This window comes from Puma concolor, chromosome A2 (genome assembly GCF_028749965.1).
Source record: "Puma concolor isolate L17-30 chromosome A2, mPumCon1.1.hap2, whole genome shotgun sequence".
Taxonomy (NCBI): Eukaryota; Metazoa; Chordata; class Mammalia; order Carnivora; family Felidae; genus Puma; species Puma concolor.
Window position 1 is genome coordinate 159731105 of NC_141668.1, and position 137967 is coordinate 159869071.

At 54.4% G+C, this 137967-nt stretch overlaps 6 protein-coding genes and 1 long non-coding RNA gene across 16 annotated transcripts; 2 read left to right on the forward strand and 5 right to left on the reverse strand.

Moving 5' to 3' along the window:
- The first annotated feature begins 13872 nt into the window (after positions 1-13872).
- Positions 13873-18430, forward strand: LOC147583683 (uncharacterized). Its single transcript, XR_015248484.1, has 3 exons — positions 13873-14119; positions 16231-16299; positions 18260-18430. It is a non-coding gene; the product is annotated as an uncharacterized LOC147583683 (long non-coding RNA).
- Positions 18431-20133: 1703 nt separating this feature from the next.
- AP1M1 (adaptor related protein complex 1 subunit mu 1) lies at positions 20134-50123 on the reverse strand. The gene is made up of 12 exons (XM_025916098.2): positions 49966-50123; positions 44341-44497; positions 42398-42465; positions 40712-40842; positions 39862-40009; positions 29568-29694; positions 28303-28445; positions 27813-27884; positions 27226-27384; positions 21841-21966; positions 21188-21263; positions 20134-21022 (listed from the first exon to the last, which is right to left on the reverse strand). Exons 1-12 carry the CDS (start codon positions 50005-50007, stop codon positions 21000-21002), a joined length of 1272 nt encoding a protein of 423 aa, XP_025771883.1. The 5' UTR covers positions 50008-50123; the 3' UTR covers positions 20134-20999.
- Positions 50124-53098: 2975 nt separating this feature from the next.
- Positions 53099-58578, reverse strand: FAM32A (family with sequence similarity 32 member A). Its single transcript, XM_025916066.2, has 4 exons — positions 58452-58578; positions 58188-58329; positions 53672-53725; positions 53099-53361 (listed from the first exon to the last, which is right to left on the reverse strand). The coding sequence occupies exons 1-4, from the start codon at positions 58523-58525 to the stop codon at positions 53293-53295; spliced, it is 339 nt and encodes a 112-aa protein (XP_025771851.1). The 5' UTR covers positions 58526-58578; the 3' UTR covers positions 53099-53292.
- A 10776-nt stretch (positions 58579-69354) lies between these two features.
- CIB3 (calcium and integrin binding family member 3) lies at positions 69355-75928 on the forward strand. Of its 4 annotated transcripts, none has more exons than XM_025916472.2 (6): positions 69355-69577; positions 69782-69816; positions 71786-71897; positions 73314-73461; positions 74406-74491; positions 74856-74961. In XM_025916472.2, the coding sequence occupies exons 1-6, from the start codon at positions 69440-69442 to the stop codon at positions 74928-74930; spliced, it is 594 nt and encodes a 197-aa protein (XP_025772257.1). In that variant the 5' UTR covers positions 69355-69439; the 3' UTR covers positions 74931-74961. The 4 variants fall into 4 exon arrangements, with proteins under 4 accessions (XP_025772257.1, XP_025772255.1, XP_025772254.1 ...); XM_025916470.2 differs by lacking the exon at positions 74856-74961 and adding an exon at positions 75802-75928 and having other exon boundaries at positions 69387-69577; XM_025916469.2 differs by lacking the exon at positions 74856-74961 and adding an exon at positions 75802-75928 and having other exon boundaries at positions 69418-69577; positions 74406-74601.
- A 1428-nt stretch (positions 75929-77356) lies between these two features.
- Positions 77357-86570, reverse strand: HSH2D (hematopoietic SH2 domain containing). 4 transcript variants are annotated; one of them, XM_025915997.2, is made up of 7 exons: positions 86392-86570; positions 85652-85765; positions 83550-83695; positions 82039-82128; positions 80890-81055; positions 80316-80450; positions 77357-78055 (listed from the first exon to the last, which is right to left on the reverse strand). In XM_025915997.2, exons 3-7 carry the CDS (start codon positions 83672-83674, stop codon positions 77489-77491), a joined length of 1083 nt encoding a protein of 360 aa, XP_025771782.1. In that variant the 5' UTR covers positions 83675-83695; positions 85652-85765; positions 86392-86570; the 3' UTR covers positions 77357-77488. The 4 variants fall into 4 exon arrangements, with proteins under 4 accessions (XP_025771782.1, XP_025771781.1, XP_025771780.1 ...); XM_025915996.2 differs by lacking the exon at positions 86392-86570 and adding an exon at positions 86260-86280; XM_025915995.2 differs by lacking the exon at positions 86392-86570 and adding an exon at positions 85945-86210.
- Positions 86571-89267: 2697 nt separating this feature from the next.
- RAB8A (RAB8A, member RAS oncogene family) lies at positions 89268-107854 on the reverse strand. The gene is made up of 8 exons (XM_025916137.2): positions 107698-107854; positions 103315-103375; positions 101145-101205; positions 97707-97784; positions 96084-96173; positions 95449-95514; positions 94072-94122; positions 89268-90751 (listed from the first exon to the last, which is right to left on the reverse strand). The coding sequence occupies exons 1-8, from the start codon at positions 107819-107821 to the stop codon at positions 90659-90661; spliced, it is 624 nt and encodes a 207-aa protein (XP_025771922.1). The 5' UTR covers positions 107822-107854; the 3' UTR covers positions 89268-90658.
- Positions 107855-110776: 2922 nt separating this feature from the next.
- TPM4 (tropomyosin 4) lies at positions 110777-132645 on the reverse strand. Of its 4 annotated transcripts, none has more exons than XM_086698762.1 (9): positions 132363-132637; positions 126824-126949; positions 121619-121752; positions 119405-119522; positions 118897-118967; positions 117910-117985; positions 116362-116424; positions 116207-116276; positions 110777-112211 (listed from the first exon to the last, which is right to left on the reverse strand). In XM_086698762.1, exons 1-9 carry the CDS (start codon positions 132474-132476, stop codon positions 112129-112131), a joined length of 855 nt encoding a protein of 284 aa, XP_086554888.1. In that variant the 5' UTR covers positions 132477-132637; the 3' UTR covers positions 110777-112128. The 4 variants fall into 4 exon arrangements, with proteins under 4 accessions (XP_086554888.1, XP_086554890.1, XP_086554889.1 ...); XM_086698763.1 differs by lacking the exon at positions 110777-112211 and adding an exon at positions 114936-115197 and having other exon boundaries at positions 132363-132645; XM_086698764.1 differs by lacking the exons at positions 126824-126949; positions 132363-132637 and adding an exon at positions 126250-126540.
- Between the last annotated feature and the right edge of the window lie 5322 nt (positions 132646-137967).

The window sequence follows — 137967 nt, forward strand, 5'->3', positions numbered from 1 at the left end:
CCTTGGTCCCCCCGCCTCGCCCTCCCCGGTTTAAACGGCAAAATCCCCACCGCCCCTGAGATGAGAGCCCCAGCTCTCTTGGAGGTCCTCACCTCCAAGACTTTGACCGTGGGGGTCCCTCTGCCCCCAGTGCCCTCCCCACCTTCTGTCACGAACCCTCACTCACTCCCCCCGAGACCCTTTCCAGTGTCCCTTCCTCCAGGAAGCCCCCCAGCGCAACCCTGCCTTCCCTCTCCCCAGCTCTGACCCCTTGGCTGTGAGACCAGGAGGCATCCGGCCGAAAATCTTAAACATAAGTCCCGTAAACAAGTCTTTGGGGACGTTAAAGGCTCTAATCGGGCCAGGATCACGATGAGGAGGCCTGATAACCTGGCTGTTTTGTGCCACCTACCCTATGATGACATGGGCCTGCTCTTCTGAGAAGCACACATACTTCGAGGCCCCAAAACCACCCTCACCCCTGCCGCCGATAGCAGATAACAGCCCCTGAGCTGTGGTTTTCACAGAGATCAAACTTGTGGTGCCAGATCGACCGAACAGAGCGAGATCAAAACGGTGTCTGGGCCCAGCCACGGTCAGGCATGGAAGGGCACGCGTGGGGTGCTCGGGGACACCGGGGTGAGGCAGGGCCCCCAGCCCTCGACGGTAGCGTTGGGTTGGTATCATGCATATGGGGGCTTTTTCCATCCACTCCACTGACGGGGTAACTGGTGCCCTGTTGGTCCTCATGCCCCATTTCCTGGGTCTGGCTTGGCCATTTGGGTCTCAAATGCCCTTTGCTTTAGAGATGGGGTTCAGGAGTAGTGGAATGAGCCCCCATCGGGCCTGGGACTGTCCGTGGGAAATGTGTGAGGCTGAGTGCTAACAGCTCAGTTTCCTCTGTCCCGCATGGTGGCCTCTTTTCTGTTACAAAGTCAAGTTTCTGTGAAAGGGCAGCCCATGGGGGCCAGTAAGTCTTCCTGGCTTCAGGCTTGAGGTTGGCAGTTGTTGGCTAAGGGCTCAGGTCCTGGAGAGGCCATCTGAGCTCAGTGCTGCCGGGGACAGCCTTGGTTCCTGAATGCACCCATGCTATTCCACACAGTTTCACACTGTTCCAGCTTCCTCAGGAAAGCTTGAATTCTCTGCACCCTGAGGCCTCCCAGGGCAGGTATGAAGGGTCTGAAGCTCCAAAGGCAGGGCTGGGCCTGCATAACAGCTGTACTGTCCCAGACCCTGTCCTGGGTATGTCCACAGGCATGTTTGGGATAAGATCCAAACTCCTTGCCGAGACCCACGAGGTGCTGTGGTCTGGGCCTGGCTACTCCGGAGAAGACTCCATCTTCTTCCACTCCCAACACTCCAGCCTCCCTCTTGTTCCACGACCACACTAGGCACAGCCCTGCCTCAGGGCCTTTGCACTGGCTGTTCCCGCTGCTGAGAATGCTGTTCCATTGGCTCATTCCCTCACCTCCTGCAGGTCTGACCTCCGACAAAGGAGGCCCTTCTGGCTAAAATGGCCCTTCTGGCTTTAGCCTTCCTGGCTCAAGTAACCCTCCGAGTTTCACCCACCTCCTTATCCTGATTCATTTTTCTGTAGCCTTTTTCCATTTTACCTGATGTAATTTGCATGTTTGTACATCTACTGTTTCTCTCCCCAATATCAGGGATCCTGTCTGTCTTGCTCTGTCCCCAAGCTGGGCCACTGCAGCTGCAGAGGAAATAGTTGTGAACGGATGCATAAAGTCCAGCAGAGGTGTGGGGAGGGGAGGCAGCCGATGGGGTTGGGGGAGGCCAGCAGGGGGTCGCCGGAATCTCGTATTCTGACATTTTGTTTTTCTGCTCCCCCAGTGGGATTTTGGGTGTTGCTGTGTGTTCGTGTCCAGCTCACTCTTTAAAGTTTTTATTTTGGAATAATTCCAGGCTTCCAGAAAGGTCACACGGGCAGTACAGGGGGAGCACTGAGTGCTCCCTTCAACTTTCCCCGTCGGTGTTCCACATAAATCACGGTACCTTTGCCAAACTGAAGCAACGGATACTGGGGCATTTACGCTGTCAGTGAATGAAATGTCAGACTTTATTTGAACGTCACCAGCTTCTCTGCTGGTGTTCTTTTTCTGTTCCAAGATCCCACATTGCATTCCACTGCTCAGCTGTTTTTAAAATACGGATTTCAGGGGCACCTGGGTGGCTCAACCAGTTAAGCGTCCGACTTCGGCTCAGGTCATGATCTCACAGTTTGTAGGCTCGAGCTCTGCATCGGGCTTTCTGCTGTCAACGCAGAGCCCGCTTTGGATCCTCTGTCCCCCCCTCTCTCTGCCCCTCCCCCACGTGCTCGCGCACGCTCTCTCTCTCTCTCCCCCAAAAATAAACATTAATTTTTGTTAGTGTTTATTTATTTTTGAGAGAGAGAGAGAGAGAGACAGACCATGAGAAGGGTAAGGGCAGAGAGAGAGGGAGACACAGAATCCGAAGCAGGCTCCAGGCTCCGAGCTGTCAGCACAGAGCCCGACGCAGGGCTCGAACTCACAAACCGTGAGATCATGACCTGAGCCAAAGTCAGACGCTTAACCGACTGAGCCACCTGGGCGCCCCACACGTTAATTAAAAAAAAAAAAAAAAAAAAGGATGGATGGATGGATAAACGACATGTGGTCTATCTGCACAAGGGACTATTACTCAGCCATAAAAAGGAACAAAGGGCCGGTTCAAGCTACAATGTGGATGAACCTTAAAAACGTGGTGCTGAGCGAAAGAAGCCAGACACAAAAGGTCACAGGTTGTCTGATCTCATTGATATGAAAAGTCCAGAACAGGCAAATCCGTAGAGACAAGAGGTGGCTGCCAGGGGCTGGGGGAGGGGGAGAGGGGTGGGGAGAGACTGCTTTTGGGGACGGGGTCTTGGTTCAGGCTGGGTGTCCACCAGCCTTCCCCCCCACTACGCCCCGGTGGCTGCCTCCCAGGCTAAGGTTAGGTAAAGGGGGAAGTGGGGCCTTTCGAGGTCGCTGGGCCCCTGGATTTGCATTGGCCACTTTTACATAAAAATCTTTCCAAGCTGTGCCCAGCGGGCCCTGAAGCCGGCTGTGGGGTCAGGCCGTGCATGGGGGTCAGGCTTGCTAGAGGTTTCTGCAACACTGGGCCCAACCCGCTGGTTCCTGTTTTGGGGGAATGTTATCACCACTGGCTTCTTAGAAAGAGCCCGAAGCGGGGGAGCCTGCCAGCCCCCCGATGTCCTCATAGTTGGCTCTGCCCTCTTTTTCCCCGGAGTGGTCATCCCAAGGTTGGCGGGGATGGGAGGTGGGCCCGGAGGGGGGATGCCAGTGGCCATTTATGGAGCACTTCCTGTGTCCCTAGCTCTCTGCGTGCCGTGGGTTATCCCCTGGGACCCCTAGAAGATGTGTCACCCCAGACTCGTCATTTAGCTGAGGACACTGGGACCCCTGGAAGGGTGGTGGCCGGACTTTTGAGGCCAGGCTGGGCTCAGCCGCCGTGATGCTGAGCCCAGGCCGATAAAGCCTCCCCCCACCTTGAGATAAGACAGGGCGCTGACCTACCACCATTTATTTAGGCAAAAAATATTTACTGAGCACCTCCGGGTGCCAGGGTCCAGGCCGGGAGCCGGAAATTCGATGGGGAACCAGCCAAGGAGGTCTCACCCTCCCGATGATTGATGGCCGATGGCCAGGAGACAGGCGGAGCCAAAGGAGCAAGGTGACTCCAGACAGCAGAGTGGGGGGATGGCGGCGGGGTCCCAGAGCCGCAGTGAGGGGCCAGGTGGAAAGGGAGGCAGGGCTTGGTGGCAAGCGGGCCCCTGCTCTGCACGAGGAGGGTATCCCCTGACACAACGTCTCTTCCTCAAGGTTCTCTTTTCTGCTTCGGTTTTACCCCCCTAGGCCTGAATTTGCATCACTGGGACGTTTCTTTTTAAAACTCCCACCTCCCACCCTCTCTGCAGAATCTCTCTGGGTGCAGGTTAAGAGAGGCCACCACACGGGCCAAGGGGTTCCTCCTCAGCTTCAGGCTTCTCAGAAAAGCCACCCCTGAGGTGCCCGGCTGTGAGATGCCCCGTGGGCTGGCCCTCTGGCCCGCGAACTCACTGCCTGTTGAGCGCCCCCTGCAGGGGGGGAGATGGCCTCCCGGGCTCCCATTTCACAGAGGAGGACACTGAGGCCAGTGAGCTCAGATCAGGACTCAAACCCACGGTGCCTGGCTGCTCTCTGGGCACTTTCTACCCTCCAGCCGCATGGCAACAGGGGACCAGAAAGAAAGGGCCCCTGGGAGAGCCCGGGCAGGCTCCTGGACATGTAGCCAAGCTGTTGGGCCTCAGTTTCCCCCTATGGCAAAGGGGTTGAGCACCCCTCACTTGCTCCTGTTTGTGGCCCTGATGGCCTTTACAGGCGTCCACCCCATCAGCCTCCACTTAAATCTCTTGGTGGCATTGCCCTGGCCGCACGGTAATGTCCCCATGCTTGGCTGTGGCTTTTGAGGCTCTACATGGCCAGCCCTTGCCCTCCACCTGGGCCACGTGCGCCCTTACCGGGTCCCTAAACACATCAGGCTGCCTCAGGACCCCAGGTCTTTGCACCTGCTATGACTGTCGCCTGGGATACCCTTCCCGCGTCCACCCATGCCCCACACCAATCTACGGATTGCCTCCTCGCCAACCGGTCCCAGCCTGTCGCCAAACTGCCTTCTTCCCTTCCCTTGTCTTTAGCCGTTTTACCCAAAAGTGACATATGGACATAAAAGTGCCTAACCCCACTGGTACAGCTCGATCAATTTTCACAGAACAACACAACCCTGTAACCACCACCGAGTTCAAGAAACAGAACATTCCCAGCCTCACCCTCTCCCGACAAAGCTCCCTTTTGAACTGATGATTCGTGATTCCGTGAGGGGCCCTCCGCCTCTGACGTCACGGCTCAATGAGCTGCTGGATTTATGGGTCGCATTAATAGAGGACGGACGCCAGAATGAGGGAGGTGATTTCCTTCCTCATTCTGGGCTGGTCAGAGCAGGCAGGAAGCTGCCCCTGCCAGTTTGAAAGGGGGTAGGCACGTGGCGGGGGGGTTCAGGGAAGACCATCAGCCACCGTGGTGCGCGTGTGTATGCGTGTGTGTGTGCACTTCTGAGTGATGCCTGGAGAGAGGGGGTGTTTAATCTAGACAAGGACAGACCCAGGTCATGTCACCTGCTCCAGGTGGCTCCATGGCAGAGCAGGGTGGGGTGCGGGTCCACTCTGAGGGAGCCACCAACTCTCAGCAGACAGTCTCTGGGCTCCAGCGCAGGCTGCTTTGAACGGTAGTGAGCATCCTGTCAGGGGAGAGATGCGAGCCCAGTGCCCCCTTGGCCACAAGCTGAGCAGGAGCTCAGAGCCCAGGCTGACCAGGACAGGGTCGCTTTGCCTCCTGCTCCCCCACCTGGCCCCCCATCAGGAAGGCAGGCATGGAGCACTTAGAGGGCGTGGGGCCCGCACCCAAGACCTTCCTGGGGGGCAGATGGAAACCCAGAACCGGACCGCGGCTTGCCCAGGTCCTCTGGCCAAAAGCAGCTTTCCAAGCGCAGGCCTGGCGTGGAGCTCGGGCTTTGGGTGGAGTTCAGGTCAGGTTATATCTGGCACGGCAGTTCCCTCTCGCCGGCTGCAGCTGCCCGGGGCGGGGACGGCTGGCCATGCTCCGCCACTCGCACTGGCTGCTGGCCCGCAGGTGCTGGGCCGGCCATTTACATAGCCACGCTTGGTCTCCCCCGCCTGGCTCGCTGGCCCGCCCCCCACCTCTCCCCAGGAAAAGGCTCAAGGTCTGAGAGCAGGAGCCGACTCTGAGCCCCACTGAGCTCTCTGAGTATTTTTATTTCACTTCTGCGTTTCACTTTTACTGTCCTGGGTGAAATGTGCGTGTCAGTCAGCCCCCCAGCCGTAGCAACTGGGCCTGGGATGGCCCCGTTCTGTGCCAGCCGGGGGTGGGGGTGGGAAGCAGCAGGTAGACCCGGGTTTGGATCCCAACCCTGCCACTGGTTGGCCTGGGAGCCGCACGTGCCCCACCTGAGCCTCCTGGGAGGTGCCCGGGGTGCAGGAGGAGACCCTAGGCCTGCACCCTGGTGCGGCCCTGCCTCCGGCCTGCTGTGTGGCCACAGGCAAGTCTCTTCCCCTCTCTGGGCCTCATTTCTCTCCTCTGTAAAATGAAGTTAGCTGCAGCCACATCGTCCTCATGTTGTCTCTCTGATCTAGCGCTCTGCAGGGTCTGGATGGGTGCTTGTCCAGGGGCTTTTTTGGGCCGGAGAAAGTGAGGAGAGGCCTGGGGGCGGGGAGGGGCGGGACCGGTTGTATGTCCTTGAATTTGAGAAGCTTGCGCTTGTGTAAGGATCTCAGTGTGAGGCCAGCTTAAAATGCAGATCCTTGGGCCCTGCCAGGTCGGTGTCAGCAGGTGCCGAAGCAGGCCCAGAAACGTCTGCATGTCTTGGGACAGGACCCAGGGAAGGCGGTGAAGAGGGGAAACTGAGGCACGGAGAGGCGAAAGCGCTTGCCCAGGGTCGCTCGGCAAGCAAGTGGCTGCAGCAGGGTGGAACAGGGGGCTTTTAGGCCCAGGACGGTGGCATCTGTCCCGGCTGCTCTGGGCTCCAGGTGCCTGTGTCCCAGCAGCCGCACGAGTGACAGGGGCTGCCGAGGAACGTGAAGCCTCAGGCTTCCCCCCTCCGGGAACAGCCTGGAGCTGAGTCGGGGTTTATATAGTGGCTCCCAAAATATCTGGCTGCGGATAGGCCGAGGCCCGCGAGGGTGCGGCTGGCCAATGCCGTGGCTTCCTGTCCTGCCAAGATGTTTCCTGCCGATAGCTGGGCCCAGTGGCCTTATCTCTGACCCCAGGGCCACTGGGAGGACAGCCCCCCCAACACACACACAGGGGACAGGCTGTTCTGGCCCAAACAGGGGCTGCAGGGACCCAGGAGGAGGTCAGAGCAAGCAGCCCCTGGCAGGTGGTGAGTTACTCAGCCAAAACGCAAGCTTTGGGAAGGAGCACTGGACTTGGAGTCCAACTGCTCCGGAATTGAATCTGGGCCTAAAGGGCTGCATGACCCTGGGGAGTTGGGCCCCTGTCAAAATTACTCTCATCCATCAAGTGGGGGTGGTGGTGTCTCCAGTTTCTTTTAACACTTCCCACCCTGGGCCCCCCAGCCTAGCCCCTCAAGGATCCCCGGGTCTGAAGAAGACAGAGCTCGGCCCAGTGGCCCCCCCCCCACCAGCCTCACCACATCAAGGCTCGGCTGGAGGGAACCGGGTGTCTATCTGGGTTGACTCCCTGGAGGAGGTGGCGGGGGGCGTCACAGCTGGGGTTTAAAGGATGTGTAGGAGCTCACAGGACAGAACTCGTGGAAGGGATGGCCAGGCTGAGGGAACAGTGCAAATGAGCAAATGCTGGCAAAGGGCCACACTCCCCGTTTCACAGAGACTGAGATTCAGAGAGGAAATGATGCTGCGTTTCTGAAACCCCACTCTTTCTGCTCAAGACCTGAGCTCCTCGGGGGGGAGGAACACGTCCCCTCTCAGGGGGGAGCCTGGGACCTCAGGAATTGTTTAGATTTCAAAATTGCTTTTATTGTGGCTTACAGTGGCCCACGTTAATAACTCAACATGCTTAACTTGGTGTGTGACACATTTTCTTGCCCATCTGTGTCCTGCTGATTCACTGCCCCCATACTGCTTTATAAACCGATTTGCCGAAATTAAACGGTACTCTCTTCATTGACACTGATTCACCTCTGTCCCATCAGCAACGCTGTGGTGCTGGAAAGGTCCCCGAGGTCCTGATGGCAGAGGCTGGGGGTCTGACCGGAGCCACAGGGAGGCGAGGGGCTTTGCCCAGGTGCCGGCTGGGGTCCGTGAGCGGGTCTCTGGCCCTGCCTCTGTCTTGCCGTGTGGCTTCAGGGAGGTTATCCATACCCTTGCTGCCTCCAGAGAGGCCAAGGTGCCCCAAGGTGCCAGCACCCCAAGACCGTTCGCCCCAGAAGACCCAGCCCCCACTCGCTCACCCCATCCTTCCCTCACTGGCTCCGGTTTGGTGCTTTTGTGCACAACGCAGGAAGGGTCAGCGGGGAAAAGAGGTGAGGGGGACTTTCGTTTGGGTCTCCTCTTTAATGTTTTTCAAGAGACGTGAGCAAAATGTCGACCTTTGTTCCATAAATCAGCGCTGCCTCCGTGGGCCCGAGCCGCTTGGTCTCCTTCCTGGCCGGAGGACGCAAAAACGTGTGTCCGAAGGACTGAAATACACATATGTGAATATTCACAGCAGCCGAAATGTGGAAAGAGCCCAAGTGTCCACTGAATGGATACACAAAACGCGGTCCAGCTGTACAATAGAATAGTACTCAGACAGAAAAAAGGACAAAGCCCTGACACGGGCTACGGCGTGCATGAACCTCGAAAACATCGTGGAGCTAAAAGAAACCAGAGGCAAAAGGCCACAGAGAGCGTGGTCCCGTTTATATGAAACGTCCAGAAGAGGCAAATCCTTGGAGCAAGCCGACTGGTGGTGGCCGTGGGGCTGGGGTGGCGGGGGAGGGTGATGGGGAGTGACTGCCTAACGGGCACAGCGTTTCCTTTTAAGATGAGGGAAATGTTCCAGAACTAGATGTCAGTGGTGGCTGCACAACTTCGTGAAGGCACAAAATGCCGCTGCATTGTGTGCTTTAAAATGGCTCATTTCAGGGGGGGCCTGGGTGGCTCAGGTCACGATCTCGCCTTTGTGAGTTCCAGGCCCACATCGGGCTCTCTGCTGTCAGCACAGAGCCCGCTTCGGACCCTCTGTCTCCCTCTCTCTGCCCTCCCCCGTTCGTGCTCTCTCTCTCTTTCAAAAATAAACAGTAGGGGCGCCTGGGTGGCGCAGTCGGTTAAGCGTCCGACTTCAGCCAGGTCACGATCTCGCGGTCCGTGAGTTCGAGCCCCGCATCAGGCTCTGGGCTGATGGCTCAGAGCCTGGAGCCTGTTTCCGATTCTGTGTCTCCCTCTCTCTCTGCTCCTCCCCCGTTCATGCTCTGTCTCTCTCTGTCCCAAAAATAAATAAACGTTGAAAAATAAATAAATAAATAAACAGTAAAAATAAGACAGGAGCGCCTGGGTGGCTCAGTTGGGTAAGCATCCGACTTCGGCACAGGTCATGATCTCGTGGTTCACGAGTCTGAGCCCCACGTCGGGCTCTGCGCGAACAGCTCGGAGCCTGGAGCCTGCTTTGGATTCTGTATCTCCCTCTCTCTCTCTGCCCCTCCCCTGCTCTCTCTCTCAAAAATAAATAAAACATTAAAATAAAAGAAAAATGGTTCATTTCATGCCTGCTGGGGCTCCTCCTGCAACATCCCCCAAGTCCCCTCACAGAGGCTTCCCTGAGAGGCAAAGGCAGTGGTGAACCCATTTCCCAAATAATGGACTGAGGCTCAAATGCCCATGTCGCACTCAGGTCCGGCTGGTTCCAGCACCACTGGCTTGGTGCCCTCCCGGCCCCCTGCCCTGGGTCTGGAACCCGCGGCTCCTCCCTTCCCAAGCGGTGGTGCGGTGGGGACTGCAGTGTAACCACATGGCTACACACACACACACACACACACACACACACACACACCCTCACGTGGCCAGGCTCCTGCTGGGATGCATTGCCAGGTGCAACCTGTTTCTCTTGGAAGGGAGCAGAGTCAGGAGCGGCACGGGAAGTTCTCTCAGCGTCTGAACGCAGGCCGCGCGGGGGCCGGGCTGTGCAGGAACTGCCAAGGGGCTGGGGTGTCCAGGGCTTTGACCTGGAGAGGGAGCTCCCCGGCTGTGGGTCTGGGGGGTGGAGGGTGGGGGGGCGCTGGTCCCACTCCCGGCCGAGTGACCCTGGGCTTGTCTTATGCTCTCTGACCTCAGGTTTCTTCTGTGAAATGGGCTGTGAAATGGGCTGTAGCTCAGAGGCATGAATGAAACGACCGAGGGGCTCAGCAGAGGGGAACCCCACCTTCCAGACCGAGGTGGGGACGGAGAGGGCTGTTTGCATCGTCGATGGGAAACACTGGTTTGAAAGCAAATAACCAACAGCAGGGCACTTCCTCAAAAATTAAAAATAGGATTGCAGCCGGTGGATGGGTGAACAAGATGTGGCACACACGTGCGATGGGACATGACGCAGCCTTCAAGAGGACGGGCGTTCTGACAGAGGGCGCCACGTGGAGGGATCCAGGGGCCGCGACCGGACAGATGCTGTGCGATGTCACGTGTTGGACGTCCCCGGAGTCATCGGAGTCACAGAGACCGCTGATGGTGGGCGCCAGGGGCGGGGGAGGGGAACGGGGGGTGCTAGTGTTTAACAGGCACAGAGGTTCAGCTTGGGAGGATGAGCAGGTTCTAGAGATGGACGGTGGTGACGGCTGCACGACCACGTGCGTGCGCTTTGTGCCGCCGAACTGTGCGCTTAAAGATGGTGAATCGCATGTTGTGTGATTTGCCACAATTAGAAACAAACAAACAAACCAACAAAAAGGCAAACAGCCTGACGATCCTTCCCTGTTGGAGTTGCCGTGAGCTCAGCTGCGCTAAAGGATTTCCCCCAAGCCCCTGGCAAGCTCCAGCTCGACCTGCAGGACCTACTACTGATGCCTCTTCCTCCAGGCAGCCCTCGCTGATCTCCCGGGTAGGCCCCAGCTCTACCGCTGTCCCCCCCCCACCCCCCGCCCCGCCACCCAGCCCTTCATCTGGCCAACCCCTGAGCCTCTGGAGCTGGAGTGTCCAGGAGCGAGCCTAGGCTGGGGTGAGGGGTTGGGGAGTGGGGAGCCCCGCTTTGAGGGTGGGAGAGTAGACAGCAGCAAGGGAAGGGACACTCAGGAGACCAAGACCCCCTCGCTCAAGAGGCACTGTTGACTCACCCGCCTGCACCTGCCGCGTGGCCCGAGGAGACCCCAGTGTGGGGACAGAGCGGGATATGCATTCGGGCCGCCAGGACCCGGAGGGGGCTGCAGGACCCAGAGGGCCACGTGACCGACAGCGACTCTTGAACCTGGCCCGGTCCCGAGTGGGGAGGAAGGGGCCCTGCGGGGAGAAGCGGGCGAGGCAGAAAAGATTGTCCTTTCAAAGGCCAGTTGTGAAAGCGAGCATGTGTCTGTGCGTTGTGTTCGCGTCTCTGTTATGTTTGTGTCTGTGTGTCGTGGGCCTGTGCCGTGCGTGCGCGTGTTTCTGTCCCCTTGTGTCCACGTGCGTATGTGGCAATTTTGAGGAACTGAATCCCCTGGTCGGATGCGTTTGCCACCCAGAGGGTGTGGGAGGCTCCTCCCTGCCCTACAGCCCCACTGTCCCCAGGCCTTCTGGGCTCTCGGCCACACCCCAACCCTGACCTCTTCTCTCTCTCACCCCCCGCCCCGGGCCCCCCAACTTCCCTCCTGCCTGAGTTCTCCTCTCCCATCAGCTGCCAGGGGAAGATGTGGAACCCTGAAACCCTCTGCGGCTCCCACCGCTGGCTCCAAGTCTCTCTGTCCCCTGTCCCAAGCCGCCGGCTCCACGGAGGGTTCTCTGAAACATCTTCTGGCCCCGTGCCAGGGCCGGGGCCTCGTTGTCCCCACCCAGCCCCCCATGTGCCACGAGCACAGAGATATCTGTCCCCCACACCCCACTGCCCCCCAGAGGAGGGGTTTTTCTGGCTATTTGCCTCCTTGCATTGAGAACAAGGCCTGGTACAGAGCAGGTGCTCAATAAATAGCTGAATGAATGGGGGTGGGGGAGGGGCTGGAGAGGGCAGAGGAGCTGAACAGGGTGAGGCCTCTGCTGTGGGTCTGGGCCTGGTGGGGGGGACACATTCTGGGGAGTTGGTGAAACCCCATGAGCCGGACACCTCATGGTCTAAGAAGCATCCCTTTGATGCGCTGGACTCAAGGGCAAGTGTCATCCGTGGGGTGGGGACCGCCAGGGGCTGGGCTCATCCAGTGCAGTGGCTTAGGCTGGGTGAGGTGTGGGGGACGGGGCGGGGGGGGGGGGAGGCGAGAAGCAGGCGGTGGGTGCAGAGGTGAGACTTAGGAGGCGGAGCGAGCAGGAACATCGCCGCGGTCTTTCCTGGGATGCCGGACGACCTCAAGACCACCTGGCTTCAGGATCCGTCTGAGCGGTGGAGGCAGAACCGTGGGGGCGGGAAACACAGGGGGAGAAGGTAGCCCAGAAGCCAAGGGCGGAGGGGGCAGCTCAACAAAGGGGGTGTGGCCAGCACTCCACTGGATCCGCCCCCCCGCCCCGCCCCGCCCCGCCCCCCGGAGCCTGACTGTGGGTGGGCGGTCCAGACCGAAGTGGGGTTAGAACACGCGGGAACCGCAGCACCCCCAGCCGGGCTGCGATGAAAACGTCCGGTAACACTAAGCGCTGGTGAGCGTACGGAGTCCACGGAGTGCTCCCTCGCTGCCGTGGGAGGCAGAGTGCTCGAACCACCGCGGAAGGCTGTTGGACCATGTCTACCGAAGCCGAACCTAGATCTCCCCTCCCCTCGAACCCAGACATCCTACCCGCGGGTGTTGACCCACAAGAGAAGAAACACGCAGCAGCCACAAGACGCGCCAGGAGCAGGTTTTTCCTAATAGCTCTGGACTCCATCCCAGCGCGCGTCAGCCGGGGAACCGGGCCGACAAGCTGCATCGGCCACACCGCGGAATAGCATGCAGCCGGGAAGAGGGGAGGACGTGGGTGACCCTTAAAGGAGCCGAGCAGAGGTAGATCCCCGGGGTTCTGTTTGCCTGAATTCGAGAACGGGTAGATGAAGCAAGGGCGCCAGCGAGAGCCCCGTGGTTCCCTCTGGGCGGCCGCATGAGGGAGCCTGCGGGGCGGGCCGGGGGCAGGGGAGCGGAGGGAGGGGTGTTATGTGTGCACCTGAACACAAGGAGGTAAACGTGCATCAGGCTTCACACGAGATCTGCGTGTTTGGCACGTTTTGCCGCTTCGTTTTATCACGATCCAAAAGTGAATATACACGGGGCGCCTGGGCGGCTCAGTGGGTTAAGGGTCGGACTTCGGCTCGGGTCATGATCTCCCGGTTCGTGAGTTCGAGCCCCGCGTCGGGCTCTGTGCTGACGGCTCGGAGCCTGGGGCCTGCTTCGGCTTCCGTGTCCCCCGCCTCTGTCTGCCCCGCCCCGCTCACGTTCTGTCTCTCTCTCTCTCAACAATAAATAAACATTAAAAAAATTAAAAACGAAAGCGTGTGGTGATGTGGATGCGAAGCCACGTGTAGGGCTGGGGTCACTGTGAGGAGGGGCCGGCGCTCACTTGGGGCGGAGCAGGGGCTGATGGGAGAGGCCGGTTGGCGCAGAGGAAAGGGTTCATCCAAAAGAACTTGCCAGAAATTTCCAGGCACAGTATGCCCAGTTTGGCCAGGTGCCATGGCCTTGTAGCCTTATAACAACAACGACGACAACAAACAGTGAAATCCCTCAAAAAATGAAACGTGAATTACCGTATTTATGGCCAGCAATTCCCCTCCCCAGTATAGACCCCAAAGAACCGAAGGCGGGGACTCAGACAGATACTTGCCACCCGTGTTCACAGCCACGCCAGTGGCAGTCGCCAAAAGGTGGAAGGAACCCAAGTGCCCCTCAGTGGATGAGCTCGTAACACACGGTAGGACATTAGTCATAACGAGGAGTGAAACGATGAAACGTGCCACAGTGAGGATGAACATTTTGCACAGCGAAAGGAGTGAGTCACAAAGACACAAACACCATATAATTCCATTGACATCAGGTGTCCAGGAGAGGTAAATGGGCAGAGGCAGAAGGCAGATTGGCAGTTGCCAGGGGCCAGACGAGGGGGCGGGGAGCGACTGCTCATGGGGACAGGTTTCCTCTTGGGGTGATAGAACGTTCTGGAATTAGAGGGAGGTGGTGGTTGCATAATACTGTGAATGCCCTAAATGCCACAGATTTGCTCACTTGAAAATGGTTAACTATATGTCATGTGAACTTCACCTCAGTCGAAAAGTGATGACGATTTGGTGGCCCCGTGGTCTTCGCGCCTTCTGGAAGGATCGTGGCCCCTAGAGAGGGCAACTGAATAGTTCCCGCTTGGTTGACAACAACCTAAAACTTCCTTCTTCACGAGACTTTTTCTGCTAATGAAATGGCCTGCAGCAGCCCCAACACAGACGTGGAACCAGGCCCAGAGAGGGTAAGGGGCCTGCTCAAGGTCACACAGCAAGGGAAGCTGGTCTGTGGGGCTCAGTTTTGGCCTGGGGACCCTGGGAAAGCCTGCGTGAGACACAGACCCAGTTCCCTGTTTGTTGAATAAGGAGCTGGAAGGGGTGGGCGAGGGGCACCCAGTCTGCCCTCCTCCAAGGCCCTGTCCCCCACCCCCCAGAGGGCAGCCAGCACAGGCTGGGTGGGCAGCACTGGGCATAGGGCACCTGCCTAGTCCTGGCCTGTCTTTGGGCCTCAGTTTCCCCTGTGTACAGTGGGGGCTGCAGGGCTGGGGCAGGCACTGGGCCACCTGCACCTCAGGTTCCCTGAGGTGGAGAGGGTCAGCTTGACCCCTGGCTGGCCCTGAGTTGATTCTTCTGGCCAGGACAGAACGTCCACTGAGGATCACAGGCACCACCCTGAGATCAGGGCCCCCAGTCACCTCCACCCCCATCTGCTGCTTCCCTAGCTTCTTCCACCGTGTCCGAGAAGGCACCACGGGGCCATCAGGGGGCATTCAGGACCTGTCACCTTTGTGACCTTTCCAAGCCTCAGTGTCCACATCTGTCACAGTCAGGCTGCAGTGAGGACCCCCAGGAGGAACAGCAGGGCTCCAGGGCACCCCTGTGTTCAGAGAGGGCCTGTCCTGCCTACCTTTCCAGGTGGCCCAAGTCCTGGGTTGATTTCTGACCTGTAGGTGCCCCCTTGTGGCGATGACTGGCAGAACCTGGGGTGCATCCACAGGTCCCCGTGCCAGCCCCACGCTGCCCCGGAGCCTGGGGACGCAGCAGTGACTAACCAGACAGGGAACCCTGCCCTTGAGGGCCTTGTAAGGCAGATGGGGGACACGGGAAAATGTGGAACAAGGGACAGTTGCACGTAGGGACAAGCTGGAGTGGCAGCGGGGAGGTGACATTCGAGTTGAGCTGCAGCCAAGAGAAGGGTGCCCCAGGAGAGAGAGACTGTAGGTACAAAGGCTCCGAGGGGAGACAAGCTTGGGGCAAAGGAGGGAAGGAGGGTGTGAGTGGAAGCCGTGGAGTTTTACTCTTGAGGGCACTGGGGAGCCATGGTGGGATTTTGAGCAGAGGAGAAACAGGATCTGAACTGCAACCTTTATTAAGAGCCGTCTTAGGCCACCACAAAAACACCGATGATACCCATGTATTGAACAAGTCTCCATGCATGTACCACTGACCGGAAGAAATGAACCTGACAGATGCAGTTGAACCTGTGGTCTCTGGCTGTTCCTCTCCACCCCGCAGCGTACCGTGGTCAAGAATTTGGAGTTAGTCCTTCCTTCGTATGGCTTATACTTTATTACGTACTATGTTGGCCGTAAACAATATGATTTGTGTGACTATAAACTCTGTATTAGTGGGACCACATCCTCCTGCGATCTGCTCATTTCGTGAATATTGTTTGCGTTCGTAAACTATTAATAGTTTTATTTTTTAAGCTCTGAAGAACTGAGGTGTACCATGACCACATGAAGTGTGTAAAGTGCACACGTGTTAAATGTATGGCTCGGTGCATGTTACCTACACGCACACGAGCGTGTGCAGCACCCAGATCAAAATGTAGGACCTTCCCATCATTCCAGAAGGTTCCCTCCAGTCCACAGCCTCCTGCCCCCGGCCGTAGGCGTCACTCATGCCCGTGCTCCCTTCCGTGGTGGCGTGGAGCTGGCTCTTGTGCCTTTTCATCGCTGTGTCCCATCCTGTTGAGTGGGGCAGCCACCGTTTGAGTTTCCAGTTTGGGGCTATCATGAGTCAGGCCGCTGTGAACACTCCATTGGTGAACTTTTGTGGACTCACGGGCTCACTTGTCTTGGGTCACTTGCCCAGGGATGGAACCACGGGGTCTCAGGCTGGGTGAATGTTCAGCTCTGGGAGGGGGGTGGGGAAGCCACTGAGCCCAGCTGTGGGATGTGGCCGGTCAGCACACCCAGCCCTGGCCGTTCACTGAGTGAGCAGAATATCCGCCTGGATGGACACAGTTGCTCGGCCCTCCTTCCCCCGGCTCCATGTGGGTTGTGTCCCGCTGTTCGCTCTAACAGGGCAGCTGGTCGTGAGTGGGCGCCTTCTCGAACACGTCTCTGTCCAGGGGTCTGTGATGGAACTCGGGCCAGCGTGGCAGGACAGCAAGGACATTATGACTTTCACGAGCCCCTAAGTGAGTTTCAGCGTCTCCCAGTTGCACCTGTGGAATCCGGGGGACTTTGGGGTCCCCGTTCCTGGCCCTTCCTGCTTGTCCGCAAAAGCCTCCTTTCTGATGCTTGGTGGGAAATGGGATCATTTGGAGTGGGGAAGCTTCTCCCTTTTACTTCTGAGCTCGTTTCCGTTAGGGATGTCGGCCGTGTCTTAACATTTCTTTCTGGAACAAACGGATATGGTTTGGTGATGGGACAAGTTACACGGGTTGGGCGGCCCTCTGTGGAAGCCATCCTTGTCCCTGGAGCAGACCCTGCCTAGTCACCGCATATGATACTATCGCCCGCTGCTCTATCCTGGTTGCTGACATTTTGTCGAGCGCTTTTGCTTTGTTGTGCGTTAAGTTTCGGCCCCGGTTTCTTTTCTCCCATCCTGAACTTGGTTTTGGCATTCAAGTGCTGGCTGCCTAAAAGAATGACGTGGGGGCTTTCCATCTTTTTTTGATTGTCTGGAATTGTTAACTGACATTGAAGTCATCTGATTTTTCATGCGTTAAATTTGGGGGGGATTATAACATCATACTGTAAAGCACATAAAACACAAACATACAGTTCAACAAAATTATGGAGCAAACACCCACGTCACCACCGCCCAAGAAATGGAGTGTGGCCAGCGTCCCAGAGCCCCTGTGATTGCCTCTCTGTCCCCCGAGGTAGACCCACTTTGACTTCCTCTTCTCCTTCTCTAGATTCGCCCCTTGCGGTGGAAGGATCCCTGAAGAATATAGTTCAGCTGAGCTTGTTTTTGAACTTCATTCTAAAGCACTTACTCTGTAGGTGTTATTTTGTGTCTTTTTTTTTTTTAAGGTTTATTTTGAGAAAGAGAGAGCATGAGCGGGGCGGGGGGGAGGGATGGAGAGGCCCCACACTATCAGCTCAGAGCCCAACGAGAGGCTCGATCCCATGATCACGACCTTAACTGACCCTATTTTGCGTCTTAATTACTCTTAATGAAGTAGGTCTTGATGCCCAAACAGGCCATCCTATTTTATTCTCCTTCAAGATTCCTTACTATTCTTGGCTCTTTGACCTTCCATGGAAATTTTACAACCCGCTTGTCAAGTTCCACACGCACCTGACTGGGATTTTGATTGTGAATGCATTTAACCTATAAATAGTTTTCAAGAGTCTATTGGTTTCCTAGTGCTGCTGTAACAAATGATCACAAACATAAAACAACACAGATTTATGAACAAGTCCTAGGGTCCAGAGCCTGAGATGGTCTCACCGGGCTAAATAAAGCCAAGGTGTCGGCAGGGCTGTGCTCCTGCTGGGGACTCCGGCGAGAATTCGTCTCACCCTCTCCCAGCTTCTGGAGCCCGCATCCAGCCCGCATCCCTGGCTGATGACCCTTCGTCTACACACCGGGTCCCTCACACACCACCACTTTCTGCTTCTCCCTTTTCTATCCCCTTCTTGCACTGTTAAGGACCGTTGTGATTACATTGGACCCACCAGGTCGTTCAGGGTAACCTCCCCATTATGGTCAGCTGATCAGCAACCTTAATCCCATCTGCAATCTGAATCCCCCTTGTCATGCAATTTAACAGATTCAGAAGTTCTGGGGGTTGGATTGTGCACATCTTGCGGGGGGGGGGGGGGGGGAGGACATTTTCTGCCTACCAGAAGGAATATTGGCATCCTTGGTACTGAGACGTCCATTCAATGCCCATGGAGCACCTCTCTTTCCATTAGGCTTTCCCTAAACACCTCCATAAGGTTCCCCTAGGGGCCTTGTGTGTTTTTTGTTTGATTTAATCTGAGGCACTTCATTTTGGGTACTATTGTCAATAGTTTGTAGTTGGCTTAAGGGTTATTCTTTCTGATCATGAATGAATGCTTAATTTTATTAAACCCTTTGCCCATACCTGTTGAAGTGATATGTTTTCCTCCCTGACTTAAAAAAAATTTTTTTTTAACTAGGCTCCACGCTGGGTGCTCCAATGCAGGGCTCGAACTCATCAACTCTGGGATCAAGACCTGAGCTGACATCAAAAGATGTGCCACCCAGGCGCCCAACTCCCTTATCTTTTTAAGGCAGTGGATCGGAGCAATGCGTTTTCCAGCATTAAATTTTGCATACCTAAGATTCAACCTTAGACACAAGGTTACATCCTTTTTATACGCCACCACTTCCCCTCTGATTTTTCAAGAGAATGTGCGTGCTTGCATGTGGGTGTACGTGTGTGCGTGGGCAAGTGGGGGGGGGGGGTGCGGCAAAAGGAGAGGGAGAATCTCTAGCAGGCTCTGTGCTCAGCGTGGGTTATTGGGCTTGATCCGCAACCCTGGGATCATGACCGGAGCTGGTATGAAACGTTGGATGCTTAACGGACTGAGCCACCCAGATGCCCCCCTCCCTCAATTTTATTTAGGATTTTCACATCTATGGTCACCAGTGAGGCTAGTCTAGAATTTTCCTGTTTCATATTGTTTTGAGGAAATGCTGGCCTCATAAAACAAGTCAAGAAATGTTTATTTTTCTTCTGAGTTTGTTAAATTCCCTTTTCTCTCCCCTTGAGTGTTTGGTAGGGCTTTTCCAAGAACGCCATCTGGGTCCGGAGTTCTGACTAGTTCTGTTTCCTTGCTAGCTTATAGGACTATTCAGACTTTCCCCCTCTTTTTGAGTCAGTTTTTTACCCTCTAGGAACTTATCCAAGTTAGTTGACATTTTCAAGTGTGCTGGCACCAAGCTGCTCACAGCATCCTCCCCCCCCCCCCCCCCAGGAGGCTGAAGCCCCTGCAGGCGCATGGCCTGGGCAGCAGAAGGCGGCCTGCCTGCCTCAGGAGGCACCTCTCCTGCTCTAATCGCTCCATGTTTGAAAAGCTCTCTCTCCACGTTTGATGTCTTTCGAGGGATAGCGATTTGGGCCTGCTTTTCATCTTGATCAAATTTCCCAGCAGCTTCTGAATTCCATTCATCTGTTAAAATAAGCAACTTGTGGTTCTTTTTATCGAATGTTTGCTTTCTATTCCCCTCCTATTATTTCCTTCTTCCTGTGTTCTTAGGCTTATTTTCTTGTTCTTTTCCTGACTCAAGATGCATGCTTAGCCCAGCACTTTCCATCTTTCTTCTACATATACTATACCTAGTATTACACAGGCACACGCTCACAGTGGGAGCGCTTGCACATAACCTTGTCCCAAGCATTGCTGGGAACAGAGGCCCCACTCTACCCTGCAGATGACCTGTGACCCCCAGGGGCTCGAGAGGCTGCGGCTTGGCCTCCAGCAAGGGCAGTGATGGAAAATGCTCTGGACCCAGGGTCTTCTGGAAGGAGGCCATCAGGGCTTGCTGCGGATGTGGGTGTGGGCAGTGAGGGGCAAGGCATCAAGGGCACTTCTAAGGGCTCTGGTCTGAGCCCCACCAGCCCTCAAAGGGGGAGCTGGGCGATCTGGGGGAGGGATAGGGGTGCACAGCCCTTGCAGGCAACAGGGGGTGAGCCGGGCAAGGCCCAGCGGGGCAGCAGGGGGAGATGCAGGTGCCTGCCGCGGGAAGACAGGGCACTTCCTGCCCATGCGCCCACCACAATCCCCTCTGAGGACCAGGCATCGGTCTTCAAACTCCAGTGCACATATGAACCACAGGTGGAAACTGTTGAGAGGTCTCCTGGGCCTCGATCCCAGAGACTCTGCCTCGGCAGGTCGGTGGGGGGGGGGGGGGGGGGTGGGGGTTGAGAGGGGGGTGTCTGTGAACGGGCATTTCTAGTGAGCTCAGAGAGGACCTTGATGTGAGTCCAGCACCTGCCCCTGGCCACCCAGGAGTCCGCAGCACACTGCACCTGAGGGAAGGCAGGCAGTGTGTTTAAGTAATGGAATTTAATGTAATCGTGACACGGACATAGACAGGGTGGTGGTGCGGTGGGTGACCCAGCACAGATGGGGATGGCCCGTGCCCCCCGCCCTATGGGGCCGGCGGTGCCCCGGGGGACAAACACTGATGTGGCTGGGTGATGGCCTTGCACGGCACGGCTCACCCTGGGAAGGCACCTCCGCTGAAGCCGGGGGTCTAGGCCGGGAGCCCCCGAGGAGCAGTCAGAAGCTGCAGCCACAGACCCGAGTGCCAGGTTCCGGCCGGACGTGGGAGGGCCACCCGGTGCTGGCGCTGCTGAGGAGGGGGGGGCGAGCCCGCCCGCGCTAAGTGCTGCCCAAGAGCGCTTCAGGACAAGGGGCGGGGGGTGCACACAGTGAGGTTCACGTAAACAACGATGGACGAACAAGACAAACTCTGGGGACACTTATAAACCTACGACGTTCAGCAGAACGGCAATAAAACAGCGGCCCTGCCGGCCCGGACACATGCCGCGTGCGGCCAGCAGTCCGGCGGGCATTTCCCAATCTTTCTGGCGCCTGGGAGCTAAACAGCACAGAAGGCTGCATTTGATCTCTGGAGGGAAAGATTTCATTTCCTTCCCCTCAAACTGACTCAGGGGGCAGAGAGACAAGACTTCTCGAAGATGAGCCTCTTCTGGGAGAAGGGACCTCAGGGACGAGAGTGGCAACGGCAGAGCAGGTGTGCCTGGAGGAGGTGGGGCCCGGGAGGAGCCGGGAGGAGCCGGGAGGGTGGCCGGCAGCCAGGGGGGCGCCCCTCCTCCATCCCGCAGGCTCGGCAGGTGCTTCCTCCAGGTGCTTCCACCTGGAGCGCCAGCGCTGGCCGTGGGGCCCGTCACTGGGTCCGGAGCTGGTAATCTAGAAGCAGGGAAGGAGGCGTTGGTTTTCTGCTCCGCACCTGGGGGCGGGGCCGCCCCCCCTCCCCCACCACAACCCTGGGGCTGCTCTGTGTGCACCACCTGGGGCACAGGGGGGCGGCCACCAGGAAGCCTGTCTGCACCGCCCGTGGCGGGCTGCACGCACCTCCGTTCTGAGTGATGTACCGGACCCACGGCAGAGCCTGGTAGCCGCTCTTCTCAATGATCTTCAGGTAGCGCACCTAGGGCATGGGCAGCAGGGCCTGAGTACGTGCGTGCTGCCCCTCGCCCCCACCCTGTCACTCCCTCGGGGCCAGGGAGGGGAGGGGAGGCTGTGAGGAGGAGCAGGCAAGCACAGGCAGAGGTGTGGGGGGGGGGGGAAGGGGCATCTGTCTGGAGCGTGTGGACACCGCGGGAGGGAGCGGTCACTGCCAGAAGGTGCGGGAAAGAGCCAGGCTGTGCCCTCTCAGACACGGCCCTCCAGCAGACTCCTGGAGAGGAGGCCCAGAGTTCACCTCCCCTCGCGGATTTGGAAAACAGGCCCTGTGGTGGCAGGTGCGCGAACACCGGAGGCTCAAACTCCAGTTCTGGGGGCGGAACGACTCTCTAATCTCAGGGCTGAAGTGCAGGGTGAGGTCTGTGTGGACAGGGGTGGGACCAGGCTGCCCGAGGAGGGCGGCAGAGCCGGGGCAGCACGTCGGCGCCCTGGGAAGGCAGACCAGCACCGTCGTCCACGCTGGCTGCAGCAACCCGAGCTGGGATGGAGGCCTGGGCCCGTCCACGTGCGCTCTGGGGCCCTGCGGCCCTGGCCGCGTGTACCTGGATGCCAGAGGTAGTGAAGTAAGGGATCTCAAACTTGACGCTGATCGGGGGCTTGCCCTCCTTGTCCTCCGCCTCCACGCTCGGAAGGCCAAAGTGGGCCCGCATCAGGTACTCCTTGCCACCCTGGGGGAGCGGACGAGGGAGAGACAGTCAGGCCAAGGCCCCGGCCCAGCTCAGCCAACAGCTGCTCCTGCAGGGCACCAAGTTGCTGGCCCGGCCACGGAGCCCCTTCCTGCGTGGCCGCGGTCTCCCAGAGTCTCGGCTCCTCAGACACACTTACACTTAGCCCAGGCCTCTCGGACCGTCCTGCCAGCTGAGCCGGCCCGATCGCAGGCATGCTGCAGAAAATCGCCAAACTGTTAGGATCAAGAGAGTGGCACAGACTCTCAGGGAATGAAGACTAGTTGCTTCAAGGATGCCTAGACTGACAGGCCTCAGGCAGGGAAAGGAGGCACGAGGTGTGGACCACCTGCTGAGGCCAGAGCCCGAGAGAACAGCCCCACCTGCCCCATGTCTGGGTGGCACGTGGAAGCAGAGGGGGAAGGTCAAGGTGAGGCACGGTGAACGGAGGGAGATGACAAAAGTGAAAGATGGAGGTTGGGGGCTGACTGATGGGTTGGACTCGGGTCCTGCTCCCAGAGGTGGCCCCTGAATGACCGGAAGCCCAGGCCCGGACGTGAGCGAGGCATCTCAGCCCGGCCATCCAAGCGCCCGGGGTGTCGCACCTAGAGGAGTAGGGAGCAGAGAGAGCGCGGCCCTCATCGCACCCAGGACACCAGGTGACCCCCCACGGCTCTGGCAGGAGCGGCTGCTGAGCAGGGCTGCTTCTGGCCGGAGCAGGCAGGGGCGGTCCTGGAGCTTCTCGGGCGGAGCGGAGCGGAGCGGAGCCCTGGCTCCCGGCCGGCGCTCGTGCTCCCCTCATGCTCCCCTCCTTGGGGCGGAGCCAGCGGCCAGTGCGTTCACCACCGCCAGGGCCAGGGCCACAGCAGGGACTCTGCCTGAGCCGGTGACATGTGCGGAGTTAAGACTCTGGGACAACGAGGGGAGAATAACGCGGTCCCAGCCGCAGACGAAGCAGGCGGCTGAGGAACTAAAGCCGCTTCATCATCAGCCTGTGTATGAAACAGTAACCGGACCCCAAATCTGAGCCTTATAAAGACAAAAGGGGAAACGAAAGCACGAGGACAGGCCGAGGGGCAGCGGCGCGTCGGCTCGCCCGCCCCGTGTCCGTCACGCCGATGTCAGCGGGTGCAAGTCCCCCGAGAGCGAGAGAGACCTACAGGCCGGCTCACAGGCCAAAACACAACTCTGTGCCGCAAAAGCAGAGAAAGGCCACTCCCGCAGGAAGACCCGGCGAAGGCACACCAGCCAGAGGCAGAAAAACGGCAGGGGAGAACGCAGGGCAGCAGTCACAGGTGCAAGGAGGACAGGCCATGGCCCCGGAGGCCGCGGTCCCGAGGTCCACAGGGAAGACACCGCAGCCGCGAGTGTCCACGGCACCAACTCACGCGGCGGCAGCTTGTGAAGCAGGCGCCACACGAGGCGCAGAGGGAGCCGGAGGAAGGCCGAGCTGATGGGCAGACGCTACCTCGGCGTCACGCAGACCTCGTGGGCTCTCTCCCCGCCAGCAGAAGCCCTGCCTTCCTCCCAAGTGCACGCAGGGGATCTGCAAACTCTGACCTTCCGTTCGCATACAGCAAACACTTCAAGAAATCCCAGAAACGGAAACGACAAGAATAACCCTGTCTGGCCTCAGTGCTCCAAATCTGTAGTGAGGAGAAAAGAAAACAGAAGGCCCTTCCCCGAGGAAATTTAAAAAGAACAACCCACTCTGTTTGGTTACAGAATTTCTAGATGATCACATCAAATAGGACATGTCAGAATCTAAGCGCTATATAGCTAAGGCAGGGCTCGTAGGAATATTTATGGCTTAAATACTTGTGGCGATATAAATTTTAAAACAAAATCATCAAATGAAACTATCCAACTTGAAAACTCAGAACAAGGATGGAGCGTGGGTGGCTCAGTTGCTTAAGCATCCAACTTCGGCTCAGGTCATGATCTCATGGTTGGTGGGTTCGAGCCCCGCGTCGGGCTCTGTGCTGACAGGTCGGAGCCTGGAGCCTGCTTCAGATTCTGTGCCTCCCTCTCTCTCTCTGCCCCTCTCTGCTCATGCTCTGTCTCTCTCTCTCTCTCTCTCTCTAGAAGTTAATAAACATTAAAAAAATTTTTTTTTAAAAAAGAAAGAAAACTTAGAACAAGGAAAGGATGAAGAAATTTAAACCGAAGACTTATAAAAGACTGGAAAACATTACAACAAAATTAAAAAGCAAATCTGGGGGAAAAAAAAAAGAGAGAGAGAAGCCACTAGGAAGCTTTATCAAGGAAGACAGAAGGCCCAAATAGACAAAATAAAAAATAACAAGGTAGAAGTAACCATCATAATGGGGAAAAAAAAGAAAAAGAAAAAGAAAGACCACTTTCTCCAACTTGGCAGACAACTTAAAAACCTGCTTAGGTTGGCTGGCTTTTTGAAGGGAAACAATTTACCCAAACAGCCTGTAACAAAAATGGAAACTCTGAATGGCCCAATTTCCACAGAAGAGAGAAAGTAGTCGAGATCTGGAAGGTCACACAGCCAAATTCCATCAACCTCAAGACCAGACGACATCTAGGCTCCTCAAACTGCCCTGCGGCATGGAAATGGGGCACGGGGTAATTACGAAACAGGCAGAACAGAGAGCGCCCCCAAAAAAGTCAGCCTCGGTTACGAACATCAGCATGCAAAGGTTATGCACAGTGTTAACGCAGTTCAACGGTGCTTTAAAAAGGAAACATGCCTCGATCAGGTGGAGCTTCCCGGAAGGCAGCCATGTTTCGAGATCCACCCATTAACAGATCTGAACTGAGACACCAAAGGGGCACCTGGATGAATTTGTTACCCATTTGTGCCGAAAACACAGGAAAGTAAGGGCTGGATCGAGTCCACGGCCCCACGTGGTGTCAGACTTGGGGGGAGGACGCCCAGCACCTCCAGCTGGGGCCAAGACCAGAGGTCGCTCTCCACCTCCACTTACGGGCCCTGGAGACAGCAGCCAAAGCAAGGAGACGCCGGAGCCATCAAATGCCCAACAACAGCAGAGAAGGGAAAACCGTATCTGGTTGTAAATGATACGAAGGAGTATCTGAAGATGCACAGGAATTAAAAGAAAAACTACCATAAACCAAAAATACAGGAGGGAACTAGGGCGTAAAACTACCATACAAACATCAGCCACCTGCTGGAAGACACAATGGAAGAGAAGACCCCACTCACCGACACACTGACTTAAAAATCATCCTCACAAGAGGGGCGCCTGGGTGGCTCAGTCGGTGAAGCATCTGACTTTAGCTCAGGTCATGATCTCATGGCTTGTGAGTTCAAGCCCCACGTTGGGCTCTGTGCTGACAGCTCAGAGCCCGGAGCCTGCTTTGGGTTCTGTGTCTCCCTCTCTCTCTGCCCCTCCCCTTCTTGCACTGTCTCTCTTAAAAATAAACAAACATAAAACAAAAATTTTTTTAAAGCATCTTTATGAGAAATGTGCCAACTGGTCGTGAGCCCTGGAGGCTCCTGAGGGCAGGGGATGTTCTGTGGCTTTTATCTAGTTCCAGACACATGGATGTTTCCCCCCGAGGAAGTTCATTGACTCATTCACATTCCATTTGTGTACTTTTCTGCATGTTGTATTTCAATAAATGCACTTTTTTACACCTAGGGAAAGGCTATGTGAAGTATATAAGGTAAACACTCAAACATCCCCAAAAGCACAAAGGTGAGACTGACACAAAGGTCAGTCTCATAAAAGGACACAGGACAAAGTCCTCATAAAGGACAAACCTCATAGAGGTGTTCTAACTGACTTTGGTATTTAGTACAAACAAACAGATTCCAAAATTCATTAAGGAAAACCAAACAAGCAAGAGTCACCAGGAAACAGACAAGAGATGGATATGGGGGGTTGGGGGGGGGGGGGAGGTGGGCCTGGCCTCATCAGATGTTAAAACATAGACTAAAGCCCTGAGTTAAAATGTGGCCTCGCTGCATGGACAGATAGACAACAGGACATTCAGAAAGAGACCTTATGCCATATGAAAATTTGATATTTGATAAACCACTGGGGGAAGGTAAGACTTTTTAGTAAATGATGTTAGAAAACTGGATAGCCATTTGGAAAAAGACAAAACTGGACCTATACCTCATCCCATTTACCAGACCTAGCTCTGAAAGGACCTAAAAGCCAAGGTTACAAAAAATGCCACTATACAGGTTCTAGAAGCAAATATGGGTGAATTCCTTTATATCTGGGAAAGGTGAGGCCTTTCAAAGTATGACTTACAGTCCAGATACCATAAAAAGGAAGGACTGAGAAATCTGACTACATTAAGTAACAGTCATAAAGCAAAGAAGCAATTTTGAAAAAGTCACACAGCGGCTTCATTTTCTTGGTTTTGGCTCAGGTCATGATCTCACGGTTCGTGGGACTGAGCCCCCCCCCGCCCCGTGGGCTCCGTGCTGACTGCACAGCCTGCTTGGGATTCTCTCTCCCTCTCTGTGCCCCCCTGTCTCTCACAAACTAAATAAAATTTTTTTCAAAAAAGAAAACAGGTCACACAGCAAAAACCACCAGAAACCAAGCCAAAAGAGAACATCAAACTAGGGAAAACCTCTTGCAACTCGTATCAAAGAAAAAGCTTTGCTTAATCTTGCCCATATAAAAAGGGCTCTCAGAAACGAAGAAAATGACCAAACCTGACAGAGAAATGAAGGGGACAGCTGCCGTAATTTCCAGAGAAAGAAATGCAAACGGCCCCCAGGCCTAAGGAAAGGAGTCTCGTCTCGCTCATGATGAGAAAACGGCAAATGGGCCGTAATCAGCACAGCAGGGGGGTGCACACCCCCCTTCCCGGCTCTCCGGCTGCCACTGCTGCAAACCCAGACTCAAGTGCTCAAAACCCTGACCACAAGCCAGGCATCTACGCCAGCACGAAGTGCTCTACGTTCCCGGAGCTCGTGCTGGAGTCCCGAAACCCACGCTGCTCAGGCCTTGAGGCAGTCTGTTCCCCTCAAGGGAAGCAGAGTTCTGACCCGGAGTGCCAGAGGGAGGGCAGGAGGGAGGGAGAGAGGCAGGGGTGGTGCCCTGACGCCGGAGACGGTGCTGTTCGGACAAGCTGCCCGTGCCGGCTCCGGCTTTCCCTCCTCGCTTGGCCCGCCCCTCGGCTCTCCGTCCGCGGGGATCCTGGCCCCGTGCCCCGCTTTGAGGCCGCTGCGTGCTGGGATGGGCACAGGGGGCAGGCGGGGCGTGGGAGGAAGTCGAGGGGCACCCCACTGAGAAGGGTGCTCACCGGGAAGGACTTGATGGACCACACGATCTCACTGTTCTCGGGGACCCACTTCACACTCCCCACTGTCGTCTTGAACTTGGGGGAGTCGGCGTCGTTGGGCACGGGGATGTGGATCTCCACGTTGTTGGCCGTTGACCGCCGCTTGAACTGGCTCTTGGCCTGGAGACGAGGCCGATGCAGCCAAGGTTGCAGAAGGCACAGGTGAGAAGGCCCGGCCCCGACCCGGCCTGCCCCGGCAAGGGCCCCACCCCCCTGGCCTGGCCCGGCCCGGGGGGCCCCCCATCAAGCTGACCCCGGTTCTCCAGGCTCAGCTCGTACCCTCCTGCCACCTGAGACCCTCCCTATAGCCTCCAGTCCCCTTGGCCTTCAGGGCTCCCCATTCTCCCCTCTGGGTCAGTGAGGCAGCACGGACCTCAGCCACAGGCCTGATCTCCCCGGACAGGGGTCATAGAGCCCCACGGTGTCCCTGCCCTGGTTAGGCCTGGTTAGGCCTGGATAGCCAGCCCTGAGCCGGTGAGGCTATCCACAGCCCCCTCTCTCACTGCCCTCGTCCCCAAGTTGGCGTTGTGTGCCGGGTGTGCGCGCACCTTGATCATGTACTCAATGCGGCTGTGGGAATGCTTTTCGATCACGGACTCGATCCATATCAAGGGCTTGACCTGTTAGGGAAAGCGAACGCGGCACTCACACCTTTCCCCCAGAGGGGACACTGAGGCCCGAGGCAAGGGACCATCTGCCAGGCGTGAGCCCAGCAAGCCACCGCCCGAGTCCCAGCCAGGCCAGATGGACACGCAGACAGAGGGGCCTCTGAAAATGCAGAACATGTCACCGGGGCTGCCTGCAGTGGGGGGCAGTAGGGCCAAAGGGCTCCGGTCACTCAAACGGTTCAGAGCCCCGAGCTGTCAAACACCGGCTCCGCAGAGCCAGGCAGCCCGTAGGGGGCTGTTCGTGCCCTGGGTGTCAGCTCGGGGACAGGGACGGTTCCCACCCAGCAGGGAGGGGGCGGGAGCCTGTCTGGAGCCTCCCGCGAGCCGCCCTGGAGGAAAGCCTGCCCCGGTGGAGGGCGGGCGCACGCACGTGGGTGTTGAGGCGGTAGGACATGAGCTCGAACTCGCCATCTGGGGGGATGAAGGAGATGGTGCGGTCGTTCTCGAAGCGTGAGAGTCGCACACACTGGTGGAACTTCACATCCTCCAGCTCCACGGACTTGCTCTTGCCACCTGCGGGGAGGCGGGGTGAGGGCGGGACAGACCCTAGCCCCTCCGGGTCACTCCCTCGGCAACACTGTCAATCCCGGGGGCTCACCCCTGGCAGAGCAGAGCTGCCCCTCAAATCCGCGAGAGCGTCTGGGTCACGAATGCCAAGGGGCCCGGGTTCCTGGACGACCTCCCCCGTCCCTCCGCAGCCCCTTGGAAGCCCCGTCACATCCTGACCCCGGGCTCGGGCTGAGGGCAGGGCTGGCTGGCCTGGGTCACTCTGGCCCCCAGCAGCCAGTCCATGGCTTAGCTGGCGCTCCTGCCCAGGGCGAGTCTGCTGAATGTATAACAGACCCGGCTGGAGACGCGGGGCGACGGCTCAGGGCTCCCGGTGTGCCCCGGCCGCATCGTCATCCCTTGTGTTCTGGGTTCCTGTCTTGGTTTTCCATCCCGCAGAGGAGCTGTGCAGGTGGGGCCCAGCCAGGGACAGGAGCTGCCCTGATGGGCTGACACCCGAGGGGGCCTCACTGCTGCTGTGACGGTGTGGCCACCCCTGCCACCGCTCCCATGGCCAGGGGGCCTGTGGTGGGCCAGGAGCCAGGTGTCCCATTTGTCAACACAGAGACTCGGCATGCTGGGTCCCTGAGATCACTCTGGCCCCCGCCCCACCACAGGGGGTGCTACATGCAGGCCGCGTGGCAAGAGCCAGAGCCACTGTGTGTAGCCTTCAAACAGCCCAGACCCAGCACTCCAGGTGGGGGCAGGAGCTGGCACAGGACAGGAGAGAACAAGGCAAGGCCTGACCTTGAGCCCGCAGCTCCCTTCAAGATGGTGTAGGGCAGGGTCGTGGACCTGCGTGACCCTTCCCACACTTGACATCTGAGGTGCTCGCCCGTGCACTCTGGCCCATAGGGTGACGAGGGGACTTGACTTTGGGATCTCTGCTCTTCTATGTTTTCTACGTCCAGTTATGGATTTACTAGTTTTCACAGTTGTCTTGTAAACAACCTGAACATGTTTCTAAAGCAAGTACTTGGGGTACACGCGTTGGCCCACGCAGCTGGGAATTCCCTCAGCTCAGCTGTGAGCTCAGCGCAGGCCCGCTCTGGCCACAGGGATGCAGTGGGAGTGGCGGGGGGTACTCACGGCCCGTGTTGTCGAAGAGAACCTTGTCGTTGAGGCCCAGGCGCAGCTCGGGCATGCCTGAGAGGAAGACCCGCATCTTGATGGAGCCCACAATCTCACTGCGCAGCACGTTGCCATTGGCACTGACCTGGGAGGCGGCGAGGCGGGCGTGAAGGGAGGCCCCCACTCACCAGCCTCATACCCTCCCGCCACCCAATTCTCGATGCCCTTCTCCCCATCCCGGCCTCCCTCCAGCCTCTGTGCCAGGGTCACAGAGGCCGACCCGTGGGCTCTGCCCTCTAGGCCTCAGGCCATAGCTGAGCGAGGACCCTACCAGTGCCTGCTCAACCACTAGGCTGGCCTTCCTCCAGGCAGGCCACACTTGCTTTTCTAGAGATCTCTGTTTCTCCAAGTGGGGCCTCAGGAGGCCACCTGCCCCATATCCGCTACTTCCTAAAGATGGAGCTTCCCCGGTCCTGACACCTCGCTGCTCCCCAGGGCTGCCCTGAGGTCTGATGACCATGGATCCACAGCACCAGATAAAGTCAGAGGAGTAACGGCTGAGCCCTTCCCTGTGCACTCCACCAGTCTGCATGGTGGAGTTATGCTTCGGGCAACCCTGTAGCTCACGAGCAGACCAGGAAGCATCTGAGATAGTGATTAGAAAGTCACAACAGGCCAGCAGGCAAACCCTGAGGCTGTCCTGAGGGAGCCAGGCTGCTGGAACACCTCTTCTCAGGCCCATTTTAGATACAGAACAGAGGCCACACAATGGCTGGCGGAGGCGCTGGGGCCACACCTATGACGACCACCCCACATCACCACGTCCACACCCCCAGGCAAGAACAAGGGCTGCAGAGGCACAGGCCTTGGGGCCACGAGGGCCACTCCTCAGAGGTGCCAGCCACACCCACGTGCTGGAAGGCCCGAGTTGCCTATTTCTACAGAGGAGGAGGAAAATCTGTCCAGCCTTTAACTCAAGCATCTGGAAAGCACCACAGGCAAACATGAGAGCCCTTCGCCTCTGAAGGAGGTGGAAAACCGAGGCACCAAGGAAACGACAACCCGGGAAAGGCACAAAACAGGACAGAAGGCCCTGCAACGTCTGGTTCTGTCACCTCACTGCTCACTATACTCTGGTCACACTGGCCTCTCACTGTCCCCACTGCACACAGCGGCCACTTCTTCCTCCTCCGCCTCTCATCAGCTCTGCCTGTCCACCTCTGTCCCCACTCTGGTGAGGGGGTGCGTCAGGCCACTCACTGCTGGGTCCAGCACGAAGACAGTGCCTGGGGGCAGAAGGTCCTCAGCAGGTACGTGCAAACGTAGGCCCTCGCTGGTGGGATGGGCTCTGGGCACCCCCCATGCTCCCAACTGTGACTGCCCCTAGATGTGGAGGGCCGTCCCCCCGCGTGGGGAGTAGGGACTACACAGCCCTCTGGAACTGAACAGGTGAGGTCACCAATGCTGGGAAGGCGGGCTCAGGAAGGGGAGAAGAACTGTGCAGGCCCAAGGCTCATCTCAGCCCTGCAGGCGGCAACCAGGATGGGTGGGTGCAGAAGGGATGTCTGCTGAGCTGCTCAAGTACACCGTTACACCCAGGTCACCGGAAACTGGACGCCGGTGTGGACTCAGCAGCCGGCTCTGCAATCAGACTCAGGAAGACAGTGTTCTAGCGCATCTGGGACACCTGCACCTGCCTCGTGCTGCCCCGTGTACGGAAGAACAGGGTCCTTCAGGCACAGCCACATGCTGGGTGCACTGTGGTCAGGACACCCATCGAACTGCCAGTGTTTTCATATAACCTATTTATAGGCTGTTCCCCCGGATCTGCTTTCATAGGCCAGCACACTCTAGTGCCAGATGGACCATGTTCTGGGCTCAATAAACAATTCAGACAAAGGCAGGAGGAACATGTGGTTACTGAGGCCACTGTCTTGCTCCAAGACTTAAAAAGTAAAAAGGCAAATATGTTTATGCGCAGTCCACTGGGAGAATCTTTTTGGGGAAGCACCGTCAACAATCCCACACCAGAGGACCCACCGCTCCAGGAACCCCGCCCAGGTAAGGATGCTGCCCCAAACACACATCTGAGGACGGACAAGCTGGCTCATTTCTGCACTGCCTGCGGCAGCTGGAAAGGGCACACCCTAGTGAGCCGCGTGATGGGACTGGTCTGATCAGTCATGATAATCTCCAAAGTGAACACAAGCAGGCTGCGGGTAACATGGGGTCGGCTTGTATGCCCTTCCCTGCCACTGGCTACAAGGACGACACACGGGCAGGGTTCATGGGCAATCATCAAAGACTGAAAGGCACAGTGGGTGGATCTGGGAAGAGCCACTGAAAGCGCGGCACCCGTGGGAAAGTGCAGAGGAAACCCGGAAGTGGAAGTGAGCCCCGGGGACGCTGACTGAGCTGGCGGAAGCCTGTAGCTCTGGCTTCGGGGCCAGAAGGGGAACTCCTGCTGCTTAGAGGGCATATGGAAATCCCCCGACTCCCCCCTTGTCTGTTCTCTCACCTCCAGGCCCCAGGCAACCTAGCTGTTGTTCCCAGAGGGTGGGGCAAACCCAGGATTCAGGCCCACTGCAGGCAGGCAGGCAGGCCAGAGTGGAGATCTAGAGCCCCCAGTTGGTCACAGAACCCAAAAGGGAAGTCCTAAACAGCTGACAAATACCAGAAAGAGAGTAGAGAGTGAGGAGTCCAGGAAAGCAAACCCATGAAGTTATTTGTGTCTCCAGAGCACTCTAGAACTGGGCATGAGTAGCTAGGATCCTAATTAGCATGCCAAAGACTCTGAGAAACAAACCACCCAGTCCCAGACAGACCACCAGGCAGTGCATACTCCGGACAAACTCAAATAGCAAATGGCAGGAAGGCTTTGAAAACTGAACTGATACTTACGGCCCACAAATTGGGGGCTGCAACTTGTGGCCTGAACCTAACCAGGCCAACTGTCAGCTCGAACACAAATACGGACATTTTCTGTATAATCTAAATAAGACCTAGAATCTTATAATGTAACATTCAAAAAGGTCCAAGATACAATCTAAAAATACTCAGCATACAAAGAGCCAAGAAAATTTAACTCACACGGAAAATACAATCAACAGATGCCAATGCTGATGCAAATGTTGGAATTATCTGACAAAAGACTTTAAACAGTTATGTAAAAAATACAAACACCCCTGCAACAAATGTTAAAACAGAAAGTCTCAGTAAAGAAGCAGACTATAGGAAGAAGAATCAAATGGAAATTTTAGAACTAAAAGATGCAGTCACTGAAATACAAAACTTGCTGGATGGGCTCAACAAAAGGATGGAGATAAAACAGGAAAGGGTCAGTGAACCTGAAGACAGATCAGAAGGAAGCATCCAATCTAAACAACAAAGAGAAAAAAAAAAAGATGGGATAAAAGAAACAGCACCTCAGGGGCCCTGGGGACACTGACTAAAGGTCTGATATTCATGTCACTGGGCAAACATATTTGAGAACATAATGGCTGCAAACATCCCAATTTTGGTAGGAGACATAACCAAACAGATACAAGAAGATGAACAAATCCCAAACAGTAGAAACCTAAAGATATCCATACCCAGACACAGCAAATCTATCTGCTGAAAACTAAAGACAAAGAAAAAATCTGGAAAGCATCCAGAGAAAAGCAATGTGTTACCTGCAGGGAAATATGGATTCGAGTGACCGTGGATTTCTCACCAGGAAGCATGGAACCTGGAGGGAATGTCACAACATTTTCAAGGAGCCAAAGGACAACTGTCAACCCAGAACCTGTATCCAGTTGAAATATCCTTCAGAATGAAGCAGAAACGAAGACATTCTCAGATGGAGGAAAAGCAAAGTAGACCTGTTCTGAAAGAACAGCTAAGAGTAGCTTTTTAGGCAGAAGGGAAATGATACCGGAAGGAAACCTGGGAAAAGTCAGGAAATCGAGGGAGAGCCACAGAAGTGCCAAATGTCTGAGTTAAGTGGGTTATTGTCTTGACTGCTTTAAAGCATGTTTGAGAACTGAGAGCAACAAATCTTACCACTGTCGGAGGTGGTTTCCAATGCATCTAGATTAATGTATATCTACATTACATTAGCTAGAGCTAAAACAGCTCTAGCATTGAGGGGTAGGAAACTTTCTGGATTCCAAGTGAAGTGGTGAAATATTGATTCTAAGCAGGTAAGTATGCACTTTATAGCAACCACTAGATACAACTATATAAAGAGATATGGTAACAACCACCATAAAGAAATGAAATGGAATATTAAAAACATTCAAACAGACCATGGAAGGATAGGAAAAAAAAAACACAAAAACAAAGGAATGAAAAACAGAGGCAACAAAAAGAAAACAATAAAATGGCAGACATTTTAATCTAACAAATTACAGTAAGTATAAATGCTCTAAACATATCAATTAAAAGACAAAGACTGCCAGAATGGATGTTAAAAAATGACCCAGTTTGAGCACTGGATGATGTATGGACGTACTGAATCACTACACTGTATACTTGAAACTGACATTACCGTGTATATTAACCAGAATTTAAATAACTTTAAAAAAATAAAATAAAAGGATGGGGTACCTAGCTGGCTCAGTCAGTGGAGTGTGTGACTCTTGATCTTGGAGTTATGAGTTCAAGCCCCATGTTGGATGGAGAGATTACTTACAAATAAAATCTTTAAAAAAATAAAATAAAAGGATTAAAAAAAGAAGTAAAAGGATAGAAAAACACACAGTGTGTAAACACTGATGGAGTAATCTCTGAAGTGACAATATTAATAGCAAAATAGACTTCAGAGCAAAAAATTTACCAGGGATAAAGAGGGACCTTATATAATGATAAAAGAAAGGGTCATTTCACCAAGGAAACATATGAATCCTAAATGTGCCTGTGCCTAACAGCATAGCTTCAAAATATGCTATGACATAATCTGCAATTAACAGCTGGGGCTTTTAACGCTATCAATAATAGGTAGAACTAGTAGACAGAAAATGAGTAAGAAAAGCTAGAAGAAATAAATGTCACCAACCAACAGGATTTAATTGGCAATTACAGAACAGTCCACCCAACAAAAGCAAAATATGTATTTTTTTCAAGTGTACCTGGAACGTTTGGCAAGATAGATCACATTCTGGGTCACTAAAACAAACCTTAAATTTTAAAGAATGGGCATTATAAAAAGTATATTTATATATTTTAAAGTTTATTTATTTTGAGAGAGAGAATCCCAAGCAGGCTTCACATGGTCAGCATGGAGACCGATGTAAGGCTGGAACTCACGAACCATGAGATCATGACCTGAGCCGAAACCAAGAGTCAGACGCTTAACTGACTAAGTCACCTAGGCACCGCAAAGAAAGTATATTCTTAAACAATAATGTAATTAAATTAAAAACAAAAAAACAACAACAATAAGGTAACAGAAAAATAAGTAAACATTTAAAAATTAACACACTTTCATTAAATAATCCATGAGTCAGGGTGCCTGGGTGGCTCAGTCAGTTAGGAGTCTGACTTTAGCTCAGGTCATGATCTCGCAGTGGTGGGTTCAAGTCTCGTGTCGGGCTCTGTGCTGACAGCTCAGGGCCTGAAGTCTGCTTTGGATTCTGTGTCTCCCTCTCTCTCTGCCACTCCCCTGCTCATGCCCTCTCTCTCTCTCTCTCTCTCTCTCTCAAAAATAAACATTGAAATAAATAAATAAATAAATAAATAATCCATGAGTCAAAACTGAAGTCTCAAGGGAAATTTGAAAATATTTTGAAGATGAAAATCTAACATACCAATTATGGGTCGTAGCTAAAGCACTGCTTAGACATGTACGACATTAAATCTTTATATTAGAAAAGAAAGATTCCAAATCAGCATCTTCGCTTCCAACTTAAGAAACTAGAAAAAGAAGAGCAAAACAAACTCAAATCACAGAGAAAGAAATACTAGAGCCAAGAACAGAAATCAATGAAATTGAAAATGGAAAATCAATGAAATCAAAAGCCAATTCTTGGTAAAAGCCAATTCATCACCAATAAAATAGATGAAACTCTCACAAGACTGACAAAGAAAAAAAATATGACATAAGTGACTGATATCAGGAATGAAAGAGGGGACATCAGCACCGACCCTGCAGACATTAAAAAGACAGTAAGGGAATACTACAGAGAACACTATACGCATAAACTCAACGACTCTGATGAAGTAGATCAGCTTCTTAAAAACAACAAACTGCCAAAACTCACCCAAGATGAAACAGAAGACCCGAAGAATCCTATAACTATTATAGGATTGAAATTTGTAGTTAAAAATATTCTGGAACAGAAATCTCTAGGCTCAGATAGTTTCACAAGTGACTTCTACCAAGTAAATCTAAAATATACAATTTATGATACTTTCAAATGAAATACTTAAGTATAACTCTAACATAACATATACATGGTAAAAATTACCAAACGTTTATGAATGAAATCAAAGATGACCTAACTAGGGGTGCCTGGGTGGCTCAGTCGGTTAAGTGTCCGACTTCAACTCAAGTCATGATCTCACAGTTCATGAGTTTGAGCCCCACGTCGGGCTCTGTGCTGACAGCTCAGAGCCTAGAGCCTGTTTCAGATTCTGTGCCTCCCTCTCTCTCTGCCCCTTCCCCACTCAAGCTCTGTCTCTGTCTCTCAAAAATAAATAAATGTTAAAAAAAAATTAAAAAGATGACCTAACTAGAAAGACATACAGCATTTGTGGGTTGTGAGACTTAATATACTAATGATACCAATTCTCTTCCACACTGATTATTTATTAAAAAAATTTTTTTAATGTTTATTTGTGGAAGAGAGGAGAGAGTGCGAGCAGGGAGGGGCAGAGAGAGAGAGATACAGAATCGAAGCAGGCTCAGACTCTGAGCTGTCAACACAGGGCCTGAATCAGGGGTTGAACTCACGGACTGCGAGATCATGACCTGAGCTGAAGTCGGATGCTTAACCAACTGAGCCACTCAGGCACTCCCCATGCTGATTATTTAATAGTTATTTAATAAAATCCCAATCAAAATCCAGCAGGATTTTTTTTGTAGACACAGACAAGCTGATGCTAACATTTTAAACTTTTTAAAAATATATGTATTTATTTTGAAAGAGACAGAGCGTGCATGCGTACAAGCAGGAGAGGGGCAGAGAGGGAGGGAGAGAGAGAATCCCAAGCAGGCTCCGAGCCGTCAGTGCAGAGCCCCATGTGGGGCTCAATCCCACAACCATGAGATCATGACCTGAGCTAAAATTGAAAGTCGGACACTCAACTGACTGAGCCACCCAGATGCCTCCTGATGCTAATATTTTATGCAAAGGAACTAAATAGCTAAAACAATTTTGAAAAAAGAAGAACGCTGGAAGGATCTCATTACCTGCTTTTCAGATTAATAAAGTTACAGTTGTCAATGACAGTGCAGTGTTGGTGAATGAATAGATACTACAGATGAATGCAGACTCACACAAATACGGCCAACTGATTTTTGACAAAAACACAATGGCAGTTTAACGGAGAAAGGGGTAGTTTTTCAAAAAATGATGTTGGAACAATTGCAGAACACTGCTCTACATCCACACAATGGACACAAACCTCATAGCTTAGATAAAACGTAACTCAAAGTTGGTCATGGACCTAAATGTAAAACCAGAAAACTTTTAGAAGACAATTTAGGAGAAAACCTACATGACCCTGGGTTCGGCAGCGTGGCACCCAAAGCACACGCACAAAAAGATCGGTAATTAGATTTTCTCAAAATTAAAAACTTTTGTCCTGTGAAAGACACTGTACCAAAAGAATGAAAAGACAAGTGACGGCCTGGGAGAAAATACCTGCAAATCACGTATCTGACAAGAGACTTCTATCCAGGATACATAAAGAACTTTCAAAATGCAACAATCAGTATCTGACAAGAGACTTCTATCCAGGATACATAAGGAACTTTCAAAATGCAACAATCAGAAAAGAAACAACCCAATTTAAAAATGCTCACAAGGGGCGCCTGGGTGGCGCAGTCGGTTGAGCGTCCGACTTCAGCCAGGTCACGATCTCGCGGTCCGTGAGTTTGAGCCCCGCGTCAGGCTCTGGGCTGATGGCTTGGAGCCTGGAGCCTGTTTCCGATTCTGTGTCTCCCTCTCTCTGCCCCTCCCCCGTTCATGCTCTGTCTCTCTCTGTCCCAAAAATAAATAAAAAACATTGAAAAAAAAAATTTAAAATAAAAATGCTCACAAGACATGAAAAGACACTTGTCCAAAGATGAAATACAGATGACAAAGCAGCACACAGAGACGCATTTAACATCATCAGCCATCGGGAAATTGCAAATTATACCTACAATGAGTTAGCACAATACATCTATTAAGATGCAGAAAATCGGGGTGCCTGGGTGGCGCAGTCGGTTGAGCGTCCGACTTCAGCCAGGTCACGATCTCGCGGTCCGTGAGTTTGAGCCCCGCGTCAGGCTCTGGGCTGATGGCTCGGAGCCTGGAGCCTGTTTCCGATTCTGTGTCTCCCTCTCTCTCTCTGACCCTCCCCCGTTCATGCTCTGTCTCTCTCTGTCCCAAAAATAAATACATGTTGAAAAAAAAAAAAAAAGATGCAGAAAACCAAAACAGTGCTCGAGGATATGGAACCACCAGAACTCTCATCCACTGCTGGTGAAAAGGCAAAAGTGGAGCAGCCAGTCTGGAAGACGGTCTGGCGGTTTCTTATAAAGTTAAATGTACGCTTACCATGTGACTCGGCGATCCCACTCTGGGTATTTGCCCTCGAGAAAGAAAAACTTCCGTTTACACATAAACCTGCACACGAAATGTTTATAGCAACTGCACTCACAATAGCCCAACACTGGAAACAACCCAAAAGTCTTTCAAGAGGTGAATGGATAAACACGGTGTGGTTCCAAAAATAAAATAAATACAAATGGATATAAGAAGAAACAGGCGGGGCGTGCCTGGGTGGCTCAGTTGGTTAAGCGTCTGACATCGGCTCAGGTCATGATCCCGCGGTTTGTGAGTTCGAGCCCCGCGTCGGGCTCTGTGCTCACAGCTTGGAGCCTGGGGCCTGCTTTGGATTCTGTGTCTCCCCCTCTCTCTGCCCCTCCCCTGCTCACGCTCTGTGTCTCTCTGTCTCTCAATGATAAATAAACGTTAAAAAAAAGAAGAAGAAGAAGAAGAAACAAGCTCTTGATAAACACAGCAACTTGGAGAAGTCTCAAAGACATTATGCTTAGTGGAAGAAGCCAGACCGAAAAGGTCACATACTGTGGGATTCCACGCATATGACAACCTCAACAAGACAACACTAGAGGAGTCCCCCTTGTCTGCAGGAGAGACGGTCCAGGACCCCCAGTGGCTGCCTGGGAACCCTCATCACGTGCTATGTCTTCTCCTAAACGTATACACCTGTAACACAGGTTAATACGCAGGTTACACACAGTAAGAGAAGAGCAACAGAGATCAAGTGGGACAGTTGTAACCACACACTGTAGTGCCAGGCACGTGACTGCGCCACTCGTGCTCTCTCTCTAATGCCTGTACCCGCCCTTCCTGTGACAGGCGAGACGCAAAACGCCCACGGCAGGAGGTGAAGGTGAACGACACGGGCACGGGGATGTGGCGCTCCGACGCCAGTCAGGAGCAGGACCCCCGGGCCCAGGCCCCGGGCTGGCAGAGAGGCGGCGTGGAGCACGGGGCCTACTGGCTAGCGACGCGCCACGCGACCGGAGCAGCGGCTGCCAGGGGGTGGAGAGGCGGCAGGAGAGAGGTTTTAGAGGCGACTCGTATCCTGATCACGGCAAAGGGGAACGAGAATCTCTATGTGGCCTAAAACTAATAGGAAAAAAGGTCAATCTGACTTAGTGAGAACTTAAAAAATAAAACCACAGGAAAAAGCAAACACGCACAAACAGAAAAGAAACCTAAGAAAAGCAGCTGCAGGAGAGCCGCGACAGCTCTCGGTGCGACGGGAGGACCGCGTGCGTTTGTGAATTTACAGCGTGAGGCCCAAAAGGACAGTGGATCGTGAGTGAGGCGGTCTTTCTGAATACGGATCCCTGCGCTTTCCAACCTCCCCCCTGCTTCACACAGCAACGCCCACAAGGCCCCTGCGCGGACCCCCAACAAGAACAGAAGCTGAGGAAGCCTGAACGAGCGCCAGCTGCACCGCGGCCTGACTGCTGCGGAAAGTAACGGCTTCCCAGGGCTCCGCTGCTGTTCAAAGTCTGCCTGTTCTCACGTCAATCGTGCAGAAGACAACATTTTTCCACCAGAGGAAAAGAAAGGAGAGGAAGCCCTACCAAGAGGTTGACGGACTCGATGACGTCCAAGAACACCTCGTTCTTCCGGTACTTGATGCCCTCAGACCGCCAGGACACCGCGTTGGTGACGGTGGCTGGGGGCCTCGGGGCCCCCGTCTCCAGCTTGTGGCCTTCCTGGGTGATGTACCTGTGGGACCAGGCCCAGAGTTGAGGAGCTCAGGCACGGACATTCCGAAAACAGCCCCTCCCGGTGGCAGGCTCCAGTTTCACCTGGGCCGTTTAACACAAGAACGTCAGGATTTCCAAAAAGCCCCCAAAAACTCAAGTGACCATGAGCACAGAGCGCTCACTTAGGCCGGGGTGGGGGAGGGGCAAGGAGCCGGCACGGGCGGGACCACAGGGAATGTGCGCCAGGTGCCACGGCCACGTGCACAGGGGACTGAGTCCCTGGAGGGGAGCTGGCGACCCCGACCCCCCGGGGAACAACGCGGGAGATGCAGACGCGGGCCAGCTCTCTGAGTAACCCTTGCCCCGTGTAAACGGGGAGCGGGGAGCGGTGCCTCTGACGGAGAGCGGAGAAAAGGGGGCCGGGCTCACAGAAAGTGCTTGATCCGTGTGCCCCGGTGTGAAGGGCAGGATGGCGAAGAAGGGCGCGTTTCCCTCTCAGCCTCAGTGACGTGAGCGGAAACAAAGGCGGTGACTCCCTGATAACCAGGCATCCAGGGCACCGCCCTGAACGATGCTCCCGTTGCGCAGGGACGCGGAGCGGCCAAGAATCCAAAACCGCCCAACAGAAACCACAAACGCGAGGAGACGGGTGGCGGCACAGGCGTGAAGGCACGCTCGCTTCCCCCAGCCCCAAGCCTGGGTCCCCACCGCACCCACTCACTCCTGCAGGATCTTGCTGTCGGTGGTCTGGGGGTAGCCGAAGTCCATGAGCTCATCCAGCAGCTCGTAGATGATGACAAAGTTGTCACGGATGCTCTCCTCCTCCAGCTCCTTGAAGTACTCTGAAAACACCTGGGCGGGGGCGGCGGGGGGGCTGAGACGCGGGAGGGGGACCGCCCGCACAAACCCACTTGTCCTTCATGCCCCAGGGCCCAGAACCAACAGCCCTCTTGCCCACAAGCTGCATCTACCCACGTTCCAGGCTTGGCGACATGCCACAGAGACACGACCTCAGACTCAGGGGCCGCGACAGGACAGCGACGGCTGCCCGTGAGGCAAGTCGCGGGCTGCAGGCAGTGCGGGCGTCCTCCGGGGGCCTGGTCAGAAGCCCTGCATCTCCACTCCCGAGGGTCCCTCTCTCCTCTCCTCCCTGTCACCCCCAGTCTGGCTAGGGCCCCATCTGAGCTTCTCTTCAATCCCTGCTGTGAACAGTCACCCTTTGCCTCTGAGCTACAAGTGACTCAGATGAGGGGCAAGAGCCACTGGAGACAGAACCAGTGGCTCTTCCGGACTCTTCCGAGCCCCCTGGGCCACGGACACATGTCCCCCAGTTCAACAGAAAATTAAGTCGACTGAACAAGGGAAGGGAGAAAAGTTTCGTTAGCACCCGCACCGAAGGAAAGTCACAGGAAATGCCAGACACGGCAGGAAGGAGAACGTTCGGACCTCTCGGACCACCCTCTCGGACCTCCGGTGCCCCTCTTTACTCCTGCGACAGGGCCACCGCCCTGGCACGAAAGCCTACTCCTCAGCCTGCACTCAGGGCTTCCCAGGGGGACACATACTCTCCCGCCCCCATGTCTCCACGGCCCAGACCAGTCCCCCCGTGTTCAGCACCAGTGACTCCTGAGCTAGCTGCACGTGCACCACCTGAGGGCTCACCGCAGGCCTCCCAGGTCCGATTCTCCACTTCCCTCAACCCCACGGCTCCTGCCCCGGCCCGGTCCCTCCATTTCTGCTCTGGAAGCCTGCAGCAACCTCCTCGCTGGCCTCCTTGTTGCCTTCAAGTTTTCCTCCACTTAGCAGCCACGGAGCCGATCTCAACTCCAATCAGGTCTCATCAGTCCCCCGCTTAAAGTCGCCCGCCATCTCTCGTCAGGAACGACATCAAAACTCCTCACTAAGTCCTGTTTGCCCCCAACCCTGCAGCCCAGCCCCACCCACACCTTGCTGATCGCAGCCCCCCACGGGCCCCAGGCACACTGGCCAGCCCGATGCTCCCGACCGGACCACACGCACTGTGGCCCCAGGGCCTCTGCCTGTGCTGCTCTCGCGCCTCCCCACCTCTGCGCAGAACTGGCTGCTTTGCCCTCCTCCCGGCTAGCCTACCTCCCTAAACTCGGCCTCTCAGCGGGCCACCCTCCACCCTCCCACAGCCAGCTGTGGGGCGTACCTGTCCCTCCTGAGGCCCGGGCGCACCGACCTGCCCTGAGCTCCACCTCCTGCTCACTTTCCTCCCCTCGTCAGGGCAGAGGGACACTAAGGCCATGAAGTCCCACACACAGGGCAGCTGGAGCTCCCCTTCCCATTCCCTGGGGTTCCAGCGCCGGAACTCCCCAGGAGCGCTCCAGCCCTCGAGCACACAGCAAAGCCAGGGCGACTGACACCCCTCCCTGGGTCAACTCACCTGCACCACCTTATAAAGGAAGGAGAACACCAGCGACACACATGCGTTCTTCTTGGAGGTAGCAACCACTGCATGGCGGCCACGGTTAAGGAGAGTTCAGAGGCCCAGACTGCTGCCTCACAGACCCCGACTCACCCCGCGTCTCGGAAGGACCCCCACCCCCACCCCCACCCCCGGCTCAGAACCTCCCTCCACCCAACCCCCGGCCATTCACCAGGCCTTCAGTGGGCTACTGGGTCGGAGCCAGGCCCGGGACAGGTAGTCGCCAGACACGGTCCCAAACCCCAGGAAGCGCTCGATGACAGAGAGGCAGCAGGGGGCACCGAGAGCCCGCCCCAGCTGCTGGGGCGGGGTGGGGGCTGCCCCGAGGAGGTGATATCTGCGCTGAGAGCTCTAGCCCAGGGTGGGCAGGCAGCGTGCGGCTCATTCCGGGAGCAGAAGGCAGGACTGCAGGCTCCAGAGGAGGCAGCCGGGGCCGATGCTGGGTCTGGCCCTTCCTGCAAGCCTTGGCCCCTAAAGCAAAGCTTTTTAACGGAGCCCCATTTTCTCACTTGCTTGATGGGCGCCCGGCAGCAGAGTCGCTGAGGCAACGCGTGCAAAGTGCGTGGCACAGACGCCCCTCCGACGTCATCACGGGGCAGCATGTCCTGGACACTCCCTGCTCTTTCCCTCAAGGGCCTCGAGCCCCCCGGGGAGGCCGGTTCCTCCCCCGCAGGCACAGGGGCTGCGCCCTGGCCGTGGCTGTTCATGACACGCCTGGGCCGCCCGGCCCCAGGGCTGAGCTGGGAGCTGCAGGTGACAGGGACAGCAGGGGCCACGTCCACCTCACTTCCTGCCAGGAGCCGGGACCCACGTATCAGGTGCTGGGCCTCCAGCCCGGGTCGCATGCCTTCGGGTGCTAAGGAGGACCAGTGGGCACTGCAAGGCTGGGCCGGCCGGAGACCGTCACAGGACAGCAGAACTAGCGACAGGCCGGGGGCGCTGGGGGCGCCGGGCAGCGGCACCTGGAGGGGTGAGCCACTGCTGTGTCCTCCCCGCTGCCCACACGTGGAGCCAGGGCCCAACCGGAAACTGGTCTGACGGCTCCCACTGGGCTCACCCCCCCGCCCAGACCCAGGCGCCTTCACCGTCGTCCAGCTTCCGGGTTCCAAGCCACCTGCAGTACTCTCTCTGAGTACTCTGCGAGCAGCCCCCCGGGCCCTCCAGAGAGGTGAGGGAGAAACAGAGGCGGGGCAGGAGCTGCACCTCAGGGACCCAGACAGGATGGTAGCAGGTCCTGCACCTCCACTGCAGTCCGACCGGGGCTTTCTGGCCCCCTCCCCCTCCCCACATCCACTCCGGCTTCCCTGCAGCTTGGCCTCTGCTCAGCGGCCAGAAACCTTCAGAAAATGCAAATCTGATTTTGTGTCACCCCACCCCCTACCCCCTAAAACCCCCGGAAGGCTTCCCATCACATCTACGGTGACGTCCCTCGAGACCCCACAGCGTTGCTGACCACTTGGGCCCGCTCCCACCACATACCCCTTCCCGGTGTTCTCGCCACCCCTCCTGCAGCTTCCAGAATGAGCCTGTTCCTTCTGCAGAGCCTCTGGAGTCTATCGCTCCTGGCGTCTGCCCACTGCTCTGGATGGTGGACACCTGGCCTTCCTGCAGGGCTCCTCTGGATGTCACCTCCTCAGGGAAGCCTTCCTGGGTCCCCAGACTAGATGAGGTCCCCTGCCACACCCTCTCCTCGCCCAGCTCCCGTCACACTTGCCACCGTGTTCTCCGCTCATCTCTTCAGGCCGCAGGGAGCTCCGGGAGGGTGTGCCCGACGGCCCTTGCTGTGCCCGAGCCAGCCCCGGGCCAGGTGCCGGCCACTCTCGGTTGCCTGCGGGCCCACACACGCGCACACGCACACACTCACGCAGGAGGCCCCCGGGAGCTCCCCCGCAAAGGGATACGATACAGATTGTTGTGCTTGATCCACATGAAGCGGACTCCCCCGTGGGCCAGGATGGGTGACAGCATCCCTTCCTCCTCCTTCTCCATCAGGATGGGCATGAAGTGCTCCACCTCGGACATGTCCACGTCGCCACGGTAGTTCCGGCAGATGAGCACCTAGGCGGGGGTGGGGGGTGAGGCTGCTTCCATCTGGAGGCCCACAGCCAGATGCGTGCGGTGGGGCGTGAGACGCGCCAACCTCCCTTGCCGCAAGGACCCCACTCACACCCCTGGCCATCAGAGACTCCAGGCCGCGCTGACCTCTATCCCCCAGGGAATCCCTCAAGGAGCGCATTTCCCAGCGTGAACTCCACAGGGGCCAACTGGGTTCCTCGCGGGGGAAAGCAATACGAGGTCGCAGTCCAGAACTCAGTCAACTGGGAGATGCCAGGTGAAAACAACATCCTGTAGGTTCTCACTGCAGACCTTCTCAGAGCCTTTCCTACGCTAATGCACTCTGCTCTTCTGCCTGTGTCAGGGTACCCAATCAGGGGACACTGCTGAGTGTTCACATCCACTAAAAGCCACCTGTGGCCAAGACTCGCACACAAACGTTCGCTGCGGCTTTATTTTAAATAGACCCAGAGACTGGGGGCGCCTGGGTGGCTCGGTCAGTTGAGTGTCCAGCTCTTGATTTTGGCTCAAGTCATAATCTTATGGTTAGTGAGCTCGAGCCCCTCGTTGGGCTCTGTGCTGACAACGCTGAGCCTGCTTGGGATCTTCTCCGTCTCCCTCTCTCTCTGCCCCTTCCCAGCTCATGCACACGCACACTCTCTCTCTCTCCAAATAATTAAATAAACTTTATAAATAGATAAACAGATCGATCGACGGATCCAGACTAGAGTGAGCACCAATGTCCTTCAACAGGCGACCAGAAACAAGAACTGTGTCCATCCTGGAACGCAACTCAGCCACAAGAAGGAAAGACCACTGACTCGAGCCACAGCATGAGGGTCTATCAAGACCCCTGGGCCAGGTGAGCCACCAGACAACAGACGGCAAGTCCCATATCCTGTCCCACATAAAACCCACTTACATAAAACCCTCACCGACGGTGACAGAAAACCGGTGGCTTTCCGGGAACAGGCTGGACACAAGGGGCGTGAGGAAGCTTTAGGGGGTGACAGGGTGTGTGCTTCTGGCTTCCTGGGTATATACAATGACCGAACACACCACGCTGTGCGCTGGAATAAACGCAGCTGGGTACGCGTCCATCACGCCTCCCTGAAGGAACAAGGAGGCAGCCTGAAGCTCCGCCAGGCTGAGCAAGGCTCCATCTGGAGACGCCACCTACAGCTGCCGCCGCTCTCGTGAGCTCATGTGGGCAGCAGCTGCAGGGCCCGGCTACGTGCGTGCAGAGGTCGGCCTTGCTGAGCTGACCAAGCTGGGAGCCGCCTGCGTCACAACCTGGGCTTTTGTAAAATCCATGGTCATCATCATTTCAAGCCAGGAGAGAAGGAGAGAATCAAAACGAGAACCTCCTTCCTGGCTTCTCTTTCGTGGTCCGTGCCCTTTTCCTGCTGAGGTTCACAAGGCCGCTTAGGGCCTCTTAGGCACCCAGTGGGACAGCCAGGCCCGGACTGAGGGACTCCCATGTCCCCTCTCCTGTGCTCCTTGCCCAGAATCTATACTGACCGGCCATGAGGTGGGGCCACTATTTTTACAGAGATGCCCAGTGATGCCTAGAACTCTGGCACCAGCCGCCTGAGGTCACAGCCAGCAAAGCTGAGTCCAGATCCTAACCAGTTCTCACCCCCCGCACGGCCCCTTCTGCTCCCTAACACTGCTTTCCTGGGCTTCCCAAGGCCCCACCTTCCTTCTCAGGTATATGACTTTGGGGACTGCCGCTGGCAGGGAGCCTCAAGGCCCCTAGTGCTCAAAAGAAAGAGGAAGCATTTGTTTTGCTTGCCTTCGTGTCCAGGGCTCCAGAGAGGTCCACTCACCCACCCAGCACACACCACGGGCCCCTCTGCCGCACACCATGCTGGGCCTGGGGACCAGAGGTGACCAAAACAAACAGGGTCTCTGAACTGGGACGCCAACTTAGGAGAAGCTGAGAGCCTCCCAAGGGTGTGACCTTCACACTGAGGCCTGAAGGGACAGGTACTACACAGGCAGAGGGATGGCGGTGGCTGAAGCCGCGGGACAGAACAGGGGTGCAGTCCAGGGGGAGACCTTGGAGCACTGGTCGGCGGGGCGTGAGGACGGTCTTGGAGCCTGGGCCGCAGGCCCCAGGTGAGAGAGCAGAGGACAGGTTGAAGGGAGACAGGCAATGCTGAGGTGACAAACCTCTATCCCCACGGCTGCTCTGTCCATCTCACCCCTCTGCCCCCACCCCAGCTCACTCCATTCCGGCCATCCTGGTCCCCCAGCTGCTCTCTGAGCCATCCACATCTACTCCTGCCTCGAGGCCTTTGCACTTGCAGTTCTCTCTGTCCAGGATGCCTGGGCCTCTTCTAATTTCTCAAGCCTCACCAAAGATGGCACCTCCTCCAAGAAGTCTTCCCTGCTTGCCCTGCCTGAAAGGTCATAACCTGTCCACTTTTCCTTCACTGCCCACTACACTGCTGCACTATAACCCCTATCCTCCTTTATGGTCTGTCCCTTCCACCAGAGTCTAACACTCCCTGAGAACAGTGACCACTTCCATCTCATTCACGGCTGTGTCCCAGAGCCCACAACAGACCCTGACCCCAGTGGGTGCTCAGGAAATGTCCGTGGAGTGAACACAAAGGTGAGGAGAGGACGGAGGCCAGGATAATGCCCAGGTCTCCAATGAGGACAGTCGCATGGATGGTGGTGTCGCTCAATGAGGTGGGAGAGAGCAGGTCTGCGGTGGAGAGAGAGCAGGTGAGAGAGAGCAGGTCTGGGGAGAGAGTTCAGGGCAAAGGCCAGGTTTGTGGCAGCTGTAGGACCTCCGAGGTGTCCCAGAGAACAATGCATCTCTAGAGCAGTCCTCTGGGATGCGGCACACATCGAGTCACTGGCACACTGGCGAGAATCAAAGCAGACCCGAAGAGAGGGGCAGTGTCAGGGGGCCGCCCAGGCCCGAGCAGGAGGGGCCGACATCCAAGGGGAGGGTCCAGGAGACTCGACAGAAATGGGCAAAACGAGAGAGAGCGGCAACTCAGAGGCCAATGGACGCCCGCTGAGGAGTGTGGTTGTGATGTCAGACACTGCAGAGAAACAAGAAAGATAAGGGCCAAGAAGCGTCCACGGACGGCCTTCTAGCAGCCAAATGTGGCCATGCTGGTTTCCTTGCGCTCAGAGGTTCCGGGCGGCTGGCAGACAGACGTGTTGTCGTGAATTTCCTAATGTGCCTTACCTTATTTTTTGCTAAAAACGGTCCGCACAAAAGGTCCTTTCAAGACCTGAGGTCCAAGGGCATGGAGTAACAAATGGCACAATGGCTGCTGAGAGCGGGAGGCAAGCCCGCGGCTGCCCTGGGAGCTTCCCAAAAGGCAGGTCTGATCACGCTCCTCCGAGGCTTCAATCTCCTCCAGTGGCTCCTCCTTCCTGGGATCAGAGCAGTCCCCTCTGCTCCTCACGCCCATCTGGACATCCTCGACCACCCACGGCCACACCGGTGCCACCCTCCAGGCTCCAGCATTCCCCAGGGCTGCTGGCCCGCCAGCCCCAGCAGGCTGCCCCCGACTCTTCAGGCCTACTGCGGTGACTCCTTGTCCAGCTGACTGTCACCTGGTCCTATGGCACCTCCCTCCTCCAGGTGGCCTTCTGTAACTACTTCTGCAGCCAAAATCGAGGTTGGCAACCACATTACCTAGGGCCTTGTCCATGCCCTTGCAGCTACCTAGATCTGACCACCTGGATCCATCAGCTTCCATGTGTCTCCCCACCTCAAGGCCCTCGATGGGGTTAAGCAAGACTGTGGGCCATGGGGGGTGCTGAGCCTGTCTTAAGCGTCTGCTCAGAGAGCTCGCACAACAACACCATAAAAGCCTCGGGTGAGCAATGATGGAAACAAGGCGCAGAGAGAAGTTACTTTGCCTGGGGTTACACAGCTGAGCAGCAGAGGTGGGTTTTGAACTCAGCCATGAGTTTTGAACTCCACAGTCATGGTGAGATAGGCAGCACTGGGCTTGGTGGCATGCTAGGTGCTCGGGAAATGTTTGCTGAATGAGTGATCTGAGATGAGGCAGCCTCTGGGAACTCTGGGGACCCAGTGGCCAGGACGGGAGCAAGAACACGTGCCACAAGGGCTCTGGGAACGCTGCACCCACCCAGCCCCTGGTGTGCCCTGTGACTGATCCCTTGCCTGAGGCCTGAGGAAGGGAGCCCAGCACCGGGCCTCACTAGCTGTTGACTTTGGGTGGCATCCAGGGCAGGCAACCCACTCAAGGGACTCCTGGAAAGTTCTAGAGCCAGGGACTCCGGGAGGGGAGCAGGAAGGGATAGCCACTTCACCTCTTCACTCCCCACGGCTTCTGAGCTAACTCTTGCCTGCCCCACCAAGGCCTGACACCCACCCCTCTCTCTCTCTCTCTCTCGGTGATCCACGCGGGGCTTGGTTAACATTGTACTGTTCCTGTAACTCCCAGATACAAGAGCCCAATACTCACTTGCCTTCCAGACTGGACGGACCGGGGGAAAAAGCAGCAGCCCACTGTGAAAGGCTTGGAGATCCCTCCTCTAAGAGGCTTTCCCAGATTCCCCTGGGAATGGCACTTGGGTCCTAATTAAATTGCCCACCTCTTCCTTCAGGTCTCAGCCAGATTTGTCCCTCCTTCCTGGAAGCCCTCCCTGACCCCCAGCCCGGCACAGTGTCCTATTACATCCTCACTGCTTCATCACTGCACCCAACATTGATTTGTACTTTGTGAGATCAGTGTCCCTTTCTCCCACCAGACTGTGAGCTCCAGAAGGACAAGGACAACTCCGATTTTGCTCACCAAAAGCAGCCCAAGCCTAAACACCCTGTATGGCACTTGGCAGGTGCCCCCCAAATACCAGCCGACTCCTAGACCTGCCACTCTGTAACTGGTGTGACCTGGGGCAAGTTGCACACCTGTGTGCCTCAGTTTCTCCCTCTGTAAAATGACCCTCCCATCACCCACTTCACTCAACCCTCGTAACTCGGTGTCACACTGAACGTTAAGAAATTTTTACAGGGACTGGCAAAGAAAAGTCGAAGGATAAACAGGGGGCAGGGCTGGCCCGAGGGCACACTGTCCCCGACACGCCTCACCACCTTGGGCCAAGGGTCGCACGGCACCTGAGAGCCAGTCCTGGCTTCGAAGCCTGATGCGGGCCACTCTCCCCGCCGCCTCGGGTTCCCGGATGCCCCCACGGAGGCTTGAGAACCCGGCCTATGGGGGGGGGGGGGGGGTGTCAGTGCAGCTGCGTTACCTAGCAACAGGGCGGGGCTCGTGGATCGAAGCCCCCGCCTTGTACCCTAGCAACAGGGGGGCCTCAGGTGAGGTCTACAGGCCTCCCTGCCTAAGACTAGGGTGGGTCCCATTGGCCGGTTACCAAGCAACAGGATAGGTCTCACCCCCCCACCCCCCACCCAGGGGCGAGGCCCCGCCGGTTGCCTGGCAACGGGGAGGGTGCGGAGCCATCTGTACCTTGCCCTTTAGGTCCAGCACGTAGACGGCGCTGGCGGACATGACGGCTGCGGGAAGCCTCGGCAACTGCCGAGGGCGGCGGCGACGGCGACGGCGGGGACTGCCGGGCGTTGAGCAAGGCCGGGCGTGCCCCGCGACAGTTCGCCTCCACTTCCGGCCCGGGAAGCCGCGCGCGAACCGTTATGTCCGGCCGGGGAGGGGCTGCCAGGAAGGCGCAGGCGCGAGGCGGGTACGCGCAGGCGCGGTACGTCCGATGTGCCCTTAATTCCCGCTCCGGCCTCAAGCATCCCGGAAGTAAGGCCCAGAGGGGCGGGCCTGGGCGGCGCCAGGCGGGGCTGATTGAAACGAGGCCCTCTCTGGCTGCCAGGCTGGGAGACAAGCCAGGGCAGCTGGAAACCCCGCCCCGCCTTCGTTGGCCAAGTTAGGTGACATACCGTCGGTGGAACCCCACCTGGGGCCCAGCCCCATGAAACTCCTAGCCTGGTGGGGTAGTCTAGGAAACAAATACAGTTACCAACTGTAATATGCTTTATAGGGGGAGGGTAAGGTGGTTGTTACCTTGAAAAGAGGTCAAACAAACTCTGAATAGCAATCAAGTCTTACCAAGGGTCACGACCTGTCACCTGTCAGTGTCAACACTCATCAGAGCTTGTTTATTGCCTGGAATGATCTGAAAACCACGCCCCACCGAACCTAGGTGAAAAGCACATATTTCATTTCTGTAGTTAGTGACCGCAGTGGGTGATGCAAACTGTGACCCCTGATTAATCAATTGAGTATCTCATCACTTTTATGAACACTCAGGCTGTGGCAAAATGCCTGCATTTTGTCCTACGGAACCATCCATCACTTGCTCTGGGAATCCCAACCCTGCAGTATCAGAACCATTTACTCAGGCTGCCTGCCTGATTTTTAATCTTCCCTCCTACCTCCTTTGGGGTTTTGAAAGATGGCTTTTGCCAACATATCCTCTGCTTAGGATAAAGTGCAAGAAAATCCAGAGGAGAAAACTGGAATATTTAATGACTACTACGTAAATCCTGGGCTGGAAGCATTCTTGCACAAAATGGCCAGGAGAGGGTTTTTGACAATTGTCTCGTAAAACACCCTAGCCTCATACTGCACCCAAAAAGAAAGACAAAAATTAAAATCGCCCAGGAGAGGTGACCCCTCTTATCATGGAGCATTTCCTTTCAGGCTTGCTCTGGGCATTTTGTTTAGATGTTTAAAATCAGTATTGTGGGGGACTGGGAGGAACAGACTGGACAAAAGCCTTCTGAAAAAACAAACTCTCAGGTACAAAGAGTACCATCCTACACCTAAGTTACTCATAACTTCCTTTTTCCATACGTGGGGGAAGTCAGGTCCTATCTGAATTTCATCCTTGGTATTTACATTTAATGTGTAAGCCAGATTTGACCTCTGCACCATCTCAAAAAAAGATCATACCCATTGTGGTAGGTCAGGGTTTCTCAGACTTTCCTGCCCATTAGGATCATCTGAGGAGCTCTGAAAATTCTCAGTGACTGAACCACCCCAGCCAGCATCAGTGGTTCTTAATGCTCCGGGAGAGTCTAACATCCAGAAGAGCTTGAGAAACTGTGCTAGACTAGCAGTGATGGCCCCCAATAAACCACATCTCCTGGTGTCCATGCCCAGAGTTCTCTCCCAGATTGGGTTTGGCAATGTGACTTGTGTTGGCCAAAGGAATAAACAACACAGAGAAAGGTTCTGGAGGATGAGATGCCACCTTGGACTTTCTGGCCCCAGGCAAGTCAATGTAGCTACACAAGTGAACCACACCACATGGCACAGAACCGTCCAAACGAGCAGTCAATCCACAGAAGAGAAATCCTGCCATTTGAGGTCACTCAGCTTTAGACTGGGTAGGCAGGGAGGTGGAATATCTATATTCCACCATCCTGACACGTGCTTTTCACAGCACATCATGCTCACAAACCCCAACTGCTGGCTCAGGGATGGAAAAGGCCTCAAAGTGCCTTTCTGTGAGGCAATGGGGGAACCTACCCAAAAGAGCCACTGCTAACGAGAGTCTACTACCTCTCGGGGGGGTGGGGGGCTATATACCACAGGTGAAAAAAACAGGTCATATACTTTTTTCCAAAGCGAGGGTGAATGGTCATTTTGCAGCATGCACATTCTTTATGTGCAATAAATCCCAAAAGCAGCATTTCTAGTGATAGTCAAACCGCTTATAATTAAAACACTCAGACTTCTATTTAATAACTATTTTTTGCTTTATTCTCTTCACCATATGACAGCCCCAAACCCAACACGATTTTGTTATTCTTTCACCTCCTATGTCAACAGAGACTTCCTCCCAATAGTATATGCAGTTTGATCCTCATCAGGTAGGAACACGTAGGTCCTCAAAAGAGATCACGGCTCTCCAGCACCAGGACGTGGGTCCTCCCCTTTGACTGTATTGTACTGTCTATGCCAGGGCTCTGCCCAGGTCCTGCCACCCCTGAGATGTCCTTAGGCCAGAAATGCCAAGCAGGCTACAAGTTATGTGCCACTCTGAATAAACACAGGGGCTGCTTAGAGCCTAGGGTTGAGGGCAGTGAGGCAGGCAGTGTCCGGGTTCCATTACAAAGAATGCTGTGTTTGATTAGTGATGTCTGCCAGGGCCACACCCTCTAAACTCGTCTGGAATGGGGGCACTAGGGGAAGAGGCTGTAAGTCCGCCAGGAGCTCAGACAGGGACAAAGCGTACATTTCATCCTTGCCTTTGGCAGTGGCTCTATTTCCAGGCTGTGTGGTCTTACACACCAGGGGGCTGAGGAGGCATCTGAAGGCCAAGAAAGTACAAGTGGCTTCCCTAGGCTCTGGAAGAAACAGTACAAGCCCCAAGCAGGAGGAGGCTCAGAAGGAGAGCTCACGTAGGGCCCCACGGGGTCTGTAAGCTGCCGGCTGTGTTAGCATTACCTCCTCATCCCCTGGAGTCCGTTTCATCCAAGAAAAGATGGCTGGCTGACTGTCCGAGTTAGATGCAGTTTGGGGGCAAAGACCCTTGTCTGTGACACACGGAAATAACCTCAATCTCTGGATAGACTTTTAAAAATCTCTAGTCCGAACTAAAAAAATCTGATCTTCTACCGAGAAACCAAAATAGAGTAAAAGGACAGTCTTACTTTAATCGAGTTCCAGAAAGAGGACACACTGCTTTGGAAAGCACTTGTCTCAGCAGAAGACGCAAGGGTGTGTGTAAAAGAATGTTCTTAGAAAACACCAAAGGCACCAAACAGAGCCCCGATTTCGCCTTCCATTTCCCCTTGGTGCCACTCCATACCCTGAGTGGGGAGGCTACTTGGTCCAGCTGACTTTGGGAATGTCATAGTGCTCCGTGAGGGTGTCCAGGTGTCTGTTGAAATCCTGGGAAAGCCGAGGAGAAAACCCACATCAGCAGAGTCTCGGGCAGGGCACCAGGGTTGCGAGACACTGCCCACTCCTGCTTTTCCACATCCTGCCTCTCCTTGCTGAGCCCCCTCCCCTCAAGGCCACCCGGCCCTGAACCCTGGCCTCATCCTTACATGACCCGGGGAGGCGTCGCTTCTGTTGGGGCAACCCCCCCGCCCCCCCGCCAGCCAACACTCCAATGGCTCCCTCTGCCAGGCTCCTAACCTCTGGGCCCAGCCAGGACCCCACAGAGCCTGGGGTCTTTCCCCCTGGGCACGTGACTTACCTCCACTCTCTGCTTGTGGGTTTTGGATGCTTTCTTCAGGATCCTTTCCATTTGCTGGAGAGAGGACAGACACGGAGGTTGAGCTCACACACTTGACACAGCCCAGGCCTGCGTGGGGCAGAAGACAGAAGCCCCCGCCAGCTTGGCTCTGGAATGGCTGGAGGTCTCGGGCGTACATCTCGCCCCTCCCTCACCTCTCCTCAGGCTGGTCCGACAGGGATGCCCGGCCACAGCATATCCCACCAGGAACCCAGGTCAGCTGCCCTTCGGTCAGTGTCAAGCAACGTACTGGCACTGACTCAAGTCGACTCCACTGGGAGCTGTAGGTGTGCTTCCTGCAGCCCTGGGCAAGGGCAGTCTCTTGCAGGCATTCCCATTTGGCAGGAAAAGAAAGTCTCGGATGGGGTTTGAAGAAGGATGAAAAATGAGAAGCGTAGGGGCACCTGGGGGGCACAGTTGGCTGAGTGTCCAACTCTCGATTCTGGCTCAGGTCATGATCTCACAGCTCATGAGAGGGAGCCTCATGTGGGGTTCCCAGCTGTCACTCGGAGCCAGCGTGAGATGCTCTCTCCCTCTCTCTCTGCCCCTCCCCTGCTTGCGCGTGCACACCCTCTCTCTCAAAAATAAAAAAAATAAACTTAAAAAAAAGAAAAATGGGGAAGATAAAGAGCCCAACACGTAATAGGAGCTCAAGGGAACAGATGCTGGTGACACAGTGCCAGGGGGGCTACAAGATCCAGAGCACCGTGACAATCATGACTGCAGAATCCGTATCCTGCCCCACCCCCCCTTCCTAATCCCCGATGCTACCTAGGAAGAGTCTAGAGCATGCGATGCATGGCCAGACACACCCGGGGCCGCACCTGGCTCTACACGTACTGACCGGGTGACTGTGGCCGACTCTGGTAGTCCCCCTGTGAACCGTGCTGCCTGGTCGTGGTGCCCTAGTGCGGTTCTCCGTCACCATGACTCTGGGCTGGCCCTGTGACTCAGTTTACTTAACAGAACGCAGTGCCAGTGCTGGGCCAAAGCTGTAAGAGCCGGCCGCCTTTGCTTTGCGTTCCTGGAAGTCAACCACCACACAGGAAGTCTGATGACCTTACTGAAAGAAAGGACCCGGAAGATGAGACGACACGCGCGGAGGGAGGAGCAAGGAGGCGCCAGACACGCGATGGTGAGGCTAGCTATCTTGGCTGTTCCGGTCCTGCTGGGCCTCCAGCCCCAGCCGAGCCGAGTCAGCCCAGAGGAGATAGTCCCCGTCACCCACCACCTGGCTGCCCCTCCCTTTCCTTCCCTGCCTCTTCTTACCCTGTGTGCCCACGTGAGGGCTGTGCCTCCTCACGAGAGGCCGCGCTGACGTGGGCAGCTGACATCAGTGCCAGACGCTCGGCGGGGCTCCGCCTTCCCTCTCCCCGCTCCACGCACCAAGTTCACAGGGTGCCTTGTGGGCTGTCACCACCCCCACTTCCCAGAGAAAAGGGGGGAGCAGCTTGCACAATGGGTGATGGGGCTGGAGGCGCCAAGCCCTACCACTTCAGGCTGGGACTCGGCCCCGGGGGCCCTCCTTCCAAGAGCTGTCCAGCCTTCATGCCCGCCGGGCTCCACGGGACACTCGCCCACAAGGGATTCCGCGTTTCCCCCCTCCACCTGCCTCCACCCACACCTCCTCCCTTCTCTCCCCTGGTTCAAACCAGATCCACGGCAGCACTTCCGGTTTTCAACACCAGCACCAAAAACGTCCCCTTGACCTTCCACCACCTTCCAGCTATGTGCTTGTTTCTCTGGTGCTCTTGCTAGATCTTCCAAGAGTTATTTCTGCATCGTCTCCACCTTTGCCTTTCCCTACCCTCCCTTGGATCCCCTCTCATCAGCCTCTCTTCCTCCACATTCCAAATGCCACCGACTTTGGGCTCTCGGTAGTCACCCTACAAGACCTCTTGGCAGCAAATGACACTGTTGATCACTTTCTCCTGAAGACACTTTCTCCACTCAGCTCCTAAGGACACCCTCTCCCGGTTTTCCTCCTTCTCCTGAGGGATCCTTTACAACTTCAGATTCTAGACCTCTTCTCTGTCACTGTCTCTCCTCGGAGGATCTCATCCAGTCAGAGGGTCTCCTCACAGCAATTCCAGAACGTTCAGGGGAGGCCCAGACCTCTCCTCCAAACTGCAGATTCAGGTATCACACTGTCCACGAGAATTCTCCATTTGAATTTCTAACAGACCCTCAAACATAACCTCTCTAAAACCAAGGTCTTGTTGCCCCGCTTTAGAAAGCTGCTTCAGGGGCGCCTGGGTGGCTCTGTCGGTTGAGCGTCCGACTTCGGCTCAGGTCATGATCTCACCGCTTGTGAATTCAAGCCCCGCGTCGGACTCTGTGCTGACAGCTCGGAGCCTGGAGCCTGCTTCGGATTCTGTGTCTCCCTCTCTCTCTGCCCCTAACCCACTTGCGTTCTGTCTCTGTCTCTCTCAGAAATAAATAAACATTAAAAAAAATTAAAAAAAAAAAAAAAAAGGAAGAAAGAAAGCTGCTTTAGAGCCTGCTGTCATTCTTACTGCGGTAAATAGCACTTTCACTTACCCAGCAACTCCTACCAAAAATCGTGGTCATCCCTCGTTCTTTCCCAGCCCACACCCAGTCCATCAACTAATCCTGCTGTTCTCGCTCCAAAATCCATCCCAAACCTTATAACTTCTATGGCTTCCAGTACTACTGACCAACTCTGGGGCATGTATATATATATATATATATACGTATATATATATATATATATATATATATATAGCCCGATGGTTACCCCTCTCCCAAGAGGAGTAACACCCCAGCCTAACCTGTGACTATAACCTCAGGGAAGGAAATTAAGTGCATTCGCTTGTTAAACCCTCACCACAAACCCGTCAGGTAAGGACTTCAGCCCCACTTTACAGATGAAGAAAATGAGGTGTGGGAGGTTAACCGACCTGCCCAGAGCTACACCACCACCAAGAAGCGGTAGAGACACAATGAAACCCAGGTTGGTCTTGCCAAAGCCAGTGTGTCTCACCATTTTTTTTTTTTTTTTATGACTCAATTAGGCCTGAGAGTAATGAGTTCACTCTTCCTGATGTTACTGGACCAAACACCCCAGACCAGGGTTAGGGTTTCTCAGCATGAACACTTGATATTTGGGGCCAGATCACTTTTTTTGTTGCAGGGGGTTCTATCTTGGTCACTGTAGGACACTGACCAGCATCCCTGGCCTCATCCCACTAGATGCCAGTGGCACTGCCCCCACCCCTGCCAACACACCAAGTTTTATCAAACGAAAATGTCTTCGAACATTGCCAAATGTCTTGAGGGTGGAGGTGGGATACAAAATGGCACCCCATTGAGAACCACCAACCTAGACTGATTATTCCCTTCCCCCAGACACCAGGCCGGGCTTATTTATCCTCTGCTAACATCTCCTACCCTCTACTGTCCAAATTTACTGTGTTTACTATTAAGCTAAGTGATTTACTGCGGTGCCTGGGTGGCTCAGTGGCTTGAGCTTCTGGCTCTTGGTTTCAGCTCAAGTCACAATCTCACAATTCCTGAGTTTGGGCCTCGCATCGGGCTCTGTGCTGACAGTGCAGAGCCTGCTTGGAATTTTCGCTCTCTCGCCCTTTCTCTGCTCCTCCCCCTTCTCTCTCTCTCAAAATAAATAAACTTTTTTTTTTTTAATGTTCATTTATTACTGAGAAACAGAGCAAGACAGAGCACGAGCAGGAGAGGGGCAGAGAGAGAGAAGGGGAGACACAGAACCGGAAGCAGGCTCCAGGCTCTGAGCTGTCAACACAGAGCCCAGGATGGGGCTGGAACTCACAAACTGCGAGATCATGACCTGAGCTGAAGTCGGATGCCTAACCGACTGAGCCACCAGGCGCCCCTCAAAATAAATAAACTTTTAAAAAATATATAAAAGAATTAAAAAAAAAATAACCTGCCAAACAAGTCATCAAAGTAACAGACTTCCTGGAAATTTAGAGCAGGAGGCATGACCATTTAATATCAACAGCTAACGTCATTTGAACACTGACTTGGGACAAACCCAGTGCCAAATGCTTTACCTGCATGACTTCATTTAAAGTTCCCACACCTTTTAGGCGACAGCACTATCCTAACCCCTCCAGATAAGTGAACTGAGGCAGAGAGAAAATGAGTTATTAGCCCAGTGTCACTAGACAAATCAAAGGCTGCGCTGGAATCCAAATTCGGTCCCCAGCTCTGGCCTCCTTTCAACGCCAGCTCTAGCTTTCTCCTCTGCCATCCACTCTGGCCAGAGGTGCTTCCCGTCCCCGGAGCTCCCCCAGCGCGGACTCTTCCTCCTCCACGTAGCATCTTCTTCCCGGAATTAACGCCTCTCTGACAGCTCGCCACCCCTTCGAGCGTCCCGGGCTGACCCCAATTTCGAGTCGTCAGGCCCTGTCTCTGCATCCACCTCGGGAGACCCAGACCCGCTGCGCGGGGCATCCCCCAGCTTCCCCATCCGCCTTACCCGCTTCTCTTGCATCTTCTCGAAGGCTGCCTGGGCCGGGGTTCGCTTGTCCAGGCCACGCCGCTTCTCCTCCTCGTTCTTTTTGCTCGTTCCCATTGCTTCCAGGAGTTTCGCTTTGTCTTTGTCCTTCTTTTTCTTTTTCCTGGGAGGGGAGAAGCGCGGGGGAGAGGAGGTAAGGGCGGATCGCGGGGCAAGAGCTCTGGAACTCTAGAAGACGGTTAAGGGGACAGAAGACAACCTTTCGCGGTACTCTTGGACACTCACCGCTTGGTGACGCCGAGCTCTGCGACGCCTTTCAGTTTCAGGGGCCCCTTTTGAACCTGCTCGTAGGCCGCCATGACACCGTCTGCGATTCCGTAGGTAAACTGCTACATTTCCTGTTTGAGAACGCTATTTCCTCCCGAACGCCCGCCTCACTTCGTCTTGATTGGCTGAGCTAGGAGGTGCGCGTGCGCTCTCGGCGTCTAGAGCAGGGCCACACTTTTCAGTTGTGGGTGGGGCCGGGAGGGTCTGGAGCGACCTCATCCTTTACATCCTGTCCTCTGCCACACTTCCGGCTTTCAAGCCCAATTCCGGTTTTTCCGGCCTTGGGCCTCCTTGATCTGCGAAGCCGGTTTGACGGAACCCTGTTTCCTAAAATACAGTGGTCTCTTGATTGTTTTGCGTGCACTTGGGGTTCTGTTCCCTTTTATTGCTGTATTTTGAAAGTTTAATAGATAACCTAGTTTTGTAAACCTAATCAGTTCTTACTAGTTTTTCAGTTTTTGGGCGATGGTAGCATTCTGTGAAATGCATGTCAATGGCATTTGAAAAAAGAAAAAATTAAATGTAGTCTATTGGGGCTCCTGGCTCAGTCGGTGGAGCATGCGACTTTTTTTTTTTTTTAAGTTTATTTATTTATTTTGAGAGAGAGTGCACGTGTGAACATGATTGGGGGAGGGACACAGAAGAGAGAGAGAAAGAAAGAGAATCCCAAGCAGGCTCTGTGCTGATAGCGAGATTTGATCCCACCAACCCCCAGATGGTGACCTGAGCCAAAATCAAGAGTCAGATGCTTCACTGACTGAACCACCCAGGCGCCCCTAGTATGCAACTCTTAATCCTAGGGTGGTGACTTCAAGCCCCACTTTAGGCGTGGAGCCTACTTTAAAAATAAATAAATAAATAAATAAATAAATAAATAAATAAATAAATAAATAAATAAATAAATAAAATGTATTCTATTGAGGTATCATTTATAATCAGTAAAATGCACTCATTTTAATTGTGCTCTTTGATGAATATCATCACATTTACACGCCTATGTAATCACCTCCACAATCAAGATCTAGAACACTCCATTCCTACAAAGTCCTTTCTTCTTCCCAGTTAATCCCCCCCCCCCCCATCATTCTCCCCAGGCAACTCCAAGTCGGTTTTCTCTCACTATAGATTAGATTTATATTTTGTAAAAGCTTTATGTACATGGAATTCTACTGTATACATTCTTTTGAGCTAGAGTTCTTTCTTTTTTTAATTAAAAAAATGTTTTGACATTTATTTTTGAGACACAGAGTCCTAGCGAGTGAGGGGAAGAAAGAGAGGGAGACTCAAAATGTGAAGTAGGCTCCAGGTTGTCAGCAGAGAGCCCAGCTTAGGACTCGAACCCATGACCTGAACTATGAACTCATGACTGTTGCATCCACACGACTCCTGAAACAGAATGCTACGGGCACCAGTGACAGTTGCAACAAAGTTTATTACAATGAGACGCAAGGCCGACCGATCAGGACCAACACTCTTGATAAGAGTGTGGCCCCGAACAGCCGGGGTACAGAGTTTTTAAAGCCGATCACATCGTTTTATCATTATCTGGGAACAGAACAGAGAAACAGTTCCCAGATGAGTTAGAAACAGTTGCCAGATGAGTCGGAAACAGTTATCGAATGAGGTGATTATTTTAGACTTTCTGCCGCTAAGTTGCAACCAGTGGATCTCCTTGACCTTGTCTCTGATGCTCTTTTTTGAGCTTTTGTTTCCTTCATTGGTAAAGCCTGATTCACAAGAGTATGAAGTATGATTTACAAGAGTAAAAGCAAGGTTGTTATCTTTTGACCTTCAGTGTCAGAACAAAGTTGTTATCTTTCAAGCTAAGCATTAGCCCTACAGTACAATTTAACCCTTACAATGACCTGAGCTGAAGTTGGACACCCAACCGACTCAGCCACCCAAGTGCCCCATGAGCTAGGGTCCTTTCAAGGAGCATAATGTGTTTGAGATTCTTCCTTTTGGGGGGTATAAAAGGTCCAGAACTTGATTTGGAAAGAACAGTCTCTCGTCTGCCTTAGCTGCGACCTACACACCTTTAAAAAACAAAACAAGGGGCGCCTGGGTGGCTCAGGGAAGCATCCGACTTCAGCTCAGGTCATCATCTCAGCCCACATTGTAACCACTTCAAGTTGTGCAACTCATTGGCATTAAATGCGTTCACAATGTTGTGCATCTGTTTATTTGTATTTGATTGCAAAAGCTATGCAAACATTATTTGCAGAATATGTAATTAGAAAAGTACTGAGAAGCCCAGAGAAGACAGTAATCACTCCCATCTGGAAATAATGTCTGTTACTGTTTTGATTTCTCTATTTCCAGTCTCTTATTATCTGGAATGTTAAAAATAAAATGGGATTTTATTCTAAAGTCGCTTTATCGCTGACCTTTCCCCCATCAAAATGTTGTGACTGCTTTTGTATGTGGAGTCAAACACCGAGGGAAACAGAGAAGAAACTCCAAATGTCCCATAATCCTCTGCTGACATTAAACATATATATCATGCCCATGTCCCATGTGAGAAAACCACACAGTACAGAAAAAGTTAAAAGAAGAAAGAAAGCAAAGAAGTAGAAACTTCTCTTCCCGCCTCTTTCCAAAATGAATAACAATTTCATTTTTATATTTTTCAGCACAAAAGTGTGTATGCCCACATCTGTACATCTGCACAATGTCTTTTTATTTCTGTCTTCAGTTTGTCATCTAGCAAAATGTCTTGGAGCTCTTTGCAAGGCCCCAGTCACCTCCACTCACCCTCGTCAAAGGCTGGGTGTCCTGCGGCTGAGTGAGGCCCCTCCATAATCAAAGCCCATCTAACGTGCCCACAAATCTTAGCTCACTTTTGCAAGTGGCCTGAATCCGTAGCAGTGGAGTCACTGGGTTCAAGCTTATGGAGATTTGTGCATTTTCATTTAGACTGCTACTGCCCAACTTGTGCCAAGGACTTTTGAGGGAGCATGGAGGAGGGAGAAGCAAGCGTTCCCCACCCCCTCGCCTCCGCCCCCATCAGGCCAAAGGAGGGCACGGTACCTGACATTTCCAGTTCTGCCTGCAGGGGGCAGCAAGCGACTGCCCAATTCTCCAGCTGTAGGCATCTTTGGTGTTCCGGAATTGGATGAGGGCGTCCAGAAGGGGTAAGCTCGTTGGTGGGGCCATCCTTGACCGGATGAGCTCCCCAGGGAAGAATAGGACAGACTCAGCTGGGGAGGTCTGTTCTGCCCCAGGCAACCTAGGAGCTTTGAAGTTCCTCTCTGGCACTTCCAAGGCTGCGTGCCCTGCAGGAAGTGGCTTGATCTCTTTAACTTTCGCTTTCCTCTTTTATAAACTGGGGCTGCTGCTGCGCGGCGGCAGCAGCGGCTGATAACCACAGCTCATACTTTACGTGGATTTACATGGATCATCTCATTTGCTTCCACGGCCACCCTGTTACACAAACCATCCTGATTTTACAGGTTGAGAAACTGAGGCACAAACTGTAATCCAACCTATGCTGAGTGCTCCATCCTTGCGTTTGTCACCATAGCATGAGGCCATCCGCTGTAAGAGATGTGTCACTATTTTATAAACTTCGACGACAGCACTTCTCAACCTTTTTTTTTTTCATTATCATCCCCTAAAGAGAATTTAGTATAATTTAATTTAATTTAATTTAATTTAATTTAATTTAATGAGAGAAGTTAAATGCCAATGAATAAGTTTTTGTCAGGGAGGATTGAGCTTTGGAGGGCCACGAGCCATCAAAATATCTAAGGTTCTTTCATCCCTTCCCCACCCCTCCCCCAGAACAAATTTTCACCACCTTAGGAGAGATATTGCCCCCACTGATAATTTATGTTCTAAGGGGTAATTGTTCCAAATAAACTATGATACGGTGCTTTTGCTCACTTAAAAAAACTCTTATTTTGTATCCATTTAAAGAGTCTTGAGGGGTACCTGGGTGGCTCAGTCAGTTAAGTGTCCTACTTCAGCTCGGGTCATAATCTCGCGGCTCGTGGGTTCGAGCCCCGCATCAGGCTCTGTGCTGACAGCTTGGAGCCTGGAGCCTGCTTCGGATTCTGTGTCTCCCTCTGTCTCTGTCCCTCTCCCATTCTCTCTCTCTCAAAATAAATACACATTAAAAAAAAATAAAGAGTCTTGAGATTTAAATACATAGAGATTTTTATTTTATACTACTCCTGTGTATATATACAAAGAAAATACAATAAATCAGTTAAGGTTTTCTAAAACATTTTCATGCACAGAGTATAACTCACTGAAATCACTGGAAAAATCAACTCTACGTTGGTAATGTCTGTGCTTTATCATCCAACATCCCCCTATGTGCCATCAAGGACCCTGGTAAGGAGCATTTCTTTAAAAGACTCTTTGTTTCCAAAGAACAGATTATGGAAAGGGAAACAGTTATCAAGGATGGAAAAACATGGCAAACACCGCCTTGCCCCAAAGGATCAAGGTCAACATTGTCGATGATGTCTTGTAGCTATCAAGTAACTCCAGGTTTGATGTGATGAAGAGGTGATGAGGAGATCACCTCACCTCTGAGGTCTTTCCTGAACCCATAAATCCAGTCCATTCACGAGAAAATGCCAGACAAATCAAAATGAAGGGCATTCTACAAAGTACCTGACTGGCACTCTTTAGGACTATCAATGTCATTAAGAAAAAAAAAAAAAAAAAAAAGACCAAAAACCTAAAACCAGATAAAACAAAACAGACTGAAGATCAGGAGCCTAAGGAGATATCATGACTATATATAACGTAGGATCCTGACACAGAAAAAAGAACATTATTGCAAGCATATACCCATGTTCATAGCAGCATTCTTCACAAAGAGCCAACAGGTGGAAAGACCCCAAGTGTCCATCGACCGGATGAATGAATAAACAAAATGTGATCTATCCACACAATGGAATATTAGTCTTAACAAGGAAAGAAAATCTGACACCTGCTACAATGGATGAACCCTGAAGACATCACGCCGAGTGAAAGAAGCCAGACACAAAAGGACACATAGTGTATGATTCCATTTACGTGAGGTTTCTAGAACAGGCAAATTCTCAGAAACAGAAAGTGAGATGGTGGGTTCCAGGGACTGGGGGGAGGGGAGAATGGGGACTTGTTTAACGGGGACAGGCTTTCAGTTCTACAACATGAAAAGTGTTCTGGAGACAGAGGGTAGTGACGGCTGCATAACAATGTGAATGTATTTCGTACCACTGAGTCGGGCGCTTAAAAATGGTCCAAATGGTCAATGTTACGCTATGTGTATTTTACCACAACAAAAGTTAAAAAACAAAACAAAACAAAACAGGGAAATAATACAGAGCGATCCCGTGTACCCTTTTCCAGTTTCCTTCGATGGTGACATCTTATAAAACCCTAGGGCAATGTCACAGCCAGGATACTGACACTGCTACAGGCAAGACACGAGCAGTCCATCATCATAAAGATCGGTCCTGATGCACTTGCGTATGGCCACACCCACCTCCCTCCACCCCATCCCTGCACCCCGGCAACCAGCAACCTGTTCTCATTTCTATAATTTAGTCATTTTAAGAATGCTATGGAAATGGAACCAGCCAGTACGTAACATTTTAGGATTGGCTTTTTCCCCCCCACTGAGCATAACTCCCCAGAGATTCCTCCAAGTTGTCACATGTACCCCTTTCATTGCTAAGTAGTGTTCCATGGAATGGATGGACCAGTTTGTTTAACCATTCGCCTGTTGAAAGATTTATGGGCTGTTTCCTGTTTGGGGCTACTATGAGTAAAACGTCCGTTACAGGTTTTTGTGTGAACGTAAGTTTTCATTTCTCTGCGATTGCCCAAGAGTGCCAGTGCTGGGTCATATGGTAGTTACGTTTTTGTTTTTACTTTATTTTATTGTAGTAAGAGCGCTTAACATGAGATTTTCGCAAAATTTTTTTTTAAAGTAGGTTTCACATCCAGCACGGAACCCAAGGAGGGGTCATGACCCTGAGATCGAGACCTGAGCTGAGATAAAGAGTTGGACACTTAACCAACTGACACTTAACCTTCCCCTCAGCTGCTGTAAACGACCATTATACTTTCTCCTCACATAAGAGGAATAAGTTTTACTCATAGTAGCCCCAAACAGGAAACAACCCAAAATCTTTCTGTGATTTGTCTTTCTGTGATTGGCTTAGTTCACTGAGCAAATGCACTCAGAGGCCATCCAAGTTGTTACATACTGCAGAGTTTCCTTCTTTATAAGGCTGAATAATGTTCCATTGTACATGCCTACCGCATTTTCTTTCTCTTTTCATCCATCAACGGACATTTAGATTGTTTCCATATCTTGGCTATTGTGAATAATGCTGCAATGAACATGGGAGTGTTGTCTCTTTGAGATCCGGATTTGAATTCTTTTGGACGTATACTGGATCATATGATGGTTCTATTTTTAACATTTGTTGATTTATTTATTTCGGAGCCACAAGTGGAGGAGGGGTAGAGAGAGAGGGAAACAGAATCCCAAGCAGGCTCCTTGACGTCAGTGTAGAGCCTGATGTGGGGCTCGATCTCATGAACCGTGAGATCACGAGCTGAGCTGAAATCAAGAGTCAGATGCTCAACTAAGCCACCCAGGCACCCCTATGTTTTGTTTGAGAGAGAGAGAGCGAGCACATCCGCAAGCTGGGGAGAGGGGCAGAGGGAGAGAGAGAGAATCCTAAACAGGCTCCATGTCCAGTATGAACTCATGAGCGTGAGATCATGACTTGAGCTGAAATCAAGAGCCAGATGCTCTAACAAACTGAGCCACCCAGGTGCCCCTAGGTTTACGTTTTTGAGACACCTCCATACTGTTTTCTATAGTGGAGGCACCATTTTGCATTCCCACACCCATGGTGCGCGGGGTTGATATTTCTCTACCTCTTCACTAACATTTATTACCTTTTGCTCTTTTTTGATAATAGTCATCCTGGCAGTGATATCTCATTGCCGTTTTGATCTGCTTATTGAAACGCAGTACTGGCGTTATGATTCTGAGTTCTACATCCCATATGGCAAGGGGGGGATTGTTGCATCTTACTTATCATGATGAAGATGGAATTTATCCACACAAAGATAGAATTAATTTATTTATACCATGAGAAATGACTTCTTGGAAATGCAAAAAAGAAAAAAAAATCCCATCATTGGAGCTGGGTGTCAGAGAGGCAGCCTGTTAGCTGTAATTAATGCTTGCTGAGCTCCTGCACAACACCAGCCTTCTCGCTCTCCTCCAACTGTGTCAAACTTACTCCAGTCTCAGGGCCTTTGCACTCGCTCTTCCCACCGCCAGCGACTCTCTTCCCACTCACTATCCCCTCACTACTCAAATATCACGTCACCAGGGGTGCTTTCCCTTCCCAATATTTTTGGCCCAACCTCATCTCTCTATCCCTGCCCTGTTTTATTTTTCTTCCTGGAACTTAGCGCTCCTGACTAATCATATATTTATTTGGTAGCTTGCCCATTGGAACGTGAGCTCTGGGAGAGCACGGCTTTTGTTCACCGATGTATTATCAGGACCCAGGACAGCACCCGAGACACAGTAGGTGCTCAACAACTAATTGTTGATGGAGGGGCCATATAACCAAATCACAGAGTGTCTGATGGGGTCAGGCATAGGAATCTGGACTTCAACCATGAGGCATGGGGAGCAAGGTCTTTACTAATTAGTTTTGTCATTGTCCTCATTTAAAAAAATGTATTTACATGCAAAAATCTCACCCTTTTTGGTGTACGGGTCTATGAGTTTTGACAAACGAATACAGTCATGTAACCAACACTACAATCAAGATACTAGAACTATTTCATCACCCCTGAGATTCACTTGTTCCCCCATCTGCAGCCCCTGGCAACCATTGATCTGTTTTCTGTTCCTATAGTTGTGTCCTTTTGAGTACGTCATATAAATGGAATCATCCAGCAGGTAGCCTCTTGAATCTGGCATCTTTCAGATAGCATGATGCATTTGAGGTCCATTCATTTTGTGTATATCGACAGTTCATTCCTTTTTATGGCTGAGTCTATTGTATGGACGGGCCCCAGGTTTTGTTTTTTTTTTTTTTTTTATCCATTTCCCAGGTGAAGAATATTTGTGTTGTTCCCAGTTTTGGGTAATTATGAGCAGAGTTGCCATCACTCTTCATATACAAATATTTTTAGAAACAGATGTAATTCACATACCATAAAAATCACCCTTCTAAGTGGGCAATTCAGTGGCATTTATTACAGTCACAGTGCTGTGCAACCATCACCACTATCTAATTCTAGAACATTTTTATCACCCCAGGAGGAAACTCCCCCCACCTTGAGCTGTCACTCCCCATCGCCCTCCCCTGGTCCCTGGCAACCACTAATCTGCTCTCTGTCTCCATGGATTTGCCTGGTCCGAATGTTTCATACATGTGGAGTCACACATGACAGTGACCTTTTTGTGTCTGGCTTCTTTCACTTAGCACGATGTTTTCAAGGCTCATCCACATAGTAGCATGTGTCAGTGCTTCGTTCCTTTTTATGGCTGAGTAATATTCCACTGTATGAAGGAACCACAATTTCTTTATCCATTCATCCACTCGTGCACATTTGGGTTGTCTCCATTTGGGGGCTGTTATGAACAACGCTGTGATGAACATTCACACACAAGTTTTTATGTGGACATATAGCTTCACTTCCCTCCACTTCAGAATGAAAATTGATGGGTCACATGGTAACTCTGTGTTTAACTTCTTAAAGAATCGCTGAACTGTTTTCCAAAGCAGCTGCATCATTTCACATTCCCACCAGCAGTGTGTGAGGGTTCCCGTAGCCCCACATCCTGGTCAACACGTGCTATTGTCTGTCTTTTTCATTACAGGCATCCTAGTGCATGTGAGTAGTATCTCACTGTGGTTTTAATTTGCATTTCCCTAATGACCAGTGATGTTCAGCATCTTTTCACATGCTTACTCTATATCTTCTTTGCCATTTGTATATCTTCTTTGGAGAGATGTCTACCCAAATCCTTTACCTGTTTTGTTTTGTTTTTTAAATTTTTTTTTCAACGTTTATTTATTTTTTGGGGGGACAGAGAGAGACAGAGCATGAACGGGGGAGGGGCAGAGAGAGAGGGAGACACAGAATCGGAAACAGGCTCCAGGCTCTGAGCCATCAGCCCAGAGCCCGACGCGAGGCTCGAACTCACGGACCGCGAGATCGTGACCTGGCTGAAGTCGGATGCTTAACCGACTGCGCCACCCAGGCGCCCCTGTTTTGTTTTGTTTTAATAGACTTTATTTTTAGAGCAGTTTTAGGTTCACAATGAAATTGAGCAGAAGGTACAGGTATTTCCCATATACTCTTGGCCACTGCACATTAACAGCCTCCCCACTGTGAACATCCCCCACCAGAGTGGTGCACTTGTTACAAGCAATGAACTTACGGTGACACATCATATCATCCAAAGCCACGAGGCTTCACTCTTGGTGTTGTATATTCTATGGTTGTGGACAAATGTATAATGACATACGTCCACCATTGCAGTATCATACAGAGTTGATTCACTGCTGTAAAAATCCTCTGTGTTCCATCTATTACTACCCCCACCCCCAACCATCTTTGCCCATTTTTTGATCTGGGATATTTGTCCTTTTACTGTAGACTTGTTAGAGTTCTTTATATATTGTGGTGACTAGTCCCTTATCGGATATATGATTTGCAAGTATTTTCTCCATGCTGTGGGCATGAACAGGTTTTTGTGTGCCCGTAGATTTTCATCTCCCTTGGGTAACTACTCAGGAGTGGGATTGCTGAATCACGGGGTAAGGGCATGTTTAACATCTAAGAAAGCTCTCCATTTTCTGGAGCGGCTGTACCATTTTGCATCACCACCAGCAATTAATGACTTCTAGTTGTTCCACACCCTCGTCAACACTTGATATTGTCAGGTTTTTAAAAAAAAATCATCCTAAGGGGGTCTTTAAAGCCTTATCATAGTCCCATTCTACCAGGTGGCTTCACACACTGGGACAGAAGAGAGTTGATGACGCTAGGAAGAACTGTGATGGTCCAGGCCAGGGAGAGTATGGGGGTGGGGTGGGGTTGGAGGGAGGAGATCCAAGAGCAGTTCAGGGAGGCTGGGCTGTGGAGCTAGAAAAGGCTGAGCAGGAGAAGAAAGTGGAGAGACAGGTGAGACCCAGAGCAAGAAGAGCATGGAGCACCAGGCAAAGGGCTTTTGACTCCCAGGTGTTCTGCCCAAGATGACTCTGGGTCCCAATAAGGTTGGCAGCTGCTGTGTTGTATTTACCCATTGAGGATGCATGGTGATTATTAGCATACTAAGGGCTCTGACAAGTCCGGCAAAGAAAGAATTCTCTTTGGTATTATTTAACCAATTGTTTCTCAAACTTACACCTTGGATCACTCTTCTTGAGCCATAACATCATCATCATCATCATCATCATCTCCAAGCACATCTTGGGACCTCATTTAGCTTGCTCACCCAATTATGCTCCCAGTGCCTAAAACTGGCTTCTAACCAATGGTCAAAAGAAATTGTTTTGATTGCATTAATGATATTAGATCTTCAGAATGACTCTATGAGTTAGGTACTGATACATCTCCCCTCTTACAAACGAGGCTTAGAGAGGTCAGGTGACTTGTCCAAGGCCACACAACTAGTGGGTGGAGAGCTAGTATTTGAGGTGGGGTGTGCCTGCAGTCTTTCCATCAGGCTGCCTGTCTCTGGAAGGCGTCCCATGCCCCCAACCTCACCCAGTGGGGGCAGACGTGCTCTGCTGCTCTATGACCTCCTACACAGTCCTTCTCGTCCTGGTGGCCATGGACATACTCAGGCTGTTGCCCAGAGAGCTGGGCTGTAACTTGATCTCCCCCAGGCTGGGGGTGACGGGGCGGGTGGGCAGGTGACAGCCAGGGCAGAGAGATTTGCCCAGACGCTGATGTGCAGCAGCCTGGCAACCCGTGTGGCCCCGAGGAGATCAGGGGCTTCGGGAGCTTGTTCCAGAGCCCTGGCAGCGGCCTTCACCATGGGCAACAAGCAGACAGTCTTCACTCATGAGCAGCTGGAAGCATATCAGGTAGGGGTGATGCGCTGGGCCCTCGGCAGGTTTGGCAGCCTTGATTTCTTGGCCTGAGGAATGGGGACAGCATCATCTGTCTTGGGTGTGCGGTCGGCAAGGGTTCCTGGTACAGATCGGCGTGCAGAGAGGGGGTGCAGTGGGAGGGACAGGAAGGGGGCCCCCGAGGCAGGCTCTAGGCCAAGCCAATATCTCTCTCTGCAGGACTGCACCTTCTTCACAAGAAAGGAAATCATGAGGTCAGTCTGGGGGAAACGGAGGAAGACCTGGAAATAACTTTCTATCCGTTGCTGGGTGATATTTGCAATTGGGCAGGATGGGGTGCTTTATGGTGGTTAAAGTGTGAAGGGAGGGATTGCAGTCGTGGTCCGTGGGTGGAGGCAGGGATGGGGAGGCTGAGAAGCCACATCTTGTCATACTGTCACGGCCTCTAGGCTGATAAGCTTGGGCTTTTCCCAAGGGTGATGGGGAGCCACGGAGGGTATGTGAGCAGGGGTGGGGGGCAGGGGCTGGTACGAATCAGCATGTCAGAAAGATGCTAGAAAGATGTCAGAAGGCGTGTTAGAAAGATCCCGCTGAGGCCAGGGTGAAGAGCCTGGCACTGGAGGTTGGGAACCTGGGGGCAGAGTCCAGAGTCGGCTCCGGGCTGTGAAGGTAAATCAATGTAAGGGTGTGTGTGTGTGTGGGGGGGGGTGGCCTGAGGCTGCTGAGTTTCCCTGGCGTGAACGAGAGGGGTTGGTGGGTACCCCACATGACCGCTCAGCCCATGGAGCCATTGTCCAGAGGCCCCAACCCATGAACTCGGAGCGGTGAAACCCTAGCCGGCCGGGGTTCAGATACAGAGTGATCGGGGCCAAGGCCCCAATTGTGTGGGCACCAGATATCCATTATTGATGGGCACACCTTTCACCAGTGAGCCCCATTGTCTGGGTGAGGACAGCTCTCAGGGTCACCCTGGCCATCACGATCAGATTACCCATGGGGAAACTGAGGCTCGCACGGGGGCGGCCCACTCCAGCTCTGCAAGACGGGCAGAGCTGCAAGGGGTGTGAGGGCTGGCGTCTCGCCTGCCCTAAGCTTCTTGTTTGTCAGCAGAATAACTGGGGCTCAGAGGGGAAAGCGGAATGCTCGAGGCCATACAGAAACCCAAACCCGGGCTGTTCCCTGAGGGGGGACCCAGACAGGGAACGGACACTCCAGATACCCCCTCCCCTGAGTTCCTAGCCATCATATGACCCAAGGGCTCCTGTCTCCCCGCCCCACCCCACCCCCCCCCGGGAAACAAACCCTAGCAGCTTGGGGGCCTCTGGCTCATCAAGGATGGTCTCCACAAGGCTGCTGCTCGTGGCGCCCCCAGTGGAGGCAGGGCGTCAGCAGGTGAGGACATTGGAGTGGAGAGCTGGCCTCACAATCCAGGCAGTGCGGGTGGCATTTGCTGTTTTGCAAAATGCCTTTCACGCATTTAAAAAAAAAGAAAAAAAAGGGGCGCCTGGGTGGCGCAGTCGGTTAAGCGTCCGACTTCAGCCAGGTCACGATCTCGCGGTCCGTGAGTTCGAGCCCCGCGTCGGGCTCTGGGCTGATGGCTCAGAGCCTGGAGCCTGTTTCCAATTCTGTGTCTCCCTCTCTCTGCCCCTCCCCCGTTCATGCTCAGTCTCTCTCTGTCCCAAAAATAAATAATCGTTGAAAATAAAAAAAAAATAAAAATAAAAATAAAAAAATAAAAAAAAAAACCCTGAATATTGGGCTTTTGTCTCGGCTCTGCCCCGTTTAGGAAACCCTCCAGTTATGGAGGGAGAGAAGCAAAATGTGAGGATGGGGGTCTTTAGAGGCAGAGTCTTGCCGACAATGTGATGATATCCAGAGATTCATAGACTCACTCAGGTTCTCTGAATGCCTGATGCGCTGTCCCTCTTGCCATCCCCCTCTGCCTAGGAATGAGCCCCTACGCGTTCTTCAAAGCCCAGTGTCAGCGTCCCCACTCCAGTCTCCCCTAGCTCTGGGGCCCTCTCTCCACTGTGGCCCTGTCCCCAGCGGGTAGAAGTGCCTGTGTTCAGCTCTGTGTGCTTGAGGACTGGGCTCAGAGCGGATGACCCTTGGGGACCCAGGGTCCTCCAGTGGGTAGTGGGCAGGTGCACGAGTGAGACAGAAGGGACACGTCCTCCCCAGCCCCTCTCCCAGCCCTTGCCGATGTTTCCCTCCCCACACCAGGCTTTTCTATCGCTACCAGGACCTGGCTCCCCAGCTTGTCCCCCTCGACTATACCAGCTGTCCTGATGTGAAGGTGCCCTACGAGCTTATCGGCAGCATGCCTGAGCTGAAGGTACGCCGAGGCCAGGGGGCAGGTGGGGGAAAAATAGCAGGTCTCCTGCCGCACTCCTACGAAGCAGATGCATTTTGCAGATGAAGAAACTGAGGTTCAGAGAGGTTAAGACACTTGGTCAGTGTCACACAGCTAGGATGTGAGAGAGACAGGATTCAGAACCTGGGTTGTCGGAACGATGAAATGAGATGAGGCAGGTAAAGGGTATGGCACGGGGCCTACAGCGTGGCGGGGACTCAGGGGATGTCCGTCCTGCTTTGCATAGCAGGAGCCATTAAAAACGTAGGTTCTTCTCAGCTGGATGTTTGTCACATAGTTTGTGATGCTGAAGGGGACTCGTGGGGTGAGTGATTGAATAGAGGGGATCTTATCACAAGGGACAGAAACCTCATTCAAGAAAGACAAAATCTTGGGCGCCTGGGTGGCTCTGTCAGTTAGGGGTCGGACTTCTGCTCAGGTCATGATTTCACAGTCTGTGAGTTCGAGCCCCAAGCTGGGCTTTGCACCGGCAGTGTGGAGCCTGCTTGGGATTCTCTCTCTCCTTCTCTTTCTTTGCCTCTCCCCCACTGTACTCTCTCTCTCAAAAATAAATAAATAAACTTAAAAAAAAAAAAAAAAAGGACGGGGCGCCTGGGTGGCTCAGTCGGTTAAACGTCCGACTTCGGCTCAGGTCATGATCTCGCGGTTTGTGAGTTCAAGCCCCGTGTTGGGCTCTGTGCTGACAGCTCAGAGCCTGGAGCCTGTTTCGGATTCTGTGTCTCCCTCTCTCTCTCTGACCCTCCCTTGTTCATGCTCTGTCTCTCTCTGTCTCAAAAATCAATAAACGTTAAAAAAAAATTAAAGAATAAAGGACAAAATCTATTGGATCACGTGAGCAAAAACTCCAGGGGTAGAGCTGGCACCAGGTATGGCTGGAACCAGGGTCTCGACATGCTCAGGAATCTCCTTCCATCTCTCAGTGCCTCCCAGGAAGAGGCTTCAGTCTCAGGCAGCTTACCCTCTTGAGATAGTGAGGGAAGCCCCAGTGGTCGCAGATTTCCTCCTGTCAGCTCTGCAACCAACAGAAGGCAGGGACCTCCATCCCCGTCTTTCAGAAAACATCCCAGGGCAGCCTCTGATTGGCCAGCTTGGGTCACCCTGCCTACTCCAGAGCCAATCAGGGTCTCCTAGTGGATGGTGATCTCTGATTGGCCTCACTCGGGTCATGTGGCTCTGTCTGGAGCCGGAAGGGTGGTCAAGGCCACGCAGACCTCAGGGGCAGAGAGAAGAGTTGCCTGAAGTCCTTTGCTGGGTCCGTGAGAGGGAGGAAGTCTTGGTGGGGAGGTACTTGCAGGTTTCAGGAAGGTGGGTGCTGAGAGCGATTCCTGGGGCCCTGAGACCCTGGTCAGGGATGGCCACCCTGCTTCCTGTCCCCAGGACAACCCATTCCGCCAGAGGATTGCCCAGGTGTTCTCTGACGATGGGGACGGCCACATGACCTTGGACAACTTCCTGGACATGTTTTCCGTGATGAGCGAAATGGCTCCCCGTGACCTCAAAGCCTACTATGCTTTCAAAATTTATGGTGCGTGCAGGGCCCGGGGGTGGCAGAGCGTGGGGGTGGGGAGTGGGAACAGACCAGGGCTCCAGCCGGGGGCTGTGCCTGCCGCCACAGGGCTTCGAGGCCGGGCATGGCCCCGTCCTGCCCCACCTGGGTACCTGCTGACCTCACGCCCTTACTCCTTTCCAGCCACACTGGCCTCACTTTTCCTCCAACACACCAAACTCGGTCTCCCTCTGGGCCTTTGCCTCTGCTGTTCCCTCTGCCTGGAACACCTTTCCCTTGACTCTTTCTTACCTTGCAGTCTAGGTCAAAAGCAGCCTCTGCCCCACATCCTCTTTCTCTCTCAGCATGAAGCAGTGCTTCTTAACTTCTTGTTCATAATCTGTTCCTTTCTCTTCTTTTTTTAAATTGTATTTATTTATTTGGAGAGAGAGAGACAGTGGGAGAGGGGCAAAGAGTGAGGGGGAGGGAGAGTCCCAAGCCGACTCTGCACTGTCAGCGCAGAGCCCGCTGTGGGGCTCAGTCTCACGAACCCTGAGATCGGGACCTGAGCCAAGATCAAGAATCGACCGCTTAACTCACGGAGCCACCAGGCGCCCCTGTGATCTGTTGTTCATTTCTTACTGACTTCTCTCTGATGAGACCCAAGGGCCGCAGCCGTAACTGTTTTCTTCCCCATCTGTCTCGCACGCCCGGCACATAGTAGGTGCTCAATAAAAGCTTGTTGGTTGGAGGGAAATTTATCACAGTGCCTAGAACATAGGAGGCACTCCCTCGATACTTGTTGAGTGAATGAATGGCCTCCCAGCAGGTCCCTGCCCAATATTCTAAAGCAAGGCTCCAGCTATTGCCCCAGGGTCCTGGGTTCCCTCCGCTGCCTCAGTTTCCTCCTCTGTAACGTGGGGACAAGAGGCCTGCCGCCAGATGAGCCCCCACCCTACATCCCTGTCCATCCTGCGGCACAGACTTCAACGACGACGGCTACATCTGTGCGTGGGACCTGGAGCAGACGGTGACCAAGCTGACGCGGGGGGAGCTGAGCGCCGAGGAGGTGAGCCTGGTGTGTGAGAAGGTGCTGGGCGAGGCCGATGGGGATCACGATGGGCGGCTCTCCCTGGAAGACTTCCAGAACATGATCCTGCGGGCACCCGACTTCCTCAGGTGACCTTCCTGGCGATTTCCATGTCTGAGAGGGGCTCTTACAGAACTAGAGCCCAGACCCCGTTTGTGAAAGTTCCTCCATTCGTTCATCTGTCATCTTAGAGAGCATTCCCAGCCTCCCTGGCCTCAGTCCCTGCATCTTTAAAATGGGGATAATCGGGGACCCCTTGGGCACGCCCCGTGGGCGGACGTAGCTCTTTGGGTGAATGGAACATGGCTGGTCTTCAGCCCTCACTTTTCTGAACATTTTGCAGTGGGCAGAGGGTACAACTGTGCTTGGCAGTCCTGGGCGGAATCAAAGCCCCCACCGGAGGGCTGAGAGTGAGTGAATACAGGGGACGGCCAGCCACCTGTTTTTGTACCTCCCGTGAGCTAAGAATGGCTTTTACATGTTTTCAATGGCGGGGGAAAGATTAAGGAATAGTAATACTGCGTGACGCATGACCTGGATAGGAAGTTCCAATTTCCGTGTCCATCAAGGGTGTTATTGGCACACAGCCACGCCTGAATGTGTACGCACCGTCTCCGGCCGCTTTCTAACTACGAGACCCAGCTGAGCCGTTGCGCAGAGCTGGAAATATCACCTATGTGGCTCTTGACAGAAGAAGTTGGCTGACCCCTGAGTCAGCGCACGGAAAGATTTTAGAGCTGTGCCTGGAACACAGCAGGTGCTCAATGTGTGCTGTGGTTGCTGTTGCGGCTGTTATTATGGGCGGTGTCCTTACGTGCGCAGAGGGCCCCCTTCCTCTACCTGGAGAAGCGCGGTTGGTGTCTTAGCGGAGACGCGGATAATGGCAACTGAATGAGCCCTACCACGGACAGTACCCCTGTGTGACAGCTCCCTGTGCATTCGCCCCCTTAGCCCTCATTACAGCCCCATGCGGGAGGGATGGCTATTATCCCCATTTTACGGAGGGGTAAACTGAAGCCCAGGAAGGCACAGCCACTCACTCAGAGTCCCATAGCAAGTCTGGGGCGGAGCCGGGATGTAAACTGATCCAAAGAGATATGCTTTCAGCCCCTGTGGGAGCTGGGGGTGGGGGTGGGGGGGCACGGCCTGGGGTTTTTGAGAGGATCCGTCTCCCCCCTTCCATGGCTCCTTGCCTATCTCAGGGACCCCCGGCGGGAGAGTCTGGGGGAACGATGAGGGAGGGTAACCCTTCGCCCGATGACACTGACCCTATATCTCTTTGCACCCAGCACCTTCCACATCCGCATCTGAGGGCACCGTGGAGAAGCCGGGTCAGAGGAGGCCGGCGTGACCTGTCACTCCACTGTGGAATCCGGCCTCCCTGGGTTCTGGGAATAAACACACGGCACTGAGTCACATCTGCTTGGAGGATGTATTTTGCACCTTAAACCTGCCGGATGGGAGACAGGAAGCCTGAGATCTCACCTCTGCCCTCACTGTGTGCGCCCCCAGGTGTGGCTACGCCCTCTGTGGGCCTCGATCTCCCCATTTACACAGGAAAGGGACTGACCTCTAGCTCTCTGTCCGCTGTGAGGGCCGGAAGCGCTGGGTAGTCGTGAGTCTCGGTGGACAGAGACCAGATGTGGAGGTCAGGTCCATGCGATCTCACCCCAGGGCTGCCCAGCGTGGACCCCTTCCCCCAACCTCTCAAGTCCCCTCTTCCCCCCTCCCCCCCCCCAGTCCTGGAGTTTCTCAAGGGGACCAAAGCTTTAACTCCTTGCCGATTAGAACTGCCAGAGGAGGCCTCGGCGGGGGGGGGGGGGGGGGGGGCAGCAACGTCATTCACTGAGGCTGGCACCGTACTTTACAGTTTACGAGGCACCTGTCTCTCTGCCATTGCACCGGCTGCCTATGACATCCCAGCGGGGCTGACCGAGAAGCAGTCACCCTTCATTCAGGGAACAGAGTGATCTGCCCAAGGCCACACCTCAAGTTGTCTGCAAAGGCAGCCTTGAACCCAGGTCCACCTGTGCCCAGATCCCAGACACCTACGCTTTGCAGATTTGAGAAGCCCCACACTCACTGCACTTGTGGTCGCCCTGGGGCCCCATCGATAGCCCCAGTCAGTCCAAAGAGTGCTCATTACTGCAATCGAGCCTCGCCCCCAGGGACCTTCCACGTGCATCATTTCTAGACCCCACTCCCACTCTCCAACCTCCACCTACTAAGCACCTTCCGTGAGCCAAAGTCTCAGCTTTCTTGTGCATCCTGCTGGTGCATCCTGAGAATGAGGGACTGCTTGCGCCTCTCCCCATTTTCCAGATGAGCCCGCAGGCCCAGAGAGGTCTAGTGACTTGCCAGAGGTCACACAGCCCTGTGACCTGGGACCCTCTCCAGAGCTCGCCACCAGCCACAACCCCGGGCTTCCTCTCCTCCTTTAAAGGAAAGAGGCTCGTGAGCTTCCCCTAGAGCTGATGTCGATGTCTGCACTGTGGGCCAAGCCCTCTGCAAGTCTCACCTCCTTCATCGGCAGGGAACCCCAGGAGGAAGGAGTCAGCAGCTCCATTTACAGGCGAGGACGTACTTGGAATTGAGCCACACGCAGGGGACGTGGGGAAAGGGCGCCACCTGACCAGCTTTCCAATCCAGGTGCTCACACCCTGTAGCTGGGTGACCTTGGCCGCACCTCTCCTCCTCTTGGACCCTTAGTCTCCTCTTTAAAGTGTGCAGCATGAGCCTACCTGCTGGGTCTGCTTGGGGGTGTAAAAGAAATCATGAACTTGGCACCTACTGTGCCCCCGGCTGTAACTGATAATTACTATTCGAGTAACCAGGTCACCCCACTGGCAACGGCAGGGCCGGACCCAAGCAATGCCTTTATTACATTTTTCAGGTTCCTGCGGGCTGGTGGGCAGACAACCAGGGGTCCGGTGTGAGCAGCCCCTGCAGCAAGGGTCCCAGAGCCAGGGCAAAGCTCTAACAGTACCCAGGGGCAAAGGGTGGCGGCGTGAGGTACTCTTCAGGGAGCCAGTCCCTCTGGGATTCTGCCAACCCTTCTGTCTCCGGTTTGGATGCTTTTGAGGACAAGGCCCTCATTACCACTCGGTGCCAACTCCTGACCCTCGGGGTCACCTTGCTCCCGCTGGCCAATCTTGAGGCCTTCCCGGAGGGGTCACCTCCATCTCTCAGATCCTGGGACTGTGCGGGACTTGTGAGGGACGTGGCTGCAAAGCGGGCTGTGGAGACGTCGCCTTCCCAGTGTGTGTCACCTGGCCTGGCCCCTGAGCTGTGTGCCAGTGCCAGTGGCCCAGCATTCCAGAGCGATGACAAGTTCACAGGTGCCGAGTGGGATTTCAGCTGCTGCTGGAACCTCTTGCCCGTCTCGGGGAGCATCCTGAAGTTTCTCCAGAGTTTCTGGCAGGCTTCCTCAAGGGGGGCTTTCGGGGGGCAGGAGGAAGTGGCCTCCTCCTTGGGGTCTCTGCTTGCCTTTGCCGATGGCCTCCTTCCCTTTGGCCGATGGAGCAGGATGGGCCTTCCTGAGGTCTGAAACCAAGCGCAGGTGAGACCTGGGGCCATCCCGCCCGCCAAACCTCTGAATCTGCCCTGGAGGTTGGGACATGGGTCCCACTCAGGCATCTTCTTGGGGCTGAGAAGGACCCCAGGTGAACCCAAGCCTGACCCCATGACCCATCTCTCCCATCCCCATAACCAGCTTCACTATCCCCCCCCCCCCACCCCAGGGATTGGCAAACTTTTGTCATAAGGGGCCAGAGGGCAAACGTTTTCAGGTTCGTTGGTCATACGGCCTCTGTCTCATTCCCCAGCTCTGCTGTCGCGGAGCAAAGCGGCCAGGGATAGCACATCGACCAGAACGTGTGCCCCCGCTCCAGGAAAACCGTATGGACGTGGAAATTTGGCTTTCGTCCGACTTTCACAAAATAATATCGCATGAGATATTACTTTAGTTTTAATTGTTTCAACACTCTTTGAAAACATGAAAGCCACGCTCAGCTCGTGGGCCACCGGGACGCAGGGCCATACGGAAACTGGCCAGATGTGGTCCTCGGGCCCTAGTTTGCTGACCCCTGATCTACCCGGCTGTTCAGGCCAAAACCAGGTGACGTTTGTGGCAGATGGCCGACAATGCCGCATCCGTATCCCTCTGCCCTGGGCACGCAGGCGCCCCCAGCTCCGCTCCCAAATGCCAGCAGTGGGGACTCTGCTTGGGGTCATTCCTTGGCCACACCGGCAGGCCACAAGTGCCAGAGAATTAAACTCTCCCAGGAACAGCGCTTGACCAGTGGCTACTGGAAGCTGGAGGATCAGTACCCCAGCTCCTCACCCCTAGGGTGGGATAACTGAAGTGCCCAGTTCCACGCAGAGTCCCAGACTTCCCCGGGAGACTGAGCCCTGGTAGCCTACAGGGGAACCTGTTCGCTAAGACGCCCTTCATTGGCTCCCCCCGTGGTACTTCCTGGGATCACCTCCCAAACAATGGAGGGCCCAGGGACTCAAACCACGACAAACGTCCAGCTTCTCCTCCCCCTCCCCCTCCCCCTCCAAGCCATCGGCAAGCTCCCTTCCAAAATGTCCCAAATATCTTCTTGTTCCACCCCTAGAGATCTTTTTCCGGTCCCTCCCACCTGGACAGTCCCTGCCTCCTTCCTGCCACCTCTACCATTGCCCCCAGGCACCCCCTTCTGCAGCTGGCAGCCACAGGCTCTCCCATGGCGGGTCCCCCTGCACACCTGGAACAGAAGAACCCCATGTCCTCATGTCCTCACCCTGGCCCCGAGGTCCTGCGTGATTGTCTCCTCCTGATCCTGGCCCCTTACTTCCCGGTGACCTCCTCTGCACTCACCGCACTCCATCCGCACACTGGCTTTTGTTGTTCTTTTGTTTTCCAAACATACAGAGCCTCAGGACCTTTGCATGTGCTCTCTTCCCTGCCTGAAACACCCTCCCTGCATCTCGGTGTGTGGCTGACTCCTCCTTACCCTGCATGTCCCAGCCCTATGCCATCTCCTCTGGGAGGTCTTCCCTGACTGCTCCCTTCACACTTTAGCCCCACACCCGCTGATGTTCATCGCACTGGCCTGTTTGATTTCCACTGCTGCTGGAATTTCCCTGCTGTGTGGGGGGTTAGGGGCTCCTGAGGGTCCAATCAGCCCTGAGGAGATGGGATTCGTTCATTTATTCATTCACCTACTCTACAGATCCATTAGTGGAGCACTTAGGCATATGCATGAGACAGGGTGGACAAGCCAGCCAGACAGATTCCCAGGTCTCTCAGAGCTCACAGTCTGATAGGGAAGGCAGACAGGAAACATGAAAGCCAACAAATAAACAAGACGTTGTATATCGTGAGGAGTGCTCCGCAGCGCGTAAACAGGGTGATGGGATGGCAAATGCAGAGAGGATTACTTTCAGCCTGGAGCTGGGGAGGGAGACACTTGAGGAATTGAAGAAAGAAGCCGGGCATAGGAAATCTGGGGGCAGAGTGCACACAGCATGTGCAAAGGCCCTGGGGTGGGTGCCACCAACATGTGCAAAGGTCTTGGGGTGGGACCAGCACATGCAAAGTCCCCGAGGTTAGCCTGATGTGTCTGAACAGCAGAAGGGATAGCAGAGGGGCTGGAACTGGGCCGGGATTTTAGTTGCAGGGTCCTGCAAAATCACCGGAAGCTTCTTTAGTTGGAGCTATAGGATCTAATTGTCGCTCTAGAAAGTCTCCTCTGGGAGCTGTTGGCCACCGCTGCTCCTGCCCCTCCCGTGTGGGAGATGCCAGCTTTCTGTCACATACCTCCTCAGGTGCAACCGTGGAACAGGAGGAAGGGTTCTGATGCTTGCTGGGGCCATGGGTGGGGCTGGTGACTTCCTCAGTCAATGCATTGGAGTAAAGGAAGAGATCCTCATAATCCACGTTTTCTGGATCCTTCTGCGGGGCAGAGGGGACTTGCAGCTCCGCCCCAAGGAGGGGGACGCGGTGGTCCCAGACAAACTGGGGGTGGTGGGCTCAGGAGCTGCCTTGCCCACGGCCCTGGTCAGGAAGCATGCCCCTCCCACGCTGGCTTTTGAGGGCTACACCCCTCTACCCCCGCCACAAGCCTTATAGGGAAATACTCTCTTCCTATAGATCGGCCAAGGTTATACCCCTCACCACCCGCACATGAGCCCTTGGAAAAATTAGCTTGGGGACCTGGGGGGGGGGGTGCGGGCAGGGTACAAGGCAGGAGGGGTGGGGCCGTGGGAGGAGAGGGACCACGAGAGTGACAGAAACACAAGAGGCTGGATGGGATGAGTGGGAATGAATCTGGGGGCTTGGCCCCAGCAGGGGGCGGGGGGCGGCTATGACCCACGGGGGTCGCAACCCTCACCTGCCCACAGGGCTGTGTCAGCAGGTCCCCGTGTGGCCGCATAGGCCGCTGCTGGTGGAAGGTGACCAGGGCGTGCAGCGAGGCATGGACCCTCTCCTCCCCAGGGATCATGAAGCTCCCATCGTCCAACAGCTTCACCATGAAGTGGCGGCAGCAGCTTTGGGCTCTGCGGAGACACTGCTGGAGCTGGAAAATTCCGTCTTCCTCCTCATTCCGTCCCCGTCTCCCAGCCCTCGAGCCGCCAGCACCAGCTGTTCAGGCTCCCATTAGCCTTCTGTGCTCTTTAGCCATGTGACACTCGGTAAGTGACTAAGCGCACCATGCCTCAGTTTCCCCATCTGTAACCTGGGGCTACCAAGGCTAACCTCAGGGGTTCTTACAAAAGCGGAATAAGCTACTGCAGACAAAAGCTTAGCTTGGTGCCTGGCTAGGGTCACATGATCAACGGAAATGATTAAATAATGAAAATTTGAGTCAGGCCCCAGGCTAAGGCTGTATGCCTGGCACACAGCAGGTGCTTGATAAATGCTCTGTTAATGAATGGATGCACTTATTAACGGCCCACTATGTGCTTACTATATCATATTTAATTTTCGCGTTGAGACTCTGAATTGATTTTAGCATTCCTGTATTAGAGACGAGGACTTTGAGGGAGGCACAGACAGGTTGAGTAACTCGTCCTAGGTCACACAGCCAAGCCTTTGTGTGACTCGGGCCCTAAGCTTTTCCCCTGTGGGCCACTCTGTTGTGGGGCCATTGGATCTTTTATTCCTCTGGCCTAGAATCCTTTTGAAAAGTAGTCTGTGCAGCTGAATCTTCTGAGATGCCAGATCAGCTTTTGAGGCCTTAAGGAGCCGGACTGCCCTGAGTTTCCCTAACACGTCCCTCTGGGTGGAGTCAGAGAATTGCCAGGTAGATGGGGGTGGGGGGTGGGGGCTGGTTAGGCGAGGGCAGTAGCCACTCTTGGGCTCCCAGCAGCCCCTGTTTTCAGACACACAGGCTCAGTTACCACCAAGCCTCCATATGCTGGTTACAAGAACTTTTCACCAGTTGCTCTCTGAGACGTCGTGGCATGAAGCACCCCTTGCCCCCTCTGAGGAAGCCCGGGAGCCCTCCTGCCCCCTCCCTCGTCCCTTGCCCAGGCCTTACTTGTAGGACAGCGTGTAGCCCACGTGGCTGTGACTGACCCTGATGAGAAAAGATCCCAGCGGCTGTGACTCCAGCAAACGCTCGGCATCCCTGGAAGAACACACACGGGAGGGAGACGACTGTGACCCAGCTGTCCCGCGTACCGGCCAGACTCCTGGTGCACCTGTCATCCCGGTACTGAACAAACCTAAAATCGTGTTTTCTTCTCAGCTGTTTCAGACCTTGGGACGTTCACGGGCAGGGGTGTTCCCAGCTGTGGCGGGAGGCCTCTGATGACCTTGACCCCAGGACAGACTTGCTCCCATCCCCCACAGCCCCCGCCTGCCTTCCCAATGCCTAAAATACCCCCACGAAGGCATCTTTGGGTGGATCAAGGTGTCGTAGGTGACAATGCCTGTTCTCCGACGCGTTGGAATTCAGACCCCAGCTCTGCTGCTCATCAGCCGTGTGGCACCTGACATCAGTCCCTTTCTGACCTTCAGCTTCCTCAAGGGGAAAGTAAAACCCTCACTCCCAGGACTGACGGGAGAGCAGATCAAATGCGTGGAACACGAGCGTGAGAACTGCTCACCAAATGCTATGATTACTACTCCTATTATCCGGGGATCACAGACAGGAAGGTGGTCTTCTACAGGACAAGCTGGGGAGCCTATGAACCCGAGCTAATCCTGACTATGGGTAGCGACTGAGCACTTGAAATGTGGCTGGTCCGAATCAAGATGTCCGTTCAGCCTACGACACCAGATTTTGAGCACTTAGGACAAGATAAAGGAATGCTTACTAAATTATCAATGAGTTCTGAGTACTCCTATTGAAATGATACTGGGTGGAATAAAAGATAGGATCAAAACGAATGCCACCTGTTTCTTTTTACTTCTTTTGCTCTAGCTACTAAAAGCTTTAAAATTACAACGTGTGGCTCACATTGTATCCCTACTGGCACACCCGAGACCTCAGAGACAATGCCTGCTTCGTCCTCTCGGTGGCTTTCACAATGTTCTCTCAATTTCCCGCACACCAAGGGAGGCCATACGCAGTCTTTTCTCCGTTCATTTGGAACCAAGTGGGTGACTAATGAGGTGAGTTTGTTCATGGCCTCAGAACGCAGCCCAGTGTGGAAAGTCCAGAACTCTGTCCGGTATGGACATGCTGCTCATGTCCCTGATGCATTGAGAGAGAGCAGCTGTTTGGGGGCCCTGTGTGAAGAAGGATTCTGAGGCTGCATCCTGCCAGCATTGCTTGGTGATGCCTGGTCTTGGGGGAGGGGTGCCTGGCAGTGCTGGGGTGGTGGGCACTTGTGGAGAGAAAGCTGAGGTCCAGAGATGGGAAGTAACTTGCCCTGGTCACCCAGTGAGTCCACAGAAGAGGCAGGGTTCAAGCGTCAAGGGCCTGAGGGCTCTTTTTTTACTCTTAACACCCGGAGCTGAGCTGAGCCCAGAATCCTGCAGAAAACCCACCCAGGCAAGGAGAGAGGGTGAAGGGCAGGGTAGAAGGTACGGGTGTGTCCTCACTCTCTCGAGATGGCACCATGGAACCATGCAGGGACCCCTCCTTGGGCCAGCTGGCCCACCTGCGTCTGCACGAACCAGTCCAGTCGTGGGGGCAATGGCGGGGGCAGCTTTCCGGCTTCGTTCATGGCTTCCTGGGGAGCAGTTACCTGGCAGCAGGAGAGAGAAGAGAGAGTCACGCCTGCTCCACTCCCCATACTTTGCTCTATTACAGTTCTTGGTGCCTCCTCCTTTGACAAGTCCTCTGGCTGGCCAGGGCAAGGGGCTTGACACTGGCTTGTGTTTCTTTCTTTCTTCCTTTAAAAACAATTTTTTTTAAGTTTATTTATTTTTGACAGAGACAGAGAGAGACAGAGAATGAGCAGGGGAGGGGCAGACAGAGAGGGAGACACAGAATCCGAAGCAGGCTCCAGGCTCCGAGCTGTCAGCACAGAGCCCGACATGGGGCTCGAACCCACAGACTGTGAGATCATGACCCGAGCTGAAGTTGGATGCTCAACTGACTGAGCCACTCAGGCACCCCGAGTTCTTAACAGTTTTAAGCTCAAGGTAACACCGGACTTTGTGAGCCAATGACAAGGAGAAAAATAATAGTACCGATTTACAAAAGAGTATCAAATCAATGCAAAACCAGCAATGGGGTCAAGCCCTCCTGGATGGTCTGCTCATGACCCTTTATGCTCACCCTTAACCGTCTCCCTAACTTGGCCCACCCCTCCACCCTGGCCCTATCTAATGTTTTAATATTTCAGAAGGTCGTTGATACTATTTCCAGAGGGTGGGGACATATTGACTAACTCTGTCAATATTGACTTTCTTCCACCTGAAGACAGATGCTGAGACTGCCCTCCAAGGGGAGGCCCAAAGAATTCTGGGACAAGTAAAATTAAAGAGAACTATTAAGAAAACATTTAATAGGGGTGCCTGGGTGGCTCAGTCGGTTAAGTGTCTCACTTTGGCTCATGGTTCGTGGATTGGAGCCCCGCATCAGGCTCTGTGCTGATGGCTCAGAGCCTGGAGCCTGCTTTGGGTTCTTTGTCTCCCTCTCTCTTTGCCCTTCCCCTGCTGTGCTCTGTTTCTCTCTGTCAAAAATAAATAAACATTAAAAAAAAAAAAAAAACAGAAGAAGAAAGCATTTAATAAAGCAGGGTGACAAAGCAATTAAGAACCTGGAATCAGAGCCAGATAGCCTGGGCTCAAGCCCCAGCTCCCCCACTTAGCTGCTGTGTGACCTTGGGTAAGTCACTTAACACCTCTGTGCCTTTATTTTCATCTGTAGCTTGGGGACATGATATTTAGCTGGGAAAGTACAGGTGGTACAGAACTAAGCACTGGATGTATAATAATAAATATTCACGAATCCAGTAATGGCTAGCATGGGGTTATGTACATAGGTTTGTTCTTTGTTCTACCTGGGAGAACTCCTACATATCCTTTAAGACCCAGCAAAAACATCCCCTCCTGCAGGCAGCTTTCCTGTCTCTTCTCTTAGTCAAAGCCCTGGCGCCCTTCTCCGTCTCCCACTTTCTCCTCTGCTCCTACCTAAGCTTTGCCTCCTGGAGCTCAAGTGTCTGTGTTCAGTGGAAGCCTTGACAGTCGGCTTTTCTTTCTCTAACGCAAGTGCCTGACTTAAGCTTTGACTGCTAAGTCATCGGCTTTAACTGGATGAAGTCTATCTGGGATAAACACATTGCCAGCCACAGAACTAGATAAAGAGCCAGGATGCTCCCCGTCTCCCCTTCCCCCACCACGTCCCCACCACCAGGCTCCTTTATTTTAAAGATCCTGGTTGATTTAGGTAACTGGTCATTGGGTCGCTTTTTATTTTCCCTTCTTTTCTTCCTTCCTTTCTTTCTTTTCTTTCTTTCTCTTTCTTTTCTTTCTTTCTTTCTCTTTTCTTTTTCTTTCTCTCTCTCTCTCTCTCTCTCTCTTTCTTTCTCTCCCTCTCTCTCTCTCTCTCTCTCTTCCCACGCTTTAAATTCTCTTATGTTTTAAATTCACCAATAGGGGGTGAGCCCCAGAAACCCTCGGCCCCCACCCTCACCCCCAATACAAGCAGAGCTCCAGGCACATGTGTGCTGGCTTTCTGTCTACTGGCTACTCACCTGCTTATCTTGTACGCTCCGGGGCTGGCAAGCAATAGATTTTCTTTCTTCAGAGTTTCCAGAGGGTTCTTGCTGATGTGCAGCTTGTGGTCATGACCACAGGGGTCCATCCAGCTGTAATTGGTTTGGCAAGGGGAGATATGTGTGGTTAGCTCAGGAGGCCTAGGTGAGCGCCCCTAAGGCTGAGACTTGCACAAAGCATTGTGTCTGGCTCTGTCTCCCCCATATTAAGGGCCTCTAGGGACGGGGCCCAGGGCTAGCTTCTTTCAGATTTTTCTGGGCCCCAGCACTACCTGGCACTGGGCAGGGACAGCGAGGGGGCAGGGTGTTTGCTGAGGAATAACGGTCTAGGGCTGAATGAATCTGCACTAAGTTTCAAGCTCCTGACCCTGGCATTGCGGCTCCCCTATCTCCTTGCCCCCGTATTACAGCCCTAAGGACATCCTCGCTCTACTCAAAACTGACCAAGCTCTCTTCCCCTCCACGCCTTCACCCATGCTGTTCCCCTGCCAGGAAAGCCCTTTTTCCAGCTCCATTGTTCAAAGGAAGCTGAAAATTCCTCCCGCTTTTCTGGTCTCTGCCAGCCCTGTCCCTCCTTCTGGCCCCACCTGGGCCCCATGCTCTGTCTTCTAGAGGTCTGGGATGGGGCTGAGGCTCTTGGGGTCCCGGGCTCGCCCGGCAGGGGGCAGGCACAGAAGTGAGCACGTGGCCGGCTGAGGGATCCCCACCCGGGCACGTACCTGGGAGACCCCTGGGCAGCCGAGGCTCTCACTCTCGCTGTGCAGGGAGCCTGCAGGAACCTCGGTTTCGGTTCAGGGTCTGCACGTCAGCGGGGGTGGGGCTGCTGCCCCCAGGCTGTTCCTGTTTCCTTAAGCAGGTGAGCCCCAGGGGCGGGACCAGGACAAACCTGGTCGCAAGGGCTGTCCGCAGTCCACAGAACTGCTGAGCTGCAGGTAGAGGGAGGCCCCTGCTCTGTGAAGACCGTGACCAGCCTTTATTGAGCACCTACTGTGTGCCAGATCCTCGGGGGACAGAGAGGTGATCTCAAGAGGTGCAAGCCCCACCCTCCTGGCTTCCAGAATCTAGCGAGCAGTGAAGAATAAGAAATTAATTGCTAACGTCTCAGAGCAGACAAACTGCTGGAAGGGGGAACGGGAGTTGCAAGAACCTCAGAGGGGGCTTCGGTGATCGGGAGGAAGTGGCACTTAGGGACAGAGAGGAGTTCACTTGATTGAGGGGGGCAAAAAGAGAGGGCTCTAGGAGGAGGCTCTGAGGCAGCGTCAGGCCTGGACAGGCTGGGGCCACATTGTGCTGTCCTCTGTAATGAAACAAAGCACCGTCTCTAAAATGGTATTTTATGACCGTGTTGGCACTGAGACCCAGAGAGTCCAGGCTGGATTCGTTATTATATGCTCACTATTATTGTATTCATTTTTTTTTTCCTTCTGATTTTAAAACACCGCAACGGTCTGGGGAGCCCTACACACAATGTGGGCCCTGCGTGGAGGAAATAGCGCTGAACGGGTCAGGCAGCCCCGGATGTGTGCTACAGCTCCTTCCCCGGCACATGGGCAAAACCACTTCCTTCTCCTCTTTCAGGCAGAAAGGGGCTGAGCTGGGGGCCTCTCCTCGGGCCCATCGCCCTGGTCCAGGGTCAGTGGCCTCCCCACCTCGTGCCCCAGGGGTGGGGGGGGGGGCACGCGCCTGTCCTAGAGGCGCTGTCACTTTAAAAAGCCTGGCCATGGGGGTCTCATTTGCACGAAGTTCAGTCTCCAGAAACGTAGGGTGTCTCAGGCCACTTCTAGCCGGGCCAGCTCAGGCCCCACCACAGAAGGCTCCATTCTGATTACCTTGACCTGCTCGGGGCATGTGGTCTTACACACAGTAAAGGCCTCCCCTGAGCATGTCACAACAGAATCAACCCCCAGCCCTTGGTGACCACAGTCCTCAAAACCATGAACGGGCAGGTGGCCCCTAGAGGGACTTCCAGGAAAGAACCAGCCAGCCACAAGATATGGGGCTGGGACTCCAAGGCCCCTTCCTCTCTTGTGCCACATTCTGGGCTTTTCACTCGAGGCCCCAGCTGGTGAGTAGGACTTCCATGGCCCCATGTGGGGTGGCTCTCTGGGTAGGGACCACAGTGCCTTCTCAGCCCTGGGGACATGCGGGGGTGGGACAGCCAGGCTCTGCCAACGCTGAGCTTTCTGTGTTTTCAACCGTTCTATTCGTCCCACAATGCTTTCATTCTATTTGTTAATTCATTCTCTCCACAAACATTGGCTGAGCCCCAACTGTGGGCACCATGCTAGATGCTAAGGATGGAGAAGACAAGACAGGCACTGTCCCTGCCCTGCTGGAGCCCACAGTCCACGGGGAGACGGTTGTCACGCAAGTCCACATGCAGGCCAGGCTTGCACAAGTGGGAACAGCAAGGGCAAAGGCCCGGTGGCAGGAAGAAACCGGGCACGTCCGCGGAACAGACAACAGTTGAGGTGTCCAAAGAGTGGACATAACCGGATGTCCATCAACAGATGACTAGATTAAAAAACCGTGGTCCATCCTTTCAACGGATTATTATTCGGCCGTGCAAAGCAGTCTTCACATGTGCTACATGACGGATCTAGAAAACTATGCTGAGTGAAAGAAGCCAGACACAAAAGGCCACATCGCGTACGATCCCGTTTCTATGGAGTGTCCAGAACAGGCAAATCCAGAGACAGAAAGACTAATGGTTGCCAGAAGGCTGGAGGAGGGGGTCTGGGGAGTGACAGCTCATGGGGACCGAGTGAGGAGAATGTGTTAAAATGGACCGCAGGGATGGCGGCACATCGCTGTGAATACGCTGAAAGCCGCTTAATTGCACTTCGGTGGGTGGACGGTTTGGTGGGTGGATTAGATCTCAATAAAGCCGTTATTAAAAAAAAAAGAAAAAAGTCGAGGAGTCATCTCTCCCTGTCTGCCACTGCATCAAATCTCCTCTCTCAGCAAAAGGCCGGGTCTAAGGCAGGACGGAGGTTCCGGGACCCCAGCCTGACTCGGCGGGGGGCGGGGGGCAACAGGTGCAGACATGGAGCATCATGGGGCAAATACAGCTCAGAGCCGTGAGCTATTTACGTGACTTGTGCCCCGTTAAGAGACGAGATGCGAAAAACAGAAGTGGGTTCTGCTCTTGGGGAGCAAAACAAATAGCGATGCTAATAATAACGATGATGAGCACGATGCTGACAGCAGCCGATCCCTCAGTGACATGTGTCTATCCCAGGCTGAGATGCGCCATCCAGAGAGAGAGGGAGAGTGAGAATCCCAAGCACGCTCCGTGCCATCAGTGCAGAGCCTGATCTGGGGCTTGACCTCACAAACCGCGAGATGACGACCTGAGCCGAAATAAAGGGTTGGGCGGTTTGCCGGATGAGCCACCCAGGCGCCCCCAGGACTGTCTTTTAAATTAACGGGCATCCTGAGGACCCCGGACCCAACACCTGGTCACAGCTGCGTACCTGCAGGGAACGTGTGGACATAAAAATCCGTTAACGCTGATCTAGTCCAATCTATGATTTTACTGATGAAATTAAAACTAAGGAAAGAACTAAGATAAGCTGTAAAAAAAAAAAATCCGTTAACTTTAAAACGAGCTTTAATTTGTTTGTTTTCCTTAAGTGCATTTATCAATGTAAACAGAGCATGTTAAGAAATTTCAGGGGAGAGCAGACTATTGCTGGTATGTTGGTTTTAATTCCAAAAAGAAGAAACTACAACGCCAATGGCTTGGACTGACAGCAGCTTGGGGCGGGGCGGGGGGGGGGGGAGAGTTGGGGGGGAAGGATAAGAAAAAAATAAAGGCTCCCTGGTGACGCCTCTCCGACCTGGCTACCTGGTCCAATTGCAGTCTCTACAGGAGGGCAGAGCTGTCACAAGAGAACCTGGTGACGGCAGCTAAAAACCAACTCCGACTGCTATGCGGCCAGCCTGTCGCCTTGGGCCTCGGCCAGCGCCGAGCGCGGCCTCACGCTCTTGGCCACGTCCGGCCAGAGGTGCGCACGGGCTCCCAAGCACCTGGGTCTGCCACTGGAAATCAAAGACGGAATCACTTCATGGCACTACAGATCTGGAAAAATAAAAAATCTCAGCTAGAAAGAACGTCCAGTTTGGAGACAGCAGGAGGGAAGAGGACGCGGGGGGTGGGGGGCGGGGGGGCTGCCCGGGGGCCCAGAGGCAGACAGATGCCCCAATCACAGGTGGACCGTGTGTGGTTGGTTGCGTCTTCGGGGTCACGCGTGGCGTCCCCTCGGTGCTCAGGCGGGGAATGCCGAGAGAGGCCCACGGAGCCGGCCGAGGCTGGACTGCAGACCAGCACCTGGCTGTGAAACAGGAAGGGCTCCCCCCACGCTTCTTTCCTCAGGATTTCCGTAATTTGTGCTTCCCTTTGGTCTGGCTTGACAGTTAAGAAGAGAAAAGGGGGGGGGGGGAAGAGAATGGTTTTTGTCACTTGTCCAAAACTGACAGAAGAGGAGAAGGTAGGCGTCAGATGTGCTGGCTGGACGCTTTGTGGGCCCGGCATGCGTCGCCTCGCTCAGGGTGTGGGGGCCCAGCACTCCTGGAACCGTCGCTGGGCTCCGGGGCCTGGCTTCTGTGGTGGGGACGTGGACGGGCTTTCCGGTGGGGCTTCGGTTGTGCTGCAGGGAGGCCTGGAGACAGAGGCCCACCGTGCCGGCTGATGTTGGCGGCCACAGCTCCGCTCCAGCTTCCTCTCTGGTCACGTGGTGAGAGGGCCCGTTCCGCAGACCAGAAAAATAGCAAATCCTTAACTCATTCCATCTCCAAAGTTGAAAAAAGATCAGACAGTTACTAAAATCAACAATTTCTCAACTGTGTCTGGTGGCCATGGGCCCGGTGGCCGCGGCACGGCAGGGAGTGTTGGGGGGGGAGGGCCCCCGGCCGAGCGAGGGGCTCGCTCAGGACAGGCACAGTCAGCTCAGCTGAGCGAGGCTCAGAGTAAGGCAGTGCTCCTCACAGAAGAACACATCGGAAAAAGCTGCTTCTCTTCTGCTGGTCTGGGGTGATTTTGACTCCCTGGCTGCTCCCTTGGGGACTGTTGCCTTCCTGAAATTGCAAAGGGTTTTGCAAGGTCATGGCTGGGGATCAGCACTATGTCTCTTAACCAACCGGCCCACCGACCAATGAACCAACCACCCACCCGTCTGCCAGGATCCGGATGGTCCATCCACCCACCCGTCCCCTCCCATTTGTCAAACCTCTGCCACCTTCCAACCATCCATTCATCCGTCCCTTCCAACTCGCTTTTTACAAACCCCAGATCTGCTGCGTTCCCCCCCTTTCCAACCACTCATTCTGTCAGTCTTTCAGTCGCCTGCCCATCCCCCGTTCCATTCATCTCCTCGACAACTTTCCCACCATTTGTTGACCCATCTCATTCTCCTTTCCCTACTTCCGTCCCTCTATCCATCTATCCATCTGTGCTCAGCCCCTCCCGGCGAGGCAGCCCAGGGGCAGTGGAAAGACTGCCTCCTGGGATTGAGGGGAGGCTGGGCTCAAGGTCACAACGCCACTCACACAGGACTCCCCGTAACCGTGTGCCAAGGCTCGGACCCACCTCTCCCCTTGTCCACCTTCTGCCCCGCAGCTGGTGGCATAAGCCCTAATCTCTGATCTCGTCTGCTCAGTCCATACTGACACCCATCCACCTCCCCCAGGTTTCTGAGGAGTGGCCTAAATCCGTCACTTGAAGCCTCTGCGAGCTGGCCCCTGCCTACCCTGGGAACTCAGACCCTGCTTTCTGCCATTCTACTGTTTGCGTGCTTTGGTCTCCTTTTGACTAGTTTCTTCTCGCCTTTGTGCTCTTAGGTAAAACCTGAAGTTTTATTCAGGCAACTACCAAGCACTTATGTGGTGCTAGGCACTTTTGTGGGCGCTGGGCAGGCAGGGGTGAACAGGACAAAAGGTCCCGCTGGGGGCAGACAAATCGCACAGGTAATCAAATGAGTGGCGCTTTCCACTGCAGCGAGTAATGAGACAAAACAGGTGAAGGGTGGAGAAGCGTTTCGATGGCGATGTCTGAGCGGAGACCTCTCGGAAGCGCGGCCGGGGATGGTCCAGGGGCTGTGGTCAGCGGAATAACTGCCCCCCAAGATGTCCACGCCCTCGTTCCTGGAACCTGCACAGACGTGGTGGCAGAGACTTTGCAGACGCGATTGAGGAGGGGTGGGGACAGCGGCCTGGATCACCCAGGTGGGCCCCATCTAACCCTGTGACTCCTTAAAAGCAGAGAAACTTTCCAGCCGTGGTCGAGGACGAGCGAGACGAAGGAAGCAGGAAGCAGGGTCAGGGAGGTGCTGGGTGGCTGGCTCGGAAGACGGAGGAAGGGCTCACAAGGCAAGGAATGTGGTGGCTTCTAGAAGCTGGACAAGGCAAGGTGGCGGGTCCTCCCTGTGGGGAGGGCACCCCTGCTGACACCTTGGTCTCAGTCCAGTGAGACCCGTTTCAGACTTGTGACCTCCAGAACCGTCATGCTCGTGTGTCGTTGACGCTACTAAGCTTATTCTGGGAATGCATTCCAGCAGCCTTAGGACACGGATGTGCGAGGGGGGCGCCCACTGGGCCACTCCTGCCAAGCCGGACAGCCACTTTCCCCGGTGGAGAGGAAAGTCTAAAGGAACGTGGGGCATGTGAGGAACAAAAAAAGGCCTGCAGTGGACGGCAGGGAAGCGGCAGGGTGACAAGGTGGAGAGGGTGGCAGCGGCCCGGACGGGTTGTGGGGACGCAGTGTGTGCTCAGCGGCAAGGAGCGCTGGGTTGAGCGGAGCGGGAGAGCACCAGCGGTCCGGGAGGAGGGTGCTGGCGGGGCCCGGCTTCCCCTGATGCTCTAGGAGGGGAGGCAGGGGTGGGCAGAACTGGCCGTCTGAGTACCACAGATACGAACTTGCAACTAGCACATAGACAGTTCTGGAGATCTGATGCACGGCACAGCGATTACAGTCAAAGTTGCTTAAGAGACCAGATCTGAATTGTTCTCAACGCAAAAGAGAAACGATAAGTACGCGAGTATGTGAGATAACAGAGGTATCAGCTCCCAACGTGTTAAAACCAATGTCCTGTAAGCCTCAAATTTACACAACGTTCAACGTCAGTGGCATTTCGATTAAAAAGACAGATAGGAAGCCGTGGAGGCTGCAACTCTGCGCGTGAACAAAGGTGACAGGGAATGAGAAGGCGTTTAACTGTGAAGAGAGTACGCAAGGAGTGTGGCTGCACATCCGTGTTTCACAGTCTGGGCCTTGGAAGGACACGGCACATTCTAGGGGCAGTTGACAGGCCGATGCCGAAAGCACAGGCTACGGAAAAAGTGAGTGTGATGCTTAGTGTCACCGCCAGGGGGCGAGTGTCAGAAGGATCCTCTAGACTCAAACTCCGGCTGAAGAGAAACAAAATTACAGGAACACTGCACGCCGTCGTCGGGCCGTACGTCTGCTTGCGTGGACACGGTCCTGTTTTGGCTAAAGGGCTGCCACTAAATGGATCCCATCCCTTATGACTGAATTCGCAGCATCTTAGAATTCCGGAGGCATGTTTTCAGTCAGACGTGACCTACCCGAGTGGCATTTTGTGTCATGTGCGCACTCGCGGGTGACCAGATGTAACGCAAGCCAACGAATAGCTCACTTCACGCCCTTGAATCAGACAGCGAGGGGTGTCACCTGGCCAGGAAACAGGGGCTACTGGAATGGAGGGCTCCGGGCCAAGACTCCCAGCAGTGTTTAGGGGCTGAACACACCCAACGTAAACTCGAGTGTGTAGATGTGACCAAAGAAAGTGGTAGTTGTAGAGAGTGGGGACCATGAAACAAAAAGGCCAGAAAACAGACAAAAGGGAGGATGTGGGGGGATCCAGGTGGGACCTCTCAGAGGCCCCAGGGCCCTGGCACCCACCGAAGGCCACAGAACTGTCACAGCCAGCAGAACTTGGGGTGGACTCATCAAGACAGAAAGCTGGTGGCTGTCAGCCCTGCGGGGGGGGGGGGGGGGGGCAGGGGGCGTCTTGTCACGGACTGGGGGGGGTGGCGGACTGTGGCTCTGGGCCTGCCTGGGGCTTTTCTGCAGGAGGCTCTCTCTCCTCACACGTGCCATCTCCCAGGTAGGACGGCAAGGGCCGCGTGTCCCCTGCTGGCCCATGAACTTAGTAGGGAGCACCTGTCACGGAGCAGCTCCGGGCCCCAGAGCAGCGTGTCCCGTTGTGGATGCCCAAACCACTCCTGCTAACTCCTGCCCCTTTCCCAGAGATGCTCGGCTGGGTCTAGCTGGGCCCCGAAGAGCAGGATCTGCCCGGGGAGGCATCACAGCACTGAGGCCAAGGGTGGCTGGCTCCAACAGGGACCCATGCAAGGATTCAGAAAGCACATACACTCACCAGTTTTTTGTCCATTTTTGCTTTGATGTCTCTGGCGAGAGTGAAAAATGCCTGTGGAATAAGGATGTTGTCAGGGCCGCGGGAGGAGGAAGCGGGTAGGGACCTGCTGGTGCTGGGCCACTCCCGTGTAGGAGACGTGGCGGGACAGTGGGGTGGGCAGGGGAGCGGCGTCAGGGTGGCTTCCCGGGTGGGGTCTCACCTGTCCAGCCCCATCTCCTGCCACCACTGGGCCACTCCTGCCAAGCTGGACCGCCACCTCCCCTGAGCCAATGACCTGGGACATGGGGCCACCCTTGACTGGACACAGAGGAAACTGAGGTTCAGAGGGGTCGAGTGACTTGTCTGAAGGCACCCAGTGCCTAACTGACAGAGCCAGAAGGATCCAGGAGGAGGGCCCAGTTTTCCACCCCCGACTCCTGTGCTCTGTCCACTTTTGCCCCCACCTCTGACGGTCAGGTCAGGGGCCAGGCAGAGAGAAAGACAAGCCATTCTTAGCCAAACACACTTCGCGTGGGGTCCCTGCCAGCAGGGAGGCCTGGGAGGGCCAGTGCCAGGTAAAGGTTTGCCTCCCCATGCTTGACGAGGCTCGAGCTGGCCCCTCTTGGTAGGGAGGCAGGGTCTCAACGAACGCCCACGTGACGTGGAATATTCTGTTGCGAAGGCTGGTTTCGGTGCTAGGGAAGACCAAAGTGGTGGGCCTAAGGGTCTGGGGGACAGTGAAGGCCTCCCTGTGAGGGGCCACTTGGGCTGGGCCCTGAGGGGAAAGGGGGTGCAAGGAGGGTGTGGCACGGGTGGCCTGGGATGGAGAGTCGTGGGCAAGGCCCAAGCTGCGGGTGGCACACACCGCCTGGGGCTGGTGAGGGAGGGCCTTCTGTGCCAGGCGTATTGGGCTGAGGTTGGGAGCAACATGGAAGGTGCATTTTGGAAAGACCACTGGGGCAGTGGGATGGAGGTCGGCAGATCAGCTACACGGAGAAGAGCGGGTGGCCCGGGCCAAAGCTCAGTCATCTGGGCTTGCTGACCGGGGCCTGTCTGTGAGGGTGGCAGGGCCGAGGGCACACACGTGGAGCTGGGCCTGGGCACCTGTCAGCTGGGACTCTCTGAGGCCGTTTCTCCATTGGTAAAACGGCACCTGCTCCCCAGGGCTGCCCAAGAACCACTGAGGTAACAGCCTAGGTGCCCAGCCAGGGCCTGCACCTGCTGACGTCAGAACATGGCAAGTCCCTCAAGGGGCCTGGCACACTGCCTAGAAAGTGCCGCGCGGCCAGCCGGATGAGGGACCGACCTTAGGCAGCCCAGGGCCTGAGGTCGGTCCCCCTGGTAGAGCCTCCCTAGAGGGTGCAGCCTGTCCCTCAGCCCGGAGGGCCCAGGACTCACGTTCTCCACGTTGATGTTGGCCTTTGCACTGGTCTCCATGAACTTGATTCCATAGTCCAGGGCGAGCTGTGTGGAAAGGAGATACACACGTGCATGTTAGCCACTAGGTACCCCTGAACCCCACAAATCCTGAGCCAGGGGCAATGCAGGGGCAGGAGTTGGGGGGGGGGGGTCTCAAGCCATGGATCTGACTTCCTGGGCTGCTCCCTCAAGTGCCCAGTGGAGAGCAGGTGGTGAACATCCCTGGCAGGAGGGTGGAGGGGGCGTGGCTCAAACCACGGCTCTCTCCTCTGCTTCCTGTGGGTCCCACAGGTTCCAACCGGATGCCTTAAGGAAGCACACAGAGCACATCCCAGAAGCCGCTGCGTGTGCAGTCTTTAGACGGAAGCCCAGCGGAGGGAGTGCCTTCCACTCTCCCTTTGTCCTGAGTCCCAGACCCCCTCAGTCTTGTACAAGCCAGGCTGGCCGGTTATTGTATGCTTGTAGAGACTGTGAGAGAGTCTCCCCCAAAGCCCACTCAGCGAGTGAGCAATCGGAGACCCTCTGGGGCAGAACAGGCCTCCATGCAGAGAACCCTAAAACCCTGAGGTCCCTGTGCCACAAGGTGCCAGGCCCACGCCGGTGGCCATGCCCACCTTCTCTCCCCGTTCCTTGGACACTTGTCTCTTGTCGTTCACGTCACACTTGTTCCCGAGTATCATCTTTTCGACATCTGCAGAAGCATGCTGAAGGGGAGGGCAGACAGGTGGTGAGAGGTCAGAGGCCAACACACAGTCTGTCCCCCAAAATCCGCGTGGTGGGCCAAGACTGCTGACACACCCTTGTACAGGGGACGAGCTGAAGATCAGAGAGGCTGAGTGGCCTGTCCCACGTCACACAGCCAATACAAGAGCAGAGTCCAGGTTCTGGCTACTACTCTGACCGAGGACATGCTCTCTGGCTGCTGAGGACAGCTTCCCTACGGGCTGTGTCACCCAGGCCCCAAGGTCATCCCCGGGCTCCTGGCAGGGTCTGGCCTACGGAGGCAAGCGAGGCTGGGCTATTTACCCCCGCTCGCCTCCCTCCCTCCCTGCCTCTTCCGCTGGAGGCCCCAGCTGCTCTCCCAGGACCTTTCGCCCCACTCCAGCTTGCTCCGTTTGGACTCTGGAAGTGGGCAGCGCCTGGGGTGGCAATGGCCCCCCACTGCAGCCAGCCCCGGGGTGTCCCCATCCCCTGGCGCCCCCCACAGCTGCCTCATGCTTGTAAAGGGCTCCTCCTCCAACCCTTTCTTGGGCTCCAGTGGAAGGTTCCACGCTTCCCGAAGGACGAGGGTATGGAAAGGGACCTCGTCGTGTAGCTCAGATCAGGTCTCGTGAAACACTGCTCTGCTCCCTAACTTCCTGTTAACTGCAAGACCCTCTCGCCCACTGGCCACAAACACTGAGTTTCCACAAGGACCAATGGGAGTGGTTCCTTGTCCTCAGCCCGGGCACGGCCTCCGGCCAGCAGACCATCAGGTCTCACAGTGGGCCTGTCAGGATGGCGGCCTGGTGCCACTGCTCACAGATGTCAGCCGTGCCGTGACCTTTGGCCGTGGCTTTATGGATGGGTGAAGTCCTCTCGCTGTACCTCAGACCCGAAACCCCACCTGGTGAGTCACTGAGAGGCACAAGTGCTGTCGTCCAAGAAGGCTTTGGGGTGAGCCTGTCTGGGGAGCCAGAAGGCGGGGACGCCAGCTTTGGGACAGGGAGGCGGGGCTAACTGCCTTCTTTTCCCTCCTGGGTTCAAGGTCTGCTTTCCCAGCCAGCTGCAGTCGAAGAGCTGCTGGCTTGAACTCATATGGCTCAAACTAGCTCACACCCCGCTCTGCTGAAACTCAGAGTACAATCTGAAACGCCTGTCTGCCAAATGCAAGGGTCATGCCTATCCTGGAACCTCCCGTTTCTAGAAAGCACCAAATGCTCACAGTGACCAAGAGCTCAGGTATCTCTTCTCTCATGGCTGAGACACTGCCCAAACCTGACAGCCCCGGTGGGGAAATTAATGGGCTCTCAGGGCCACCCTATGATGACGCAAGGCCCATGTGTGGTCTGCAGGGTCAGCCACCTGGGTTCCGGTCCCCATTCCGGGTACATCCCTGGCCATGAATCTCTTGGCAAGTGACTTCTAGGGGTCTCTGTGCCTCAGTGAGCTCATCTCTTATCCGAGGAGCTCTGGGGTGGGGACCGAGGTGGGGACACGCATGAAGTTCCTCTGCACGTGAGGGGCGCAAGCCTTACCTCCTCAATATTCCGAATCCAGTTCCGGATGTTGTCAAAGGATTTCTCGTTGGTGATGTCATAGACCAGCATGATGCCCTGGGCGGGAAGGGACACAAACGTGTGCTCTGGACAAGCTGCGAGCTGAGGGGGAGGCCCCAGCAAGGTGGGGTGGCCGAGACCCCAGCAAGACACCCCTCCTGCCAACTCCCTCCACTCCACCCCTGGGGCCCTTCCTTCTGCTGGACTCTAGGACCGGCTCCTCCCTGGTCGCCCAGGCTCTAGTCCTGCCCACCCCGCCACCAAGGTGACCCTTCACCCTGCAGACCAGACCCCACCACAGTCGTGCTTGCAGACGAGCACCAGCAGGGCACATGTGCCCATGGCCTGGCAGCTCTGGGCGTCCCACCTGCCTCCCAGCCCCATGTTCCATGGCCCCAGGGCCCACAGTGCTGCCCTTCACTCAGCCCACCCTGCCTGAGTCTCCTCCGAGCACCTACTGCGCACCGCGTTCTATGGTAGGGTCTCGTTGAAGCCTCACAGCCCTCACAGGTGGGTCCAGCTGTCCCCACTCTGCAGACGAGGACCCAGAGGTGTGGGACGGCCAGGCCCGCCTCCCTTCCCATGAGAGAGTAAAGGGCGTAACTGGGGTCTGAACCCTGGATGGCCTGATCCTGACACTCTTGTGTGTTCCAATGACTCCACCCACGGGGCCAGCTTGGAGCGTGGGGCTGGGCGGCACTGAGGCCCCTGAGGGTCCGTTACCCACGTGTGAGCAGGTAGGAGACAGCGCAGGAGTCCCTAAAGAGCTGCAGAGTGAACCCACCTCCACCTGGGCCCGTGACCTTGCCGTCACTGCGAAGGACACGTGTCCCTGTTTGATACAGAGCAAACTGAGGCCCACAAAAGCGCCCTTAAAGATTCAAGCCCAGGAAAGACTGACCCTGAACAAGTTGGTCACACCAGCTCCCATTAGGAACCTCCCTGGGCCCTCATCAGCACCAAGTAACGCCGAGGGCCACCTTCCAGGTACAGGGCCCCAGCTGTCCTGGGCCGGCCTGGCTTACTCCATGTGCTCAGGCCACCCCCTCCCGACGGCCCGGCCCTGCATCCGAGACCGCTGGTGCCGGCCAAGACGTCCCTGAGGCTGCCCGAGTCTGCAGAGTGAGAACGTGGGCTGCGGGCACTGGGTGGAGAGCGGCGAGGACATGTGATAAGACCTCAGGGACGGGACAGGAGAGCCCCTGCAATTCCGAAGCCCCGCCATGAACCCAAGGAGACACGCAGGGGCCTCGCAGCCTGCCACAACCGAGGCCCTGGCCAGGACCCCTCCGGAAGGCCATCTGGGGGCCCCCTTTGGGGAGACTGAACGGAGACCACCTGCAGGACAACCAGGAGCTTGTAGAGGCCGTGCTGTTGGCCACTCCCCAGCCAAGGCCAGCTCGAGTACGAGATCCCGGTGCGCAGACTCCCTAGGTCAAGCACCGCGGAGGCCTCTGGCCGTCAGGGCAAGAAACGCCACGAGGTCCTGAGAACTTTCCTCCCTTTTATCCAGGGACTGGCCCCTCGGGTGGCCCAGGGCTCTGGCCACCACCAGCAAGTTGACACCCCATGCTCCAGATTCCAAGGTCCCAGATATTCACCAACCGAGGGGTGGGGGCGGCGGGTGGAGCTATCAGGAGAGAGAAGTGCCGAGAAAACACGGGATCACCCTATTCCAGGTCCTCCGTGGAAACTCTCCTCGGGGCCCCAAGTGACCATGTTCCCAGCACCCACTGGGCACGGCTGCCCCTATCAGCTTGTAAGCTCCCAACGGGACAATGGACACCCAATGTCCCCAAATTTGGGACCCAAGAGTCTAGTACCATGCAGGGAGAGGGCGATGGCTGTGATGGGGGCAATGTTCTCTGAGCTATCCAGTAAGGTCACCCCTGGCCACACGTGGCTCTGCGGTGCCTAAAAAGTGCGACCAAGGGGCTGGATTTCTTACTTGCGTCAATTTACACTCAAAGAGCCACATGTGGTCGCTGGCTTTATATATGGGTTCTATAAGGCTATATATATATCCAATCTAGGACTGCAAGCCACCAACACCCTGGCTCAGGCCAGCGTCATCAAGGGCTGGCTGAGGATGTGGGCACTGGAGACAGCCAATCGGCACTGGCCCAGTCATTTCCCCTCTGCGTGAACTGAAGCAGGACATGGAACCATGCTAGGCCTTAGGTCCCCTGTCAGTGAAACGTGGACAACCGTGGCACCCATGCTCCGCTGTTAATGGCCAAGACCTGGGCCCAGCAGCTGGCACACGAAAGGCCTCAGAGAATGGGGGCCGTGGGGGGGCTATTTCAGCCCAGATGGGGAGGGGGCCTGCCTGAGGCCACACAGCAGAAGCTCCCCCAGGACCCCGGTTCCCCGAGGCCCCTGCCCCACCAGAGCACAGCCAGGTGAGAAGAAAATTAGCAAATAAATTTTAATGAGGAGTGCTAAGGTTGCAATGCACACGACTGAGTTTCTGTTATGTTTCAAAAGCTGTGTGGGATACTCTCAATGCCTCCATTCATTTCTGCCGTCCACCAGTATTTCCTGAATACCCACCACATACCCAGCGTGGTCCCAGGCATGGGGCATACGGCAGTGACCGAGACGTGGCACTGCCCTCACAGAGCTTGTGGTCTTGCAGAGGAAACAGGCATGTATGCGGTCACATGATGGGGTGTGCACCAGGCGCCGGAAACGGGGAGATGGCCACCCGCCCTCGTGGCTGCCCGGAACGGAGTCCTGTTCTCTGTTCCACTTTCCAAGTAAGGAGATGCAGCTCAGAGGGTGACCCAGGGTGCTGAGCCAGGGGCCAAGGCTCTGCCTCCCGCTCCCAGACCCTGAGTGCTCCACTGTGTGCACACCTCACATGTGCTCGACCCACTCGGAGGGCAGGAACCCGGCCTATTCCGGGTCCTCCTCTGCATCTAGTTCAGGCCTGGCCTAGAGAAGGTGCTCCGTAAAAGCACCTGAGGGATGGGGAACGAGTCTTCCTGTGATAGCACCCTGCCTCTGGCCCGGGGGACCATACAACGGCCAACTGCCCGGAGCAAGCCAACTCCTGGATGATGTTCAAGTTTTCAGTAGCAAATTCCACAGAGACTGACACAGGCCACGTGAGCGCTCCTAAGTGTTGGGGCATGCTATCTCCAATTTCACTGACCTCACCTAGAAGAACCGGCTTCCTCTGTCTTCCCTCATTCCCAAAGAATTAACCGTCCTTAAACCCTGCATTGTCCCTGAAGCAGAAGAGGATGTATGTCGGGGTGGGGGCAGGGCACATAGCCTTTTCCTAAAACTAACCCGGGACCGAGGACCCCGGAGGAGCCCGAGCACAGACTCCCCAGAAGCATCCGGGTTCGGGCATTCACGAGAGTGATGTTCACGTGGACTTTAAAAAAAGAAACGAAAACCAGTCCATACCATTGCGCCCCTGTAGTAGGCCGTTGTGATCGTCCGAAACCGTTCCTGACCAGCTGTGTCCCTAGAGGAGAAGAAGGGAGAGTGGTGACAGCAAACACGAATCGTCATCACCGTGGGAACAATGGGTACTCAGCCGGGATGGACGCGGGTCGTTTCCTAATTCACTGTCCGACTGTGGGACAGCACCTTTGTCCTCTACTCTTATAGAGGAGGAAACGGTGACTCAGGGGTGTCAAAGACCTGCCCCATAGGGCGTAAAGTCATTCCCTCCAATGACCCCTCTGCTGCACCTCTGTTTCCTGGGGATTCTTCCCAGAGTTTCCGGCTCACAGAAGAGCCGAGATCGGATGTCAGCTGTGAAAATCCAGGGCCATGCTGGCATGGAAGGGGCCGGTCACATGGCTGGAGGGGTGTACCTTCATGCTTGCTTGCTGTCTTGGCAGAAGCCAGGGAGCAAGTCTTCCCTCGCTGGTGCAGGGCGACACCTGGGTGAGACACATCGTGCCCAGCCCAGCTCCTGGCACAGGGGGCATTCAGTGCTCGGTGTAAACATGGCCTAACTGATTGGTGGCGGGGCCAGGGCAAGCCCCATGTCTTTTGTCTCTGGATTCGGGGTTCCTTTCGTGACCCTGCGAGGGTTCTGCATGGCTGGGCTGCACGGAGGCCCCTCAATCTGGGGCTCGGCTGGCTTTCTGACACCAACGGCAGGTGACGTTAGTGGTTAGGAACAGTCATTTCTATCCTCCACCACGGCCCTAGTCTAGAGAAGCGTTAAGAGAGTCACTGACCCCATCGAGACTGCTGAGAGCAGAAGTAGGAAGAGAGGAGAAGAGGAAAGTGAAACTTCTGCCAGCTGCCGCCGTGTCACCTTGGACTCCGGGCGCCGAGGCTGCTGGGGAGCCACGTGGTAAAGATGGAGATGCTTCTAGGGCTTGTAACTTATGAGGCAGCCAGAGACCAGAGACCAGAGATGGGCAGATTACCAGCTGACGAGGCGTCAGGCCTCATCCAGATTTCCACTCTGGAGTCAGACCAGAGGCGAACACCACGGGAGTCGAGGGGGCGCTCTGGGCAGGCAGAGTGAGGCTCACGCTCTGAGACTCGGGGGAGGGAGACGGGCTGCGGGGAAGGTGGCTTCGTGGCCCCCCTCACGGTACTCCCTCCCACCACAGGTGCTCGCTAGGGCAGGGAGACTTCACCACCCTCTCACATGTGACTTCTCTTTCATTTCGCTCAAGGCTCATACTTCCCCGTGGGTGATGTGGCTGCAGGGCGGGGACTCCCCTTCCATCTGAGCATCTGAGCTCAGCCTTCCTGGCACTTCCGAGGGGCTACAGACCCCAGTCAGCGACAGGACTCACAACCTCTCCGATTTCATGTATCACAAGAAGTCAGCCCCAGGTAAGCGGAATAGAAAACAGGTCTTGCCGCTGGGCCTGGCCTCAGCTTATTTTTAGTTCTGGGATTTCAGGTCTGTGGGCTAAAGAAGTAAGGCTTGGGTGGCGCCTGGGTGGCGCAGTCGGTTAGGCGTCCGACTTCAGCCAGGTCACGATCTCACGGTCCGTGAGTTCGAGCCCCGCGTTGGGCTCTGGGCTGATGGCTCAGAGCCTGGAGCCTGTTTCCGATTCTGTGTCTCCCTCTCTCTCTGCCCCTCCCCCGTTCATGCTCTGTCTCTCTCTGTCCCAAAAAAATAAATAAACGTTGAAAAAAAAAAAAAATTTAAAAGAAGTAAGGCTTGGGCTTCCCCGGGGGTGGGGGAGAAAAGAGGAAATGATGTCTGGCCTTCTTCAGCGAGCTGATAGGGTCAAAAGGAAACACTGGGCTGGGGCATGGCGTTGTCCCAAAGCCTTCACCACCGCCCAGGCACAGAGGGTACGCTCCAAGTCCAATGGAAGCAGGCCACTCGGAAGCCCAGGCCCAGCGGTGCCCACATCGAAATGCTGAGCTAACCCGGACTGGCAGCTATGTCCCCAGAAGGTGCTGACAGACTCCAGGCCCCAGTAACCAGCAGAGCCCAGTCTCTGGGGTTTCGGAAGAAAGCCTCACGCGTATGGCTAGGCACAAAGAGGTGGAGGCCATGGTCACAGGGAGGGGGAAAGAGAGAGGCACCAAGGCTTCTGGCTCAAAGCACTCCCTGGGTGAAGGGGCGGAGGACGCCAATGCCTCTTACCATATCTGTAGCTTAATTCTCTTGCCATCGAGCTCTATGGTCCTAATTTTAAAGTCAATTCCTGAAAGAAAAGGAAAGAAAAGGCACATCACGGTCAGCCCACTGCCCAAGCTGCATCTGAGGCAGCCGCTGCCAACCTGTTACGGAGCACCTGCCTGGTACTGGGGCACCTGGGATCTCGGAAGCTCCCACAACAAGTCTGGAGGCGCCTGGAGAGAACTTTCTCCTCTCCTGGAAGGGGAAGCTGAGGCTCAGAGGGCAGACCGAGCTGTCAGGAGTGAAGCCCCAGGTGGCACAGGCTGGCGGGCAAACCCAGGTCCTTCAGGCGACAAAGCCTTGTTCTGTCCCCTCTGCCCACCAGGCAGCCTCTCGGAGTCGGCCTCCACGGAATCTTTCGAGGGCCAGAGCCCCACGCCTCCCGCCACCTAGCACCAGGCCCTCCCAAACACACAGGGCATGGAGCCCCAGGATGCCCCCCAATACTGCTCTCACGAACCTCCAGCCTTCGCACACGCCGTTCCTTCTCTGCGGGTGGTCCCTATGCCGCCCACCTGTCGCCCTAACAAACTTTCTCCTTTCATTTTTTCAAGTTTATTTGCTTGCAAGAGAGAGAGAGAGAGAGAGAGCGTGCATGCACGTGTGCACGGGGGAGGGGCAGAGAGAGAGGGAAAGAATCCCAAGCAGGCTCCACACTGTCGGCACAGAGCCCAACATGGGGCTCGATCCCACGAACCATGAGTTCGTGACCTGAGCCAAAAGCAAGAGTCGGACGCTCAACCTCTGAGCCTCCACCAGACCTGCTGGAAGGTCGCCTTCCAAGAAGCCTTCCTGACCCTGCCCTCCTCTCCCACTCGTCGGCTGTAGTCCCCTTTCCCCAAGACCAGGGTGACCTCTCAGCCTCCTACCCCCTCAGTCCCCTCCCCAGCTTTCCTGACCACATTCAACCATGTCACGAAGCTAACCTCTGTTCCAAACCTGCCAGCGTGTCCACCAACGGATGGGCAGATGAACAAAACGTGGCCCACCCGTACCACCACCCGGCCGTGAAAAGGAATGAAGGCCTGACACACGCCGCGACAACCGAAAACACCTTCCAGATGCTTCCGCCACCCCCTCGGCCCCAGGATGAAGTGAGAACAGTTGAGCGTGTGCGCCAAGGTCCTGCCTCGCCTGGCCACCGCGCGGCAAACAGCTCCCACGACTGTTTCCTAAATATGCCGCGCGCAGTCTGGACTCAGGGCTCTCGTGCTCGCTCTTCCCTCTCTTGGAACGCCGCTTCCTTCCATGACTTCCTGGCTCCCCCGGCCCTTCACTCAGGCCTCTGTTCAAGTCACCTCCCCAGGTGAGCCTTCCTGACCATCCTCACTCTCTCTCCCCTCGCTTCTTTTCCTTCTTCGGGCGCACACCCTTGACAGTGCATGTTTGTGCATTTGCTCCACGGATCTTGGGGTGAAAGTTGCCCTTGGAAAACAGCCCAACCCTGCCTTTACCTCCGCGAGTTTGTTCTACATCTTTGCCCTCGAAGCCTGGAGGCGGGAGCCTGGCTTGAGCCCTCAGAACTGATGACAGGATGTTAATTCCATCGCTGCCCACCTCAGGAGCTGTCCAGGGGACCACAGGGAATATCAGTCTGCACCTGAAATGTGCCCACTGGGACAGAAGCCCCAGGAGAGCAGGGACTCAGACGTCTTACTCATGGCTGTGTCTCCGGTAACTCAGCATGGCAGAGGCCAGCTATGTATCTGCTAGAAACTGATCACCCAGTCCCACACACACACACCTTGACTACAGGCCTTGTTACATTGGTTTCCCTCTGATTCATCCCAGTCATTTCTTCAGCCCCTGCAGCCGTGCTGGCACACAGCAGGCGTTGGGGAAAGATGGCAGGGCGAAAGAAATAAAAGCCACAGGGTGCCGTGTGGTTTACGGAGCACGTTCACATCTGCCATGTGTCTCCCTGAAGGTATGAGTGAATGGGGCCCCAAGGAAGCCGTGGGAGCTGAGCCAGGCTGTGAAGAACCAATTCTGAACTTGGGCGCCGGGCCAAGTTCACACCGCCAATGATCGATGCAGCTTTTGAGAACGGGCTCTGGCAAAACGAAAGCTGGGCAGGAAATGAACAGCCACTTAATCCCTGATCCATAAAGACAACCCAGAGGTGTACTCAGTGCCAGTAGAGAATCACCTTTACACATTCAGTTGCATTTCAGGACTAAGCGGCCCAGTGTTGTTCCTTCCTAAAACATCCCCTACCTCCTGTCCCAGGTCCACAGGGACACGTGAAATCAAGATGCCCTGTTTAATCGGCAAAGCCCCACAGCATCACTCTGTCCTAACCTCTTCCTGGGTTTCATTAACACACCAGATTTAATTAGGAAGTGTTAAATTTTACAAGGCTAAGAATTATGAGGCCATCGCTTCAAGGTCAGGATGAATTAAATTTGCTCAGAAGACAGAGGCCTACTGGAAAACTACAAATGTAATCAGAATACTGAGGTGGGAGGGAAGGATTCTGGGTTTAAGTGCCACCTGTACCTCCCTAGACGACCCTGCCCAAGCCAAGTCTTTGTCTGGAAGTGGAGGCCGGCCTCCTCGGAGCCCTAAAGAGCTAGACTGGGTTTCCTGGACAAGAATGAGAAACCAACAGAAAGATCCAATCTCCAAACTGATCTCACTAGTGCTTGTGCTGAACAGGAAGTTTCCGACGCTGGGACACTGAGGTCTGGGTGAGAGCAAGCCACAGCCTGCCAGGACGTAACATCACTTCCTGATTCATGGAGATGCAAACGCTATCCCAAAGTTGGACACTGGAGTGGTGGAGGGGGAGGAATCAGAAACCTCTGGGTCCAGGGATGAGATGCTGTCACTGCAGAAGCCAGAAATTCTGCTTCCTCCAGGCCGCCTCCGGCCACGATAACAACCTCTTATTCGTTGTACATTTACGATCCTCAACCATCCAGGGCACTGGTCAAGGCAGAGAGCATCACTCCTAAACTGAAGAAACAGGGCTCAGAGTCTAAGTGCTTGTTCAGGGTCGCCCAGCGCCTGGAAAGCTGGAATGACCATTTCCAGTCCAATTCTCTCAACTGTCAAGTGCAGCTCCTGGAGAGGGGCAGGAATCGAATGAGCAGCTCATGGTGGGGTTCAGGGAGATAAGGTTATTGGGCTCGAGTTACACAGGGGGTAAAGCAAAGCCTGGTTCCTAGGCTGTCCCCATTCAGAATCAACTCCTGGGCTTGCTGACTATTCTGGAACAAGGCTGCATAGCTCACAGGCCACTCCATTTGATTGGTGTTACTTCCAGGTCAAACGTTTTCACACGGGCAATGGCTGTTTTTGTGACATGGGGACAAGTCAGCTCCACTTTTGTGGATATCAGAACTGAGAAGCAACAAGCCAATTCTGTTCAGCCACAACGTGGGCTGGCTTTGTGGGAAAGGCTGTTCTGCAAAGTGACAACTGGTGTCCCGGGCCTCAAGATAGGGAAGTCGGCACTGTCTGTGGCAGCGGCTGATTTTGGTTTCTCACTCAGGTTTTTATCTGGCATCTCCTTGGGGATGACAGGTCCCAGGGCAGGCAGCTGTCAGTCATCATTGCTATCACCTTCTAGTGGGATGGAAGGTCGGGCAGAGAAAGGCTCCAGACTCTTTCTTGCCATTCCTTCTAGAAGAAATTCACCCATGGGGGAAACAGGGTCAGGGAGAGGGGCTTAACCCCTGAATATTACAGAGGAAAGAGCAGGAGAGGGCTTGCCCTGGGGATGAGTGCTCCCATCCAATGGTCCAGTCTTGATTTTGGGCGTTAGACCCACACGGATTCAAATTCCATCCTTGCCACCTGCAGACTGTGTGACCTTGGGTGAGTCGCATGCCCCCCCGAGCCTCAAATTCCTCAGTGAGGCTCATAACAGCATCTAACACAAAGGACTGGAGGGTGTAATAATGTACATAAAGGGGCTAGCGCACAGTACATGCTTAATAAGGTCAGATGTCAAAGGCCTCTTCCTACGGCCAACTCCCCAAGCCTGTTTCACTTCTGTAAGACGGCGACCCCAAAAGAACAGCTTCGAGGGCTGCTGTGTGGACGGCACGAGATGACCGGCGCCAAAACCCCAACCCAAGACCTGTACTTCCTGACGAGCAAGCTGAGAGTTGGGGCCTCAGTCTCCCCATCTGTAAAATGGGCCCTTGGTTCCTATCCCCTTCCCCATAGCCCGGGAACCCCCGAAAAGAGGTGGAAGCGGTTGCTCTTTTCCCCTCCGGTCCCCTCGACCCTCTCTAATCCCTGGATCCGTCCGGCCCAGCCGCTCCCTCAGCCCCAGCCCTTCAGGGGCGCGCCCGGCCCGGGCCTCCGGCGTCCCCGGCCGCTCCCCGGCCCCGCTACCTATGGTGGAGATGAAAGTTGAGTTGAACGCGTCCTCGGAGAAGCGGAACAGGACACAGGTCTTCCCCACCCCCGAGTCCCCGATCAGCAGCAGCTTGAACAGGTAATCGTAGGTCTTCGCCATATTACACTCTCTCCCCGACGGGAAGTGCGGCCAGCGCCTCGCCACTGGCCGCTGGTTCCGTCCATCAGCGCCGAGCCCGCCCCCTATTGGCTCCCGGCCCGCGGCGCGTCACCCAGGCCGCCACCCTCCCCCGCGCCCCTCCCGTCGCGTAGAGACGTGGGGAAGGGGAGAGCAAGGCGCGGTGCCGGAAGCGGGCCGAGCGCGCCGGTCATTGGTCGGCGCTAGGGACAGGGCGGGCTGCAATTGGCCAGCGGTGAAGAGTCCAGGGGCTTCGAATGAAGACCAGGGGGGCGGGGCATCGCGTGTCCCCGCCTTCTGCCCGCCCCCGACTTGGGGGAAGCCACGCCCCCGGGTGGGAGTGGCAGGGCGGGGAACGTCGCCAACGGCTCCGCGCGCCCGCAGTGGGGCGCGTGCGCATGCGGCCCGGGAGACCGTTGGGTGCCGGCAGAGGGCGCACGCGCGGCGGGTTCTCCGGTTCCCGCCCTCACGGCCCGCGCAGCCTCCGTAGGCTCCGGGAAGAGCGCGGGAAGGGAGTGCGCGGGTGGCGGTGTCGTCTGGAGGGCGCTGCGTCCATCCAGGGGGAACCGAAGAGGAAAGGAGAGTGGGGACGCTCGTCATCGTCGAAGCGAGGCCTCTTCGGGACGTCTTCCGGGGTCTCGGCGCCGGCCGGGGGGACTACTCCGCCGCCTGAGCGGCTTTACTGCCACCAGCCGTACCCGCGGGAACTCCTCGCTACGCGCCTTTGGACCTAATTAGGGACTGTCCAGACCACTGTCTGCCTGCAGTTCCCCCCCCCCCCCCGACCCCCCGCCAAGCCTCAGCCGCCAGGGGAGCTAGGGTCGTGAGGATGCTAGGAACAGTCACAAGCGTTGTCCTTTGCCTGCCTGCCTGTTGTCGGCACGTACGAAAACGACACCGAAAGTCCTTAATACCCACCCTAACCCACTGGGGTCAGTAGTCTGATTCTGCCTTTTTATGCTGAGCAAACCGAGGCCAGAGCTTAAGGGACCCTCCCGGGCTCCAGAGTGGGAAGGTGGCTTTGAGCTGGGACACGCCAGCCTCGGAGGCCTGAGATCCGGGTGGTGTCCTGCTTGTCAGAGGTGGGCGTTGGGAAGGCGTCTAGACTCACATAAGGCTCCTGCCCAAGCCGGCCCTGGCCGCCCTTCCTGCCTCCCTCTAGGGCCAGCCCCGCTGATCTGGCTGCTGGGGGGCGGCGGGGGGCGGGGGAGAGCTTCAAGCAGAGCCGCTTTGGCGTCTGTAACGTTGGGCGCCACCGACCACCTTCCTGGGACTTGGACCCTTCTACTGGCTGGTTTCTTCGGCCGTGACGCCTCCCTTCCCTACATGCTGCTGCTCAGATCCCATGGCAGTCTTTGGGGTTTCCGCATGCCCCTTAGGAGTTCCTCGCGGTTCTAGGTCTGTTCCGCCCTCTGGGTGATCTCCTTCAATACTGTGGCTGCTGAGATCTCCGCACAGGTGATTCTTGGAGGAATCCACATAGCCCGGCCATCCTTCTGTGTCCAGCTGCTCTGTGGACTTGGCAAAGGTACTTTGACAGGTCCACAACCGAACGTGTCAACTTCTACTCGGACTGGCGTGGCCTGAATTACCTTCCGAGTGAAACCGAAGCCCGCTCAGACACTTCTCTTTCACCTTCACATGTGGGTTCTAGTAGTTGTTGAATCTTGCTCTTCTCTGCACTGGTCTGGATTATTCTCCAATCCAGATTTCACTCTGTGGTATGTTTGTTCTAAAACACTTATCCACTACCCGTTGGTGGTCAGTTGGGATCAAGTCATTGCCATCTGGCCTTAACCTAGGTTATGCCTAGGTATGCCCTAGGTTCCGCATACACTTCATGGGATTGGGAAGCTCCCTGAGACATGAGATCAATTTAACAAACACTGAATACTTCTGTTGAATGCGAGACTCCAGATGGACTATAACAGTATCTAGATTTTAGACTGCAGCCCCAGGGAGTGGGCAGGAGGGAGAGAAGGAACTTCAATCTAGTGATGTGGGCAGGAGGGAGAGAAGGAACTTCAATCTAGCGATGGTAGGGCACCTAGGGAAGGGGAGGATACTTTATTCATTGACATTCCACTTCTGCCATCGAAACAAGCTCACAGCGTCCGCCAAATGTTGAACATGAAGGAAATGTTTTTAATTGCACTTGGTGAGCAAAAAATTGTCTACACACACGAATGTTTGGCTTTCAATTCTCTTTGACTCCTTATCCCATCAGATCGTGAGACCAGTATCAAAGCAATTCTGGTAATGAAACTGCAGTCACCTTTGACATTCTCTTCTAGTTACCTGCCAGCCAGTCAGCTGTCTCAAGTTATCTTCCTCCAGATCACTTCCTTTTCATTCCCAGGCAAGCACTATCTGGGATTAACTGAAACCACTTCCTAACTGGCCACACCGCCTCTAGTCTACCCCCCCATTCTAGTCCTTCCTGAAAATGACTAAGTGGATTTTCCTAATGTGTTTCTTTGTTGATTAGTCTTCAGCGGCTCTCCACTCCTGACCAAATTAAGTTGGGGCTCTCATCACTATGGACCAGTTTGCCTTCCAACTTTCCTCCTTCCTTCCTTTATATACGCAACACACAGAAGCCTTACGTAGGCAGGCCTTGTGCCTTCCTGACTCAAGCAACAGGGACCATTTTCCCTGCTCCTGTCTCATCTATTAAAATCCTAGTTATTCTTCACAGCCTGGCTTAGGCGGGACTGGGTATATAACAAAGGACAGGAGCTTTTGCATTACTGAGGCCAAGTGCTCTCACCTGAATGTAGAGGTAATAATCCCCTTTCATGAAGTCACGGTATAAAGCAAATAACATTTGTTAATCATCTTGGCACAGTAATCTTTCCATCCTACTAACGTTCGCTGAACCAGAATACCTTATGTGTCCCCCCACCCCCAAACACATTCTAAAGTTCACACAAATGATAGTTTATGTAAAAATTTATTTGACCAAAATGTAGAAAAAGTGATACTATTACATATGATACAGTTGCGAGAATCTAAATGAAAGGTGTGCGTTTTATTTAATTGCACAATTTGCTAGTGTACCTTCTGGGTAGTGTGATGCTTAATAAATAGGAGTGAGGGGCAGAGAATTTGGATAAGCTAGAAGCAGGGTGATTTTGTCAGAATTGTAAACTTGAGTTGGCCCCCACACTGCTGGGGAATGTGGAATGTTTCAGCTCTGAGATGTTACCCCAGAAAGCAGAAAGACAACAAAGCCAAAATGCAGCTGTGCCTACAAAATGCTCCATATCCAGTTTAATCAGGAGTTTCTTGGTCTTTCATTAACTTGGTCCTGAAGAAGGAATTAAAGTCCTACATAAGTAAATCTTCAGTTTGCTATTCCCGGAAGTATACAGGAGAGGAAGCGAGGCCCATTGCTCTATCTGTACTTTGCTGTCAGAGAGGACCCTTCTGCCCAGTAGTTGTCAGCATTGCTCAATTATTGATGGCTCGCAGTCTTTTTGATAGGACTTCTCTGAATGAGACTGAATTCTGCCACATTCATTCCTGCTAAGCAGATGGTCTCAGATCAGAGCAGACAAGCATGGGTCATTATTGGAATAAGAGATCTGCTCCTCAGAGAACTTCAGAATGAAAGAAACCTGTAGAGGAACATAGGATCTATCCAGAAAATATCTGGGTAATTATTACGATGATTTCCCAAGCATTCTCCTGCTACCTGCCCAGAGGATGTTTGTTCTGCATGGTGGTGTGTGGGAAAGAGCCAGGATGATAAGGTTGATCTATGGTTTATGACTTCCCACAAGGCAAGCCCTCTTCCCCCTCCTCTCTTTTTTTATGCTCTGGATGGAAAATCCCTACCCATTTTAATGGGATGGTCCCTGGCTACCCGTCGTGTGACCAACAGTGGCCCAGAAGGTTATGTATTCTGCGGCCTTTTAAGTTCACCTGTGACTAGACACTGGCGTTGGTTTTTGAAAGTATAAGGTTGTTTATTCTCCCAGGAACCAAACGCCCTCAGTCTCTATAGGCGTATGCTCAGTATGAAATACCCTGCCTACCTTATGAATAAATGCAACTTAAAGATAAAAATAGAGCTGAAAAAGCTGGTGCCATTTGAAAAAAGGAAGGAATGAGATTTAACGGGGTGCTCAAAGCTTCTCTGATACAAAATATTTGGTCACGTACTCATAATTTGCTTGACATTTCCAGCAAAGCGAAGATTTCAATAGCAAAAGAAACTTCTTACAAGAGAAGAGAAAGACACAGAGCTCTGGAGTTTCTGTTGGAACAAGACTCTTCTGTTTTGGTTATATACAGTTAAGTTCGTTTAGTGTCTGATCCAGTGTCTGATGTAAGCCCACGTTCTCTTCTTTGGCCTGGGCAAGTTTTTCTGGTGAGGATTAAGAGTGGGGGGAAAAATAAATTAATAAGCATCTAAAATTTTGTTAAGAGAAAAAAAAAAAAAAAAGCTTCTAAAACCCCACACCGTCGGAGTGAAAGTCATAGCGGAGAAAGTACTCCACATTTAATTATAGCAGAACACCATCTAATAACAGGGTTTGAGTATCAAATACGGGAGTCAGATACGGTTTTGAGATAAAACACAGAGTCTTCAACTAACTTTGAATTTCAGGCACACGACAAATAATTTTATAGTACAGGTCTATCCCAAATGTTGCATGAAACATACTTAGGCCAAAAAATTATTCATTGCCTATCTGAAATTCACATTTAACTGGGTGTCCTGTGTTTTAACTTGGTAAATCTGGCAGTCTGGAGTTAGAACACCTGGATGTAAGCCCCAGCCGTCCCTCTGAAATAAGGCATTTAATCTTGCTACATCTCCGTTTCCCCGTCTGTCAAGGATAACGACAACAATGTGTGGTGTGGGAATTAGCATAAGGAGATAATAAATGAGACACCCTACAGAACTTCTGAAGTGCTACACAAACATCAGATCTGGGAAACAGGACATTTCTCCCCTAGTGCCAGTTTGGTGGCCTTTGGTAGGAAACTATAATCCTGAAACCCGTTTTCTCCGTTGGAGCTTCTGGGAACGGCCATTTAAATTCCAGGCATAATTGTGTTTTTGTGTCCGTGTGTCCACAGCAATGTAGTCAAACCCCAGAGAAATGCAGCATGACTAAAATCTAAGTCAGATTACGGGTGAATTATTAAATGACCGAGCTGATAAAATAAAAAATTTAAAAACTAAAACAGTGAGATGCCATTTAGAGCTGTGCGTGACAGAGCTCAGGACAGAACCGGTTTGCAGTGAGTGATGGCTGATAAGAGGACTAGGCCAAGAATCATTAAAATACTGGAGAAAAGCAAAATGCCTCCTAAAAATGTGATAGGATCAGCTTGGACATTTTCAGAAAGGAAAAAAAAAAAGGCTGCGAAGGTGGCAATCTTTCAACTACAACCGCTGGGCCTTTCATCCGATGAGGCCCTTAGAACCTCAAGTTGCTACGATCTGGGCGGATTCTGTCAGAAAGGAAGAGTGACCTGGGCCCGACTAATCTGGACGGACGGCGCCAGTTCGGCGTGAGCCAATGTCTCCATGGTCTCTCCTAATCTTTACCAACCAAGACATCGCTTTTGTTTTGCAGAAGAGTGAAGTGGCTCGTTCAGGGTCCCACGGCTGAAATGGCAGGGCTGGGATTCAAACCCAGGTCTCCCCACTACAGATGCGGACCTCAACTCACCACTTAGATTCCCTGGCATCTACTTTGTGGTAGGTGTCAGATAAAATAACAGGTAGTCGTAGATTTCTGTAGCCCTAATCTCTGTACATGAGGCTCCACCTAGTTGCTCAGTTAAGCTGAACGACCGGATAAGCAGGGCTGCAGTTATTTCAAAGGGCGGAGGATACCTAGGTCTGGAAAAGTCCCAGGAACAAATATACACAGAGAGAAAACAAAAAACACCCACACCCCTTCATAGGCTAATTTTCCCAGGGGCGTAAGTATGGCAGTGTGTGAGGGGAGTGGCTTATGCAAAAATTCAGGGGGGATGACAGGACACCAGGGAGAGGCTGGGCGTTTAAGGGAGATGGACTTTGGAGGGGTGAATACAAAGACCCCACCTGAATAAGAAATCACAGGCTGAGGAATAAGCTACAGTGACAACAAAAATCGATCGAACTGGAGATTTTCCTGCCACTCCCAGGTCCAAGGGGCAGTCTACAAGACTTGACACTAACATGTCAGTGTTTCTGGGATAATTTGGGGGTGGGTACAGAGAAGTGGATAAAAATATTTGAAATGTGCATTCTTATGGAAAAATGTATGAGCTTGTGGTCACTTTCAGTGTGACCTCTTAATAGCCACAGGCTAATTTTTTTTTTTTTAATATACCCACAGGCTAACTTTATGAGTGCTCACCAAACCAAGGCAAGGTTCCCGGTTCTAGTTAAATCAAGTATGAGGAGATGTTAGCATCTCAGGCAACTTTGTTTGGAACTCAGGAATGCATCCTTTCTCTTTGTCTGGCTTTCCAGCAGCCTCCACTCCCTTTCCCTGCTAATGGGATGCTCTTTAATTCCTTGTATAGTTGTCTTCTAAGGGCAGGGTATAGAGGTGAGGTTCCCTGGTGAACTTCCTCCCAGGACTGGGAGGGCTGGATAGATGTTCCGTGAACAATGAAGATATAGGGGACCCTAGACACCATTCTCAGAGAGTAACACAGAGAACACGTGTGAAAAGGCGGAATAAGGAGACCACAAAATGCCACTGCCGCTTTTTGAATCCGTAGATCAAAACCCGCTCAAGAGTAGCCTCTTTGTAGACACGAGCCTGCCAGTTTTTGCACATTCTGCTGACTCTATTAAGCTGCTTAAGAGGTCGGATGAGTCTCCATTCAAAAACAATTTCTATTTAAGGAAATACTGCTATCGGCACGCAGATATAGTTCGCTAGCAACATATTTGAGAGCTCATGCCAAATTGGCGTTTGTTTTCGTATCGTCGGAAAAGAATCATGTGGGCATAACTTTCTTTTTGAAATGAGCTCTTCATTGGAACCACCCACTTTCTGTTGTAGCCACAGTTCAGGGCATCACAGCTACGGCTCAAAAGCGGCAAGGGAAGAACATGAAAATGAGAGGGCCTGGGCATGAGGAGGCCTGTCTTTATTTCAGTCACACAGTCACAGACACAGCAGAGGAAGGCTTGAAAGACCAAACCAGGAGGCAGACCACTGGAGCTTCGAGAAGCCCACGGGACTGTAGGCACCACAGTGAGAAGGCAAACTTCAGTATTGCTAGGACAGAGGGCGGCACCCCAGCTCCCTCTTAGAGAGAGGTCATGTCGTTGAGAGCATGGTCCAGTTCCTCGCTGATAGCTTTGTACTTGAGCTTCTGAGCATATAGCTCATCTAGCGGGCGGAGGTCCCCAGGGAGACAGTTCGGAAGAAGAGGTACAGGGGACAGAACGTGAGGGTCGGAGTGGAGTGCCACAGATGAACAATGACAGGAAGGAAACAAAAGTGAGAAAAGAAAGCGTGAACTAAAAGAAAGCTGTGTCCTATGTCAAACACATGAGAAAACAAAAGATCAACGGAGAGGTTTCCAAGTGGTTTGGGGCCCTGCAGGGGATTAGCTATAATGAACCTTTGAAAGAATGGAGACTAGAAATGAACACAGCGTCTACCCCCAACCTCCCGCCCCAGGTTATTTCTGACTTTCAGTGATGTCACCCGGTCCAAAGGTTATATATACTTTGGAACAGGGGGATTTTCCCTTATATGGAAACCTCACCTCCCAAACCAAACACTGGACACACAGTCTGGGGAATAAGTTCTGTACCCTTTCTGGGTGGGACAGATGGTTTTAGGAGATGTTTGAATCCCAAGATTCTGGAATCTCCTGGTTATTTTATGAAGAATGCGGGACAGAATTTTGTTTTTTTTTTAAGTTGGAACTCTTCAAGAAATTCTGGGATATGTGGGCACCAGACTTGCAGACTGGAGTCTTTATTCAGTCTCTACATTCTCTATGCTTCCATTTTCTCATACTGTGATAAACTCTTGAGCGCTCTGGGAGAGAGCTTCTGTAAAAATGTAAGGCATTTTAAAAATGCAAGGCCTTATTGAAGGAAATTCTGAAGACTTTTAAAATCAGCCATATTTGGGCCTCCGTATTCACATGTGGAGCTAATTAAGCATGAGATCTTTTACTTCTTGAGAAGTGGCGACCCAAGTCTGCATTTGACTTGCACGGTCCTGTCCCGTGCTTCTGACCTCCTGCTGTGCCCTCACCCTGCACTTCACTTTCCTAAGAGGAACAAAGCCCAGCTCAGCCCCTCCACAGACTCCTCCCACTTGCCAGGAGACTGTCCTGCAGGGGGAGGCAGAAAAAAAATGCAATGAGATGGCAGTGTCATACCTTCCAGGTCATCAATCGTCTTTTCCAGTTTTGCAACCGTTCTCTCTGCAAATTCAGCACGGGTCTCAGCCTGGAGGAAAAGAAAGGAGTCACTATGATGGCTTCGAGACCAGCCGCAAGAGAAACTTGAACTAGCCGGGTACGGTCACGCTCACCTCTTTCAGTTTGTCGGACAACAGTTTAATTTCTTCTTCGTATTTATCCTCCTTTTCAGAATACTGCGGGAGAAACCAAAGCGGTACTTTAAAAAAGGGGGGGGGGACCAAAAAAGAAAGAAAGAAAGAAAACAGAAAAAAAAAAAGAAAAGAATGTAGGTTCTCTGCTCCTCAGAGAAAAGCGTGTGCTTGAAGCGCCACGAACACGCCTAGGAGGCCGAGTGGACACAGCAGCACCTTTCCGGGCAGAAGAGATGGGCACAAAACTGAGGAGCGCATCTGTAGGGGAGCCCTCTGGGATGGAACCTGCGCACTCTCCAGTCTCCCAGCCTCAGGCCTGAGATCGCCCCCTGCCCCAGCACGGAATGCTCCTTTCCCCGTCACTACATGTCAGAAATTATTTTTGTTTCGCCAGGTTCAACTCAGATCAGCACTAGCTAACCTTTATAGCTGCTTGCTCCGTTGCCAGATATCCCCAATCCCATTTTACAGATGAGTAAGGAGTCATAGAGAGGTTAAGTAGTTTGTCTAGGAAGTGACCAAGCCATGACTGGAACCTGACTCTGGAATCTGAGCTCCTGGCAATCATCATGCTTTATAGCCCTTTGACACGTCACCTGCTCGTAACACATTTCCCAACTTTCCAAGGTCCCTCTGTTGGAGTCTTCAAGCACTGTATTACAGGGCCAGTCTCTTCAACTCAACTAGACTCTGAGCCCTTGAGGAGCAGAAGCCATATCATCGCTGTTACATCTATCCCCATGGCCCAGGACAGCATTTGGCACGCACACATAAGCTACATTTGCTCATCAAATATCTTAGTATCCATGTTAGTACTAATGACACGGCGCTAAACAAGACAGATATACTCCCGGTCCTTGAAACTTACAATCTGGCAAGGAAGGCATATCGTTAATTGAGTAATTATGACCAACACGATGAACCACAGGATAGGAAAAGAAGTAGGCGGGGCTATACAGCCAAGAAACCCCTAACCTAGATGTTCAGTGCAACTGGAGGGCCCTGGGGTGCAGGGGGCGGGGGGTAGGGTGAGGAAGAAATAAAGATGGGGAATTCACAGGGCAGGCCACGGAGGGGTGTGTTCATTGTTCCTGACGCGGTTCTCTCCGGTAATGACTGCTTTGGATACTATTTCAGCCTAAAAAGCCCAATTCCACCTCTCGTATCTGCTGCTTGACCTGTGAGAGTGTATTTCTGGGGGATCCAGGGGAATCGTTTGAGAGTGAGGCTCTGTGTTTATACAATTATGCTCAGCTCTCCCTAGGAAGTGCCTGACCAGGTACCAATCTCATATTCCATCTCCACCCTTGTAGAAGGTGGGGATGAAGATGGCACCAAGACCCCACCGAAGAAGGAGTCTGGCCACTGGATATCTCTTTTTATGGAGGGAAAAACCTTGTGGCTGGGCAGCAAAGCTACTGTTAGCAAACACAGGTCAGATCCCTGAGACCCTGGGCATGCTCCCGTGTTCCTTGGGGGGGAAGAAAAGAAAGTCCAACAAATCACCAACTCAAGCCAGCCACCAACCTTCTCAGAGGCAGCCTCGAGTGATTTCAGATTGTTCGTGACGTTCTTGAGTTCTTCTTCCAGGTCACCACATTTTCTGTGCAGAGAGACAAAGGAATCTGGCGCCCTATCCACCCTCATAGCAGGCAATTCCCCTCAAGGTTTTCAAAAAGGAGGAATCCCCGCTGCCTAGGGCCCCCAGAAGGAATGCGGGGGAAAAATGTTAATGGCTTTTTCTGAGCCGGAGTGCTGGGCACTTATCAAAACCCTGTCGTGCCTGGCAAGGGCACAGCAGGCCGAGGAGCATTTGGAAGGTTTGTAAAGCACTCCTGGGCTCTCGCCAGGGGTGAGGCAACTGGGACTTGTGAAATCTGTGAATTATGAGGCTGACTCCAGAAGGTGCAACAATGCCATGGAGCACGGGAGGAGAGAGCCATCGGTTTGCACCCGACCCTCCGGGAGGCAGGCTGGAGAACGGATCCGCCGGATTCCCCTCTCTCGGCGCGGCGGGATGCTCCATGGAGCTGGATTCCTCACCCAAGACCAAGGGGAGACATTCTTGTTCCCCCAGAGCTTGTGTGACTGTGGTCAAGCTTCTCACCTTTCCTCCCCCAGGAATGTGTCCCAGCCAAACAATGACATCAGGAACAAGGCAGTGAAACACGACAGGGAAGCCTGCCTTTCAGAGGCAAATGTTCTCTGAAGAAGGCACAGCTTCCTGAGATCATCCTCTCTGGGAAAATAGGACTTCCCGGCCTCTCTGCTCCTGCCTGTCTCACTCCTATTTCCCAATACCTTTGTGGGAAGAGTCAACACGTAGGCAAGCGCTTCCCAGGGCAGTAAGAACAGACACCCTGTCAGCCATGGGGACGAGGAGCAGGGGCTGAGCTCTGAGTCCCAGATGCCCCTCCACTTGGCTTGAGCACTGGCCTTACCAAGTCGGAGTCAATTCCCAGTGCAACCAACTCCCTCCCGCTCCGTCCCTCTCAGTCCCGCTCTGCCACTCACAGTTCGGACACCTCTGCACGCTCCTCCGCCCTCTCCAGCTCGCCCTCCAGGATGACCAATTTACGAGCCACCTGCGGACAGAAAGGACCAACTGGGACCCCAACAACCGCGTCTAGGAGGATGCCCCCCTCCCCGCTTGCAGACGGTGAGGCCCCTCCCCAGACCATCTGTGAAGACTCTGGCCCCCGGAGGGAGGCAGACAGGAAGGGAAGCTGACCACGGAGGCCGGCAGGAGAGCAACAGAACTTTCAAGGTCCCCAGACCCACAGGATTCCCAATGTCAGCCAAACCGTACCAAAGCACCCGGCTGCGGGACAAAACGTGATCTGACCAGTGGGTCTCCCTACCAAGTCAGACAAGTGCCACAGAGTTCCCAGGGACTTTCTAGCATTGAGGAAGATCGTCTCCTAGCCGAGTGGCCATCTCCGGAAGAACAGACGTGGACGCAGAAGGACAGCTGCCCCAACCAGGCGCTTCCTTCAGGCGGCCCCGGGGCTGTCCCGCTCACCTCCTCATACTTGCGGTCGGCCTCCTCGGCAATGTGCTTGGCCTCTTTGAGCTGCATCTCCTGGATTTCCATCTTTTCCTCATCTTTCATGGCCCGGTTTTCTATCACCTTCATTCCTCTGCAAGGAGCAACCTTGTCATTACCGCCGCCCCCCCCCCCACCGGATTACCACCCTCGTATACCTCCAGACACCTGCTCATCCAAGCACCTCTCTGACGCCCACCAAGAACCTGTGCTCCGCACAGAAGATTGCAGAGGTGTTCTTCACTTCACCTTGGCCTTCACCTTCACAACTGCCCCACGAGGCAGGAAACCTCATCCCCCACTTTGCAGAGGAAGAAACGGAGCCACAGGGAGGCCAAGTAACCTGCTCAAGGCTGCGTAGCTAGTAAGTGGCAGGGCCGGGACTCAAACCCTGGTGATCTGGCTCCAGGGTCCCAGCTCCCATCCTCTACGGCCCCTCACCGACTAGTAAGAAGCGCGGACACGCCAACGGTTACCACAATGGGATGAGGGGTCTGGGCCAGCGCGGCTGTGGGAATGATGAGTTCTGCTGCACTGGGGGAGGAGGTGTGTATGCGTCCTGGGAGGCTTTCCAAAAGAGAACACAGGGGAACCCCAGGAGCGTTTCAAAAGCAGGAGTGAATGGAAGCCAGAAAGAGGAATGGGAAGACCAGGTAAGAGGCAGGTACCAACAAGGTGAGGGGTGAGGACGGCCCGATCGGAAGTGGATGCGTCCAATTTGGAAAGGACAGTGTCCCGGGGACAGCTGGAAATCTGCAACGCAGCTGGCTTACCAGGAAACGAGCTCACTCTGGCCCGCACTGCTTGGAGCGCACTAGAGCAGCTCAGATACCCCAAAAGAGGCCAACCCAGGACAACGTATTGATGCGCGTCATGCCTGCCCAGAGTGGAGGACCGTATATGTCTTGCTGTTTAATAAATATTTCCATTCGGGCTTTCGCTCCCATTCCTCAAAATGCCCTTCCCGTCTGTACAGAGCCTTAACCTCCGTGGACGGGCCGACTTGGAAAACCTTTGCAGCTCTGGAGAGATCAAAGTGGCTTGCCCAACAATTAGTACGTGGCTGTGGAAGGACTGGAATCTAGATCCTCCAATTCCCACGTACAGAATTCTATCAAAACTAGCCGTCTCCAACAAGGGGGTCCCCAAAGGCCTCTGGTGACATGACACAAGTAGGTGGGTTTGGTCAACTCCTGGAAGGGAGACATCTGGCCAGGCTGGTCTGACCGTGAACGCGGGCAGCGGCTAACCCAGGCCCCAGGCACAGCCCGGAGCAACTTGTGGCCGGGCCCTTCACCCTTCCTGGCGGCAGCAGCACAGCCTCCTCGAGCATGCCCAAAGTTCCCGTCTGGGCAACCGGCAGAGTCAATTTCCAAGACTCCCCAAGTAGTTTCTAATCTCCGGTGTATGGGCCACAACAGCACCATCCAAAACGAATCCCCTGGAGGGGTTTATACCAGGAAACCACCGTGGACCGGCCAAACGAGAACCCTGCTGCGATCGTGTGGCAGATACAGAATGACCACTGGCCCGGCCCACACCATCACCGCACAAGGGACCCACTTTCCACCGCGCAGAGACAGCTGCTTCTGTGAATTACACAATCTGCCCTCAGTCCTCCAGAGCCCGTGCCGAGGCGTGCAGAGTTAGCCTGCTCCGGAGGAAAGAGCATCCCGCCAGAGCCCCGAATGCATGCCACAGAGGTGGTTTGCATGCGTCCCTGACGTACAGTTGTCACTGCCCAGCAGCCTGAAGCCTGCCTGGCGGCACGGTTAACCAGCATCCATGCACGCGGCCCATTTCGAGGGTGGCCCGTCCCCGCCTCTCCCATCCCCCCCAGAACTTGGTATCTGGAGGTGACCAGCGAGATGAGATGCACGGTGGCTTTCAGAGGACACACGAAGCGGCACTCTGCGCACCGGTCTCCGGTGACAGTCCTACGTGCAAGTCTTACATCTACCCATTTTTAAAATTTTCTCTAGCGGGAGTTTCCTTCACAACCACCAGGACGACAAACGCCCCTACGCGGCGTGGCAGTTGACAAGGCGCTGCCGTGCATGGTCTGTGTGTGCACGTGCGTCCACACCACCCGCATTCGGTCTCACCCCGGCTCTGGGAGGTCAGCCCCGCGGCACAGTCCCCGCTTCCGAGAAGCCAATGCCGAAGCTGCCAGGCTGGAAGCATCCTCACCTCTCGCTCTCGTCCGCGGCCTTTTCTGCCTCCTCCAGCTTCTGCAGGGCTGTGGCCAGTCGCTCCTGAGCCCTGTCCAGCTCCTCCTCAACAAGCTGGATGCGTCGATTGAGAGCGGCCACATCCCCTTCGGCCTGGGGAGATGAGAGGTGCAGCTGGGTTAAGAAGGAAAAGGCCAGACGGCACCAGGAGTCTCCAGTGCACACAGCACTCATCCCTCGGTTACCACGCCTCCCCTGACAAAGCCCACCCGGGAGTGCAGGCGGTTAAGGGATTCACACTCCCATCTGGAGATTTCTGTATGATCTTCCCTGAAAATGTTCGGGAATTTCCACCGCTCGGTGACAAAGGTGTGCATCCCAGGACGGGTCGGGCAGCCAAGTCAACACGGAAGAGAGAAGAGTATATACCACAGGAGGTGAGAAGACGGTGCTGGCCTCTCTGGGATGCCTAGACAGTAAGGCCACCGGTGCCCTGGCTCCACCCTGTCCCATAAAAAGCTCCGGGGGGGTGGGGGGCACCTGGATGGCTCAGTCCAGTAAGCAGCCGACTTCGGCTCAGGTCATGATCTCACGGTTCGTGAGTTAGAGCCCCACGTCTGGCTCCCTGCTGGTGGACTGAAGCCGGCTTGGGGCTCTCTCTCTCCCCCTCTCTGCCCCTTCCATGCGTGCTCTTTCTCTCCAAATAAATAAATAAACTTTAAAAATAATACATAAATAAGTAAAATAAAAAGCTCTGCTCCCAGTCACTTCCACGGCAAGATAAATGCAAGCATATGGAAGCTTCAGTTAAATGCTGGCCACACAATGTGAGGGAGGAGAGCAGCAGGGTCCAAACACAACCTTGAACGAGGTCTGGCCTAGAGATGACGGGACAGACAGATGTTAAGGAAGGAAGGAAAGAAAAGTTGGTTACAGGCACGAGAGGGATGTCTGAACAGGAATACTGGCTTTTCAAGGTATTTTCACCTACAAGGAAGGGAAAATGGTGGCATACATAAAAGCAGAAACTCCAGGCTCATAAAGTGCTAGGTCAGAATCCCCGTTCTGCGTAGCCATGTGGCATCGGGCAGGTTGCTTCACTGCTCTGAACCACCCCCACCCTGGTCCCGGCACCATGAAGACCCATAACTGAAGGGTGTGGCAGTGACTCTACCCGGCATGTGGGAAGTCCCACAAAAGGACAGCTCTTACCGCCATGATTTCACCTCACTTAATCCTCTAGTGTTATAGGGCCACCTGGGTGGCTCAGCCGGTTAAGTGTCCGACTCTCGATCTCTGCTCAGGTCACGATCACACGGTTCGTGGGTTCGAGCCCCACGTTGGGCTCCGCGCTGTCAGTGAGAGCTTTGGGATTCTCTCTCTCCCTCTCTCTCTGCCCTTTCCTTACTCTCTCTCACTGTCTCTCTCAAAAGTAAATAACTTAAAAAAAAAAAATCCTCCAGCATTTTACGGTGGGGAAACTGAGAGGTTCAGTTAGGTGAAGTGATTCTGTTCAATGTCACAGAACTGGTGAGAAATGGTCTCACGAAACCCAGCCCCCCGCAAGATCTTCCCTTGTTAAACCCGAGTCCTCTGGGGCTTCGAGGCCAGCCACCCTCAGGAAGAAATACTAAAGAGCTGGTGAGATTTGACTCAACTGAGGGAAGACGTGTTGAAGCTACACTGGCTTCTTCATATCAAGACAAATAATCTCTGAATGGGGAAAGCCATAAAAATTAGCAGGAAACCACTGCCTTCCCTCTGAATTTTTTAAAAATATTTTTCTATCAGTTTGTGCTAGATTTGGTTTTATTTTATTAGTAATTTTTTTAATGTTTGTTTATTTTTGAAAGAGAGACAGAGCGCGAGCAGGGGAGCGGCAGAGAGTGAGAGGGAGACAGAATCCGAAGCGGGCTCCAGGCTGGGAGCTGTCAGCACAGAGCCTGACGAGGGGCTCGAACCCACGAACTGCGAGATCAGGAACTGAGCTGAAGTTGGACGCTCAACCGACTGAGCCACCCAGGCTCCCCCCCACCACCGCCCCCTGAATTTATACAGCAAAAAAAAAAAATGGAGTAAAAGAATGAGGCCAGAGATGCTGAAAAACAGAGAATCAGGAAACTTTTCTCAGCTCCAGAGTCTTAGCAGCAGATGGAGAGAAAACTCCCACAGGTGTCTCTGATCGCAACTTCCTCTGTTAAAACCACCGATGAACTATTTTAAGAAACTCACCCACCCCTTCCAATGAGTGGGTGCCTTTTATTCTTTCTGATGACATGATTCTTTAACTCCTTCAGCAACAGGGCAGGAATTGATTTTTTTTCCCCCAACAGTTTTTTAGCACATTAGCAAAACCTCATCATCAGCACCACTACCTAATTCCAGAACATTCTCATCACCCCTCCCCAAAAGAAACCCCATCCCCGCCAGCAATCAAGGAATTGCTTTTTAACATCAAACAAAGGTGCCTGACTCATGAATTGTCTTCAAAAAAATAAAAGCGAGGCTTTCTTTACGTGGGGAATTCTGAGTCCTGATAACCATGCTTTTTGGCACACTTTCAACCGCCTGGAATTGAAAGAACGCTGATACATAGGAGGATATACATCCATACATATATATGTATTTTTGAAAAACTGCTAGTCACTGCTAGTCATTTTGGGCTCCACCCCTTCCTGCAATCAAAGCTTCTACACTCTACAAAGGATTTCCCTTATAAGGTAAAAGAGGCTTGCTAGATACATGTGGCAAAGGAACAGGAAGATGTCGGTTAATCACACAAAAATCTAAACGAAACCAGCTGTCGGGAGGAGACCCAGAAGTCTGCCACACGCCGGCTCTTGGTTTTCTCCACAAGAGACTGAGAAAGGTTTTTTGTTGTGTGTTTTTGGGTTTTTCTTCCCTTCTCTGGGCTCAGTTCCTTTGCCCAGGAACTTTTCTTCAGACTTCCCCATCCTGACCAAGAGGCGCATGCTCTGAAAAGCAAACTTTTTAAGAAGTCCACAACTTTCCAAAAACATCTTTCCTCCCAACTGGACTGTCCTCCTCCTATGTCTTGGCTCGAGGCTGAGGGCCATTTTTAAGCAGAAGTAATCGTCCTCCAGCGAGATGACTTGGGATGAGATCAGAGGGAGGGTTATGCCGGTTCCTTGTGTGAAAGAGGCCAAACCAGCTACTGTTTGAGGCTTGCACCAGGTTTCTGAGGCCTCTTCACGCCAGAGCAACTTACAGGATTAAACACCTCCACTCAGGCCAACACTGAAGCCGCCTGGGGCTCGCCTCCAGCCTTGACAATACACATGACACCTTTTCCACTTCTGGGGTCCTCACCCTTCCTCTCAACACTCCAGCTTTCAGGGGCCCTGGGCCCTCTCCAACTTTTTTGCACACCTAAGTCCCTCTTCCCAGCAAAGCCTTATTCTAGAATAATGCTCAACTTCCATTTTGAAGCCTACCCCACCGAGCGGCGGCTTCCCTGTGATGCTCCCACAACAGAACACTGAACCCCTCGGGTAGGCTAACCAGCCCTGTTTGTACCCCTCACCTCCATCAGACTGTGGGCTCTTCTGAGGTTACAGGGAGGGGAAAAATAAGCCCAGGAACTGAGCACCTACTCGGCGCCGGGTGCTCTGCAGGGAGGTTGTACTCCTGGGACCCTCCCAGCTCTCCTAGGGGGTCGGTACTGTCCTCGCTGCTTTACAGATGGGGAGACGCGTTCCTAGCGGTTAAGTACTTGACGGCGTTAGAATCCAGATCTCTCCCCAGCCCCAGGAGTTGCCACCATCTGTCCTGCCCCGAGGGGCGGTCAGAGGAAGCCGAGAGGGCGAAGAGGGCGCCTCCTCGTTCTGCCCCATTATCTGTCTCCGGCCCCGCAGCGTGGAGCGAAGGCACACAAAACCGTCTCGGGTCCAGGGCCCCGAGCTAACATTCCTAGGATCCTTTGGGAAGGCGGGGTCCCGCGGCCGTCGCTCGGCGGCCGTTCCCGCAGGGACCAGCTGGGGAGGGAAAGGCCGGCGGCTCTGGGCTGAACTTCCGCCCCCCGCCAGGAGCCGACACGTCGTCGCCGCGCCCCTGGGAACAGCTGGGAAAGTTCAGCTGGAGCCGGGAAGCCGCGTCAGAAGGGAGAAAGTGCGACGGCCCCTCACCCCCCTCCCCCGAGTCCGTGTCGGCCAGTCCAACCCCAGACAATGGAAGCTCAATGTTTCCACTCTCACTTCCCGCTCCTGGGTCCAGTCGCCGGTCCCCCCACCCCACCCCCTACCCGGGACCCCGGCGCCCGCCCGGAGTCAGATGGCAGCGCGGCGCCCCCCCCCCCCCCACATCCCCTCTCCACTCCGGGATCGCGCATCCTCCCCGGCCCCATCCCCCTATTACTCGCCGGGCCAGCCACGCCCGATCCGGAGGCGGCGCCCCCTCCCCCGCCCCAGGCCCGGGCCGGACGACCGCGGAGGAAGGGGGTCTCAGCAGGTCGCCCGGGGAGGGGGGGGGGGTGCGGGTCCGCGATCCCGGAGCGGCCAGGCCGGAGGGCGCGAAGGCGGGCTGGTGTGGGGGAGGGGGGAAGGACCGGGGAGCGCGGGAAGCGGGCGGCGCGGGGAGAAGGGGAGAAAGGAGCGCGCGCTGGGCCGGGGGGCGCGGGGCGCGGGCTCTCACTTTCTCGCGCCGCTCGCGCTCGCCGTCCAGCTCCCGCTGCAGGCCCTGCGCGCGGTCCTCCGCCTCGTCCGCCTGCTGCTGCAGGGCCTGGATCTTGCGTTTCACCGCCTCCAGGGAGTTGAGGCCGGCCATGGCGCGGAGGCGCGGAGGCGCACGCAGCGGGCGGCAGGCAGCGGCAGGCGCTCGGCTCGGCTCCGGCTCCGGCGAAAGCTGCACCAGCCGCGCCCCGGCCCCCCGAGCCTTTGCCTGCGCCGGGGCCGCCCCCGCCTCTCCCCGCCCCCGGCCCGGCCGCCGTCGGGGCGATGAGGTCACCCGGCCCGGCCGCCGACGTCAGCACCGCTGGGGGAGGGCCTGACGTCGGCACCGCTGGCCACAGCTGCTGGAAAGTGCCCCTTTTCGGGACTTATTTGGAGAAAGCGCCGGGAGGCACCGCCTTCTCCTCTTCCTCCTCCTCCTCCTCCTCCTCCTCCTCCTCCTCCTCCTCTTCCTCCTGGAGCTGCCCGCCCGCCAGCCCGTCTGGCCCCGGGGCTCCTGCCCGGCCCAGCCGCGGGCGTCCCCATTACTGCGCACGTACGTCGGAGGCTTTCTTCTCCGTCAGCTCCAGCTTCTCCTGTGCGTCCTTCAGGTTCTCGGAGTATTTGTCCAACTCATCCTCCGTCCCCTTCAGCTTCTTCTGGAGGTGCGTCAGCTCCTCTTCCACCTGGGGACAGATGGGGGGACGCGTCAGCCTGGGGGCCACGTGCCCGAGGCGCAGGGGCGCCCCCCACCCCCCATTCACAAGAGCCCTCTCTCTCCCTCTGAGCCTCAGTTGCCTCATGTGCACAACAGAGATAACAACACTAGGCACCACTCTAATGCTACCTGTTAATAGGATTTTTCACATTCTTCCCACCACCTGGGACCAGCTGTGCTTATCTTTTGGGGCGGGCGGGGGGGGGGGGGGTCCCAGATGCTCTCTCAGAATCAATCACAGCTTTTGGGAAACAAGGCCTGAAACCATTTCCCAGGAACACACGTTCAGGTTTGCATCCCAGTTTCAGGGGTGCGGCCTGCTGGTGATCCCCGGTTAGGCAGAAATAGGACTCTCATACTCTGGGCCTGGACTGTCCCCCAAGCCCCAGCCTGTACCCCCCCCCCCCCCAGTTCTGCCTCCTACACTGGCAGCCAGAAAAAATTTTAGAAAGCTTATGTTTGCCCTCCCCCTGCCGAGAACTGCTGTGGCTCCCCATTGCCCAAGAGAGTGGTTCTCAGACTGTCTCACAAAATACTCTGAAAGATTGAAGGGCTCAGACTCGCTCCACTCCTGGACTTGGGGGTTCTGGCCAGAAGAGAGATGCCCCCACAAAGACCATTTTCTTCGAAGGCAGAAGTTAAACCTTTAAAATTATTGCACATCTGGCTTATGTTCATTTTAATTAAAATGTCCCCTACTTCCCCCCAATTTTCAGTTCTATTTGTTTACCTTGGAGACTTGCTGCTCTCTGGGCACTCCCAGTGTGAAAAGTTCGGGTCTGTGGGATACAAACCACAGACCCCCTCACCTCTCCCTCTCTATTGCCCTCCACCACACCAGTTAAGAGTCAGCCTTCTCCATCACCTCCAGGCTGTACCTCCCTCCCCTACCCCTAACTCTGGTCTGGGGTGGCCCGTCCAGCTCGTGCTTTGATCTGACATATGTCCCCGGTCCTGTCCATGCTCCCAGGGTGGGCGGGAGGCCCTCACTTCATCCTCCTGTTTCCTTTTCCCAGCAGGAAGCCCAGAGAGGTAGAATGACTTTCTCCAGAACACACAGCACAGGATTTGAATCCACTTCTGAACAGGCCCTTAGGCCAGGCCTGCTTTCCTGCATCCCTTTCTGACTTCCTTCTTTTCTCTAACTTCCCGAAGAAGGTATGTTAGAAACGCTGATGTGACTTCTAGGTCAAGCTCTGAATCTGATCTGGGTTACACACTCACCCCCGAGGTGATGTCTAAAATGTGCCAGATGCTTTGTGTGTGTGTGTGTGTGTGTGTGTGTGTGTGTGTGTGCCCGTGCAAATTTTTTTTTTTAATGTTCATTTATTTATTTTGAGAGAGAGATAGCGTGCGCGCAAGTGGGGGAGGGACAGAGAGAATGTCAAGCAGGCTCTGTGCTCCGTTTCACAAACCGTGAGATCATGACCTGAGCGGATATCAACTGACTGAACTGCCGGGGGGGGGGGGGGGCGCCTGTACAGATTCTTAAAAGGCCCCCTGTCCCGTCTTCAGGGCCACTGAGTGTCCTGCTGCTGAGCTAGGGAGTGGGGAGGGGAGTGGAAGGAAGGACCTTCAGGCAATAAGCCCAAAAGCCTGGCTCCAAATCCCAGCTCTATGATACCCTGTCCCCTTTACTGACCTCAGTTTCCTCATCTGTAAAATGGAAGCCTTGATGTGGTGCTCTCTGAGTGCCCCAGTAGCTGCTGTGAAACTTTTGCCTTGACTGAGAAAATGAGCCAATTTCCTTAAAGACAGGTCAGCATGACCCAGCGTCCACCTGACTTCCTTCTGGAAGGAGCTGTGGGGTGCAGTATTTCGTAGGTGCCACCTATGTGCCCAGCGGAGCGCTCTCTTAACATGAAAGAGTGAGAGCAAGTTCTGCAGCATTGGGTTCATCCAGGTGCTGAGATGGTTGAGTGTTTGACAACATTTTCCGGCAACATTTGGACAACAAGGGGCGGGGACTGGGGTAATGTGGGCAGGGCGCCATGAGGCATTTAGAATGTGCCAGGCACACTGAGGCGCCTGGGTGGCTCAGTCGGTTAAACGTCCGACTCTTGATTTTGGCTCAGGTCATGATCTCACAGTTCAAGAGTTCGAACCCCATGTTGGGCTCTGTGCTGACGGTGCGGAGCCTGCTTGAGGTTCTCTCTCTCCCTTTCTTTCTGCTCCTCCCTCATGCATTCTCTCATAGAATGTGCCAGGCACACTACAAGTACTGTTTCACTAAAGCTCCATGTCACAGAAGGGTAAACTGAGTCCCAGAATGAGGAAGGGACTTGTCCCTGGGCCGTACAGATAGGGGCTGACTGATTCCACAGCTGCTTCGCTTGACTTGTAGGCTACCCATGCCCCCTGCCCAGTGTACCCTCTTCCTGCCTACCTTCCACATCCAGCACTGATGCCCCCTCCCCTGAGCAGCCCGCCCTGCTGCCCTGGGCAGAGCCTTACCGCCCACCTTGGACCCTCCCAGCCCCTGTCCCTCCCTCTGGCCCACCCCTGACTATCGAGGCAGGGAGCGTCCCTCCATGTCTGGCTCTGTCTCTCCCAGCCTGGGCTCCCCTGGAGTTGCCTCGGGCTGAGGTCCCTCTGAGCCCCAGTATCACTCAGCATGGCACCAGGCCCAGGGCTCCCCGCGGAACCCCAGGGGAAGTGCGCGGAATGAATCAATGACACAACCCCAAACCCTTCAGCGGTTGGAGCCAGGTATGAAAAATAAATAAGACTGACAAACCGGGTTTCTTTCTGTCTGTCCGGTTTCTAAGCACAGAGTGTGTGTTAGTGTATGCACCTTGCTGGGGTCGGGGTGGGGGGGGGGGGGCGCGTGGCCTTGGCCTGGCTCTGGGAGGTCTCTGACAAGTCACTTCCTTCTCTGGGCCTCAGTTTCCCTGCCTGTAAAACAGCTGGGAAGGTCATGGACTGCACACCTTAGTCTGTGTAAATGGGGCCTTAGGGCAGGGCTGAGGCAGGATGTGGGGTCAAAGGCCACTTGTGGCGGATGTCACTGCCCTGGGAGGGGAGCGGGCAGGAAGCAGGGGGGGGCTGGGCCTCCTGGTCCTGTTCCCACACTGGACAAACAGGGCCTAGAATTGGGATTTTGCTGCAGGGTCCCCAAGGGTCAGGCAGGCCCCACGGCCCACGCTCTTTGGCCTCCTGAAGCATAAAGGCTCTCCAGGTAAGTTGAGTCCCTCATTGCCTCCTGCCTCTGTTCCCAGGCAGGACAGGCCATCCGCCCCATGGGAATGTGGCTTCTGCTTTGGGCCTCTGGAATCTTGGGTTCCATGCCTGGCCATCAGAAGGTAGCCTGTGCCCCATTTCACAGATAAGAACACTGAGGGTGCAGAGAGGGTCAGCAATGTGTCCTGAGTCAAAGTTAGAAGATCCAGCCTGGATTCAAGCACGAGCCCACCCCAGTGGGTGGCTTCGTGGAGAAACAAGAACAGAATAAAAATCCAGCTGAAGGTGAGAGAACCTGTCCCTGCTTTGGGGCCATACAGCTGGCTGAAGGCTCTGAGAAGCCTTTCCTTTTGAATTTGTGTCTGCCTGGGGAGATTATGCTGTATCAGTCACCCACACCTTAGTGAAAATTAGAGCCATAAACTCGCTTTTCTCTGAATCCCCAGCTAAGCATCTCATGGCAAGGGCTAAATGATGGATGGAAGCAGGCAGCTCAGGGCCAGCACAAGAGGGGCGGCTGTATCTGCCAGGGAGGGGAACCAGGAGGGAGGAAGGGAGTGTGGCAGGGAGCGCTGGGGCAGGGCTGGCCTCTCCCAATGTGTCACAGGCTCTTAGGAAGCCCGGGGAGACTGGGGGATGGGGAGATCCAAAGGGGAAGTAGGGTGGAGCAGGAAATAATCCTGCATTTATTGAGTGCTTGCTCTGTGCGGGGCACCGGGACGAGGGCTCCACCTGCAGTCACCTCTCATCCTCCCATGGTCATGAGGGAAGCACCACGGTCACTTTCCTTTCTCAAACGTGGGGCCACTGAGGCACAGAAGGCCTTCCCTCCAGGGCGCCCCGTGACCGAGCTGTGAAACAGGGCCAGCCTGAGCTCACAGCCTGCCCTTTTCCCTGCCAAGCTGGCCTGGCATATGGGCTGGGCAGGGCTAGGAGTGTAGTGTCACTGTCCTGGGTGGCTCCCGGGACTTATCTGAGACCCTGATGCCCCTGAGGGCTGGACGGTTGACCCTGGGGCAGTGGATGAGCCCTGTGGGGGGCAGGGTGCTATGGAGGGAGAAGCACCCCCTTCCCTCCTCCCTCTGGCTGATCTGGCCGCCCAGACCCAGACAAATGACTTCTGCTCTGCCCCAAGCCCTGGCCTTGGGACTGCCCAGCCCAGACCCCTGCCCACTGGCCACATTAGCTCCCTGATGCACCCCTACTGCCAGAGCCTCCTGGAAAGCTCGTCTCCGGAGCTCTGAGTCCAAGGCCACTGCCTGTCACTGTCGCCCCACCTTTCCCTTCTGGGTTCACAGCAGCAACGTCAGGGGCACCTGAGATACACAGAGATGCATGGAGATTCTCAGCTTCACCCTCGAGTCTCCAACTAGCCCAGTCCCCAGACTCTCACCCGCTTCCCCCAGCAGCTGGACACAGCTGGCCCCACTACGCACCCACACTCGGCCACCCTTCCTGGGCGGTCACCAGTGTGGACCCACGGTCCACACATACCTGGGTATGCGCTGACATGGGGCCAGGGTCACCCACACTCACGCACAGCTCCACACCCTGACACACGCACATATACACACCGATAGAAACAATCACCCCAACGTGCACACACACGCCAATACAAATACAGTCACCTGAACACACACACGCTCTCCCCGACACACACACATTCCATTGCTGTCATGTCAACTTTGGCACAAGCGCACGGCCTCTCGCCCGCACACACAAGCCCACGGTGACACCACCACCAACACGCTGGCAGACTCACAAACACACCCTCACATACGGTGTCGGCCACACCCCCTCCTAGCATACACTTCCACGCTCACGCCCTTGTCCCAACACACCTACGCGCACCAGCTTGCACACGCGCCCGGCGCAAAGACCCCTTCCTTGCGCTCGTGCTCACGCTCGCCCTCTCTCTGTCTCTGTCTCTGTCTCCGTCTGTCTCTTTCTCTCACTTTGCTCACACTGGCCCTGCTGGGGCCACCTCTCTCTCCCAGCTCAGGGACCCTGGAAAGACAGTGGTCCCCCTTGCTCCCAGCCAGAGCATCGCTCCCTGTCCCCCTCCTGACTCCGGGGATCAAGGCTTCTGAGAGTCCCCCCACCCCCACCCCCCACCCCGGCCCAGCACCTGGCCTCCAGGCTGGGAGCAGCCCAGAGACGGCAGTGGGCAGCCGGACGCGGCCCAGCCGTCGGGGCCTCACCTGCTTGCACTTCTCCTCGGCGGCTTTCTTGTCCGACTCGGCCTGCTCGGCGCGGTCGATGGCGTTCTCCTTGTCCAGCTTAAGCATCTGCATCTTCTTCTTGATGGCCTCCATGGCTGGGCGGCGGGTGCGGGCGCAGAGGACTCTGCGGGGTGGGGGCTGCGCTGCAGGTCGGGACTGAGCGGCCCGGCGGGGGCGAGGCCCTTATAGGCTCCGGGCGCACCGCCCCGCTGCCGGGCGAGTCCTGGAGGAGGCCCAAGCCCAGGCCGCCGGGCCGGCCGCCACTCGCTTGCTCAGGAGGACTTGGCCAGCTCACCAGCCTCCCCGCAGCCCTCGCCTTATTTGGGCCTAGGATTTTCTCAAAGGAAAAAAAAAAAAAAGAAAGAGCCCGACCCGTTTCCGTTTTTAACCTGCTGACACAGGTCCCTTGTGGGTGTGCGGGCACAGCATTGGCTCAGGAGGATCCTGGCGGCCTGGCCTGCCGGGCCGGCCTCACCTTCCCCATCTGTGCTTGGGGAGCACAGAAGAGGGCTTGTGCGTGGGTGCAGGGTAGGGGCCAGGTGGGGTGGGGTGGCGCCCATCCTCCCTTGTCCTCCCCTCTGGTCCAGCCTCCAGGTATGGGGTCAGGACTCCAACCCACCTCCCGCTCTGCCCCAGGGGCTCCCTGGGTCACCCCCGCTTTCTGGTGAGTCTCTGACACATCATCTTCTCCCTCTGTCTCTTTTCCAATGAGTGTCTCTCTCTATCTCTGTGTCTGTCTCCCCATCTCTTTTGGTCTTGTTCTCTCAGACTCCCTCTGGATCTCTTTGTCTCTCTCTCTCTCTCTCTTTAGGGTTTCCCTGCCCTTCTTTCTATCTCTGCCTCCTCCTGTGTCTCTCTCTGTCAGCTCCTCTGCCCCTGTGGGCCGGCACCACCAGGGCAAGAGTGACCTAGGTCATCTCTTGGGAATTCTTGGAAGCCAAGGCAGGCCCAGACCAGGTCCTGATGCCCTCCCTGCTCCATTCAGTACCACTGGAAAGGAGGTGGCCTTAGCTTCTCAGCCTGTCACTCCAGACTCCTGCCCTCTGCTCCCCAGCTGTCCCCAACACTGCTTCCCAGGGAGGGCTGCCGTTTCCCCACCTTCAGGCCTTGGCATGTGTGGGCATCCCCCCAACCCCCCGCCATGCTCATCTCTTCTGTCCTCCAGCAACCTGGGGTAAGATTTCTTGCCTTCAGAAAGGTGTATTCATTCATTCATTCATTCATTCATTCATTCACATGATGAACACAGAGGGCCTTGCCCACGCTGAGCCCCAGCAGCATAAGCACAGAATATGGGGGCTATTACTATTATTGTTATTATTTGATCATCAGGTTGGAACTGTGAGCTGCTCCAAAGCATCATCTGTGGCCTCCTGAGTACCCGGCCTCCAGAAGATCAGAAAATCCTTGTTAATTAAAGTGAAGAACTAACCCCCTATACATTCACACACTCCCTCCCACACACTTATACTCCCCTCCACACACACACACACACACACACACACACACACACACACTCTTCTAGGACTAGAAAGCTTGTATTCATTCTTTAAAGTCCAGATCGGATGGCTCCTCCTCCAGAAAGCCCTCCTGGACTCCTAGACAGAGAGCCCCGGGGCCTCCAGCCCAGCATCAAAGCTTCTGTGTGGGATGAAGTAGGAGTGAGGCTTCTGTGTTTCCTGCCCAAGACCACAGAAGGATGGGATAAAGGGAGACTGGGCAGTGGCCAGCACCACTGGGGAGCACGGGTGTCAGGCTCAGATATAGAGTCATTGCTTCTCTCTACCACCCCCCCCTTAAGCCAGCTTCCTTTTCTTTGTCATGTGGAGAACTCCCATCCCCCACCCCCCATCAGCATGGGGGCCCAAACGGTAGCAAACTGAACATTCTGGAAGCTTTCTCATGCCCCAAGGACACTGGGGAGAAGCCACTGGCTTCTCCCCATGTTCAGGAATCAAGGGGACTCCGCCCAGATCCCTCCTCAACTCCATTCTCCATCACTCTCCCTTATCTCACCCCTTCCCACATCCTGGTTGTGCAGACCCCCCTTCCTCTTATGATCTAAGCAAATCATCATAATTGCCTCTCTACGAATGTCAGTGATCAAAAGAGTGGAGTCTGGTGCCAGGAGCCATGCTGAGCACTGCACTCAGAGCACCTCACTTCAGCCTCCCCGAACCTTAAGAGGTGGAAAACTGTATTTATTTCCATTTACAGAGGAGGAAGCTGAGGCTCCGAGTCGCCTCCCGAGGGTCACCCTGCTTGTGAATGGCAGAGCAGAAACCTGACCCAGCTCCCTCTAGAACAGAGCTGGAGAGAGGTCCTGAGACCCCCACCATGTCTCCCTGGGCCCCTTCTCCTGTCCTCTGATGGTCTCAGACTAAGTCATCAGAGGTCAGCTCCCTCCACTCCCTCCCCCTGCCCCACCCCTGCCTCCTGGGAGTCCCTGGGACCAGCCTCTCCACAGGTGGTGAGGCTAATTCCAGGCCTGACACCACCAGCTCAGGAAAGGGATCCCTCCCCCAGGAGCTGCGGGCTAGCTGGCTAGCTAGCTCGGTGGCCTTGTAGGGTAGACCCTTGTCACTGGAATGTCCTCTTGTTCAGGGAGCTCCCGGAGTGGAATCTGATGCTGGGGAGAGGAGAAGGAGGCTAGGAATGTCATTAAAGCTCTGCTCTGCCCCCTGCCCTGTAGCCTTGGGACTTGTGCCCTGTCTGTGTACCTGCCCCAGGGACGCCCGAGGAGTGCTGACCAGGGCTGGAAGTGTCGGCCAGGGTTCCTGGGGGCCCTGGCCCAGCTGTCCAGGCTGTAGGGCATATGACACTTGGGGTCATTTATTGAGCATCTACTACATGGCAGGCACTGTGTGGGCCTTGAAGACATGGTGGTGGACACGACTCAGCCCAGGGAGAGAGGTGACCGTAACTACAGTTAGGGAATTCTTTATAGTAGGCTAAACTGCCGTCTTAGGTTGGGCTCCCCGAGAAGGAGACCCTGAGACAAGAATTCAAGGGCAAGTGATTTATTTGGGAGGCAACCCGAGGAGACATGGGTAGCAGGTGGGGAGGTGGGGCAGAGAAGGGAAGGAGGCCCGTAAAAGGCTGCCTGGATGAAGCCAGTTACCTCTCTGGACAACTGAGGCGCAGTCCCACTGGGGGCCTCTGGGGGCGCAGCAGAGAACACGCTCCTCGGAGTTGTAGGGGCTGAGGGCGTGGTAGGCTGGGGTATTTATGCACCAATCCCCATCCTCCTTGGTTGAAGGATGCTTGTGTATATGGGGGGTATTGATTGGCCAGCACTTCTGGCCTGCCCTTGCGTGGGGCACCCTTCCCTTCCCCGATCCGCCACCCCATGCAGGTGCTGGAAGAAGGAAACCCTTTGTGCCAGGGGGAGCAGTGGGAGCCGAGGGCACCTAGGTAGGCACTGAGCATGTCAGTGAAATGTTAATTTTAACACTTAATATGCAACGTGGGGACATGATCGGCCTTGGGTGGAAGTCAGGGAAGCCTTCCCGGAGGAGGTGACAATTGAAGTAGGTCTGAAAGAGGACCGAGGGTGGGGTGGGGTGGGGGGGAGTAGAAACAGGTGTTGCATATATGAAGACCACAGGTGAGAGAGTCCTAGAGGAGGTGAGCATGCCTTGACTGTGGAGAGACGGGCAGAAAGAGTGTGGTAGGTGAGAAATGAGGACACTAGGGTCAGATGACAGAGGACAGTATGGGGGGGGGGGCCCTCGATGCGTCTCCTGGAGTTTGAGGCACCAGAGAGACCAAGGGAGCCAGAGTGCACTTACTGTTGGTGGACAAGAGCAAAGATCTCCTCCTCTGGCATCCTGTGAAGTCTTGCTGATTGAATAACATGACAACAATGTCATCAAAGTGGCACTGGCTAAGGATGATCCAGATCATCTTCTTGGTGGGTCACATGCTGCGTGTGTGGTATTTGTGTGAGGGGGGTTTCGCTGACCCTTCACCCAGACCCTTGTTCAGTAAGAACTTGGAGCCCCCACCCCCGCACGCCCACAAGGGAAATGCTCACCAAGGTCACCCAGCTGGCATGTGCCAAAGCCAGGATTTGAACCTGAGTCTGTCTGATACCCTGGGACCTGAGACCACCACCGCTCCAGCCCCACTGCCCTGTTTACTAAGCCAGTGTGGGGTGGAGGAAGCAAAGGGCCCTGTGCCCTCCTAGAAATCTCGGAGACAGACTTCAGGGGAACTGTGTGGGTTACAGAGCTTGGCCACAAATGCCGAAAAGCCGGCATGACCACGAGCTCTGTGGCACCATCATGATAATTAGTGATAATTATAGTTAACACTGACATGGCTCTCAATCAGCTCATGCTCTTCTGAGTGCCTTGCATATATAAGCTCATATATTAATCTTCACCTAACCCTTTGAGATAGAGGCTATTACTATTTCCAACATATAGCAGGATAAACTGGAGCACAGAGAAGTCAAGTGACTTGCTCAAGGTGACACAGCTAAAAAGTAACAGAATCAGGATTTGAACCCAGGTGGTCAGACTCTAGAGTCTACTCATTGAACCACTACACTATACCCTGAGCAGACTTTTGTGCTTGACCTTCAGCCCCAATTACCCTTACAAACAGTAGCCACCACCCATTGGGTGTCAGTGCCACCACTACTGGGAAATAATCTTTGTGAGTGTTTGGCATTTCTGTACAACTTGCAAACAGTGGCATGGGCAAGGTTTTTTTGGTTGTCTTTTCAAGGATGTTTGTATAGCAAACAGCCATGGAAGATAGTTTCTTCCCGCAGAGCAGAGAGCAGGTTTGTTTGCTGTCCCTATGATAACGATAATGCCTCCCTCTGAGATAAAGGTGGAGCAGGTTTGTGTGTAATCTACTAGAAAAGTCTGGGATTTCTCAGCGTAGAGCTCCCCGGCTGTGGTTCAAGCACATTTTGTGTCCATTACCTACCTGGGATCACCTGAATGGTCCCTGTGGGACTTGGGAAGAACTGGCACAAACAGGAAGTTCATGCCACCTGCACTGCAAGTAATAAAGTCTTTTGTCTCTGACCCTGGAGTCTCGTGTCTTCTGCCAGCATCCAAAACTGTATCAGGTTAAATTGTCAGCTTGCAGGGAAGGTGACAACCCAGACCCTTCATAGTTCTTGATACTTATTTGCTCTCTCTGATGCCACGTGTCACCAGGGTGTCTCTCATGGGATCCTGGATTTTATCCTCTCACCTTTGCTGTTGCCTTTCTGAGCTGGTGCAGAATGGAGTGGTGAAGAGTTAAAGCATGCAATCCTTTTAAGGTTTATCTCTCACCTTTGGTGCTCCTGATGTTTCAGGCCAGATCGTTCTGTGATGGTTCAAGGCCGTCCTGTGCAGTGGATACTGTGGAGCATCATCCCTGGCCTCTACCCATTAGATGCCATGAGCACCCCACCCCCAGTCATGACAACCCCAAAATGTTTCCATACATTGCCAACTGTCCCCTGGGAGGGGAGGGGGGCAAGCTAAATTGTTCTTGAGAATCACTCCTTCTAGGAAGGATCAACATCTTTCTACTCCCACATTTATATCGAAATGATTCCTGAAATGCCCTCAGTTTG

What these genes read in the sequence shown, in the direction of transcription:
- CIB3 (XM_025916469.2), top strand. Translation starts at nt 69,440, where the DNA reads ATGTGCAGCAGCCTGGCAACCCGTGTGGCCCCGAGGAGATCAGGGGCT. An exon ending in ACAAGAAAGGAAATCATGAG is followed by an intron (nt 69,817 to 71,785) that starts GTCAGTCTGGGG and finishes TCCCCACACCAG; the next exon opens with GCTTTTCTATCGCTACCAGG. An exon ending in CTATGCTTTCAAAATTTATG is followed by an intron (nt 73,462 to 74,405) that starts GTGCGTGCAGGG and finishes CCTGCGGCACAG; the next exon opens with ACTTCAACGACGACGGCTAC.
- TPM4 (XM_086698762.1), bottom strand. Translation starts at nt 132,476, where the DNA reads ATGGAGGCCATCAAGAAGAAGATGCAGATGCTTAAGCTGGACAAGGAG. An exon ending in CGTGCAGAGGTGTCCGAACT is followed by an intron (nt 117,986 to 118,896) that starts GTGAGTGGCAGA and finishes CTCTCTGCACAG; the next exon opens with AAAATGTGGTGACCTGGAAG. An exon ending in GACGATTGATGACCTGGAAG is followed by an intron (nt 112,212 to 116,206) that starts GTATGACACTGC and finishes AATCCTCACCAG; the next exon opens with AAAAACTTGCCCAGGCCAAA.
- AP1M1 (XM_025916098.2), bottom strand. Translation starts at nt 50,007, where the DNA reads ATGTCCGCCAGCGCCGTCTACGTGCTGGACCTAAAGGGCAAG. An exon ending in CAAGCACAACAATCTGTATC is followed by an intron (nt 42,466 to 44,340) that starts GTATCCCTTTGC and finishes GCCGCCATGCAG; the next exon opens with TGGTTGCTACCTCCAAGAAG. An exon ending in TCACTACCTCTGGCATCCAG is followed by an intron (nt 21,264 to 21,840) that starts GTACACGCGGCC and finishes CCCATGCCCTAG; the next exon opens with GTGCGCTACCTGAAGATCAT.
- RAB8A (XM_025916137.2), bottom strand. Translation starts at nt 107,821, where the DNA reads ATGGCGAAGACCTACGATTACCTGTTCAAGCTGCTGCTGATCGGGGAC. An exon ending in CCTACTACAGGGGCGCAATG is followed by an intron (nt 97,785 to 101,144) that starts GTATGGACTGGT and finishes CTTCCCGCCCAG; the next exon opens with GGCATCATGCTGGTCTATGA. An exon ending in CAAAAATGGACAAAAAACTG is followed by an intron (nt 90,752 to 94,071) that starts GTGAGTGTATGT and finishes TTGCAATTTCAG; the next exon opens with GAAGGCAACAGTCCCCAAGG.
- HSH2D (XM_025915997.2), bottom strand. Translation starts at nt 83,674, where the DNA reads ATGAACGAAGCCGGAAAGCTGCCCCCGCCATTGCCCCCACGACTGGAC. An exon ending in GGCTACACGCTGTCCTACAA is followed by an intron (nt 81,056 to 82,038) that starts GTAAGGCCTGGG and finishes GTGTCTCCGCAG; the next exon opens with AGCCCAAAGCTGCTGCCGCC. An exon ending in TGACACAGCCCTGTGGGCAG is followed by an intron (nt 80,451 to 80,889) that starts GTGAGGGTTGCG and finishes TCTGCCCCGCAG; the next exon opens with AAGGATCCAGAAAACGTGGA.
- FAM32A (XM_025916066.2), bottom strand. Translation starts at nt 58,525, where the DNA reads ATGGCGGCCTACGAGCAGGTTCAAAAGGGGCCCCTGAAACTGAAAGGC. An exon ending in AGAAGATGCAAGAGAAGCGG is followed by an intron (nt 53,726 to 58,187) that starts GTAAGGCGGATG and finishes TCCTCTCTCCAG; the next exon opens with CAAATGGAAAGGATCCTGAA. An exon ending in CCCACAAGCAGAGAGTGGAG is followed by an intron (nt 53,362 to 53,671) that starts GTAAGTCACGTG and finishes CGGCTTTCCCAG; the next exon opens with GATTTCAACAGACACCTGGA.